Source organism: Dermochelys coriacea, chromosome 4, assembly GCF_009764565.3.
Source record: "Dermochelys coriacea isolate rDerCor1 chromosome 4, rDerCor1.pri.v4, whole genome shotgun sequence".
NCBI lineage: Eukaryota > Metazoa > Chordata > Testudines > Dermochelyidae > Dermochelys > Dermochelys coriacea.
Genome location: NC_050071.1, coordinates 100984127 through 101095127, shown reverse-complemented (window position 1 = coordinate 101095127; position 111001 = coordinate 100984127). Strand labels below are relative to the sequence as shown.

The window sequence follows — 111001 nt, the reverse complement described above, 5'->3', positions numbered from 1 at the left end:
CACTCCAGTTGGTTTGAACTGTCCATATGCTTGAGGAAGAACATTTAAAAACATTCCAGTTTTCACATGCTTCAGTTGGCCCGTAAGACACATGAACCCCCATATGTTTTTAATGCTGACTTTGGGTAGAAGAAAATCCAAATGCACTGTATGCTACCTGAGCTGTGTGTAACCTTTGAAGTCATTGTATAGCCCATGAAAAATCATAGAATCATAGGCCTGGAAGGGACCTCGAGAAGTCATCTTGTCCAGTCCCCTGCATTCATGGCAGGAATAAGTATTATCTAGACTGGTGAGTCTCAACCACGGCCCACTTGCGGCCCAATCAATACACAGCTACGGCCCTGTGACATCCTCAGGGCCATACAGGTAGTATATATATTGTGTGTGGATGCAACCCACATAACACACAGAGAGCTGCATTTGCGACCCACAATGGTAAAAAGGTTGAGAATCACTGACGTAGACCATCCCTAACAGGTGTTTGTTTAATCTGCTCTTAAAATCTCCAATGATGGAGATTCCACAACTTCCCTAGGCAATTTATTCCAGTGCTTAACTACCTCGACAGTTAGGAAGTTTTTCCTAATGTCCAACCTAAACAGCCTTTGCTGTAATTTAAGTCCATGGCTTCTTGGCCTATCCTCAAAGGCTAAGGAGAATAATTTTTCTCCCTCCTTCTTGTAACAACTGTTTATGAATTTAAAAACTGTTATCATGTCTCCCTTCAGTCTTCTCTTCTCCAGACTAAACAAATCCAGTTTTTTCAATCTTTCCTCATAGGTCATGCTTTCTAGACCTTTAATCATTTTTGCTACTCTTCTCTGAACTTTCTCCAATTTGCCCACATCTTTCCTGAAATGTGGTGCCCAGAACTGGACACAATACTCCAGTTGAGGCCTAATCAGCACGGAGTAGAGCGAAAGAATGACTTCTTGTGTCTTGCTTACAACACTCCTGCTAATACTTCCCAGAATTATTTTTTTGTGGGTGGGTTGTTTTTGTTTTTGGCAATAGTATGACACTGACTCATATCTAGCATGTGGTCCACTGTGACCCCCAGATTCGTTTCCGCAGTACTCCTTCCTAGGCAGTCATTTCCCATTGTGTATGTGTGCAATGGATTGTTCCTTCCTAAGTGGAGTTCTTTGCATTTGTCCATATTGAATTTCATCCTATTTACTTCAGACCATTTCTCCAGTTTGTCCAGATCATTTTGAATTTTAATCCTATCCTCCAAAGCACTTGCAACCCCTCCCAGCTTGGTATCATCCGCAAATTTTATAAGTGTACTCTCTATGGCATTATCTAAATCATTGATGAAGATATTGAACAGAACTGATCCCTGTGGGACCCCACTCAATATGTCTTTCCAGTTTGATTGTGAACCACTGATAACTACGCTCTGGGAACGATTTTCCAACCAGTTATGCACCCACCTTATAATATCTCCATCCGTCTCCTGCAGAAGGGGGATACAATGAAGGGGATATTTTGGAAAAGCCGAAAACTGATCTCAATGAAGATTTTTATGTCCCTGCAATGGATTATGGCTACAAGTTGAAACTCTCCTGTGTGCTCAGTAATTGCTTTCTAATCTCTAGTTCTGATGATGTCACAATATGACATCAGAGTTTCTATCAGAGTTTCTATTTTCAGTGTCACTATTTTTATCACTTATACAGATTGCTTTTGTGCATAGGGCACACTTAGCAATCAACTCCACCTCCTCTTTCCTTCAGATATGCAAGTCAAAGGTCAATGACCAGATGACTTCAAGATTAATTCCAGGTCTCACTTCTTATGAACTTTCTTCCTGGCTTTCACAAATCCCCTCATCTCTATGGTATGAACCAAATTCTACCCTCTAATAGTTATCCTTCCCGTTGACCTCAATTATAATACCTAGGTCTTATATAGTGCTTTTCTTCAGTAGATCTCAAAATGCTTCACAAAGGAAGTGCCATATAATAACAAATGGCTCACAAAGGAAATCAGTATCATTAGCCCCATTTTACAGATGGAGAAACAGTTACCAAGAGGGGAAATGATTTGCCCAAGATCACCCAGCAGGCCCGTGGCAAAGCTGGGAATAGAACCCAGTCTGCTGAGTCCCAGTCCAATGCTCTGTTATCTAGGCAAGACTGCCTCCCAGTAGCAAGTATGTACTTGAAGGTAGAAATTGGTCCAAAGTCTAGGCAGGGACTGTCTTTTTGAGTTTGTATAGCTCTTAGCAAATGAGGTTCTGGTCCATGACTGGGGTGGGTAGGTGCTATGGTAATACAAATAACTGATGGAATAAAGTTTAAAATTTTAAAATTCGAATAAAAGCGCATATTTTACAGGTATCTCTTGACATCCTATTAAATTTGGTTTTAGTCCTTATCACCTCTGATTAAATCCATACTAAGCTCATATTTAGCTTACTATGTATCACCACACCCCAAATCTTTTTCAGGGTCACTGCTTCCCAGGATAGAGTCCTCCATCCTACAAGTATTCTTTGTTCCGAGATGTATATACACTTACACTGAGCTGTATTAAAACATAATACAGCACCTAGCTTGCCAAGTGATCCAGATGGCTCTATCAGTCATCTGTCCTCTTCCTTATTTACCACTCCCCCAATGTTTGTGTTATCTGCAGACTTTATCAGTGGTGATTCTGTTTTCTTTCAAGTCATTGATTTTTAAAAGGAGCAAACTAGGGTAGGGCAAAGGACCAGTCCCTGCAGGTCTCCACTAGAAGCACATCTGTTCCATGATGATTTCCCATTTACAGTTGCATTTTGAGACCTATCAGTTAGCCAACTTCTAATCCATTTATTGTGTACTATGTTAATTTTATATCATTTTAATCAAAATGTCATCAGGCGTTTGACTTGTTATCAAACAGAAGTCTGTATATCACATCAACACTATTACCTTTATCAACCAAACTTGTAATCTCGTTAAAAAAAATAAAGTTAGTTTGACTGTATCTGTTTTCCATAAACCTATTATGATTGGCATTAATTATAATAATGCTCTATTGAGTCCCATGTCAGTCTGTAATGGAGCCCAGGCAAGATAATGGAATGACTGGTAAGTGTAAATTACTGGGTCACCCCATTTACCCTTTTAAATATTGGCACAACATTAGCTTTCTTCCAGTTTCCTGAAATGAAACTAGTGTTCCAAGAGTTATTGAAAAGAGCATTGTCTGTCACTCCACAACTGGCTCTCTTAAAACTCTTGGATACAAGCTCTCTGGGTCTGCTGACTTACAAAAGGCTAACTTTAGTAGCTGCTGGTTCACGTCCTCCTGCGATACTGGAATAGAAAGTGTTATGTTATGTCTACATCTGGGATATTTTCCCAAATAGAAAATAGAAATATTTATTGAACACTTGATGCCTCATCTGCACTATTGATAATGTTACCATTTCCATCTTGTGATGGACCAATAGCATTGTTATGATTCTTTTTGTTCTGAATATACTTTAAAAAAGCTCCTCTTTGTTCTTAACTCTGCTGTCTCTAGATTTCTCTTTCCCTTTGCTTCCCTTATACATTTTCTACAATTCCTAGCTTCTGATTTAATATTCATTACTATCAACTTTCTGTTTCTTCCACTTGTTATATATGATTTTATTTATCAATTATAGCTGCCTTCAATTCCTTTCTAAACCAGGTCAGTTTTTTAACCAATAGGACCGTCTTCCTTGACTGTGGGATGGTGGTGGCTTTTTGGGCTTCTAGTAAAGTGTTCTTAAACAATACGCAATTACTTACGTTTTTCTGATTAAATTCTTCCTTCCACTGATTTGACTCATAATTGTTTTCAGCTTTGTGAAATTAGTCCTTTTAAAAGAGGTGTATGTGTGTATTTGTGTACACACACAAATTGTTTCTCTCTTCTTCGTGTTATGAGACTACAGATTAAGGGTTTTAAGAATAAGATTTTATTCAGGCAAAATTCCCTTTCACTTCCTTGGGTTTCTAGCCTAAGTGTGGATTTGAGAGTTGGGCCTTAATTTGGTGGTGTTTATAATATGGTATCAACAGGAATCTGAGGGCATGACTGATAAATCAAGTACTTTCCCAATATGTACAGTACCACTGAGTACAATACCTAAGGAAACGCAACTACTTGTTGACATTCTGTGTACTGCATAGCACAGAAAGCACAAAGGGTAATGAAAGATTATTGTAGCATGAGTTGACTTTGGGTAATCTCCAGATGTTTAGACTATAGAATAAGACATTCTTTTATAAAAATGACCTTATAATATACTATGTTTAATCTACTGATGCCACAAATTGTGTTTGATTTGATATACACAGTTGCATTAGGCCTGGTCAAAATTTTCCATCACAACTCTGTTTTGATAAAGTGGATTTTCAACACCAAAGTTTTTCACCAAAAAGTCTTTCTGCAGGATATTGACTTTACAGGTTTTTGGTGTGTTGGAAAGTTTTTGGTTTTCAAATGAGATCTGAAAAGTTTAAATTCAGACGTACTGACGCAGTGTCTCATGGGAGTTGTAGTTCATGTGCCCCATGTCTCTCTTACATTTTGGGTTCCCCAGTTGGACTACATCTTCTTTGTTGCATTATGGCAAAGGACATCTATGATGCACTGCGGTGGCTCAGCCAGAAGGGAAACTATTATGCACCCTGGAGATGTAGTATGGCAAGGGAGCCTGGTCTACAGAGGAAAATGACAACATGGGGTACCCAAATTACAACTTCCATGAGCCAGCACCATAGCATTTCCAAATGGTCATTTTCAGTTTTCAGCCAACTCCTGAGTTTGGGGCCAAAAAGTTTTGGTTTTAGATTATTTGCCAACAGTCAAAATTGTCCATGGAAAATTTCAACAGATTAAATTTTCAGCAGAAAAAAACCCTTCCTTTTCTGACCAGCTGTAGAATGAAGTCTTGTGACATAAAAACACTTGTTTTTCTAAAAGACAAACATCAAATCAGTTCACGATTACTTTGCTTTACCTGTCAGATATGTAAGTAAACCTAGCTAGAAAATGCAAAACCATTCAATAGTAATTATGGAATGTATTTACAAAAAAAAAAATCAGAAACTTAAAATTTAGGAAGAAAGGATAACAGCATTAACTTCAGAGGATGTGTGGAAAGCACTGTGACATTAATGCCCTCAGATCAAATTGTACATTATTCAGATTTCTTTAAAAAAAATTACTGCAATACAGCCTACTCCGTATGGATGTGTCTAGATCCATTAAGGTCAATGGAATTACATGAAGATGCACTTGGCCCATGTGTTTACATACGCATTTTCATTTTATGACACTTAATTTCTTTGATAACTTTGTCTTTAGGTTGGATAGATTAGTAGATTCCCTTTTTCCATCTGGGAGGGCTATGTAGGCATTTGTCCCTGTTACCACCTCTAGTAAAATAATGGCATGTACTATTCTCCCTGCACACCTCAGATAATTGCTTAAATCACTTTTGTCTTACCTCATGACAGTGATTAAGCTGAATGCAGGACCTGTTCCAGCCTTCACTCACTAGAAAATGCTTCTGAAGGAAAAAAGTCTTCTTGATACACCAGCTAAACTGTGATGCCTCGCTTGGGATACTCAGAATTGTGAGCCCCTTGTTTCGCTCCTCTCAGCCTCAGTGTGGCTGGTGTTAAGCTATACATTAGCTCGATGACCCACCACTTGTCTGCCTTGCTTGCCAAGTTTTCAGGACTCTGTCAGCCCAAACCTTGCCTTGCAGGTAACAATCAGTGAACCCCAGTTCCTGGGTTCCCCAGAGATACCTCTCTGCAGTGTCCAGTCCCTCTCACAGGATGCTCACAGACACGACAAAAAGAAAAGAAGTACTTGTGGCACCTTAGAGACTAACAAATTTATTAGAGCATAAGCTTTCGTGAGCTACAGCTCACTTCATCGGATGCATTTGGTGGAAAAAACAGACGAGAGATTTATATACACACACACAGAGAACATGAAACAATGGGTTTATCATACACACTGTAAGGAGAGTGATCACTTAAGATAAGCCATCACCAACAGCAGGGGGGGGGAAGGAGGAAAACCTTTCATGGTGACAAGCAGGTAGGCTAATTCCAGCAGTTAACAAGAATATCAGAGGAACAGTGGGGGGTGGGGTGGGAGGGAGAAATACCATGGGGAAATAGTTTTACTTTGTGTAATGACTCATCCATTCCCAGTCTCTATTCAAGCCTAAGTTAATTGTATCCAGTTTGCAAATTAATTCCAATTCAGCAGTCTCTCGCTGGAGTCTGTTTTTGAAGCTTTTTTGTTGAAGTATAGCCACTCTTAGGTCTGTGATCGAGTGACCAGAGAGATTGAAGTGTTCTCCAACTGGTTTTTGAATGTTATAATTCTTGACGTCTGATTTGTGTCCATTCATTCTTTTACGTAGAGACTGTCCAGTTTGGCCAATGTACATGGCAGAGGGGCATTGCTGGCACATGATGGCATATATCACATTGGTAGATGCGCAGGTGAACGAGCCTCTGATAGTGTGGCTGATGTGATTAGGCCCTATGATGGTATCCCCTGAATAGATATGTGGACAGAGTTGGCAACGGGCTTTGTTGCAAGGATAGGTTCCTGGGTTAGTGGTTCTGTTGTGTGGTGTGTGGTTGCTGGTGAGTATTTGCTTCAGATTGGGGGGCTGTCTGTAAGCAAGGACTGGTCTGTCTCCCAAGATCTGAGAGAGCGATGGCTCGTCTTTCAGGATAGGTTGTAGATCCTTGATGATGCGTTGGAGGGGTTTTAGTTGGGGGCTGAAGGTGATGGCTAGTGGCGTTCTGTTGTTTTCTTTGTTGGGCCTGTCCTGTAGTAGGTGACTTCTGGGTACTCTTCTGGCTCTGTCAATCTGTTTCTTCACTTCAGCAGGTGGGTACTGTAGTTGTAGGAATGCATGATAGAGATCTTGTAGGTGTTTGTCTCTGTCTGAGGGGTTGGAGCAAATGCAGTTATATCGTAGCGCTTGGCTGTAGACAATGGATCGAGTGGTATGATCTGGATGAAAGCTAGAGACATGTAGGTAGGAATAGCGGTCAGTAGGTTTCCGATATAGGATGGTGTTTATGTGACCATCGCTTATTAGCACCGTAGTGTCCAGGAAGTGGATCTCTTGTGTGGACTGGTCCAGGCTGAGGTTGATGGTGGGATGGAAATTGTTGAAATCATGGTGGAATTCCTCAAGAGCTTCTTTTCCATGGGTCCAGATGATGAAGATGTCATCAATATAGCGCAAGTAGAGTAGGGGCATTAGGGAACGAGAGCTGAGGAAGCGTTGTTCTAAGTCAGCCATAAAAATGTTGGCATACTGTGGGGCCATGCGGGTACCCATTGCAGTGCCGCTGATTTGAAGGTATACATTGTCACCAAATGTGAAATAGTTATGGGTCAGGACAAAGTCACAAAGTTCTGCCACCAGGTTAGCCGTGACAGTATCGGGGATACTGTTCCTGACGGCTTGTAGTCCATCTTTGTGTGGAATGTTGGTGTAGAGGGCTTCTACATCCATAGTGGCTAGGATGGTGTTTTTAGGAAGATCACCAATGGACTGTAGTTTCCTCAGGAAATCGGTGGTGTCTCGAAGATAGCTGGGAGTGCTGGTAACGAAGGGCCTGAGGAGGGAGTCTACATAGCCAGACAATCCTGCTGTCAGGGTGCCAATGCCTGAGATGATGGGGCGTCCAGGATTTCCAGGTTTATGGATCTTGGGTAGCAGATAGAATACCCCAGGTCCTGGCTCCAGGGGTGTGTCTGTGCGGATTTGTTCTTGTGCTTTTTCAGGGAGTTTCTTGAGCAAATGCTGTAGTTTCTTTTGGTAACTCTCAGTGGGATCAGAGGGTAATGGCTTGTAGAAAGTGGTGTTGGAGAGCTGCCTAGTAGCCTCTTGTTCATACTCTGACCTATTCATGATGACGACAGCACCTCCTTTGTCAGCCTTTCTGATTATGATGTCAGAGTTGTTTCTGAGGCTGTGGATGGCACTGTGTTCTGCATGGCTGAGGTTATGGGGTAAGCGATGCTGCTTTTCCACAATTTCAGCTCGTGCACGTCGGCGGAAGCAGTCTATGTAGACACGACAAAGTTTGCTGCCTCTAAAGAGAGAGAGCACACACAATCTGTTTGGCTAGCTGAAGACTCACTCTCCAGTTTAATACACAGCTCCCAGATGTCTTTGTATTAAAACAAGAATAAGTTTATTAACAAGGAATAGAGATTTAAGTGATACTAAGCAAGAGTAAAGGAGACAAGTATGATTGGAAGCAAAACAAAACCCGCTTTCTAGTGACTAAAATTTAATTTCAGCAAGTCACTCTTCTGTTTGTTTGTTTTAAGTACATTTCTCATTGACATTGTCTCAAGAAACTCTTACCTTCCAGGCAAAGAGGATTCAGCCTTCAAAGGGTGCTGTACCCTATCATCCCCTCAGTAATGAATAACTAAAATGTCCCCCTCCCCGCTTAAATTACCCAAAAGGTGTGTCTGTTTCAAGAGCCAGGAAAGTTTCCTGGGGTGTAGATTCTGATCCCCAGTGTGATTAAATGGTTTTCTCCCCCACTCATTTAACTCAATGGCTTTGTTCACCTTATGTGTTAATGCATTTGCTTTGTCCTCTGGCTTACAATGTTTGACCCGGACAGGTGAATCCACAGTCCCTTGTCAAGCCAAATTTGTTTAAGTCTGCCCCCAAAATATATTTTATGATCATATTTCCAGCACATATGCCTAACTCTCTACAGATCATGCAAATATACATCACACAATATTCATGACCAGCATGTTGCCACTTTATATATGATACATGACATGACACCTTTGAGTTATATATTATGACAACAGCCTGGCAATGAGTGGGAGTTACAATGGGAGTTTGGGGGGGCGGTGGACCTTCTGCCAGTTGTCATTGGTGGGCTCCTAGAGTCACACAACAATTCCATTTCAACTTCCAACACAACTTTATTCAATTCCAGCATTATTCCCAAATTTAGAAACGCACACACATTGATTGGCAATACTTAAAATGTGCTAAAGGCCATTCAAGAAGCCTGAAAAGTGGCATCAGACTGTGTGATCATATACTAATCCAGTAATCTTTTTGAACACACTTTTATTTGGGCAATCTTCAGTTATTAAGTTTGACACATATTACAAAACTGATTATTACTGTGCAGTCAGCTAATCCTTAACTTGAGGAAGGATTGGTTTTTCCACTTTATTAAACCCAGTCTACATAAGAACTAAAGCTCTTTGTTTCTAAGAAATGTATGATGTACTGTGTTTCAGTGTTGAAACAGATCTGATATTAAAAGACGGATAGATGTACAAAACCAAATACTGAATACTCTGGGCCCAAGCATGAAAAACAACCAGTGATTTCAGCAGAAGCAGGATCAACCTTTCTGTTTTAACATTAATATGGTTTGGTTAAAAATGGTTGATTCATAAAAAGAATGAAATACAAACAATTATATTAACATGTTAGAATGAGACCTGAAATCTCAGGGTAAGAAGTTCTGAATTAAGAATGGCAGAGAAGCTTTATTTTGATACACATATGCCTAAAAAATTGAGCTATACAACAATATAGGAGCAACTGAGGCCAGGGCTAGCTTTTCTTTCATTTAATTAACAATTTAATAGGCTGTGGGTTTAGAGCTTGTGAAAGGTGCTTGATTTGAAAGCACCAAGAATGAAGAACTTCCTTCATCCAGGTATTGCATAAGCAGGACCAGTCCAAGAGTTTCATTGAATGACCATCTTTAGAAATAAGAGACTAGCTTAATCATACCAATTCAGCTGTTGGTCTGTTTGCCAATAAAGGTGCCAATTTATGTCTAGGGTGACATTGTTCTTGTACCCTGGATACTTGCCCACTGGGAACCAAATTGAAATAATGTACGAAGAATTCACTTCATGTGGACCACCCAACAGCAATGCAAAAATAATATTAGTAACTCAGGCCCAGATCCTCAAAGGTACTTAAGCCCTAACTCCCATTCATGTCAACTGAAGTTAGATACCTAAATACCTTTGAGGCCCTGATTCAGTAAAGCATTTATGTATGTGCTTAAGTCCCATTGGAGACTTAAGCATGTGCTTAAAGTTAAGGACATTCTTAAGTGCTTTACTGAACAGGGGATTCATTCCTGATCTGGAGTGGATCTGTACCGGTGGCTGAGGAGTTATTGATTAGTTCTGCGGGAGCCTTGTTTCAGAGGCACTGCGGTGCTCCATGAAAGCATGTTTATTCCCCGATGAACACTGCATCCAGGCAAAATATACTTCTGCCTCTCTGAAAGGCTGTTTTGTCTCACTAGGTTGGATGCAACTTGACAGCTGGCCCGAGAAGAGGAGAAGCACTTGGATTAAATGTACAAGGATTGGCAAAGAAGCAAGGAGTTTTGAGACACAAAGAGTCAGGAATAACCCAAATAAAATCCCTATCCTTAACACAAATAGAGAGTCTGGGTTTTACTGTGTCTCTGACATGAAATGCCTGATGATCTGGAATCCCTGATTTTAGTCACAACAAAGTGTTGTCTGTAGAAATTATTAGCTTGTTCTGTTTTGTTGTAGTCTATTAGTGAAATGTATAGCACCCTCTAGGCACAAATCGCTGTCCTCACTTTGATAATAAAACATTACAACTGAAACTTCAAAGGTGTTAGGCAAGTATCCAGCATTTGGTCCACCTTTTCATTAGGAACAATCTCTTTACCAACTTTCCCTACCCCTACTTGCGATGGCCCAGATTTTTAAAGGTAGTTGGTGTTGCTGTACTCAGCATCACAATGCCTAACTGATTTAAGAGCCTAAATCTCATTTTAAAAAGGGATTTAGGAGCCAAAATCCCACTGACAGTGAGCACAGCAATGCCTAAATACCTTTAAAAAAAACTTATGAGATAAGCTTTCCCCACCCTGCATTGCATCACTAATTAAAGCTAAATACATCCCATACTGCTGCTTAGATTGACCTAATTTGTGCTTGGGACACTCAGTCAGGAAAGTCAGTTAGTGAAGAATAAGATACTGTGTGTGGCTGTAAACAACTCAATACAACAAATATAGCTAGGGAGTGATTTTTGTTGTATTATTTTTTATTCTGAAGGTACACAATATGTAAAATGTAACACAATATGTAAAATATGTAAAAATGATGCCTAACTGTTGTTAATCTTACAATAACTGCTTCCTGAGGAAAATCAAAAATCAGGTTTATGTATATACATACTTTCGGACTTACTGTGTGTGTAGTGGGATATCTGTGGGGGTGGAGGGAAACTAAATAACTTCCTATCTTTCAGCTACAGTACAGCATCACTTTACAATTTACCCTGAGCAAGGGGGAGTATGTTGTTTTTCTACCACAAAAGCAGTCTCCAAAATAGATTGGGACACTTAATCTCATTCTGCTTCCCAGTCCCCAGCTTACTCCAGGGAGCAAGTGAACTGTGTTGGGACTTTGCTTAGTACAGTATGTGTCATCCAGGGCTAATGACTAAGGCTATGATTTAGTCACAGAGGTTGCAGAAGTCAAAGAAACTGTGACTTCCAGCAACCTCCGTGACTTCAGCCTGCGATGGTTGGGAGCTGCAGGGTCCCCTGCCATCCAGGAAGGCAGGGAGCTGCAGGGTACCCGCGCCACCTCTGGTGGCCCCCAGAGCTCCAGACCACTATGGGCAACTAGTCCCTGCGCACCTTCCCTGTTTCAGGTGGGTGTGGGAACCCACAGATCCTCATTTTGTCACCGGTATTTTCAGTAAAAGTCACGGACAGGTTTCGGCTTCCATGAATTTTTTTTTTTTTTTTTTTTGCCCGTGACCTATCTGTGACTTTTATTGAAACTATCCATGACAAACTCTTAGCCTTACTAATGACAATCTAATTCTGTGGAAATCAAGGCCCTGATCTCTGCACCCACACAGAACACCACTGAAGTCTAGCATGTGCAGATCCAATTACATGATTGCAACCGAAATTTCAACTATATTACTTGCACATTACACTATACTATATGCATCTTTATCACCTCCAGATCGGATTTATGGCAATACACCATCCACGGGGCTATATCTGAAGATCATTGGAAACTTCAGTTAGAGCAGAATGTGGTAGCCAACTTTCCTAGTGCTGTTCACATGAAGCATATTACACCTGTGCTCTGTAGAGTCTGCTAGCTTCCAGTTTGATCCTGGCACTGCTCAAGCTATTTTTAACCTGTAAAGCCTTTTATCGTAAAACTTATGTTCTTTGTTAGATTCAGCTGCCAGGTTAAAACATAAGGGGCGGGGGGAGGGGGAAATTGTGCCTAAATGGAAAGTAAATATCAGTTGGCAAACAAACCTTGAAATTGTCAACCTTCAAGGTATGCTGCAAAACCCTGTCTATGTGCATTTTTGTGGAGGGTCTCAATTTTTTTTAGGATTGTAGGTAGGGCTGTCGATTAATCAGTTAACTCATGTGATAAACTAAAAAAAAATTAATCGTGATTAAAACAATTAATCGTGAGTCATCACAGTTTTAATCACACTGTTAAACAATAGAATACCAATTGAAAATTATTAAATATTTTGAATGTTTTTCTACATTTTCATATATATTGTATTATGTGTTGTAATTGAAATAAAATTGTATATTATTTTTTATTACAAATATTTGCACTGTAAAAATGATAAACAAAAGAAACAGTATTTTTCAATTTGCCTCCTACAAGTTCTGTAGTGCAATCTCTTTGCAATTGCGTGAAAGTGCAATTTACAAATGTAGATTTTTTTTTGGTTACATAACAGCATTCAAAAAACAAAACAAAGTAAAACTTCAGCTCCTACAAGTCCATTCAGTCTTACTTCTTGTTCAGCCAATTGGGAAGGCAAACCAGTTTGTTTACATTTACAGGAGATAATGCTGCCCTCTTCTTATTTTCAGTGTCACCAGAAAGTGAGAACAGACATTTGCATGGCACTTTTGTAGCCAGTATTGCAACGTAGTTACATGCCAGATATGCTAAACATTCATATGCCCCTTCATGTTTCAGCCACAATTCCAGAGGACATGCTTTCATGCCAATGACACTAATTAAAAAAATGTGTTAATTAAATTTGTGACTGAACTCCTTGGGGGATATTTGTATGTCCCCTGCTCATATATTTCATGTTATAACAGTCTCGGGTGATGACCCAGCACAAGCTGTTCATTTTAAGAACACTTTCACTGCAGATTTGACAAAACACAGAGAAAGTACCAATGTGAGATTTCTAAAGATAGCTACAGCACTCGACTCAAGGTTTAAGAATCTGAAGTGCCTTCCAAAATCTGAGAGGGATGAGGTGTGGAGCATGCTTTTAGAAGTCTTAAAAGAGCAACACTCCAGTGCAGAAACTACAGAACCTGAACCACCAAAAAAGAAAATGAACCTTCTACTGGTGGCATCTGACTCAGATGATTAAAATGAAAATGCATCGGTCTGCACTGCTTTGGATTGTTATTGAGCAGAAACTGCCATCAGCATGGGCGCATGTCCTCTGGAATGGTGGTTGAAGCATGAAGGGGACATATGACTCTTTAGCACATCTGGCACATAAATATCTTGCGATGCTGGCTACAACAGTGCCATGACAATGCTTGTTCCTACTTTCAGGTGATATTGTAAACAAGAAGTGGGCAGCATTAGCCCTGCAAATATAAACAAACTTGTTTGTCTGAGCGGTTGACTGAACAAGAAGTCGGACTGAGTGGACTTGCAGGCTCTAAAATTTTACATTGTTTTATTTTTGAATGCAGTTTTTTTGTGTGCATAATTCTACATTTGTTAGTTTAACTTTCATGATAAAGAGATTGCACTACAGTACTTGTATTAGGTGAATTTAAAATACTATTTCTTTGTTTTTTACAGTGCAAATACTTGTAATCAAAACAAATACAAAGTGAGCACTTTATACAAAAGGTTTTCTTCCCCCCCCCCCACTCTCCTGCTGGTAATAGCTCACCTTACCTGATCACTCTCCTTACAGTGTGTATGGTAACACCCATTGTTTCATGTTCTCTGTGTATATAAATCTCCCCACTGTATTTTCCACTGAATGCATCCGATGAAGTGAGCTGTAGCTCACTAAAGCTTATGCTCAAATAAATTTGTTAGTCTTTAAGGTGCCACCAGTACTCCTTTTCTTAAAGTGAGCATTGTAGATTTTGTATTCTGTCTTATAATTGAAATCAATATATTTGAAAATGTAGAAAACATCCAAAAATATTTAAATAAATGGTATTCTATTATTGTTTAACAGTGCGATTAATCACGATTAATTTTTTTAATCGCTTGACAGCCCTAGTTGTAGGGTGTTTTAGTGGTTTTATTGACCCTGTGTCAGCTTACCATAAACTCTGTTTTGTACTGAGCTTTAGAGTTTTATGATGGCTGTATCTTATCAGTAAAAAGAAAAAAGTGAGGTAGTTTACTGATAAATTTCCTTCCAAAATATAAATTAATCTAGCTTTTGAGAGTGTAAAACATGTACCATTGAGATAGCTAGTGCAATTCGTAACCCCAGGAAATATTCCTCTTATGACTTAATTCTCCAGTGCATGCAGCAAATAATAATAAAGCCACTAAATCAGAAACAATGTCATATGGGAATTTACCTCACAAAAAGGAGCTTTTAAAAAAATATGCACCTCCCCATGGGCCTGTAAATCCTGGATGTGGCTCTAATGAGCCCCAAATCCCTCCATCTCTCCCATATTTTGTGAGCTTGACAAAGATATTAGTTAAGTCGTATATTATTATTTCTTCAGTGCTAGTTTCAGCTGATCCTCTAGGATTTTCCTTCCCATGCTTCAAGTGCTGCATTAACCCTGCATGCCCTGAAGCACACTTGTTTTCCAGGTCAAAACATTACCAGGTAGCTGGCCACAGCAGAATGAGGCAGTGAAGGAAAGCTGTGCACAGATAACACATTATCTGAGGAACTCAGAAAACTATTTCAGCAGTTCAGTGATTGTTCAAGCTGTGTAACTGGATTCTGGACTCTTGTATCAAGTATTTCATTTTTTGGATATTTAATAAAAATAGACTTAATTTCACTTCATTTCACTTTGTTACTTTTGTTATTTGTTCAATGACTTGCTGGCTCATTATTGGGCTATAAAGAAAAATCACAATTATATATTTATCAGACCTGAGGCCTACAGTCCATATTCTTAGTGGGTACATGAAATTCTAGAACCAAAATAATAATACTTTAAACTCTTAGTTCAGCTCTGTCCAGCCTTTCTGCTGGGTACACAACAGAGCAACTCTTGTTTTGAGTTCATAGTTACACAGCTCAGGTAGAATTACTGTACTCAGGGTACAGGAGAGATAGATATACTCTTATTCTCCAGTCAAACAGGAGAGAATGAGATAACTTCTCCATTTCTGGATAGTTTAACTCAGATTCTCCAGTAGGCATAACTAATCAACTGCATGTACATAGCAACTGTACTTTTCTTTATAATTCCGCCAGGTATAGTAAGATGTAGAATGACGTTTGCCTTCCACAACCAAATTACTTTCTGGTCATTCTTAATATTTCAGTAGATTTTTCCACCCTGATTGGGTTCCCAGAGGACTCTCAATTTTCCCCTTAATAGGTAGGGAATAATGCCACACTGTTTTTCTGCCCTTGAGTAAATGCCAAGATGATGTCAGATGAAGGCTGAGTGTTTTTGAATGCCAGAAGTTCTCATTTTCCCTGCCTACCTGATGGCTCACCTTCTAGTCACAGATAACTGTCATCTGCCTGTCAACATGTGGGGACATGTAGGAATTCTTCCTCTCCCAAACAGCCTCCTGATCAGTGTCCACCTTTAGCTTTGTCCACCTTTCCATCTATCTGGGAGGGATGGATGAAGCATATATTATTACTAATTTATTGTTTCAACCCACTACTCTAACAGCAGAGCTACAGAGTCAGAGACAGGGGGAGGGGACGTGCTGGAGGGTATGGGAGAGAGTCCAGCACAACTCAACCTCTAATGCCTCTTCTGGGCACCACTGTCCAGTTGTGTATCACATTCAGAGCCCAGCAGCAGGCAGGGCAAATGGCTGGAGAATAGGTATTTGAGATCCTCCATGCTTACCAGCTCATGGATACAAAAGTGAAAACCCTCCATTAAGTGCTTTGAGAGATGGCTTGTTTTCAGTTAGTGCTTCACAAGCTGGCTAAATGAAACCTTCATAGCACTTCTTCAGACAACCACTCTGCCATCCCTCTCAGACGTACCAGGCCTGCCTCTGGCAACTGCAGAGGGCTAAGATTCTGTGTCGAAATCTGGAAAAGATGTTCTAAAATGTCAGGTAGTTGGGGTAAAACTGAGGCATTCCCAATGCTGAACAAACTGGAGAAAGTATGTGCCTGGCCTTTTTTCATCTCCTCCACAGTATTTTCCATCACCTTGAAACAAATTCATCTGCGTTCATGTTGGTTCCACTTTAAATAAAACAAAGCTGTAGGTATTCCCATTCCTTTTATGCTGTTGAAATGCCAAGGGAATCAATGCTGAATTGTCACAATCTCACTCATGGCAAATACCAGGGAAGTCAATGGGACTATTAATGGAGTGCAAGGTATAACTCGATGACGGGCAGAATCTGGCCTTTCATTACCTGTTAATCAGTTTAGCAGCTTAGAAGGTTTTTATTTACTGATGTTTTGGTCACAATTGGCAAAAAAAGCAATATGAACAAGTGATATTAGGCAAACATGGTACAAGGCAGTTGCAATCTCTAGAAAAGTTAGGACTTAATGGTGCTGGCTTGCACAATGAGCAAAACTATTTCCAGAAGCTTTTGCTACAGTGTTAGATGTGGTGGGTACTGCAGTGATAATTGGGCCTATAAATTTACCCTCACTGAGCTCAATGTATGAAATATATGAAAGGTTATAAGATGTCGCAATAACCTGTAATAAATTTTGATTGGGGAAAAGGTACAAAAGGGAGACGGACTGGATTATTCTAAACAGAAAGGCCAATTGATAAAACTCAAGGATTGTATTAAGATCATGCTTGGTAAACAAGAAAAGTGTGGAACCAGAAATCAGTGAACCAGAACTGGTGTGTCAAAACTGGGCCAAATTAGTGGACAAAATGAGGGAATGGGCTGTTCTGCCCATGATTTCTTTTGTGGGCCCTTAAAGAGACTTTGGGCAGAAAAGCTTTCTATTAGAGCAAGATTCATCTTCATTACTGCCACCCCTACAGTCTCCTGGGACCCCAAACCTTCATCATCCTGACCAGACAGGGCCAGAGAGAGTGAGCCAAATGACATTGTCACCTCTACTGGTGCTCCAGCTGACTCCAAAAATGCCACCTGGGACAAAACTGGACTGGATTTTAACTGGATTTTATGTTCTAGCCCATCTCAACTAATTTCTTCTTCTCCCCGCAAAAGGACAATTGTTATAATCTTTGGTACTATCTAAGAGACTGTCCAATAAGGGGATTTTTCCTTCTAAAAACTCTCTCCAGCTAAAGGGAACAAGGGGTGGTTTAAATAAGGCTTTCATTTTAACTCTTCATTGCAAATGCTTTAATTGTGAGTTGCTGTAATAAAAGGATTTTTAATGGTGTGTTTGCCATTATACTTAGCAGGCTGAGGTCTCTATATAGCAAACCCTGAACCTTGTTTCCGACTGTTTAGTGTTGGATGGTGACTGGGTTATGTTAACATCTTTGGCCCACATAGTCCATCTAAATTCATATAACTGTACATACCTGTCTCCCTTCTAGGAAACTGTATACAGTTAGCCAATGTAGCTGATTAGCTAACAGCAACCTACTCTACTTCCTACTCTTGGAAGCCCAGAAATTCTACGTTTTCATCTTACACTAATAGTAAGAAGCAGGTCGGATTCTCAGGGCCAGAGCTTTAGCTGGTGTAAATCAGTGTCAATGGAACTATGCTGCTTTACAGCAACAAAGGCTCTGGCACACAGCTGCATTATTTTAGGGCCATGTCCTGAAAACAATTACACATATGTATAAACTTACTCCCATGAGTAGCCCCAAGTTAAACACAAGAATGTTCACAGAATTGTGTACTCAGAGAATGTAGAAAATGTAATCTTCTACAAGACTCGTGGATTTATAGCTTTTAATGCGAGGAGTGACTTTTATAATCTGCTAGTCTGACCACCTCCATACACAGGCCATAGAATTTCACCCATCAATTTGTTCAGAAAGCTCAATAACTAGAGATCAGGTTCACTCAAAAGTTATCTTGTATAACTGTTTCTTTGTACAATAAAACTGTATGTATTATTACCATGAGAAATTACAACAAGATCACAAAACACAACCCCTATTTTGAATAAAATATCCTCCAGCCCATAAGTAACCCTCAAGGCCCTGTAAACCTTTTAAAGGATGAAATAAAACTATTTTATTAAATGAGAATAATTATGGTGCATTGATCTACCCTTTCAATCAAATGGAACAGCCAGAAAAACAGTTTAAGAGTCCACCAATCACCTGATAGGGTTTTGAGGCTGACCAAAGAGGTCACCTGACAAAGGGGAATTAAAGTCTATAAAAGGTCCGGGTCTACCTCAGAGTAGGCTCTGTCTTTCTCACTCTCTGACCAGAAGAGGAAGAGAAACTGTGCTGAAGGAATGAGGTCCAGGAACGAGGTCTCTCAAATCCCAAAGCAAGCTCAAGAGTATTGAGGAATCTGAGGCAGGAAATGGTATACAATTATTTCTTACATTTGCGTGTATTTTGAGTTGTCTAAAGAGTGATTGATCGTGCTTAGAAATCCTTTGTTAGGTCTGTCTATTTGCTTCAGCTATCATATGTCCCTGAAGGGGTAAACTATAAATCAGAGTACCCACAAAGATGGAGCCCCTGAAAAGGGTATGCTTAAGCTACTGGGCTGTCTGGGGGAGGGGTCAGCACCGGTCCTGAGGGCTTAGGGCAGGTGGGCCATGGAGTGCCAGTTAGGTTAAGGGAGTCCAGATGGAAAGTCTGCACCCAGGAAACGTTCCAGAAAGGCTGATGTCAGAGACCATGCTAGAGCCTACTCAGACCAAGGGGAGCTTAAAAAAAGCACACTGGCCCAAAGTTGTGTCTAGGCACAGCAGCCTGGTGAGTGTCCAGCAGTGGGAGCCTGACTACAGTTGGGACAAATACCCATTTTATTCAGACCAAATATCTGAATGTTGAGGAGACTAAAAATCCCACTTTTCAATTACAGTTGACCTTTGAGTCTATTGCTTGTGGCATAATTTTTTACTTACATTGACCCTTTTATTTCAAAGGATCCTGCAGCCCTTGAGTTTTGGGCCCTGTCCTGCAAACGCTCGATTATGGGAATAGTCCAATAGAGGTCAGTAAGCCCACTCACTAAATAAACTTTGGTACTTAAGTGTTTGCAAGATCTTGCCCTTTGGAACAAAAGTGTGTGTGCGTCTGATTTTGAAAAATGCAAATGTCTGTCTTCCCATTAAAATATAGCTGGACTATTTTTAAAACTACACAGCAACACTGCATAACAGGTTAGGACAGAAAGTGTGGAAGAATACTGTATCCAACAGAGATTGCAGGGAGCACTTAGGCAGAGGAGTTAAATCTTCCAAACTGGAATTTGGTTGAGCTAACATACCTACACGCCTTCAGAAATGTGCCATTGGATTCTTCAGTGACCACAAGTAGTTAGGACCTTTGCTTCAATCCATAAAGAGGATAGAGGATGTGGATTTCTAGATTTGAGACTGTCCAAAGATCTATGGGGAAACTGTGTGGCTCTCTGGGCATTTGAACATTGTGCAGCTCCTTCCACACTGCTCCAAAGACCCTCTGCTCTACCTGGTGGCACAGTTCTGTGAGGAGCCATGCAGCTCCTCTGGCTTCCTGCTGCATCTGCACATCCACCTCCCATTCCACCCAAAGCTTGCTGCCCACTGAAATTGTCCATTTTAACACCTGCTGGGATTTCCACAGGAGGGATTGAAAAGGATAAGGTAACATCGAGCATCTGTCTTCTGCTTCTGTGCCCTCCTGTAAGGCCACAATGATCCAGCAAGGCAGATGGCAGCTGGGGAGGCTTCTGTGCTGTGAAGGGAAACTGGGGAAGATGCCCCTCTAGTTCCAGTCCCACCTTTGTTTGTTTTCACCGGTCTGAACTAGTTGGCCATTGTGCTACTTTCATTGCCTCTGCCTCTAAACGCCCATGTTTTAGTGCATGATTTAAATGTGAGATGAGAAAAAACTATGCAAGAAAATATATAATAGTTCTTCTGAACAATCATGGCTTATTGGGTGCACGTGGATTTTGATACATTGTACAAGTCGTACATCATTTACCAGGGCTCGCCTTATCATGAGGTGAACTGAGGCAGCCGCCTCAGGTGCCAGACGGTGGGGGGGGGGCACCACTAGGACCCAGAGTGTAGAAAATTGTGTCTGCTGCTGGTGCATATGTATTCTCTCTGCTCTAGATGCACAGAGATGGTGGAGTGCTGTGCTGGAGGAAGGAGGGCACAAGAGACAAAACAGGCAGGCAGGAGAAAAGGTGAGAGGGAAATAACAGAAAGCAGCAGGAGCTGCAGGGAGAGAGGGGAGGAGGAGCCTCTTATGTACCTCTCTAGCACCCGCAGGAGCCTGGACTGATTAACACCAGCTTCTCAGGGAGCTTCCTATTTCCTGCTGCTTCCCTGAACTCACTTGAGGAGAACAGGCAGCCAACTGAAGTAGTAGGATGCTGATATCTTCCCTCACTCAGGCCCTGCTACCAGCCTGCTTATTTGTCCCCTTTAATTGAGTGTTGAGAGCCACTATAGCTGGCGCAGAACAGCAGTCATGAGCGAAAGAAGAAAACACCCCTCTGAGGCAGCATTCAGAAAAAGAAAGCAAGCAAAGGAAGTTTTTCCTATCTAAGAAGGAAGGAGCTCTCCTGAGATACATAGATATAAATGTTCACGGTGAGCCTTCCGGCCCCAGTGAGGATGTAAGTGTGAGGAGATGCCTGATCTTCCAGTTAGTCAGAGTGCAGGTGACCTGGCAGCTACTGCAGCATCCATATTTCCACTTTGAACCATTTCTGTATTTTTTTTCCTATTACAATGTGCAATATTGCTGAGTCATGTAGCTTGGATTAGATTCTGACCCTAAGGGTATGTCTACACTGCAATTAGACACCTGTGGCAGGCCCATGCCAGCTGATTTGGGCTCACAGGGCTTTGATTAAGGAGCTGTGTAATTGTGTTGTAGACGCTCAGACTGGAGCTTGGGCTCTAGGACCCTGTGAAGTGTGAGGGTCCCAGAACTTGGGCTGCAGCACAAACCAGAACCAGTGGTGCTTAAATGCTGGATGTAGGTGCCCAAGACTCTAGACTTCAATATTTACATTTTTTGTTTTTAAGACTTAGGTTTCTAAATCACTTAGGTAGTTTTGAAAATATTACCCATAGGGTTCTATCACCATACACATATCTAATGACATCCAGGAGTGTCATTTTATGGGAGGATAGGGACAGAGGCCTCCCACCGCATTGCTGAAAACTTAGGGACATCATCTTTCTTTTCCAACTTTCAGTCCCTGTTCAGGAGCAAGGTTTGAGGGGAGAGCAGTCTGACTGCTGAGCACAGCCTCTAATGCTCAGTCTTTCCTTCCTCCACTGATCAGCTGTTGAGCCTAATGGACAAGCCTTTGCTCACCAGCACAGGACTGAAACTTTGAATGGTTGTCTTGAACTAAAAGAAAAGGAGTACTTGTGGCACCTTAGAGACTAACAAATTTATTAGAGCATAAGCTTTCGTGAGCTACAGCTCACTTCATCGGATGCATTTGGTGGAAAAAACAGAGGAGAGATTTATATACACACACACAGAGAACATGAAACAATGGGTTTATCATACACACTGTAAGGAGAGTGATCACTTAAGATAAGCCATCACCAGCAGCAGGGGGGGAAAGGAGGAAAACCTTTCATGGTGACAAGCAAGGTAGGCTAATTCCAGCAGTTAACAAGAATATCAGAGGAACAGTGGGGGGTGGGGTGGGAGGGAGAAATACCATGGGGAAATAGTTTTACTTTGTGTAATGACTCATCCATTCCCAGTCTCTATTCAAGCCTAAGTTAATTGTATCCAGTTTGCAAATTAATTCCAATTCAGCAGTCTCTCGTTGGAGTCTGTTTTTGAAGCTTTTTTGTTGAAGTATAGCCACTCTTAGGTCTGTGATCGAGTGACCAGAGAGATTGAAGTGTTCTCCAACTGGTTTTTGAATGTTATAATTCTTGACGTCTGATTTGTGTCCATTCATTCTTTTACGTAGAGACTGTCCAGTTTGGCCAATGTACATGGCAGAGGGGCATTGCTGGCACATGATGGCATATATCACATTGGTAGATGCGCAGGTGAACGAGCCTCTGATAGTGTGGCTGATGTGATTAGGCCCTATGATGGTATCCCCTGAATAGATATGTGGACAGAGTTGGCAACGGGCTTTGTTGCAAGGATAGGTTCCTGGGTTAGTGGTTCTGTTGTGTGGTGTGTGGTTGCTGGTGAGTATTTGCTTCAGATTGGGGGGCTGTCTGTAAGCAAGGACTGAAGGTAAAAAATCCATTACAATCTACATACCACACAGACTATGCTGACAGCTTGTGCCACACACTCTCAAAGAAACTGCGGAACCACCTGATCAACATCCTCTACAGCAAACAGGGAAAGATTAAGAATGAGCTCTCAAAACTGGATACTCTCATAAAGAACCAACCTTCCACACAAACTTCCTCGTGGCTGGACTTTACAAAAACTAGACAAGCCATTTACAAAACACACTTTGCTTCTCTACAAAAGAAAAAGGACACTAAGCTATCTAAACTACTATATGCCACAAGGGGCCACAACAATGGTTCCCGTAACCCACACAGCAATATTGTTAATCTATCCAACTATACTCTTAACCCAGCAGAAGAATCTGTCCTATCTCGGGGCCTCTCCTTTTGCCCCTCCAGCCCCACGAACATGATACAGTTCTGTGGTGACCTAGAATCCTATTTTCGATGTCTCAGACTCAAGGAATATTTCCAACACACCTCTGACCAACATATTAACCCACAGAGACCTTCCTGCCAACACTACAAAAAGAAGGATTCTGGGTGGACTCCTCCTGAAGGTCGAAACAGCAGCCTGGATTTCTACATAGACTGCTTCCGCCGACGTGCACGAGCTGAAATTGTGGAAAAGCAGCATCGCTTACCCCATAACCTCAGCCATGCAGAACACAGTGCCATCCACAGCCTCAGAAACAACTCTGACATCATAATCAAAAAGGCTGACAAAGGAGGTGCTGTCGTCATCATGAATAGGTCGGAGTATGAACAAGAGGCTACTAGGCAGCTCTCCAACACCACTTTCTACAAGCCATTACCCTCTGATCCCACTGAGAGTTACCAAAAGAAACTACAGCATTTGCTCAAGAAACTCCCTGAAAAAGCACAAGAACAAATCCGCACAGACACACCCCTGGAGCCCCGACCTGGGGTATTCTATCTGCTACCCAAGATCCATAAACCTGGAAATCCTGGACGCCCCATCATCTCAGGCATTGGCACCCTGACAGCAGGATTGTCTGGCTATGTAGACTCCCTCCTCAGGCCCTTCGTTACCAGCACTCCCAGCTATCTTCGAGACACCACCGATTTCCTGAGGAAACTACAGTCCATTGGTGATCTTCCTAAAAACACCATCCTAGCCACTATGGATGTAGAAGCCCTCTACACCAACATTCCACACAAAGATGGACTACAAGCCGTCAGGAACAGTATCCCCGATACTGTCACGGCTAACCTGGTGGCAGAACTTTGTGACTTTGTCCTGACCCATAACTATTTCACATTTGGTGACAATGTATACCTTCAAATCAGCGGCACTGCGATGGGTACCCGCATGGCCCCACAGTATGCCAACATTTTTATGGCTGACTTAGAACAACGCTTCCTCAGCTCTCGTTCCCTAATGCCCCTACTCTACTTGCGCTACATTGATGACATCTTCATCATCTGGACCCATGGAAAAGAAGCTCTTGAGGAATTCCACCATGATTTCAACAATTTCCATCCCACCATCAACCTCAGCCTGGACCAGTCCACACAAGAGATCCACTTCCTGGACACTACGGTGCTAATAAGCGATGGTCACATAAACACCACCCTGTATCGGAAACCTACTGACCGCTATTCCTACCTACATGCCTCTAGCTTTCATCCAGATCATACCACTCGATCTATTGTCTACAGCCAAGCGCTACGATATAAATGCATTTGCTCCAACCCCTCAGACAGAGACAAACACCTACAAGATCTCTATCATGCATTCCTACAACTACAATACCCACCTGCTGAAGTGAAGAAACAGATTGACAGAGCCAGAAGAGTACCCAGAAGTCACCTACTACAGGACAGGCCCAACAAAGAAAACAACAGAACGCCACTAGCCATCACCTTCAGCCCCCAACTAAAACCTCTCCAACGCATCATCAAGGATCTACAACCTATCCTGAAGGACGAGCCATCACTCTCACAGATCTTGGGAGACAGACCAGTCCTTGCTTACAGACAGCCCCCCAATCTGAAGCAAATACTCACCAGCAACCACACACCACACAACAGAACCACTAACCCAGGAACCTATCCTTGCAACAAAGCCCGTTGCCAACTCTGTCCACATATCTATTCAGGGGATACCATCATAGGGCCTAATCACATCAGCCACACTATCAGAGGCTTGTTCACCTGCGCATCTACCAATGTGATATATGGCATCATGTGCCAGCAATGCCCCTCTGCCATGTACATTGGCCAAACTGGACAGTCTCTACGTAAAAGAATGAATGGACACAAATCAGACGTCAAGAATTATAACATTCAAAAACCAGTTGGAGAACACTTCAATCTCTCTGGTCACTCGATCACAGACCTAAGAGTGGCTATACTTCAACAAAAAAGCTTCAAAAACAGACTCCAACGAGAGACTGCTGAATTGGAATTAATTTGCAAACTGGATACAATTAACTTAGGCTTGAATAGAGACTGGGAATGGATGAGTCATTACACAAAGTAAAACTATTTCCCCATGGTATTTCTCCCTCCCACCCCACCCCCCACTGTTCCTCTGATATTCTTGTTAACTGCTGGAATTAGCCTACCTTGCTTGTCACCATGAAAGGTTTTCCTCCTTTTCCCCCCCCTGCTGCTGGTGATGGCTTATCTTAAGTGATCACTCTCCTTACAGTGTGTATGATAAACCCATTGTTTCATGTTCTCTGTGTGTGTGTATATAAATCTCTCCTCTGTTTTTTCCACCAAATGCATCCGATGAAGTGAACTGTAGCTCACGAAAGCTTATGCTCTAATAAATTTGTTAGTCTCTAAGGTGCCACAAGTACTCCTTTTCTTTTTGCGAATACAGACTAACACGGTTGCTACTCTGAAACTTGAACTAAAAGATATCTGTTAACGCTCTTTACTTGCTTTAATATTTGGGACCCACCGTATCCTGTTATACTTCTATTAGGAAGCCTGATTGTACTAATGGGGTCTCCCTTGACTCCTAAGAAATGCCTGAGAGTGTTTGTTTGTGGTATGGAAAACAATTACTATATAGTGAATAAAAGATTCTTCATCACCACTTTGGAAACCAATACTCCTAGGAATTCTGTTCATGGAGAAAACAACACCACTGCCACTGATATGTTCTTCCTTGAGGCCTGGAGACTTATCGTTATCTGGAATAACTCAGGGCTGGATGACCTAGATAGGGGACTGAGGGTGAGATGACCTAGTTTAGATCCTATCACTCTATATAGCCTGTGGCACATTTGAGGGAATAGTGATGAGGGGTCTGTGCTTTCTAATAGGAAGAAGGTGAGGAGAAGAGAAATGAAAAACACAAACACAACACTGGTATAAGAGTTTTATGATTTTCGAGGAAAGAACATGAGACCCAGCTACAGCCAAGAAGTCCACAACATAGTTTAGGAAGAGAGGCTCAAAGGCAGCCTTTGGCTCCCTGTATCTTGAGCCAGCTGGGTGCTGGACTGGCACAATTTATAGAAGCCTGATAGCCAGTGGATGTATGGGATAAGAAGTGAGTGAAAGAGTAACTGAGGAGGAGCCAGAGGAAAGAAAAAGGAAAAAACCTGGAATAACCTGAAATAATGGAGAAACAGTGAGATGAGATCAATATTGAACATTTTTAATGCTACTTAAAATGCTGGGTTTGGCATTTAGGTACCACAATGTTAGGCATTTTAGAAATACTAGAGTCAGAAGGCTAGGTTAGATAGATATGAGGATATTGCCTCCTGATACTTTTTGTTTATGACTTTTGGTCAGTATTAGAGACTCTGAAAGTAATTCATGGTCTACAGGTTTGTTTTGGTACCTGCATATGATTGATTTTTACTCATTATTATTTGTATTAAAGTAGCACCTTGTGCATCAATCAATAATTTAAGGCACCATTGTATTAGGTGCTGTCTATACATGCAGCAAAAGGACACTTCCTCTTCCATAGATCTCACAATATAAAAAACAACACAAAAGAGAGATGAAGCAAATGGGATTTCAGGATGGGGATGAGGGAACAGTAAAACAAGCAAATGACCATAAAATAAGCCCCTCTACCTGTCTAGCCATTGGCAGTGGGAAGTACTCTGTTGACAATCCTGGCAGAGGTGATCTGAAGATAATAAAGTATTGGCTTTGCAGACTTTGCAAAGAGTTGAGTGTGGCAAGGGAGATAGTAAGGAGCTGTCTGAGAGAGAAGATGATGATGACAAAGGCGGGGTAACATCACAGTAAAATATTGCTTCAATGAGATAGGGAGGAGCTAAATTGTGAGGGGCCTTAAAGGTGAAGACAAGAATCTTGTACTCAATGTGGTGGAGAAGGGAAGGGTGATTGATTGAGGGATGAAGGCAAGCAGTGATGAAGTCAGAGTGAACATCAGGTTGCAATGGTCAATATGAGATTTGATTATGAAGGCTTGGAAGAGCCTTTAGCAGTGCAGCCAGAGGAAAAGCTCATCATAGAGCTGTGATGTAAGAAGTAGTGGGTAGATTTAGATGTACGACAAATGTGTCCTAGATGGCAACCAGGTGATGGCCTGAGTAACTGGGAGGAGAATGGTGGCATTCACTGTAATAGAGAAGTTAAAGAGAGGGGAGGGCTTGAGGGAATAAAGATCAATAGATCAGATTTGGCCATATTAAATTTAAGTTAACAGCTGGAAATTATGAAGATATTGTCAGACATGTTAGGTGTGAACTGGGCGGGGGGGTTGGCAGGGTCAAAGATAGTGGAGAGTACAAAGTCATGGAAATCACCTGTGTTGAAAAAGGAGAGGGCATTGTAGCAGGGGGCTGAGAGCAAGGCAGAACTCATTGGTATCAGAAGTCATGGACCAGCCAGGTAAGTAGGGGAAAAGGGAAGAGACAGATGAGCAATGCTGAAGGAGACAAGGTGGGGCTGAGAAATGGAGTGATCAGAGAGGAAGCCAAGTTTGATAACAGACAAGGTTGAGTGAGTAGGTATTTTGCTGAGTGTGAGAAATGACCTTGAGTTGAAAGCCAAATGAGGGAAGGAGGGTGAGAAGATGTCTGATTAGGAAATCAGATGGGTTATCAACATGGAAATCTAAATAAGTGAGGATGAGGGTGGGGAATTGTGATTCAAGGAAGAGGGAGAGCCAGGAGTTGAAGTCAGAGAGGAAGGCAGTCAGCTAGAGCAGTAGAATGGGGGGTCAGATTTGTAGTAAATGATATCACAACAACATGGAATGCAGGGAGGAGAGGAGAGTTAGATTAAATGTGGCTCAAACACAGAACAAAAAGAGGAAAGGAGAAATATGGCTGGAAGCCTCAGGAACCATTAACCCTTAGTGGTGCTACTCAGTGTTTAGCTTCTGTCAATGCTGTCGCCTTTTCTGCTGTGTGTAAGAATTGCTCAGTTTGGTGTGTATCTTCAAAAGCAACAGCTCTGTACAGCTGCTGCCATTGGCCTCAGGAAAAATAGATCTAGAAGGCAGCCATGAAATGCTGTGGTACAAACCATACACCTCCCATGCTTGTAAAATGATGCCATTGGACAATGGTCACCACTTAAAGCAAAGTGTTATTTGTTTAAAGGAAAAGCATTATAGAGAGAATAGATCTTAAAACAATAAACCAATGTGCAGACCTGCCTCTCCCTGAGGCTTGCCATTCCTTGGATTGGTAAAGGCCCGACTTCCTCCGACTCCCTCCACAAAGCCTCTCACTGTCCCACTTCTCTAGGTTCCCAGCCTGGCAAAACAAGTTCTTCCGTCTTCATCGGGAACAAGATATAGAGGATCCATTAAGCTAATAGTTTCCCCCATTGTCTTTCAAGTGTATACTGAGATTTTTTATCGAGGGAGTCATTGTGTTGCCTGACTGCTTGTTCTTCCCACATGTTACATGTCAACATTCATAGATTCTTACATAGCTGCTACCCATCTATCATAAACTCTTTCATTGATTCAATGAGAAAAGTGACCTATAGTAACATCAATTTTATCCTGACTCCCTTTTGATACATTTATGGTGTATGATACTTACAATCCCTTAGCCGCTGCATTTGTACAATGAGTTTTCTGCCTATGCTTGAGAAAGCCATGTACACAAATCCCCCAATGGCTGCACTCATCCTGACCTTGTTAGATAGTATCACTTCTGTTCTGTTGTTTGTAACTAGATGGAGCATGCACAAAATTGGTTTTCTTTCCCTTAGCAGGTTCTGGATAAGCCCCTGTGGGAAATAGTTACAAAAGAGAAATTTTATTAAGATGGAACATGATTTGGTGATAGATCTGAAATGATTAACAGTTTTTTTGGAAACACCCACTATAGGTTTTAAAGGTTTTCCTTAATTCAAGAAAACTTCTGCTAGCAGGTCCAGGCAGAGTGAGAAGCAGCCAGCAAGAGAAAAACTGCCATCTTGCAAAGTTTTTGTAGCCCTGGCTCTATGTTCTTGAAATACAGCCAGCACTCTATTCCATTCACTTTCAAATGTTCTGCAGCTGTTCTCTTAATAACTCAAGGCTGATGGATGAGTATAAGTTTAGACAGCTTTGTTTGATAGCCTAGGGGAAAGAGGGAGGGAGAGAAACAAGTTTCAGCAAATAAGTTATGCAAGAGACAAATAAAAAGAATTGGATAATACAGGATATATTTAAAGTAGGCCATCTATACTGTTATCATTACCACTGACTGACATTGTTTAGCAGTATTCACCAGTTGAATACTGGCACAATCCGACCAGTGTTTTCACTTGAAGAGATACTGATGGGCCTAGCACAGAAGATAAGCACGGTCCCTTGCTAGTGTTTGGAGGACCATCAAGAGTGAAGAGCAAACATTTCAAGAAGCTGCCTTTCTTAAGAGCTTCTCTCTTCAGTCTTCCCACCTGCTGCCATTCTGGGGTTGAGTAGCATCTTAACACTTAATAGTGGAATGTGCCAAAATGCCTCATTTCAAACACTGGGCACAGGGATTTGTCCACCTCTCAAAGAAAATTGATAAAGGGAATGTGACTAATGGTTAATGCAGAAAACTAATTATTGTTTATAGACCCTTTCATTATTGCAATGTAAATAAGTTCATCAACATAGTCAAAGATATATTTGAAGTTTGTTACAAATTCCTCTTGAAAATATCACTTGGATTTCCTATACCCTTTTTAAAAAAAAAGTTGATTAATATAAACATAGATATATTGTATATAAATAAATATAAATATAGATATATTCCTGATATATTGTTCCTTCCAGCCACTAATCCATTGCTACTGCCATTCTCTCTCTTTACATTTCTCAACAATGTCTTGAATTATGACCCTCCCACAGCAAAATATTAACAAAGCATACAAAAAAGATGTCTTTAACTTTTAGTTTTTTTAAAATGGAACTGGTCATGTTTGCAGTCATGAGTGTATGGAAGAGACATGAGATTTTTTTAAATAATGAAACATCCTTTACAAACACACACAGCTGAAGACAGATGAAGATGGGCAGGCTGTGGCCACTAGAGAAAAGACAACAGGGAGGAATTTCACACAGATAGATGTTTCAAATCAATCTCAGCTCCTCAACATGGAAACTATGTAAGATACCTTGCAAGATCCAGCAGATCCAAAGGAGTGGAGAAAAATATGGGACACAAAAGTGGATGGTAGCTCAGCCCAACTTCAAAGAAAATCATGATTGCCTGCAAAGAGCTCTCCAGCCATCCAAGGAAGACAGGCAATCATTGGAGTTTCAATACTCAGAAGAATCAAAAGAAGATTCTGCAAGGGAATAGTGCACAGTAGGACAGAGTGCTGCATTCCCAGAACCATGACATGAGACATCGCTCTGATTGGGTAGGCTTCTGAAGTTGATGGGAAGGGATCCACTGATGATGGTTCATATCAGCACTAGAGATACTGCATTGTGGGATATCTTGCAGATAGTAGATAATTTCAGGGAACTTGGAACCATGCTGAAGAAGAATGTCCAAGCAATCTTCTCTGAAGTCCTTCCTGTCTCATGAACAAAAGACAAGACAGAAGATTCTGGAGGTCAACTGCTGGCTAGATACTTGGTGCGTGGAGTGGAGGATTTGGGTTTTGTGGAACATTGGTCTATCTTCTACATGAGAGAGGAGGCTGTATAGTTTGGATTGCCTCCACCTAAGTAGGAGGGAGACCAATCTCCACATGGACAGTGTTCAGGAGGGCAGTGCTTAATTTGTGACAGGGCTTGGCAGGACTGAGCCTCTGCACCTCTAGGCTTGCCAGTTCTTAACCCAAGCACCTCTGTGTTTGCCAAATCAGTTATGAAAGTAAATGATTGCTTGAGCCCTGGCTCATCTTTGCTTGAGCCCGGCACCTCTTTCATTACAAATTAAGCACTGCAGGAGGGGATTAAACTAATAGCAAAAAAGGGGGGATTAAAAGAGGGAAGATATGAGTACTCAGCACAAAACTGAGATGTTGAGAACAAAATAATCAAGGGACCAAAGCCATGAAGAGAAGAAATTATTGAATTGCCTGTATCCCAATGCTAGGAGCCTGCTTAAGAAACAAGAGGAATTGGAATTGCTCATTTATGAGCATACATTCAATTTAGTTGGTATTACTTAAACCTGGTGAGATGATTCACATTACTGAAATGTTAAAACCAATGGTTACGACCTATGTAGGAAGGATTGATTAGCAAAAGTGAGTAGTGGGGGGGGGGTACTGTACTCAGGTCAACAAAGTCACTGATAACTCGGAAGACAATGATTTGAATGCTTACCGTTCAATGTCCTAACTGATAAACCACAAGATGGGATACTAATTGGTTTCTGCTATAGACCGCCAAATCACACTAGGGAGCAGGATGACCGCCTCCTTATGCACCTATCTATGATGTATTGAGCTGGCGGGGAAAAGCTGCGTGATCATGGTGCACTTCAATTTGCATGATGCATGCTGGCAGTCTCATACTGTCACATACTGAAACATCCTTGGAATTTCTAAATGTTACAGATGACAATTTCCTAGCTCAAAAAGTGTTGCAGCCAACATAAGACAAGTTCTAATAAATAATTCTCCTAACAGATAAAGAGGAAGTGACCACAGAACAAAAAATGAATGGTAGCTTAGATACAAGTGATCATGAGTTGATCATACTTATCTGCAAGCAAAGTCCAGACCAGTAATAATATATATTTATACTTGGTGCTTTTAATAAAGCCATTTTAATAAATCTGAAAATAATTATGAGCCAAATCATCTGGGAGGAAGAATTTAATTAGAAAAATATGAATAATAATTGGGAATCATTTAAAAACACCATACATTCACAGTTGAAGAAGGCTATACTATTTAAAAATGTAACCTCGTTCTGAGGGGAAGGGAATGCAGATGTAAAAATATAAATATATATGATAAAAGAAAGGGGGAATTGTTAGGAATTAATTTAAATGAGAAGTTAGTAATTGTAGAAAATAGACTGGGGAAGAAAATAGACACAAGGTGAAATCTATGGCCAGCAGCACTAAGGACAATATGAATTTTTTAAAATATATCAGGAACAAAAGGAATCCTAACAATAGCATAGGTCTGATATTAGATGGAAATGATAGAATTATCAATAATGATGCAGAAAAGGCAGAAGTGCTAAATGTCATGCTGTCTGGCATGGTTTATGAGTGTGAGTGTCAATCTCATGGCAGACTGTCAAAAAGCAGGACAGAAACCCCAGCCTCATTGTATGTTCTATTAGATGTCACCAAATCAATAACAAATGTGAACTCCTGCATCATGGTAACAGTCTTCCCATGGACAGAGGGCAAGCTGCACTAAGTGATAAATGGTCACTTGCACCAAAATTCACAAAATATTCAGATTATTCCCAGTCCCAAGAAACCTGTCACTTACCCCAGGTCAATTTGTATCCAAGATCACACACCAAAGACAATGCTGTAGCCAATTCTATAGTAAACTAACAAAGGATTTATTACCTAGAAAAAGAAAGTGAGTTATTTACAGGTTAAAGCAGGAAACATATAAGCATAAATGAGTCAGTCTATGGTTCCAAAGGTGACAGATGTAATCTGTCCACTGAATGTATTTTAGGGCTAACTGGGTTGACTCTGGGGATCTTTGCTTTTTGTTAGTTTGCTGTTTGGACTCTTCCAAGGGCTAGTGCTAAGAGATGAAAAATTTTTATCTCAGCCATCTTTATTTTCTTCTTTCAGAATTCAGGCTGATGGGACACAGCCTGCTTTCTCACATATAGCACCTTCATGGGCATAAGAGGGGCATTAAACCAGCTTTTGTGTTGTGATGTTCCACAATGGCCCATTTGGATTCAATAGTCCTTCTTGATGGGCAGGGGGAACCACTCCTTCTGTCAGAGTTCCTAAGTTCAGAGCAGGCATTTTTACAATAATAAAGAAAAACTTTTATATTACCACATAGCATTGGTTCTCAAACTGCGGGTTGCGACCCCTGAGGGGGTTGTGACAAGGTTGTGTGGGGGTCATGGGGCTATGAGCCCCCAAGCCCCTCCAGCCCAGCTTGGGGCTATGAACCCCAACTCCCTCCAGAGCAGTTCCACCACGAACTCCACTCCACCTCCAGCCCTGCTCCGCCTCCAAAGAAAGGGTGACAAATAGAAGTTTGCCCAGGGCACCATTCTTCCTATAGCCAGCCCTGGGACTGAGACAACAGTAGAAGACTTGATTGTTCAGCCACTGAAGAAGTACTTTATTATTTAACAGTCAGACACACAGGCACATTTCTCCGGAAAATAATGGCCACCTTTACTGCTAAAAAGCAAAAGTAGCTCTAGTCTTACATTAAACACAGTTTTACCAGCATCGTTTCCTCTGGTATTGAAAAAACACGTTCATTTGCAGCGAAATTTTGTCTGCTGAACTGATGAAACCATGCAAACGGCAGTGCCATCTTGAAACTAGACAGCCTGAGCATAAAAATCAAAATGTGGATTTTTTTTCAAATGCAGAGAAGACGCGATGAAAAAAAGCCAAGTTTGATGCAGATGGAAGTTTCTGACAGCAAACGTCCTCAGCTATGGAAGCCTCTTATGTTGTGTGGCTACGAATCGCCCATGCCAAAACGCCTCATATGGGTGAGGAGCTTGTTCTGCCGGCATGCAAAGACATTGTGTCTCTTATATTTGGCAATGATAGCGCCAAGAAGCTGAACATACTTTCTATGTCAAATGATACTGTGAAATGCAGAATATGTGAGATGTCTGATCATATCAAAAAACAAGTTGTGCATGAAATTAAACATTCTGCTTTCAGTATGTTCAGCCCTGCAACTTGATGAAACTACTGATGTTACTAACTCCTATCAGAAATAGTACTAACATACAGGTGAGCTGATCTGGGTTCCAGCTATGAATTTCAGTGCTCAGCTAACCCCTACAGACTTGGCAAGAAGCTAGCACCTGGTCTAACAGTATGTCACTCAATAAATGTTTCTGTTTTGTAGTTGGGAAGAAACAGACACTATTATCTCATCGTATGATACATCTTTCCACTAATATCTCAGGAGGATTTGAAACAGAAGCTACTCTGGTCAGACATTTTGAAATCAGCAGATCTAGATAATTTTCATTCAAGAGTTTTAAAAGAGCTGGCTGAGGAGCTCAATGTACATTATATGCTGTTTTTCAATAAGTCTTGGATCACTGGGGAAGACTGGAAGAAACCTAATGTTCTTCCAGAGTTTAAAAAGGTAAACTGCATGAGCAGGGTAAGTATAAGATTATCTTGCCCAGGATTGATGTCAGGCTGACAATGGAGCTGTGGATATGGGATTTGATTAATAAAGAAATAGAGGATAATGTAATTAATGCTGATCACCATGAATTTATGGAAAACAGAGCCTGTCAAACTACCTTGATATCGATTTTTGATGCGGTTACATGTTTGGTTGATAAAAGTAATAGTATCGAAATATACTTAGACTTCTGTAAGGTGTTTGACTTGGTACTGCATAACATTTTGACTTAATTTTATGTCATTCTATTTTTTTAACATGGTACATTAATGGATTAAAAAGTAGCTAACTGCTCAGTCTCAAAATGTAACTGTAAATGGGGAATCATCACTGAACAGATGGGTTTCCAGTGCATTCCTTCAGGAATTGGTTCTTGGTACTATGCTATTTAACATTTTTTTAATCAGTGACCTGTAAGAAAACATAAAATCTTCACCGATAAAGTTTGCAGATGAGACAAAAATTGAGGGATTGGTAAATAATGAAGAGGACGGGTCATTGCATCTGGATCACTTGGTAAATTGGGTACAAGCAAACTATGCATTTTAATACAGCTAAATCTAAATGTACACACTTAGGAACAAAGAATTTACGCTATACTGGGGGAACTCTATTCTGGGAAGCAATGGCTTTGCAAAAGATATGGGGGTTGTGGTGGATAACCAGCTGAACATACAATCCTAGTGTGATGCTGTGGCCAAAAGAGCTAATGCAATCCTCAGATGCATAAATGGGAATCTCGAAAGGGGTAGAGAGGTTATTTTATTTCTACATTTGGCACTGGTGCAATCAGTGATGGAATACTGTGTCCACTTTAGGTGCCCATAATTCAAGAAGGATGTTGATAAATTGAAGAGGGTTTAGAGAACAGCCAAAAGAATGATTAAGGGATAAGAAAACATGCCTTCTTGTGATGGACTATCCAAGGAGCTCAATCTATTTATTTTAAGAAAAAGAAGATTAAGGGATGATTTGATTACAGTCTATAAGTATCTATGCGAGGAACAAATATTTAATAATGGGATCTTCAATCTGCTAGAGAAAGGTGTAACACGATCCAATGGCTAGAAGTTGAAGCTAGACAAATTCAGACTGCAAATAAGGCATAAATTTTTAACAGTAACAGTAATTAACCCCTGGAACAATTTACCAAGGATTGTGGTAGATACTCCATCACTGACAATGTTTAAATCAAGATGGGATGTTTTTCTAAAAGATAAGCTCTAGGAAATATTTTTGGGAAGTTCTATGACGTGTGTTATTCAGGAGGTCAGCCTAGATGATCTTTCTGGCCTTGGAATGAATAGATAAATAGATTTGGTCTAATTCCATGTATGAACATGTTTATAGATTAGTGGTCTGTTTCAGTGTAACCCCCAGTGAAATGCTGAGCACTTACAACTCCTTTGATAGCAGGATACCCATACTTCATATAATTAATACACATTTTTCAAAAACCACAAGAACATCTTTCATACTTTGTGAGAAGACCTTGTTTTAATGGGAGGGTAAGTAGCATACATGGTGAGTGTCCAATCCTGTACCTGTTGAAGTCAGTTGGAAAAGTCCTATTGACTTCAGTAGTGGTCAGCAGGGTCAGGCCCTATATGAGTTGAATATAAGGACGGCAGGAAAATCCAGGATGCATGTGCAGATAGCAAGGTGCTCAGAATAGGACAATGAGAGACAATGGTGCAATATTACTCCTGTCATATACTCCCACGCCTCATATTATTGTTGATGAGGTCCACATTTAGCTTGCTACCTTTTGAAATCAATTGTGTCTGAATAAGAACTGCCAAATGTAGCTCCAAATTTCTACATTTGCTAAAGCAGAGTTTTAAAATTATAACATTGCTTATACACCATATGCCAGACCATACTGTATTATACTGTGGGTCAGTCAGAACCAAGCTGAACTGTCATTAATCTTTCTTCATTTGGCTAGCTAGACAGCGGTCAAGTTTTCTTGTATCCATTTAACTGATGGGGATACTGAAATAGAGCAATTTAGGCTAAATGTAAAGTCAGGCTACTTATTCAAATCCCTAAATATATATTTAAATGCCTAACCTTAGGCACTCAATTTTGAACAATTTGGCTTAAGTGACTTTTGCCAAAAGTCACAGGAGTCTGTCAGAGTTGGGAATAGAAATCAGAGGTTCCCAATGCCAGTCCTATACTTAAATCATTCCCCACTTCTGTAAGATTGTGCAGCATAGTGCCAAATAATACAAGTACCGGTAATTATAATTCTGCCTTTCAAATCTACTGAACTGGTGTCCATTGAAGCAACAGAAGTTAAGCCACTCCTGATGTCTGGCCAATAGTAAGCCAGGTACTAATATGTGTTTGTTTGCAAGTATATTTGCTAACATAAACAGGCTCATGCAAACTGCTGAATCCAAGAACATCATGTGAATTCAGCATGATCCTGAGAGGAGTTTGATTATGTAAATATTGAACATGTATAATCCTGCTCCTATAATAGTACACAGCATGCTTTTTCTAGGGAAACCCTAGAAACTTTTTCATTTGGTTCACACTAGCAATATTAAATATATAACATACAGTAGAGGAAATTGTAATATTTCATTACAATAGTGAAAGTAAAAATGATAAGAAATTAGGGGAGGAACTACCAAAAGTACATACAAAAGCGTTATTTTTATTCTGTGAGTATTGGTTGGAAACTTATTCTTTCAATAAAATCACTGATTTGCATCCGCTATTACTATGTCAAGTTAGGAAAATGAAAGGTAACTAAGTGAAAGGGAGCCCTTTTCATGCTTTGTAAACCAGAATGAGGCTCTTTGAACTATCAATACCCAATTCAGTGCAGCCACGGATGCAGGGCTAGATTTGCTTTGAAGCCTAACCACCGGCATGAGGAGTGTGGAGCTGTAAACTCCTCCCACAGCCAGATAAGCACATTGAGAACAGGTATTTGTAGATGAGAACCATTGACGAGAAATTAAGCAGCCCTAAAACAACATCTAAATCCAACCTGAAAAAGGAATTAAAGTGTACGGATCGCTAAGAGACTGCATGCCTACACAGGTCATGCAGCCAAATTGGGCACTGGTCAGGCTATGTGGCCTAGAGAGCAGCTGCATAGTTACTGAATGAATGTTACAACAGCCCCGTGTCTCAAATAGCCTCCTAGCCATTTAGATAACTGGGCCTTACTGAACAATTTCACATTAAGAGATGTGTGTGTGGGGGGGTGTATACATACATATAGACTCCCTATTATATGCATATATGTTTCTGTATGTATATTATATTTGTGCTGCTTCTTCCTTCCTTTCATTTTCTACCCTCTCCTATTCCCTCCCTTCAACATCTTCTCTCCACTGGCCCTTCATCTCAGTTAATTTCCACTGGTTTCTTTTAAAAAATAAAAATAAAAAATCATGGCACTAACTTGACATGTCCAAACAATCAATTTCTATGTTCCATCTCCCTCCTGCCCCAGTGTGACATGCCTGCTTAGATTGGCAGTTACTGGGGATAGGGACTTCTCGTACTCTATGTTGCACAATGCCGAGCACAATTGGGGCCCTGATTGTGATTGAGGTCATAACCCCTAGCATAATTCAAATAATTAATAATAACATGTCAGACTGTCCTTAATGAAGATATAAAATAAAATTTACCACTGTCACAGGGATTTGCAAAACTGGAAGAAAAAAGATGGAAACTCATGATACGATAAACAGCTTATTTAACCTCCTGGAACTCACTGTAATAGCATGACCATGGACTATTCTCTTCATGTTTTAGTGTCTCTCATTCTTTTTGAACAGCCTTCAGAAAAATCCACGTGGCTTCATAGCTACAATATATGCATAATAATTACACCCACAGAAATAGGCCTACCAATCAGTTTTCTGCCCAGTGGTGCAACTAGGGTATGAGAAGCAAGTGAGAATTCTTGATCCACAAGACAGGGAAGACTGGTCATAACTGAGTCCCCAAAGGATTTTGGAGTGAAAGCTTATATCCCTGCTGAATCACACACACTCTCAGGTGACAATTACATGAATAATAGAGGCAACCAAGCTTGTATGACAGTGATATACACTGGTGTGGTCTCGGAGTCAGAGCGTTGGCCAGGGGTGCAGGCATCTTGAGTTTCTATTCCTGCCTGTACCATCAGGCTACAGATAAAAAGTGCTATATAATGTTATTAATACTGGCCACCATAGTATGAATTGGCACAAGAAAACAGAGTTGAATTGTTACAGATTCACCTTTTTTTGGATGTTGACTTACTTTTTTGTGCAATATAAGATAATGACTTCACCATACAGATAAAAAACCAAAATGTTATGTGGAAAATATTTTAAAACAACCCCCAGGCCACACATGTAATAGCATTTGTCTGGAAGGCTAATGCATGTTTACTGACGTGTGTGCACATATAGAGTAATTGGGTGCCTAACGTTAGGCTTCTGTGGCCATACTTAGGCACCTAAAGAAGTGGTCTGAGTTTTCAAAGCTGCGGGGCACCCAAAGATTCTTAGTAATTTAACTCAGCTCTTCTGGGTGCTTCATACATTTTAAAAAATCAGGCTATATATTTGGTGCCTAATATGGATTTTTAAGGGCCTAACTTTAAGCACTCAGTTTAAAAAAAAATCTTGGGCACAGAGTTGAGAAACTGCAATACAAAGAGGTTTTTTTTTTTTCTTCTGTTTGTTACTATAGAACATACTGTGTGCTGTACAGTGTGTCATGCAGTACACGTGTTATATGTATATTTACACTTTTCAGGCAAACTGAAATCAATTTATTTATTCATGTACAATACATTTTAAACATAACTAAATTGAGTTTCTGCTTTGATGAAGCACACTCAAGGGCCTAGTCCTGCAAAGCCTTACCCAAACCAGTGGAACTACTCAGGTGAGAAAGCGGTTACAAGAAAGAGTTGGCAAGGTCAGTTTACGGCGTGTGTTCGGAATGCACCTTTTAAACATTTAATGCAGCTGAACCAGAGTGTTTCACTGAGTAATTGACTATCCTGTAACACCACAGTGCCCAAATGGCTGAGGCCTGTGAGCAAAAATGTTGTGATCCTGTAAGCTGCTAAGCATTCCTCCAAGGTACTAAATGGGTACAGACGGGACTTATGGGCACTCGGCACCAAGCAGGATTCAGCTCTAAATGCATGTGCACAACTATGCTCTAGTTGCACAGTCCAATACAAAAATATGCATGAACGTGTACATGCATTTTTCACAGGTATACCTCCACCCCTGGAAAATTAGCCCTTACACCTCAAAAGTTAATTGACTTATGAGAGATTAATAGTAACACCTAGTGGTTTATTTATAGCATTAAAATGCTTTCAGATAATGTTGATGAGGCAACACATTTTTATATAAATTTCTGCTTCAAGCAACCTGGGCAAGGAATCAATTCTTGCTGAGATTTCAGCTCTGAACTGTCAGATTCGAAAACAATATTTCTGCCACTTATTTGAGTTATAGAAGAGTTGGTATCAGCTCAGAGGATTAGTATGTTCATATTCCCCATCAAACTGCCAGCGACAAGTGCGGAAGACTACTCTGTGGCACTGACACTCCCATTGTAGGGTTTTTTTTTTCATTTGGGGCCCAGTCCTTCTCCCACTGAAGTCAGTGAAAGTTTGCCGCTGCCTTCTGTGGAAGCAGATTCAAGCCTTTGGTGTATTAATAATAATACTATTGGCATTATAGTACTGTGACTGGATTAGGGGCTGCAGCTTGGAAAATAAACATCTTGGTTTTGCCGCACTGTTTATCTTCAGTAAATACCTCAGCTTTGCCTGAACAATTATCTCTCTGCAGCAGACCATTTTCCAGTAGCAACGTATAATTCCATTAACATTACTGCTTAAAATATATCCTCTTTGTGCTGAAAAGAAAGCTGTTGTGTTTGGGAAATGTTAGTGGCCTCATGTATTTTTGGAATTAAAGTAGCAATTAAATCATTCAGACCTCATTCTTCCTCCCAGGTCTCATTTGTGCATTTCTTGCTTCACACAAGGATTCAAGCTCTCATGACCCAGGAGGAGATTGCAAAGAGAGAGATCTGGAAAAGAGCTTCACCAAAGCACATTTTCCAGCAATTCTGTGCCAGCTGTTACTGCAGGTGATAATAACTGATAAAGGTTAGCAGCACCAACAGTCTCTACTGAATCTGTTTCAGACTGACAATGGGAATACGGGAATATATGGGCCGGCAGTTTACATTTTGGATGGGTTATTTTTAAATGACTAGGTGCTATTGTTCCTAATGATAATTGTTAAATATTAACAGAGTGTTCACATTTAAATTTGATTGCACACAAGTCAGGAATACAACCAAGAGGTAATAGATTGTTTTTTTAAAAAAACAGCGTAAGAGGCACTTATACCCTGAATGTAGTTGTGTGTGTGAATATCCAGAATAGTAGCATTTGGACAGAGACAAATTTCAGTTATACATAAGTCACTGTGTCCTTCTGTATCTTGTACAAAGCCAAGTATACAGTTACCACTTAACATATAATGCAATGTATAGTGAGACAAAGTAACTGGGACAGGTTCTGCTCTCATTTTCATCAGTGAAAATCCAAAGTAACTCCATTAAGTACACTCAGATAAATGAGATCAGAACCTGGCTCACAGAGTTTGCATCATCATAAACTCTGGCAGGAATCTTAAGTAATAGTGCCCCTCTGATAGAAATGGTTGCAGTGATGGAAAGTGACAGAAGAGGGCTGGTAAGTGCCAACACCATGCAAAAAGAGGGCAGTGCTGGACGGCAAAGCAAGTATGGACTCTGCAGCCAAAGAGTTCACTAAATAGTAGCTCTCTGGAGAATCTGTCATTGACCAAACTCCTATGAGCTTGCCTGTTTGGCAACCACAGTCTCCCCCTCCCAGTAGAAAATCCAGGAATGGCAATGGTGAAAACACCACCTGTCCTTTAAGGAGGTAGCACTCCTTAACCTGCCTGTGCCATCTTTATTGAATCAGACCTTGCATGGAGTTGATTCAAAGCCCAGTAGAGTCAATGGAAAGAGTTCCATTTATTTAAATATGCTTCCTGTCACGTGACTCTATATCACGCTTACATGACAGAAATGCAGGAATCCTTCTACATATATGCTCCTTTCTAATGTTACTTTTATTGGTTCCCTATTATTGATGTGTGTTCACAAAGGTCAACAAAAAATACAGATAATGATGGGACTGAAACAGTATGGACCAATTAAAGAAAAAAATACAAATATTGAAAAATGAAGATTTTGGATTATGTACTTAGTTATACGGGTGCACTTTCCTGTGAGCCCATGCGATTTGCTTCATGGAGTTCTGGGGGAACAGAACCTCCACATCTCACACACAGGCCCATAGCCACTGAAGCAGCATATTCACAGGTTTCAGAGTAGCAGCCGTGTTAGTCTGTATTCGCAAAAAGAAAAGGAGTACTTGTGGCACCTTAGAGACTAACAAATTTATTAGAGCATAAGCTTTCGTGAGCTACAGCTCACTTCATCGGATGCATCCGATGAAGTGAGCTGTAGCTCACGAAAGCTTATGCTCTAATAAATTTGTTAGTCTCTAAGGTGCCACAAGTACTCCTTTTCTTGAAGCAGCATATGTGATCCCTGACTACCCCTTCTGCTGTGGATCTGTATAGCCATGAGTCATGAGTCTGCAGAACAGCCCCACCCTGCATATTGTCTTCCACCTAAGCTGCCTGTTTCGTGGTGTGAGCCACCACAGAGCACTGCTCCACAGCATGCATAGAGAGCAGTAGAGTCCCCTTGAGTGGCTTCTCTTGGTCACAGACCCAGTGTAACTGCACTCCTTTCTCTGCCTTTGAAATCCTCTGTGACCCTGCTGTAGGATTTGGCCGTAGGAAACATAACTTCAAGCCAAATTGTTGTGAAGGTGGTTCGCAATCTGTTCTATTTGAAACCCTAATAAAAAGGAAATTGCTACTACTTTGTCTTTGTGATTTAAACACAATAGTATGCTGAACACAGCAACTATTAAAGAGTTCCAGATATAAGCACTGCTGTGTTGCAAACTTGCAACTTCTTCACAAACAGGATTCAGCTGGAGCTAGTCTGGTGGGAACAGCAAAGCACCCTCTAGGGAATTTCAGCCCTACTAGGTGAAAGCCTCTTCTGATTGGATGCCTCCTCTACTTGCCCATCTCCTGGGGATGAGCAGCCAATCAGAGCTGCTACAGGAAGCAGGCAGAGCTTTCCCCCAGGATCCCAGAGGACTTTGGGGGTAGGGAAGAGGGAACAGCTGATACCATTCTCACAGGAGGATAGGTGAGAGGAGGGAACAGAAAATGCCCAGCAGGTTGGGGGGCTCGGCTTCCTCCTTCCCCCTCCCCCTTGTGAAAAATGAATCGGACACTCTCTGCTTCTGTTCCTGCCCCCATCCATGCAACACCAGAGGAGGGGTGAAAAATCCCTGGAGTTGCTGCCACATCCAGGCCTGGGAAGGGGCAGAGGGGATCCTGCTGCAGCCCCCCAGGTCTGAGAAAGGGGAGCAAAAATACACCCCCAGGGACTGCAGTAGGAGCAGAATTGATATGGGTCATGGGAGGAAGAATTGATGTGGGGGTTGTATCACTAACTGCTGGATGGGGGATGAATAGATATGGGGGTAAGGGGACACCGAATTAATTAGCATTTTGGGGTTTGGAGGAAGCTGGAAGTTGTGCACCGTCAAACAGGCAAGGGAGTTCCAAAAAAAAAAAAAAAAAACCACCAAAAAAGAAAATATATTTGGCCTTTCACTTTCAATATATGCCACAATAGTCCAGTTACTACAAAAATTGATATTGATACCCAACACTTGGAGTTTCAAGTACCCAAAATGAGCTTCAGCTTTCAAATCATAATACCTTGTATTATTTTTAGAGTATTACTGAGTCCTCATGATGGATTTGCCTGGAGTTACTTTTGCTGTGAGCCTTGAGGAAGAAGTGAGGAAACAGATTGTGGAGACATAAATTTCCATTGGTGATAAGTTCACATCTGTTTTGAACTGTGAAATGGCAGATCATTGTGAAATCCTCTAAGAGTGTCCCTTTTAAATACCAAATAAGCACAGCACCAAAAGCACATAAAGAAATAATTGAAAGACTCTGGAGGGAAGCCAAGAGGACATGGCTAATGTTTCACCTAATCTCTCCCCGCTCTACTCCTACAGTTATGCCTGCATGACGTGAACTTCGGAGCTCCATCAGGCAGCTGCTTCTTGACTGTTTGCACTGTCTGACCTGTTGGCAAAAGAACAAGAACAACAAAGAAGCTAAAAACATAAAACTGTGAGAGATTAGGAACTATGTGCCTCTGAGGATAAAACACTCATCTTTCACCGAGGGGACTGGAGTTAAAGTCCTTCTTGAGGACCTGAGAGGACAGAGCTTGGAAGGCTCAGCTTAGTTCTCAGCTGGCATCTATCCATGTCACAAAGCTAGTGTGCATAATTTATGCACATTTAGTTGTCTGTTCAGGAGAGGCCCAGGACACTCACATGATAACTGAAATACTGTACACGCCTAGAGATGGTGGTTCCTTCAATTCAAGATGGGGGTAACTGATAGAACAGTGTGGGAAAGCTTGCACTGCAGCTTGTGGGTTTGTACCTTTCCTGTGAATAGGAAGGAAGATCCCAAAGCACTTTGGTTTCCTGACCTCCAGTCTTTTGTCTTTCACATGCACAAAGTCACTTATTTTCACACACATGCACACACGTGCACTCACACACACACACAAATATGAACCTTTCTTTGACCATTAAATAGGCACTATTTAAATAATCAACATACTTATTAAAGCTAATTATCCAGAAGCCCTTTCTAAAAGCCCAGTTCTACAACTCTTGCTTACACTGAGCAGCACTCACTTGTGTGATTAGTCCTATCCACAGCATGAATCCGCCCCCAGATTTAGCCACAGGTATACAGTACAAGTCATGGACAGGTCATGGGCCATGAATTTATGTTTTCTGCCCGCGACCTGTCCATGACTTTTACTAAAAATGACTAAAATGTAATCTTATTTATAAGCATGTGAGCCAAGCTGCCAAACCTTTTGAGATTTGCCTGTCACCTTTTCTTTCTCTTCTCTGTACAAACTTGGAGATTAGGGGCAAGGTACACTGCACTGCACTTTATAGTGCCTTACTTTTCTCACTCTCTTTGCCAAGCAAGAGTTACTTCCTGTTAGAAAAGGTATTTTAATTACAGTGCTCTATTATTCATTAAGATTAGCATTACACTTTAATCACAACCAAAGCCCTCATCTAACCCTTTTTGCTCAACACCAAAGAAAATCACATCCATTCTAAACTAAGGAATTTGCCATACTCCATCAAACCAGTGCAACATCTTTTCTCAAACAGTGGCCAATACCAGATGCAGAAGAGGAAGAGCCAAGAAAGCACACTGTGGCCAATTATAGAATAACCAGCCTGTAGGTGGAAATTACTTTCTAACCTCCATTATACCTGAACCATGAGGTTTATATCCTGTCTATATTTTCCCCTGTGTAATGAAGCTGAATGTTCTTATTATCCATAAAACCGTCTAATCCTTTTTGGAATCCTACTAAGGTCTTGGGCTTCATTATATTGTGGTATTGAGTTCCAGAAATAATTATGCATGATGTAAAATGTCTATCTATGGTATTTATGTGACCCCCACCACCCAGTTGAGTGCCTTACAATCTTTAATGTACTTATCCTCACAACACACCTGTGTGGTAAGGAAATGTTACTATCCCCACTTTACATATAGGGATTACTGATTTGATTCCCAGCTGGGATGTCAGTATAACTCCACTGACTTCAATGTAGGTATGCCAGTTTGCACCAACTGAGGATTTGACCACAGGAATTCAAATTATGAAATTCTGTAGTGAAAGAGAAAGCGTTTAATGAACTGCACATAACCGAAAAATGGGAAGAACATTTATAGGTCCTCCCAGTTGGTGACCGAGTGCCACGGTGTATGGTCTACTACAAAGAGGAAGTGTGTGGCGTGAGGAGTATAAAGAGTCTAAATGATGGAGTGTTTGTAGGCCCTATTTAGACTGTCTTCTAGGTGGTGTCTTGCATGGTAAAGAAAAGCTTCTTATATACTATCCAAAGAAGGAACAGAGATCAAACAAAAGACTAAATTCTGCTTTTATTTACACTAAAATAAATCCAGAGTAACTCCATTGGTTTCAACAGATTTACTCTTACTCTGGAGTAAGAGATCCTCCTAGGCTCCTTGACGCATAAAACAAAAATGTTTTACTTCAAAGGTGACCTGTAGGGGAAAAACCTTTGGGTTGGCACCTTTTTTCCCTTCTTTACAATATACATGGAAGGCCTGAAAGGTTTAGTGTTGTTCCACCTTTTTAAAAGTTCTCCGCTTTCCCCAGCTTGTTTTTCACACACAGAATTGAAATGTTGTCTACCCTGAATATTTTATGGCTCACTGTAGCACTGTTAGGATTATAATATCACATATATCAAGGAAGTTAAAGTGACCCCTAATGGACTGAGAAACTGTTTAAAAAAGTTTTCTTCCCAGTCAGTTGTTTGTTTTTGTTGAAGTTGTATTGTATTTAACTCAAGCAAACTTTTGGAAGACAAACAACTTTTTAAAAAATATTCAGCACCTCTTCCTCATCAGTTAGGGGCTGAAAAAGCTTGGAAAAACACAGTTTTGAGACTGCTGGTGAGCTATGGAAAAATGCCAGGGATGATGAGACTTGACATTTGTCTTGTTACTTTGCCTTGTGAATTTTGTTCCTAAAGTGTAGGATCTTCACTTTGTTCTAAATAGTTTAATGTATACTCTTAGAAGAAATTGTACTTTAACAAAATACAGTATCCAGCTTTCTACACTAGAATTACTGCTTGTATGTCATTCTATCCTATGGATTTTCAGTGGTCCAACAGAAACAATAGGACTGGATGGTTTCTTTGTTTGTTTTTTCTTTTCTATCCGTAAACATCTTTTTCATCACTCTTTGCTTCTGAGTCAATAGCCAATATATAAAATAGTGTTCTGTACAGGATGTATGATTAGAAATGGATTAAAAGAAGAAAAGGAGTACTTGTGGCACTTCTGTAGAATGATTATCTGCCAACATCTGTCCCAACATCTGATTCTGAGCAGACTTTTCTGTATATTTTACAGCTTTCAGAAGAGATAAATAGGAATTACAGAGGGAGGAACTATTCTGTTTCAAAGCGGAGTGGTGAACCTCAGCTTGACAGTGCAAAGTCTAATGAATATTAAAACAATGGAAAGGAGAATCTTCTGAAATAATTAAGTAACTGGGAATTGCAGTTAGACTCAGCCTTACGGATCAGGGATATTGCTAGACTAGCAGTTAAAGGAATCAAGCAAATCAAAAAGTCATGGACAATACTTACAGACATTACTGATCTGATCTCTGATGAAGTTTTGCTCCTGCTGGGTTCCATTCTTTTGTGGTTGCGCAGAAGAGACAAGAACTCCCTTTGTCTCTTCTCTGCTTCCAAGTGCCTCCCTTCAGCTTAATGTAGAGGTGTAGGGGAGCATCCAGTGGATGGGGAGTGCCAAGTAACAAGGCACATGCTGAGTGAGGGAAGCTCCCGTGAAAGAAGCGAAACTGAAACAGCTTAATGGGACTAAATCGGGGGGCCCAGATAATCTTCATCCAAGAATATTAAAGGAATTGGCACCTGAAATTGCAAGCCCATTAGCAAGAATTTTTAATGAATCTGTAAACTCAGGAATAGTACCGAATGATTGGAGAATTGCTAATATAGTTCCTATTTTTAAGAAAGGAAAAAAAAGTGATCCGGGTAACTACAGGCCAGTTAGTTTGACATCTGTAGTATGCAAGGTCCTGGAAAAAATTTTGAAGGAGAAATTAGTTAAGGACATTGAAGTCAATGGTAAATGGGACAAAATACAACATGGTTTTACAAAAGGTAGATCGTGCCAAACCAATCTAATCTCCTTTTTCGAAAAAGTAACAGACTTTTTAGATAAAGGAAATGCAGTGGATCTAATTTACCTAGATTTCAGTAAGGCATTTGATACCGTGCCACATGGGGAATTATTAGTTAAATTGGAGAAGATGGGGATCAATATGAACATCAAAAGGTGGATAAGGAATTGGTTAAAGGGGAGACTGCAACGGGTCCTACTGAAAGGCGAACTGTCAGGTTGGAGGGAGGTTACCAGTGGAGTTCCTCAGGGATCGGTTTTGGGACCAATCTTATTTAATCTTTTTATTACTGACCTTGGCACAAAAAGTGGGAGTGTGCTAATAAAGTTTGCAGATGATACAAAGCTGGGAGGTATTGCCAATTCGGAGAAGGATCGGGATATTATACAGGAGGATCTGGATGACCTTGTAAACTGGAGTAATAGTAATAGGATGAAATTTAATAGTGAGAAGTGTAAGGTTATGCATTTAGGGATTAATAACAAGAATTTTAGTTATAAGTTGGGGACGCGTCAATTAGAAGTAACGGAAGAGGAGAAGGACCTTGGAGTATTGGTTGATCATAGGATGACTATGAGCTGCCAATGTGATATGGCTGTGAAAAAAGCTAATGCGGTTTTAGGATGCATCAGGAGAGGCATTTCCAGTAGGGATAAGGAGGTTTTAGTACCGTTATACAAGGCACTGGTGAGACCTCACCTAGAATACTGTGTGCAGTTCTGGTCTCCCATGTTTAAAAAGGATGAATTCAAACTGGAGCAGGTACAGAGAAGGGCTACTAGGATGATCCGAGGAATGGAAAACTTGTCTTATGAAAGGAGACTTAAGGAGCTTGGCTTGTTTAGCCTAACTAAAAGAAGGTTGAGGGGAGATATGATTGCTCTCTATAAATATATCAGAGGGATAAATATAGGAGAGGGAGAGGAATTATTAAAGCTCAGCACCAATGTGGACACAAGAACAAATGGGTATAAACTGGCCACCAGGAAGTTTAGACTTGAAATCAGACGAAGGTTTTTAACCATCAGAGGAGTGAAGTTTTGGAATAGCCTTCCAAGGGAAGCAGTGGGGGCAAAAGATCTATCTGGTTTTAAGATTCTACTCGATAAGTTTATGGAGGAGATGGTATGATGGGATAATGGGATTTTGGTAAGTAATTGATCTTTAAATATTCAGGGTAAATAGGCCTAATCCCCTGAGATGGGATATTAGATGGATGGGATCTGAGTTACTATAGAAAATTCTTTCCTGGGTATCTGGCTGGTGAATCTTGCCCATATGCTCAGGGTTTAACTGATCGTCATATTTGGGGTCGGGAAGGAATTTTCCTCCAGGGCAGATTGGAGAGGCCCTGGAGGTTTTTCGCCTTCCTCTGTAGCATGGGACATGGTTGACTTGAGGGAGGCTTCTCTGCTCCTTGAAGTCTTTGAACCATGATTTAAGGACTTCAATAGCTCAGACATGGGTGAGGTTTTTCATAGGAGTGGGAGGGTGAGATTCTGTGGCCTGCGCTGTGCAGGAGGTCGGACTAGATGATCAGAATGGTCCCTTCTGACCTTAGTATCTATGAATCTATGAAGTTTTTTAGTTCATACAACCCTTAACTGTAACAATGCAAAGACCTTGCTACACTGCTCACATTGTTGCCACAATTCAATTGGTGAAACAAGAAAGTAATTGGAGTTTGAAAAGCTTTTGTTGAGCAGTGAAAAAAATTTGGTTTGCGGATGTTGTTTTTTCTCTCTCTCTTTTTCCGTTTTTTCCCCAGAAAAAAAATGTTTTTATTGTTACAGCTGTATGACTCTCAGCTGCTCTGATTCAAAGCGGATTCGATGAACTTTTTATTTTCAGCTTGCAGGATTCTGCAATTCCATGTCATATAATTAAGATTTCAAATTAACCTAACAAGTCAAAGTGAAGCTCATAAAAGACGCTGACTTTTGAACTGAAACTATGGGAATCATGCAATATAGCAAGCCTTTTATTAAATCTGGACCGAGTTTCAGGTTTATAATAAAACTAGACTTCATTTAAAAAGGTTTGAACAGCTTTCTGTACTTCCTCATGGAAGTGGTTCTGATCTCACTTATACTGGTGTAAATCAGATGCAACTCCAGTAAAGTCAATGGACATATGCCAATATAAAACTGGTGTAGGTGAGATCAGATTCAGGCCACAGGTTTTCAGATAAACAAATGTGCCTCTTAAGAAATTACTCTGGAAGAATTGCACTGAGCCAGCAGTGCTATATTGCTTTTGGGAAATGGCCATCTTGCTTTAGACACAACAACACATTTTACTACAAAATAAATACAGAAATCAGGATTTTAATACAGTTCAGGCACCTTCTGGAGCCTTAGTTGCTCTCAGAGCTAATTATTCCTGCACATTATTTTGTATGACTTCTTGACTGTATGAAGGAAAAAAGAAACAGCAATAACCTTACACCTCATCATTATCATAACAAAGATTATTGAAAGATTTTAATAAAGTCATAGAGGTTATCTTTTTCCAAAACCTGCAAATATCTCTCTGTGTTTATATGTAATTAAAACAAAAACAGCTTTTTCTCAGATAAGTTGATATCCCCAGTAAGGAGTCTCTGGAGACCTTATCCTTCATGCTGAGGGGAGGAAACCTGAAAGAAGGGATGACAAATTGAAATGTACAGTATTCTAATGCTGTAAGTGCATGCTGTGTGAACAAACATACAGATATGCTCTCCCTGCTGGCCCTCAGGCCAAATCCTCTCATCCTCCAGAAACCAGTCTCTCTATTGAATTGAGACATTTTATGGCTTTTTGGCAAGTTTGCAAAATAGGTGGAGAAGAAATCATAACCTGCCATATGCCATTCATAAAATAATGATGATATGGGCAAAAATTGATTTAAAAAAATCACACTAACGTGTTTTCAGTTTTCCATCCTTTGCTATAACTTTTTTCCAAAACAGAATTGCTTAGGGACAGCAAGGGAATATGGATCATTTTTTAAAAGGGACTTCATCGATTCATGGATTTTAAGGCTACAATCAACCATTAGGTATCATCTAGTCTGACCTCCTGCTTAATACAAGCTAAAAAAACCTTAACCAGTTCAAAAACTGCAGACAGTTTTGCACTGAATTTTTCATAACTCAGGTGCCTGCTTCTGATTTTCTCACATTGCTTTTATGTTGCTGTCACCCCACAGGGCTTGATTCACCACTGCATTACTCTAGGTTTATATCACTAACAGTACAGTTTGCACACAGAAATCAGAATTGTTATGCATGCAATAACTTGGTCATGAAAAAGTGCACACATAAAATAGCTTGGGAGTTCGATGTTGTGCATATAACATTAAAAACTGAGTTCAAAGCCCTTTTGAAAATTTGGCATAACAAGGCTGAGGAAGAGAGCTAGAAAGCTGATGAAAACAGAGAGAGTAAACAACATTTAGTACAAGGCTGAAAGTGGGTTGTTATGCAGTGGTACTGTGTACAGATACGTCTTTCTAAACAATCCTGTTTAGTGGTGTTGAAACACAGATCCCACACAACTGGTTGTGGTAGCTCACTGGTCAATGCTTTGCTTATTCTCTAAAGCATCGATGCACAAAAGTTGTTAGGTATCTACAGCCCAGTTTTGGCTCCACTGCAATGCACAAAACAATTGCCTAACCCAACAGGCAAAGCAGATTTAAGAATCCCCTACTATTTCCTTTTTTCTCATAGGTGTGTTGTTATGGACAGAGCTGGTCAACTTTTTTGCTGTGAGTGACTAATATTCTTTGTGACATTAGCCCTCCTTTCTGTTTGTGGCCAAGCCCTTTTCATACTATAAGCATTTAAGTATTTATCTGCAGTGGGAAAGTCACTGGGCCAGAGACAGAGAGAAAGAGAGGTAGAGGATGACTGTAGCTCAGGAGCGGATTAAAAATCAAACAAGCCGCATACAGCAGCAAGATGGTGTGATCCCTTCTGAGAGGTATTAATTATTGAATCCCTAGCATCTATGGGATGAGTAGTACCCTATCAAATTCATGGCCATGAAAAATGCATCACAAACAGTGAAATCTGGTCTCCCCCCCTCTTAAAAGCACACTTTTGTGTGCTTTTACCCTTTTCTATACAGATTTCACAGGGGAGACCAGCATTTCTCAAATTGGGGGTCCTGACCCAAAAAGAAGTTTCAGGAGGGTCACAAAGTAATTTGCGGGGGACGGAGGGTGTCACAGTATCGCCACCCTTGCTTCTGCACTGCGCTCAGATCTGGTCATCTGGATAACAGCAGCTGGTAGCCAGGAATTGCTCTGCCAGCAACAGCGCAAAAGTAAGGGTGGCAATACCATACTATGCCACCCTTTTTTCTGTGCTGCTGCCTTCAGAGCTGGGCGGCCGGAGAGGGGCGCCTGTTGACTGAGGGCCCAGCTCTGCAGACAGCAGCTCGGAAGTAACGGAAGCAATACCATACCATGCCCAGTTCTGAAGGCAGTGCTGCCACCACCAGCAGCACAGAAGGGTAGCAGTTCCACAACCTCCCCTACAATAACCTTGGGACCCCCCACAACTCTTTTATGGGTCAGGACCCCTAAAATTACAACACCGTGAAATTTCAGAGTTAAATAGCTGAAATAATGAAATTTATGATTTTTAAAATCCGATGACCGTGAAATTGACCAAAATGGACTGTGAATTTGGTAGGGCCCTAGGGATGAGGTAGGGCTGCCACAACTACAGCTGGTCATATAAAAAATTCACTCTGTGATATTTTCATGTATAACTTATGCTGAGTTTGTTCCACAGTTATTTGGGGAATCATATTATTTCCTGTTTCCTGTATTTGAATATCTGCTGGTTTAGTCATGTAGATGTTTGTCCTAAAATTCATACTGGAGTATTGTTATTCATTATTCACTTTTGGTTATTCTTCTCTTTAAAGAGGATCAGCTGTCCAATCAGGGAGCAGACACCCTGTGACTTAGATGACCAATCACACATCTGAAATAACGAATAAGAAAAAATCAAAGTGAACAGTCTGTGAATGACCCACACGGTGAAGCTTATTCTCATAGATTCATAGATACTAAGGTCAGAAGGGACCATTCTGATCATCTAGTCCGATCTCCTGCACAACGCAGGCCACATAATCTGACCCACCCACTCCTACGAAAAACCTCACCTATGTCTGAGCTATTGAAGTCCTCAAATCATGGTTTAAAGCCTTCAAGGAGCAGAGAAGCCTCCCTCAAGTCACCCATGCCCCATGCTACAGAGGAAGGCGAAAAACCTCCAGGGCCTCTCCAATCTGCCCTGGAGGAAAATTCCTTCCTGACCCCAAATATGGCGATCAGTTAAACCCTGAGCATATGGGCAAGATTCACCAGCCAGATACTACAGAAAATTCTTTCCTGGGAAACTCAGATCCCATCCATCTAATATCCCATCTCAGGGGATTAGGCCTATTTACCCTGAATATTTAAAGATCAATTAATTACCAAAATCACATTATCCCATCATACCATCTCCTCCATAAACTTATCAAGTAGAATCTTAAAGCCAGATAGATCTTTTGCCCCCACTGCTTCCCTTGGAAGGCTATTCCAAAACTTCACTCCTCTAATGGTTAGAAACCTTCATCTAATTTCAAGTCTAAACTTCCTGGTGGCCAGTGTATACCCATTTGTTCTTGTGTCCACATTGGTGCTGAGCTGAAATAATTCCTCTCCCTCTCCTGTATTTATCCCTCTGATATACTTATAGAGAACAATCATATCTCCCCTCAACCTTCTTTTAGTTAGGCTAAACAAGCCAAGCTCCTTAAGTCTCCTTTCATAAGACAAGTTTTCCATTCCTCGGATCATCCTAGTAGCCCTTCTCTGTACCTGCTCCAGTTTGAATTCATCCTTTTTAAACATGGGAGACCAGAACTGCACACAGTATTCCAGGTGAGGTCTCACCAGTGCCTTGTATAATGGTACTAAAACCTCCTTATCCCTACTGGAAATGCCTCTCCTGATGCATCCCAAAACCGCATTAGCTTTTTTCACAGCCATATCATTGGCAGCTCATAGTCATCCTATGATCAACCAATACTCCAAGGTCCTTCTCCTCTTCCGTTACTTCTAAGTGATGTGTCCCCAACTTATAACTAAAATTCTTGTTATTAATCCCTAAATGTATAACCTTACACTTAAAGAAAAGGAGTACTTGTGGCACCTTAGAGACTAACAAATTTATTAGAGCATAAGCTTTCGTGAGCTACAGCTCACTTCATCGGATGCATTTGGTGGAAAAAACAGAGGAGAGATTTATATACACACACACAGAGAACATGAAACAATGGGTTTATCATACACACTGTAAGGACAGTGATCACTTAAGATAAGCCATCACCAACAGCAGGGGGGGGAAGGAGGAAAACCTTTCATGGTGACAAACAGGTAGGCTAATTCCAGCAGTTAACAAGAATATCAGAGGAACAGTGGGGGGTGGGGTGGGAGGGAGAAATACCATGGGGAAATAGTTTTACTTTGTGTAATGACTCATCCATTCCCAGTCTCTATTCAAGCCTAAGTTAATTGTATCCAGTTTGCAAATTAATTCCAATTCAGGGCCTAATCACATCAGCCACACTATCAGAGGCTCGTTCACCTGCGCATCTACCAATGTGATATATGCCATCATGTGCCAGCAATGCCCCTCTGCCATGTACATTGGCCAAACTGGACAGTCTCTACGTAAAAGAATGAATGGACACAAATCAGACGTCAAGAATTATAACATTCAAAAACCAGTTGGAGAACACTTCAATCTCTCTGGTCACTCGATCACAGACCTAAGAGTGGCTATACTTCAACAAAAAAGCTTCAAAAACAGACTCCAACGAGAGACTGCTGAATTGGAATTAATTTGCAAACTGGATACAATTAACTTAGGCTTGAATAGAGACTGGGAATGGATGAGTCATTACACAAAGTAAAACTATTTCCCCATGGTATTTCTCCCTCCCACCCCACCCCCCACTGTTCCTCTGATATTCTTGTTAACTGCTGGAATTAGCCTACCTGCTTGTCACCATGAAAGGTTTTCCTCCTTCCCCCCCCTGCTGTTGGTGATGGCTTATCTTAAGTGATCACTCTCCTTACAGTGTGTATGATAAACCCATTGTTTCATGTTCTCTGTGTGTGTGTATATAAATCTCTCCTCTGTTTTTTCCACCAAATGCATCCGATGAAGTGAGCTGTAGCTCACGAAAGCTTATGCTCTAATAAATTTGTTAGTCTCTAAGGTGCCACAAGTACTCCTTTTCTTTTTGCGAATACAGACTAACACGGCTGCTACTCTGAAACCTGTGATTATGGAAGGATTAGGGTTCTCTTATATCCTCTTTGGCTGCTGGGAGAGCAGAAGAAAGAGAAGGAGCACACTTAACCAGTATCCAAGGGACAGGGCCACTTCCTGACTGGCTGGGATGAGGAGAGTTCCTCTGTAGGGAAGGAAGAGGTTTATACGGAAGGAAAAGGTGCAATTTGGCATAAGGGGTGTGGTTTGGCCAGTGAGATTGGGTGTGGCTTAGTCAGACTAAAAGGCAACAATACTCGGGGGACAGGAGAAAATAGCACAACTGTGAGTAAATGAAAGAAAGTGTCTGACGGACAAGCAGTCATAGGGGAAGGGGCCCAGAGTTTGGATTGTGGGAAGTGTGAGAGTGGGTGAATAAAGGAGATTAGGATTGTACTTTAGAGATTAGGGATTTTGTGATGTGGAAGTGGGTGATTGTGAGGAAAGGGGGCAGGTCTGTGGGGCATTTCATGGCAACTGTAAAAAAGCCATGGAACCTCTAGTGCAGTGGTTCTCAAACTAGGGCCACCGCTTGTTCAGGGAAAGCCCCTAGTGGGTCGGATCCAGTTTGTTTACCTGCCATGTCCGCAGGTTCAGCCGATTGCAGCTCCCACTGGCTGCGGTTCACCGCTCCAGGCCAATGGGGGCTGCAGGAAGGGCGGCCAGCACATCCCTCGGCCCACGCCGCTTCCCGCAGTCCCCATTGGCCTGGAGTGGCAAACAGCAGCCAGTGGGAGCCGCAATCGGCCACACCTGCAGATGCAGCAGGTAAACAAACCAGCCTGGCCTGCCAGGGGCTTTACCTGAACAAGCGGCAGTCCTAGTTTGAGAACCACTGCTCTAGTGCAGATTGCTAATGAATAGTGTAATAAATTGGGACTACTGTGAATATGGATGTGGAAAATGATGCTTGATACTATTCTATTAATCATACCCCACTTCAAACCCTATTTAAATAGGCACTTACTGTAATGCTATTTAATAAAATGGTAGATTAGTCCACTAGACATTCCAATAGCTCCCCAAAGCATTCTCTATCCATAGAAATACACAATGAAGACTATTTAATATAGTCTTCATTTCAAACTGAGCGGAAGAATTTAATAGACTGCAGCCTTTTGTATAAAGGACAAAAGCAGAGGTCTTTGTAAGACTGGATACTCAGGAGTCTACTTTTGGTTGGTACTTAAGGGTCTGTATTATGGTCATGGAATTCTTCTTGGGAAGTGCTGTACATAAAAAAGAGCAGAAGGTGCTTTTCCCATATAGTCTATTACTTCCTGCAATTCATGAGAACTCTTTCCATGTGTATAAAGGTCACCTTTCATTTATGTGCCACATCTGTTTGTGTTGCTGGAAGAGAGTGCCCTGAAAACACATCAGATATGAAAAGTCAAGGGAAAGTGGAGAAAGGATGGCCATTGTAGTGTCCCTCGAGGGAGGGCAGAGACAGGACATTTTATGAATAATGAATATTAAGGAAATTCATTATTAAGGTCACTGGATGCAGAAAGACCTTGTAATTTTCCCTGGCTCTGTAGCTCCCAGGCTGACTAAACACAGGCTGTGCTACCTACTGGGTGTCTCTAAGTCCTGGGCCTAGTCTGATTGATGGGAATGTTGACTATACCATAGACAGGCATCGAATGTCCCCTAAATGCCTCTAAAATAGTTAATGAGGTAACCGCAGACACCTGGAATGCAGAACAGTGAAGAGCACAGATATCACTTAAATGACTGTCTGCAGTTAGACTAAGCATCCATGAGCTTATCAGAATTCAGAAGCAAAAACATACTGAAATATGATCCTTTGCCCTACTCTGTAGGGAACTGCTACCACATCCACTGGGAGGGGATTCTTCATAGCCACAAAAGTGGGAGCACAATTTTACCCCCACAGGAAGTAGACATTAAGAGTGGTTAGAGCCACAACCCAAAATATTTAACCAATCCCCTCAATAACACCTGAGAAACTGAACCCACCTCCACCACCAAGAGCCTCATAGATATTGGGGGTGGAGGGGGATCTGGAGACAGTGGCTAGCACAGTGCACCCCAAGGACGACATGGTGGTCAAAGAAGTGGAAGTGGATGATGATAAGGGACAGGTGACAGGGACATCCAGTTGCATGATGAGCCAGGACTTCTTCTTAACTCCGGAGGGGTCTAGCCAATCCCAGCACTCCGGCTGAGTGGCTCCATCAGATAAGGAGATGAAATAAGCGGCATAAGGAAGACATATTCCATGAGGTGCTGCAATCCTCTGATGCTTCGAATTGTGAGCAGAGAGCATAGAGAGAGGCTATCAGTGAGGAACTGTGTATGGATAGCCAGGAGAGGAAACAGGGCCAGGAGCAGATGATACAACTGCTGCAGGACCAAGCAGACATGCTGAGGTCCCTGACTGAACTGCAGATGGAACACATCCATGCTTGCCACCCCCTACAGCCCATAGAGAACAGCCTTCCATGCCCTCCCTACATTCCTCACACACATTCCTTGCATGTTCCCGGGCTATCTCAGTACCCCATGCATTCCACCCCAAGAGACATGCAACACAATGACAGCTGGACGTATACACAACTGTGAGAGCCTCATGTGAAAATGTGCTTTTCATTTTCATATCCCTTGCAGAAAACAGAAATGTTTGTATTGCTGTTGAATAAAAATGTACTTATAGAAAGATAAGGAATATTTATTTGTCTTCTACGAATGGTGGTTGCTGCTGAATTCATACACACTGGCAATTGGTGCATTTGCATTGTAAATTTAACACACACCGCAATCATTCGTTACAAGGTTCATATTACGATGCAAGAAAACAATGCCTGGCTTAATGTTTTACAGACAGACATGTTACTGGGGCTCATTGTCAAAATGCTCCTTCAAAACCTCCCTGATTCAAATAGCCCCCAGTTAAGCCCCTCTAATAGCCCTGGTATCTGGCTGTTCAAAATCAGCAGCCACCCAATTCACCTCAACGCTCCACCCCTGTGAAAACTTCTCTCCCTTAGCTTCACAAATGTTATTCAGAGCACAGCAGGCTGCTATGACCCCAGGAATATTTTTCTCACTGAGGTCTCACCTGCCAAAAAGGCAGTGCCAGCAACCCTTTAAGCAGCCAAAGGCACATTCGACAGTCATTCTGCACCTATTGAGCCTGTTGCTGAAGTATTCCTTGCTGCAGTCAAGGTTTCCACTGTAAGGCTTCATGAGCCATGGGGGTAAGGGGTAGGATGGGTCTTCAAGGATCACTATTGGCATCTCCACAACCCTGACTGGAATCTTCTGGTCTGGAAAGAAAGTCCCTGATTGCAGCTTTCTGTACAGGCCAGTGTTCCTGAAGATGCATGCATCATGCACCTTCCCTGACCACCGCGCATAGATGTCAGTGAAATGACATCGATGATCCACCACAGTTCTTGCAATACTGTAGAGAAGTAGCCATTTCTGCTGATGTACTCTGTCACAAGATGGTCTTGGGCTAAAATTGGAATATGCTTGCATGCCATCTATCACCTCACCACAGTTAGGGAACCACATTGCCACAAAGCCATCCACTATTTCCCTCACATTACCCAGAGTCTTAGTCCTTCATAGCAGGAGGCGATTAATGGCCCTACACACTTGCATCACTACAACCACTATTAGGGCAGCTGTCATTTTTGGTGTCCTTGCACTGGAGGGTAGGAACAGCACCGCACATAGTTCCTGGAAGGTGGCTTTGCACATCTGAAAGTTTTGCAGTCACTGGTTGTCATCCCATACCTGCATAACAATGCTATCCCACCACTCAGTGCTTGTTTCCTGCAACCAGAACCAACCGTCCACCATGTTCAGCTGCTCTGTGAAGGCCAAAAGCAATCTTGAATTGTTTCTTTCCACGGGACATGTCAGAGCACACACTATGGAGTTATTATCAGATTTGCAGCTGTGAAACACTACAGGATCAGCCACATTGTGTTTATAATGCTCATCACAATACTGGAGATGCAGTGTAGGATCCATATTTTGAGACAGAGCTGGCAGGTGCACAGTTTACAGGAGCTGTTGAAAAGTGGTAAGCAATATAGTCAGAAGCCCATGGAATGATGGAATGGAGAAAACTGCATCATGGGACAGTGAACCCATCCCCATGAGGTACTGTGAACCCTTCCCAGAACACCCAGCAGCGTTGAACAGTGGGATAGCTACCCTCAGTACACTGCTCTCTGTCAATACAAGAGCACCAACAGTGGACGCGCTCTGCTGTCACAAGGAGTGTTGTGTGGACATACCAGAGCAGTTTAATTACAGCAGTGGATGATTGACGACCTAACTTAAGTTGACTTAACTTTGTAGTGTAGACATAGCCTGATTGTAAGGAGCAGTTAGTTGATACAATTCATAAACATTTCTACAGCTAAAGATATACAGCCAAATTCTGCTCTCAATTATACTGCTGTAAATCCAGAGTAATTGAGAGCAGAATGTGGCCCACAGCTAACAAGTGGTAGTAAGCATGTATTAATGCATTTCCATTAATGTTCCTATATGTTAAATCATGAAACGTGAAAAAGTGATTACTTTTGGGATATCTGTTAAGATCAAACTTATGAACTTTGAGGTTACCCACTACTTGATTCTGACATTAAGTCTGCGTAGTAGTAATTAGAACTGTCTAGTTTTAGAAAATTCATAAGCAAGTTTGTGGTCTGTTTTTTCATGGAAATGCATATAAAGTTGAGAAGCCCTGCAGGGATTTCCCAGCTCATGACCTCTAATCTTCATGTCCTGAAGGTCCGGAATACACAAAAAGAGCATGACATGCAAAATTTGAAAGGTGGTGCAAGTGTCAGTAATTGGAACAAGGATAGAATTATGATTGTCAATTAACTGATTGAGTGAGGAGGACTGTGAAGAGGAACAGACAATGAAATCATTTAAGAATGTGCAAGGAAATGCCCAGATCTATAACGGACAACCAAAAGTACAGCAAGAAATGAGTTTGTGATGATCAAATAGCTCTCATGCACCTTCAACAACAAAATCAAGAATGAGACCTTGGGTACATGAAATATGAATTTAGGAAGTTGACAGAAACTAAATGAATCAAATTAGGGAAAAATACTTCCTTGATGTTGAATCAGAAAAAAAACACTGAGATGAAGATTAAAATCAACCACACTAGGGCTGTGGAGTTTTTTAAAAGGCAGTGAACAGGAAATCATGTCAATAAAATTATAGGGGGGAAACGCCTGGGTGCCTTTTGAGAAAATGTTCAACTATTACTACAAGGTGCTAAAACCAAGCAGCTGTAAGGGATCCGTCTCTGCAGAAGGATATTGGGGTGTATCAGTATTTTGAGCAATGAAAGGACAATGTAAAAACTGCAACTCCCTTCCTCCCCTTCCCCCATTCTGCAAGACATACGGATTCCAGACAGCAAAAAGTCATTTTCTTTTGCAATTTTGTCTTTTTTGGATTCTGGGTGACTGGACTTGATACTTTTAGCAGCTGTGTTAGTCTGTATTCACAAAAAGAAAATGAGTACTTGTGGCACCTTGTTTCTTTCCATGGGACATGTCAGAGCACATTTGTTAGTCTCTAAAGTGCCACAAGTACTCCTTTTCTTTTTGGACTTGATACTGTGGTTAAAGTACTGCTGTTGTCTCCACATATCACTAAACATTGTACTTAAATTAAAGGTTTCCCCTTGGTTTCTACAGCAGCTACCTGGGACAATGTAGTAAAGTTTCTTGTGTCTGGTTCTTTTTTCATTGTCTGTTATTTCTGTAATACAACTGAGGTAGCTGTGACCTTATTTGAGGCTTTATTATTGGGATGTGCTACTATAGTTGCCTTAGTTATGTTTTTTCTCTACACTATTCTATGCTCTTACTTTTCCTAAAAGTTGTGTGACAAAATACAATAAGCTTTGAATCCATATTAAAAAACAAGTTTCAGTGTAGCAGCCGTGTTAGTCTGTATTCGCAAAAAGAAAAGGAGTACTTGTGGCACCTTAGAGACTAACAAATTTATTTGAGCATAAGCTTTCGTGAGCTACAGCTCACTTCATCGGCTGCATTTGGTGGAAAATACAGTGGGCTCACTGTTTCTAAGGTGCCACAAGTACTCCTTTTATTAAAAAACAAGTTACTATTAGCATTTGGTTGAAAAAACCCACTAAATTTTTATCATGCTAGAGTTTACCTAGAGACACATGAGCAATTTATGCTACAGTGTGGACTATCTTCAGGTATACGGGGTTGAATGGGTGCTGTGTTGGGACGTTCTTTCGCTGGTTCTCGTGGGAAGCAGGCAGATAGACAGTGCTTTTAACGTCTTTGCCGGGAGAAAGGTGTTATCTACAGTTGCAGGCACAAAGCTTGTGGCTTTTCAGAGAATAATGTGCCGTACCCTAACAACAGGAAGAGTAGGTTTTTTTCCCCTTGGTCAGTAAAACATTGACCACAACAAAATGTTTGTCCACCTCTATATTTAGTGTATTTTCTTAGCCATAGTATATTGTTTTCATTCTTCATTTTATTTAGAACAGCCACTTTATATTGCATGAGTTTTACACAGTTTCCACGAGACAGTATGTTCGTTTATTATTGGTATTGGATATGAGCTTGTTTTCAGGGTGCAGAGTTTCTTCAGGAAAGCATTTTTGGTTGGTTGAGTTCTAACAACTGTTTAATATCTTTGTAAATGTTGCAAGAGAGGGGATTAAATAAGACTGAAGAGCAGGTACTGGGGAAGAATTTGTTTTTTCGGGTCAGGAAGCCCTTTCACTTTGATTGAACATTTTTGTTATTGGATGCTAGTTAACTATATAATTACCATCAATCCAATCAGGTGATGCAGATCCCCAGAAAGAAGGGGGGAAATTCTTCAGAGGGGAAAGAGGAAAAGACAGGAAAAAGGTGAATGAAGAACATGTAGGTGGTATTATGAGAGAGGTATATAGCAAGAGATCATTGATTGTACATGTTAAACGGAAAAGACCATTTCCAAAGAACTCAACTCTGTTATGTCTTTTGTTTGCTGCCATTTCCAGGGCTGCCAAATTACAATGTTCACAAGTCCAGTCCTCTACTCATGGGGATCTTGAGAACTTCCATTTCTGTAGCACTAGTTGTTTTTTTTTCTCTGTGTTATGGAATAAGTAGAAGCCAGTATCCATGGAGGTAGTCCATGAAATCTAGAAACTGTGCACCCAATATGAACAGCTGTGACGAGAAGGACTATCACTTGGAGGGAGAGAGAATCCTGGAATACACCTTCCAAAAACCAGTCATAGAACTTTCCCACAACATATGTAGCAGCAGGCCTCACAGAGCCCAAAAGCACCAGAAGATATCAGTATCCTTTATCACAATCTTATAAAGGCTGGTAGGAGACCAATGAAGGTAAAACAATAATTACTGTTGGCTGTCTATGATGGAGACATTTGGAGCACATTTTGTTAAATCCAGTCCAATCCCATAGTCCATTTGAGTTTGTAAATCAAATGTCTCTGCCCCATGTTTTGGACTTAACTATCTTGAGTAATTTTGTATTGTCTGCAAATTTTGCCCCCTCTCTGTTCACCCCCTTTTCCAGATCATTTCTGAAAGTGTTGAACAGCACAGGTCCAAGTACAGATCCTTGGGAGACCCTGCTATTTAGCTTTCTTCATTGTGAAAACGAACCATTTATTCCTATTCTTTCTTTCCTATATTTTAACCAATTATTGATCCCTCAGAGGACTTTCCCTCTATCCCATGACTGCTTAGTTTGCTTAAGAGCCTTTGGTGAGGGACTTTGTCAAAGGCTTTCTAAAAATCCAGGTACACTGTATCAACTAGATCACCTTTGTCCACACCTTTTTTGACACTGTCAGAGAATTCTAATAGATTGTAGTCAGCGTTGCAAGATATTTACGTGCCAGATGCACTAAAGATTCTTATGTCCCTCATGCTTCAACCACCATTTCAGGGGACATGTGTCCATGGTGATGAGGGGTTCTGCTCAATAACAATCCAAAGCAGTGCGGACCGACACATGTTCATTTTCATTATCTGAGTCACATGCCACCAAGAGAAGGTTGATTTTCTTTTTTGGTGGTTTGGGTTCTGTAGTGTCTGCATTGGAGTGTTGCTCTTCTAAGACTTTTGAAAGCATATCCCACACCTTGTCCCTCTGAGATTTTGGAAGGCATTTCAGATTCTTAAACCTTGGGTCTAATGGTGTAGCTATCTTTAGAAATCTCACATTGGTATCTTCTTTGTGTTTTGTCAGATCTGCAGTGAGTGTTCTTAAAATGAACAACATGTGCTGGGTCAACATCCAAGACTGCAATAACATGAATTATATGGCAGAATGTGAGTAAAACAGAGCAAGGGACATCCAATTCTCACCCAAGGAGTTCAGTCACAAATTTAATTAACACATTATTTTTTTAATGACCGTCATCAGCATGGAAGCATATCCTCTGGAATGGTAGCCGAAGCATGAAGGGGCATACAAATGTTTAGCATATCTGGCACGTAAATACCTTGCAATGCCAGCTACAAAAGTGCCATGCAAATACCTGTTCTCACTCTCAGGTGACATTGTAAATAAGAAGAGGGCAGCATTATCTCCCATAAATGTAAACAAAGTTGTTTCTCTTAGCAATTGGCTGAACAAGAAGTAGGACTGAGTGGACTTGTAGGCTCTGAAGTTTTACATTGTTTTGTTTTTGCCAAAAAAAGTTATGTAACAAAAAAAATCTGCATTTGTAAGTTGCACTTTCACGACAAATAGATTGCACTACAGTATTTGTAGGAGGTGAATTGAAAAATACTATTTCTTTTATCATTTTTACAGTGCAAATATTTGCAATAAAAATAATATAGTTTGATTTCAATTACAAAACAGAATACAATATATATGAAAATGTAGAAAAACATCCAAAATATTTAATATATTTCAATTGGTATTATATTGTTTAAGAGTGTGATCAAAATTGCAAATAATCGCGATTAATTTTTTTAACCGCGATTAAATTTTTTTAATTAACCACATGAGTTAACTGTGATTAATCGACAGCGCTACTTATTATTGTTTAATTTATTGATTTGTTCCTAAACTTCCTCTATTGACATCTCAATCTGGGACAGTTGTTCAGCTTTGTCACCTAAAAAGAATGGTTCAGGTGTGGGGATTCCCCACTCCCACATCCTCTGCAGTGAATACTGATGCAAAGAATGTATTTAGCTTCTCTGCAACAACCTCGTCTTCTTTGAATGCTCCTTTAGCACTTTGATTGTCCAGTGGCCCCAGTTGTTTGGCAGGCTTCCTGCTTCTGATGCACTTAAAAAAATGTTTTTAGCTGTTGTATCTTTGGCTAGTTACTCTTCAAAGTCTTTCTTGGCCTGCCTAATTATACTTTTACATACGACTTGCCAGAGTTACCTCAAAGAACCACTTCTAAATGTAGCAGAAGGAATTGTTAGGACCCTGGGTAGATCTACTCTGTTCTAGGTAGCATAGAAATCATGAAGAAGGACAGGGCAGTAGCAATAATATGTGAATCTACGAATATGTTGTAATGGGAGAAATGTAATAAGGTCCAAGCCCAGATACCCATAAAGGGCCTGCCATAGCATAAAGGTTTCATAGCACATTTTAGAAGTATAGATTACAGAGGCTTAGCATGGTCTTTTTACCTTCCCTAGAGAAAGTCACTGATTTTTGTTTGGTATTTAGCGTGTAAGGGAACTAACGCTGTATAGTAACTGGAGCAGGCCGCTCTCCATGACAATATATATCCAGCCCATAAGAAAAGGGTGAATACTTACTATTTTTCAAGTAATTCACTGTTGTGTCCAGCAACAAATTCAGATTGCACTAATCTAGATTTGAAAGCTGATTGCACATGTGGATCCCTATGTATTTCAGAGGGGCTGAGAACTACTGAAAATTCCACAGTTTTAAATGAGCGGGATCTCTGATTTTGCCCAAGTTATTTTTAAACCAAGCAACATATTTAAGTTATATATATAGGATAAATAGATACTGGCTATAGAGTTAAACAGTAGACATTATCAGCATTAATAATTAATGCATGCTCACTGTCACCAACCCATAATAGGTTGTATGTTATTTGTATAACTGATTATATGCAGTGTGGGCAGTGCTTGCAAGGGGCACTCAAATTTTCAACCCATCTTCTCTGAATTATCTACACCTCCTCCCATGCTTGCATGACTCATTTTCTGCTCCACCAGGGGTTAAAGCACAGAAGGGTGAACTCCCCCTCCTCTGCCAGAAGCAAAGGGAAAGATCTTTTCCTTTCTCTCTCCTGGGCTTATGGAAACATTGTTCTCCACCCTTCTTAAGTGCCAGGGACTCACCAAGCAGAGGAATATGAAGTGGAGCTTTTAAAATAAATACAATAATAATAATATACCATAGTGGGATCAAAGAACGTGTTTTAAGAATGTTGTGGTGCCTGCCCTAGCCAGGAAAGAGATGCAGTTTTCAAACGTTGCTTGTTGCTTAGCAAAACTGAAACTTTCGCATCATGGCAGAAAGTGGAGCCAAAGGTCAAAGGGTGTAAAAGCTGCATATTGCTATCAGTTCGGAGGCTGACTCTTACCACTTCACCAGCTCTCTCAGCATTCAAGGTTTGTACAGGTAGGGAGCTCAGAGAGGCAGAGGAGGGAAACTAGTGAAAACTACTGTTGAACAATCACTAAAAGGTGTGTCATTGGTAGGATGTCCTGATTTCCATTTAAATTGTAATGTGCTGGAGCCAGGGGGAGTTTGCAAGTTGTGTTCTATATTGTGTTAAAGAAGAGGAAGGAGGATGCGGGAAAAATTGCATCAGAAAATTGTTTTCTTTAGAAGAAAGATCCTGTTACTAGTATTGTTTATTTGTACTGAGATAGTGCTCAGAGGTCTCAAGAAGAATCAGGCACCAGATACAAGAAGTTATACCTGTGCAATTAGGACAAAACTGACCTAAGGACCTCATTGATTCTCCCCTGCCCTGAACCTTGTGCAGTCACAGCTGTGCAAAATGAGTGTAAAATGCTAGCAGTTCAGAGTGATAGCATTTCACACCCACTTTACACTGGTGTTAACGACTATGCAAGTTGTATGGCAATAGAGAATCAGACCTATAGGGATAGAATACATGAATGCAGTGGTTATTAAAAAAGGGTTAAAGGCTGACAAGCCTCAACATGGTCACACATGGGAGAATGAGGCTCCTTCCAACACATACATGGCCACGTTAGGGCTGTTCACAGTGGCTTCAAATCCCGAGTAATGCAATCCGAGCGTTCTAGCTCAAGTGAAAAGAAAAGGAGTACTTGTGGCACCTTAGAGACTAACAAATTTATTTGAGCATAAGCTTTCGTGAGCTACAGCTCACTTCATCGGATGCACGAAAGCTTATGCTCAAATAAATGTTAGTTTCTAAGGTGCCACAAGTACTCCTTTTCTTTTTGCGAATACAGACTAAGATGGCTACTACTCTGAAACCTAGCTCAAGTGAGTGAGGAGGGAGCAGAGCTTTAGCTGTAAAAGAGCTGTCTGTGTGCAAAGGGAGTAAGCTGCACCCTTTTTGGGACCCAGAGTAAAAGGAGAACAGGGAGGAAATTGTGACTGTATGAGAAACAACTCCTTCCCGTAGCCCCGCCTAGGGCAGTGGCTAAATGCCTCTCCATGCTCAGACCTGAGCCTAGAGGCTCAATCTAGGCATAAATGAATGCAGTGCTTATTTATATGTACTTTTTGGAGTGACATCAGCATGCACCAAGCTGTAGTACATAGAGTTAAGCAAGTGGCTAAGAAGGATTTGCAGCTCACATTGTAAGTCTGTCCCTTTTCAGTGTAGGGTAATTTAACTATTAAAATCATGTTTAGCATGATCTACATAAAGGTTCAGAGTCAGAAAGTAAAATAATTGCCAAAATATTGTGTTGTTTTATACTCTCGCTTTTTAGTTTAATAACTTATTAAAATAGAACTACATGATATGTAGTATTTAAACACCAAGCAGAATAAACAACATTTATGTGTCTGGCAAACATGGCTTTATCATACCAAGCCCAGCACATCATGCAGAAATCAATATTTATTTAAAAATAAGAGCAAAGCCAGCCTAGGGGAGCCTCCCTCTGAGAAGCAGATTCCGTAGTCACTTAAGAAAGGAAATAAAAGTGAGGAAATGTCTGTCAAACAGCCTCTATAAGAAGAATAAATATCAGTATGTCTAGATAGACAAAGAAAAAGACAAATACTTTGTAATTAAGCTGCAACACCAAAACTGGGCCTTTATTGAGACCCTCATCAATTAAACTGCTGTAACAAAGTAATGCTAAGAAAAGACACACCGTATGAAAGCTTTTTAAAAAAATGTGGCTATATTTTCAGCATGTGCTTAGGATCTTATAAATAATGCAAGGCCTCTAGAGAATAGGGGAATAATCAGCCCAGTAGGCCCAGAGCTAGAACCACCTGGTGAAGATTGGATCTTACTTGTAGTCCATCTATGGTAGCTGTATGACTCCTAGGACTGGTTGAAACTTTCCCATCAAAACTATTTTTTGACTAAAAATTGGGTTTTGACTACACAAGTTTTGTTTTGTTTTTTTCAAAAAGTGTCTTCTTTCTGTCTGTCTGTCTGTCAAAATATTTTGGCCAAAACCTGAAATTTCAAAACAAAAACTTTTGGGTTATGGCCGAAATCTTTGGTTTTTCAGTTGTCCAATTAAATCTTTCAGTTTCCAGTTTTGCGGCCAAATTTCAAAAATTTCTGTGGAAAATGTAGCACGATATTCCACGTGGGTGTTTGTGCACATCGTGCACTAGAGCCAGAGAACTTTGCCTAATATTGCCCATAGGGATGGCACTCACACCTTGGATGTACAAGGATGGCACCCTGACCCTCTCAGTTCCTTCTCACCACCAATGGCTAGAGTCAGAGCTCTGTATGGTGTCTTTGCCTCACACTTTCATTCTCAGGTTTCTTAGAAAATGTTTCTTGTATATACAGTAGTAATAGTAGAACTTTAGGTTTAGTTTAAGTGTTAGTTAGTGTCATGAGAGTAGTTGGCTGCCCTGTGTGATGTCTTCACCAGGGTTCAAGCATTCTCTATCATGTGTGGGATATGATAGACAGCAGCACCACCCCCTCCCACATGGTGGTTGTTGTGTCTCGGTGAGGGACACAGTAAAGAGAGCTGCTCCATCTGTAAGTCGTTCAAAAAGCGGACTCGGGTGATGAGAGACTTGTGGTTGAAGCAGCACCTTCTAGAACAAGCCATGAGGCCTGCTTCATCACTGTGGCCTTCATCTGATCATCATCTCCTCTTCTAGGAGGAGTGCTGAGCGGCATCGTACTCCCTCCAGCACACAGGATGGAGCAGGTCCATCCAACCATTCCCGGTACCACACCGTGAACAGTGAGGACCCATGCCATCAATTCCAGTTGCAGCCATGGGACATCTGTTGAGTCTGGTACCTGGTGGCATCAGACTTGCTTTACCTCTCCATTCAGGATTCTTCATTAGTTCAGAATTTCTCCAATGTTATGGCTTCTACTGGCTCATCCTCTCTTCTGCCACTGACACTTTTGGCCATGTCGCAGAGCCACCACGTCCATTGCCATTGCAGTTTACACCATCTGGGTTGCAGACTATCTAGTCAAGGCCAGGCCCACCACCAAAGGCCCCCTCGATGTTGGGGCATCCTTCAGCACATTGTCCTTCATTATCTTGGAGGCAGATCCTGTCACCTACTTCAGTACCACTTGCTGCTCAAGCTGCTCCCTGAACTGGGTGGGAGTATGTTCTATTTGGTACCACCAATGCTGACTCCCCACTCCTCTTCAGCACTGATGCAGCCTCTTTATTGGGCTTCAGATAAGTCTTATAGGTTGTTTGCCCCATTGGGGCTGGCTCCCCCATTGTCAACACAGAACCTCTGGGATTCCCCAAGATGCAGGTCAGGGTCATCTCCCTTGTTAATAGGAGCCAGAGATTGCCTTAAGAACACTATTGGTACCAAGATCAGCATCTGTCCTGCAGTCAGGATAGGGGCTCTTGATACGGTGCCTACTGCCCACCAATGCCTTATTTGTGTGCCCATTGGCCTCCTTGGAATCCCTGGGGTATTCCTAGGTCCATAAGATCCCGCTCCTTCATTTGATCCAGAGCAAGATCACCTGTTCTGATGGTGACTCCTGCGCCATCTCAGTTGCAAGTGACTGCTGAGTCCATTCCCTGGAATTTACAAAGCTCTTCTGACTCGATCCTCAGGTACAAGAACAGGCTCCATTGTTGGCAAAACAAACCGTCTCCTCATCCTCCCTCGATGACTCTACCATGCCAGAATCTCCTTTTCCTCAGTGCCCAAGGACTTTAAGGAATATCAGGACCTCCTGAGGCATGTGAACTCTACCTTGTGCATCCTGGTGGAATTTTGCAGGAGAATACACACAGCTTCTGGATATTCTCTAACCATCAGCTCCAGGGAGAATAGCCTTCCTGATAAACGTGGCATGCTTGGAGTCTACAAATGCCCTCTGGAATACTCCATCTTCACTGCCCCCTATGGTAAGGCATTCAGAGAAACTGTACTTTATTCCCATGCCAGGGTTTGAGGGTTTCTCCTCCCACCAGGACCCTAACTCTCTGGTGGTAACTGCAGAAAATGACAGGACTCAGCATGGTAGGTATAAATCCACACCCAAAAGGATAGAGTCCAAGTGGATGGACTTAATGGGGAGGAAGAATTAACCCTCCTTTTCCCTGCAAATGTGCATCAAGAACCAGCAGGCATTTCTCTCTAAATATTCCCATGTCTAAATCCGTGGACAAGTTGCCAGAACCCTCAAGGAGGAGTTTATGGCATTCATTATGAAAGACTGTATGGTGGCCAAGACCTCGTCGCAGTCACCTCTGGAGATGGTGGCTATGAGTATGAGGAGGGCCTCCTGGCTGCAGAATTCAGATATTGTGCCCGATGTGCAGCAGACCATTGAAGACTTACTATTTTCTGGGTGGATTTTGTCTTCAGAAAAAACGAATGAAACCTTGCATTTTTTAAAGACACCCAAACTACTTTGCTGGCTTTGGGGGTATATACTCCAGCCATACAGAGACACCATTACAGCAGTCAGCAGCCACAACAGCAATACCATTCACAGGGTTTTTCCAGACAATCCTCCCATCCTATGCAGTAGCAGTAGCAGGACTACTCCAGAAAGAGCAACAGACCCTAGAAAAGTTCCTCTGGGTTTAACAAGCCACCTCCACCCGTCTCTGTCACCTACCAAGCACCCACTTTGATTCATGTGTCTAGGACAGCAATCCAGTGCTAACCTCCCCTTCTCCATCCCCCTCATTCAGGGAGAGGCTGGCCCGCTTTTACGGTGTTTGGGACTTGATTACAACTGACACCTAAGCACCATCAGATCGAGTTATGCCATATAGTTCCTCTTCATCCCTCCTCCCCAACCCCTTACCCTGTCCCTCTTCAGGCACCTCTCTCATGAGGCATGGCTCCTTGAGCAGGTTCAGTCTCTACTGGCTTTGGGGGCTGCAGAGGGGGTCCCTTGCATAACTGGGGACAGGGATGATACTCTACTCTAATATTTTCTGGTATAGGTATAAGACCTATCCTCAACCTCCAAGAGCTCAACGAATACATCAGATACATGATATTCTGTATGGTCACAACAGCAACTGTCTTCCACTCCTTGAATCACAACGACTGGTTTGCTGCCCTGGATCTGCAGGACACTTATTTCCGCATAGCAATCTTCCTGAGGCACAAGAGGTTTCCTCAGCTTTGCCGTGGCTTGTTGGCACTACCAGTACACTATGCTGCCTTTGAGTCTGTCTTCCAGTCCTCTGTTTTTTACCATATGTATGACTGGGATAACAGCACACCTCAGGAAGAAGGGAGTTCATATCTTCCCATACCTGGATGATTGGTTACTGAGGGGCAAGTCCAGAGAGGAAGACCGGGTTCATGTTCACTTCACACTACATCTACCCAATTGTTAGGTCTTATCCTAAACAATGGGAAGTCAATATTGGTTCCAACTCAAAGAAATGATAGTCTCTACAAGTTCAAGAGCATTTCTACCAACTGAGCATTTCTACCATCTATGCCTAGAGCTGTAGTTTCAGCTAGGTTGCTAGGCCATATGGCCACATGCATGCAGGTAGTTCAATATGTGTCCTCTTCAGGTGTGGCTGAAGTCAGACTAGCATCTGAATCGCTATTCCATGGACATGCTAGTTTGACTTCCACCACTGACTCTGGGCGGTGGTGGATGGTTCAGGGCAATGTATGCCAAGATGTTCCTTTCATTCAGCCTTCACAAAGTAGGACTATTGTCTCCGCTACCTCCTTAATAGGTTTGGGAGCGCATCTGGACTCACTGAAAGTTCAAGGCCTTCTCAGCATATCAATGTCCTGGAGTTTCATGCCACTTATAATGCCTGTCAGACCTTTCAAGGTCACATCAGGGACTCAATGGTTCTTATACGCACCGACAATACCAATGTATTATGTGAACAGGCTAGGAGGGAGCACGCTCTAATGTGTTTTGTTAGAAGGCAATCAGGCTCTGGCAATTTTGCATTGGGGAGAACATTATCCTCATGGCCGATCACTTATCTGGGATCCACAATCATCCGGTAGATCACCTCAGCAGGAATTTCTCTCTCGTTCATGAGTAGTTTCTGAAGCTCAGCATCTTGTGGCTCATCTTTTCAGTTTGGGGCATCCCAACAATCTACCTGTTCACCATAAGAGACAACAAGAAATGCCAGCTGTCTTGCTCCCAAGGGGGTCTCAGTCTGGGTTCCTTGAACAATGCTTTTCACCTGAGCTGGGAATTGCCACTGCTGTACTCTTTCCTCCAATTCCAATCATCCCACAGGTCATTTTCAAGATGAAATTGGATTGTGTTAAGTTCATTCTTGTTGCTCCAGCATGGCTGAGGCAATGTCAGTTCTCTGACCTCCTCACATTATCAGTTCAGCCTCCCATATTCCTTCCTCTACAATCTAACAGAACATTGGGAATCATTAAAAAAGGATAGATATTAAAACAGAAAATATCATATTGCTTCTATATAAATCCATGTTACTCCCACAACTTGAATACTGCATGCAGATCTGGTCACCCCATCTAAAAAAAAGAAAGATACACTGGAATTGGAAAAGGTATAGAAAAGGGCAACAAAAATGATTTGGGGTATGGAACAGCTTCCATATAAAGAGAAATTAATAAGATTGGGACTTTTCAGCTTGGAAAAGAGACAACTGGGGTGTGGACAAAGTAAATAAGGAAGTGTTATGTACTCCTTCACATCATAAAAGAACTCCAGTGGTTTCCAAATGAAATTAATAGGCAGTAGCTTTAAAACAAACAAAAGAAAGTATTTCTTCACATAAAGCACAGTCAACCTGTGGAACTCTTTGCCAGAGGAGGTTGTGAAGGCCAAGACTATAACAGGGTTCAAAAAAGAACTCAATAAATTCAAGGAGGATAGGTCCATCAATGGCTATTAGCCAGGATAGGCAGGGATATAGTGTCCATATCTTCTGTTTGCCAGAAGCTGGGAATGGGCAACAGGATCACTTGGGCAACAGTTACCTGTTCTGTTCATTCCCTCTGAAGCACCTGGCATTGGCCACTGTCGGAAGACAGGATACTGTGCTAAATGGACCTTAGGTCTGACCCAGTATGGCCATTCAAAAGAAAAAAAAAACAGCATTATGTTCAGGTTTGCTTCCAGCGCTCAGCTCCCTGCATCTCAGAGCATGGATGTTGCATGGTTAGATGAGAAGGAGGAATGATGTTTAGAAGCAGTACTTGCATAACAGTAGGAAGCCCTCTACCAGGGAAGCTTATTCAGTCAAGGTGAAGCAGTTCTTAGTATATGTTAGCCTGAGGAGTTCAACCAATGCTGGCTTGTATCCAGAACATCTTGGAGTACCTGTTGCCTTCAGTCTTCTTAGTTCTGCTTAGTTCATTGAGAGTCAACTCCTGGCAATTTCAACATTTCATCCACCCATCCATGGGAAGTCAGTGTTTTCAAACTCCATGGAATTGAGGTTCCTGAAAGGAGTCCCTTGTCTCCACCTGCCAGTTAAAGAGCTGGTTCTTTTTTGGGACCTTAAAACTGTTTTAGCAGCTTGTAGGGAACCTCAATTCAAGCCGCTGGCAACTTCTTTCTCACCTCTGTGTCAGAAAATTGCCTTCCTTGTGGTGATAACATATGCAAGGAGAGTGTGTGAGTTGCAGGCTTTGATGGCAGAGCCTCCTTACACATAATTTTCCAGAGACAAAGTAATTCTGTGGCCACTCCCTACATTTTTATCTAAGGGGATTTCCAAGTTTCACTTGAACCAAGTTATATATCTACCACTGTTCTTCCCTAAGCCACATTCGACCCTAGAGGAGCAGTGTCTTTGCACATTGGATGTCTGGCGATGTCTAGCTTTTTATCTGGATAGAACTAAACCTTTCCGTTCCTCATCTCGGCTGTTTGCTTTATATGTGGACTGAATGAAGGTTCACAGACAGTCTCTAGGTGGATACTTTCATGCATGACAGTATACAAAGTAGCCCACCTCCTCAAGGGCTATGAGCTCATTCCACAAGAGCTGAGGTGACATCAGTGGCATTTCTAAATGACATTCCTATATTGAACATTTGCAGGGCAGCCATTTGGTCCTTTTTGCAAACCACTATGCCATGACAGCTGCATCCAGATCAGAGACAAACTTTGGGAAGACAATCCCAAAGTCCTTCGTTAAATAGAGTACTGCTTGCAAGTTACCCACATGAAATACACTGCTGCAGCTATTTGAAGAAGAAGAAACAGCTACCTATCTGTAACTGTTCTTCGAGATGTGGTGAAGATATAGTCCACGACCCACCCTCTGCATTGGAGTCTGTACTTCTGACATTTGGTATAAAGGAACTGAGGGAATTGAGGTGGCGCCATGTTTATACAGCCGAGGGGCTATGGCCGCAGGGCATGAGCACCACCGCTACAGGTACTGCAAGGCAAAGTTCTCAGGCTCCAGTGCACACGCACACCCATATGGAATACACATCTGCATCCCATCTCAAAGAATAACAATTAAAGGTAGGTAACTCTTCCCACCCCCCACCCCCGCGCCACCCTCCAGCACAAATGGCCCCTATTACCCACAATATCTGAACATGTCCTAGTCTTTGAACTATTTACTCTCCCAACACTCCTGGGAGATAAAGAAACACTGTCCGCATTTTACAGATGATGAAATGAGACACAGACTAAGTGATTTGCTCGAGGTCACACAGGTAGTGTGTGGCCAATTAAGGAATTAAGCATAGGTCTCTCTCAAGTCCCACGCGAGTGCTCTAACCATGGGATCATCTTCCATCTCCTTTGGTATTTACCAGTGGTCAATATAAAATGCTTCAGAAAAAGGTACAAGAAGCTTGGTAATAGAATAATCTGCTTGTTTCAGAAGTTTCGTCCTAATCCCTATTTGTTAGTGATTGTCTTAAATCCTGAAACAAAGGGTTTTGCACCTATTATACAGTTTTTATCCTGCCGAATGTCACTCTGAACATTCTCATTATCCATACAAATATTTATTTCTTTTTTTTTAAATCCTACTGATCTCTTGGCATTAATGATATCTTGTGGCAGTGAGTTCTACAAGTTAATTATTATTTTAAAAACATTTCCTTTTAGCAGTTTTAAATTTGTTGCTTTGGTTTGAAAGTTATTGTCACGGAACTCCAAAGGTCACCATTGTCTGTAGTCTTAATGTCATCCTTGACCTTGAAATCTCCTGCTCTTTTTCTGACTACCAGTCTGTTTATGATACCTCTGCAACATTTCCTTTCTCAAATCAAAGCAATCTAGACTCTGGTATGCACAGAACTCTGCTGTGCATATATGCAAAGAAGCATAGATAAGAACATACACAAGTAAAGCCTGGGCACACCCCTGGACTAGCCAGCCACACCCTTTTGTGGCCATGATATGTCCCCGCCTAGTACATCTGCACAGTTTTCAGTCAATGTTTTGCAATAAACTGAGGTCCCCAAAGAGACTAAGGCAATTAAGTGCCAAATCCACTATTGGGATTTTGCCCATTTTAGTAGGCAGTCTTTTGTTGTCCCTGATCAGCAGTGTGATAATGTCCACATTTCAGCCGTAGAAACTCTGGGTATGTCTTCACAAGCAATGTTGAATCACTGCCGCAGCTTTAACATGGCTGTATTGTCATGGCACTAGTGCTGGGAGAGCGCGAGGGGAGTAGCTACCAGCACTACTAAACACATTTTCAAAAATTAAAAATAATAGAAAAAGGCCTAAAATCACATTGTAACATAAAAACCAAAACTGCAGCAGGGTATAGTGTCTCATATGGAATGGAAACACACATTAGGTGGGAATCTATATTTACAAACTGATTTGAGGGTGATTGCACAAGAGAGGTTCAGTTTGCATCTCCCAGCACATTTTTATTTGACTGCGGTTTTCTCCCAGATATAAACCCTGCTACAGCTGGCTTTGAAGTCTTGTGCACACCTGCGTAGATTACAAAAAAGGGAAGGTAAGTCCTTCCACACCCAAACATTAAATTCACAATGCAACATGACAAGTAAGATATGCCCTCTAGCACTCTGTTTTAAAGTCAGACTGATGACTGACAATTTTCTGATTAACCCTTTCTCTGGAATCTATATCAAATACCCAGACTTGTGACTTAAGAAAACAAACTTTTACTTAATAAATTGGCTGGGGGTTTTAAAATAAACTAACAATAGAAGTCTGATTCATCTGCGATTGAACTCAGTGTAAAGTCTCCCATTCACATCAATGGGATTTGGAATGGAACCTACTGCTCTTTCAGGAAGAGGAATTACACAGGGGCCCCAATCTGATCTTTGTGGACACACCTGTGGACCTGTGTAGAGCCCCATTGACTTCAGATTGCAGGACCAAAGCCTAAGGAACCTTTTAGCAGTTGATTTTGGTCCATGAGTGTCATTACCCTATAAGAGTCAACTTTCATTTTTCCTTTCCACCTCCTACTCCTGGAATGCCTCCCTAAGTCTGATAGGCTGAGTCAATTATTCTCTTTTCATCCAAATCCCTCCATAAGACTTAGTTCTTCCACAATGCCCACAAGAAGCAAGTCATTTGTAACAACTGTTTCAAAAAATACTTTTCACAGAACCACCTACAAGTGCACATCCCTAAACTGAGCAACGTCAGTCTTACTGCTGTAACTCTCTTCCTTTCTCATGCCATTACTTTCTTAATGGTTAAAAGAAAAGGAGTACTTGTGGCACCTTAGAGACTAACAAATTTATTAGAGCACAAGCTTTCGTGAGCTACAGCTCACTTCATCGGATGCATTTGGTGGAAAAAACAGAGGAGAGATTTATATACACACACACAGAGAACATGAAACAATGGGTTTATCATACACACTGTAAGGAGAGTGATCACTTAAGATAAGCCATCACCAGCAGCAGGGGGGAGAAAGGAGGAAAACCTTTCATGGTGACAAGCAAGGTAGGCTAATTCCAGCAGTTAACAAGAATATCAGAGGAACAGTGGGGGGTGGGGTGGGAGGGAGAAATACCATGGGGAAATAGTTTTACTTTGTGTAATGACTCATCCATTCCCAGTCTCTATTCAAGCCTAAGTTAATTGTATCCAGTTTGCAAATTAATTCCAATTCAGCAGTCTCTCGTTGGAGTCTGTTTTTGAAGCTTTTTTGTTGAAGTATAGCCACTCTCAGGTCTGTGATCGAGTGACCAGAAAGATTGAAGTGTTCTCCAACTGGTTTTTGAATGTTATAATTCTTGACGTCTGATTTGTGTCCATTCATTCTTTTACGTAGAGACTGTCCAGTTTGGCCAATGTACATGGCAGAGGGGCATTGCTGGCACATGATGGCATATATCGGAAACCTACTGACCGCTATTCCTACCTACATGCCTCTAGCTTTCATCCAGATCACACCACTCGATCCATTGTCTACAGCCAAGCACTACGATATAACCGCATTTGCTCCAACCCCTCAGACAGAGACAAACACCTACAAGATCTCTATCATGCATTCCTACAACTACAATACCCACCTGCTGAAGTGAAGAAACAGATTGACAGAGCCAGAAGAGTACCCAGAAGTCACCTACTACAGGATAGGCCCAACAAAGAAAACAACAGAACGCCACTAGCCATCACCTTCAGCCCCCAACTAAAACCTCTCCAACGCATCATCAAGGATCTACAACCTATCCTGAAGGACGAGCCATCACTCTCACAGATCTTGGGAGACAGACCAGTCCTTGCTTACAGACAGCCCCCCAATCTGAAGCAAATACTCACCAGCAACCACACACCACACAACAGAACCACTAACCCAGGAACCTATCCTTGCAACAAAGCCCGTTGCCAACTCTGTCCACATATCTATTCAGGGGATACCATCATAGGGCCTAATCACATCAGCCACACTATCAGAGGCTCGTTCACCTGCGCATCTACCAATGTGATATATGCCATCATGTGCCAGCAATGCCCCTCTGCCATGTACATTGGCCAAACTGGACAGTCTCTACGTAAAAGAATGAATGGACACAAATCAGACGTCAAGAATTATAACATTCAAAAACCAGTTGAAGAACACTTCAATCTCTCTGGTCACTCGATCACAGACCTAAGAGTGGCTATACTTCAACAAAAAAGCTTCAAAAACAGACTCCAACGAGAGACTGCTGAATTGGAATTAATTTGCAAACTGGATACAATTAACTTAGGCTTGAATAGAGACTGGGAATGGATGAGTCATTACACAAGTAAAACTATTTCCCCATGGTATTTCTCCCTCCCACCCCACCCCCCACTGTTCCTCTGATATTCTTGTTAACTGCTGGAATTAGCCTACCTTGCTTGTCACCATGAAAGGTTTTCCTCCTTTCCCCCCCCTGCTGCTGGTGATGGCTTATCTTAAGTGATCACTCTCCTTACAGTGTGTATGATAAACCCATTGTTTTAGGTTCTCTGTGTGTGTGTATATAAATCTCTCCTCTGTTTTTTCCACCAAATGCATCCGATGAAATGAGCTGTAGCTCACGAAAGCTTATGCTCTAATAAATTTGTTAGTCTCTAAGGTGCCACAAGTACTCCTTTTCTTTTTGCGAATACAGACTAACACGGCTGCTACTCTGAAACCTGTTTCTTAATGGTTGTTATCCACCCTCTCAGTTAATATCATATCTGAAATGAGATTGTAATTGATTCCATTACGGTCTGGTGTAAATCAGCGTCGTTCTACTGGAGCTGGCCCTATATAATATCATGATCTCCACATCTATGTTGAACAAAAGGTTTGCGAAGATGGAACTCCTGTGGCACTCCTGTAGTTTCCCTCAGGACAGAAGAGCAGCTGCCCAACACAACAATCTGGGAACTCGCCAAGGGGAGTGAATAAATCTTTAAGGAATCCTGTTCTCATCTACCAGAACTCACAGTGAGGTCTCATTTCCTCATGACCAGTAGTAACAACAGTCACCTATCCAACAGTATCATCATGAAAATCTGACCCATCTATCATCCAGGGAAGAGCATTTAACTATTAGTGGTAGCAGTTTACTCATGTGAGTTAGGGAAGGTTATCTCAAGCTTCAGATAAAATCAACACTGGGAAAAAAACTAAATATCTAGGCATTACAAACTAGTGATGAGAGAACCTTAATGTGTGGTCAGATAAGTTTTGGACCCAACTGAACTTTTCAAATTTGGAGATTCCATGTATTTACTTTGGGGAAAAAAACTTAACCTGTTTTATTTTTACCTCTTTCTTTCAATGTGGCCCCACCTCCTGGTGGCAATCACATGATGGAGGGGCTTGATTCTGTTTTACGGAAATTAGGGGCTAGCTGCTAAATAAAATGTGCTCACCGCAGCTGCATACAGTGGGGCCTTGTCCAGCTAGCAGGAAGGAAAGGGGTTGTTGCCCCTTTAAGGGGTCTCTTTGCAATCGGTAGCAGGGGGAAAGAAGTGGAAAATTTACTTGGATGGAGTGGGGAGGAGCAGGAAACAGCTGCAACAGCTCATAGGGGCACTGTCCTTCTAGTTGTCTGAAAGGGGTTGGTATTTATATCCCATACAGTCCCAGAGAAGGCGTGTCTCACCTGGGTCATGCTGAAGGGGCCAGGGCGATTGAGACTATTGGACGGTGGCATTCAACTGCATACAGGACATACATGAGACCCCAGGTAAAGAATCAAAACTCATTTTCCTGTGCTTCCTATTTCAGAATCATGCAAATGGGCCAAGCGAACAGTGGTGGATTGTCAGGCACATTATTGTACAGTATCCTGGGTACACAGCCGGGCTTCCAGAGCATCTGGAGGTTTACAGCTGGGCCTAGGTGGTGAGGCAGTTATAAGCTGGCATGAAAGGAAGGGCATGCTGTGGCACCAGCTGTTTCCCCTCATACCCTCTTCAGCAGCCTGAGAGCAGACAGATGTGATTATTGTTCACCTTGTTGAAAATGATCTGGGAAAATGTAAGAGATTGACGTGATGACCAAAGCTAAGAGGGATTTAGGGCAGATCCAGAATTTTTCCCTGGGGTGATGATGGGTGTGGAGCCACGAAGACTCCATGGGTTGATAAAACCAAGAGGTAGGTGAATAGGGAGGTGGCTATATTTATATGTAACCAAGGTGATTTGGTAATTCCTCATTGGGACATATGTTATTGGGCACCCGAGTTATTCACAGAGGATGTGGAGCACATATATTTTTGTCCGGTATTAAGGAAGAAATCAGTATATACCTGGGAACGTGGTAGAGGATGTGGGGAGGCAGTCAAGCTAAATTGCTGGTGTCTCCCTGTGGCAGATGTCCAGTCCAGGTACTTGTTATGGAAGGGATACAGTTAGCAAATAAAAAGGACTGGAACAAGATTTAAAGGAAATCATGCCTTACAGGAGCTCAGGTGATTTCAGCCTCCTACAGCAGGGAACCAACCCCCTTCCTTTTCTAGCCCCCTTAATCCTCCTGTGAGGGGAAGGTGGTGGGATCCCAGCAATGAGATGACTGGGACCAGGTTGGGAAAGGGGCGGGGCCAAGTTGACAACAGCACTCCCAATTATGTGGAAATGATTAAGGAAATGATGATGACCTGCACTGTACAATTTATTGCTGGGTACTCCCAGATATTTTAAATGAATAAAGTGGTAATTAAAACACGTCCACTGCCTCCTGTCTTTCTTCCGGGCTAGGTGAGTACCTGCTGAAAAATGAAGTCAAATCCATCTCTGAAAATTAGGCCACTTATTTAGATGCCTAAATATGATTAAAGGTGATTAACGTAAGCACCCAAGTTAGAACATCTTGGAGCAGATTCTCTGTTGTCCCCAAAAGGGAAAAAATGCTCTGGAGAAGAGGAAAAAAAGGAAGAGGAAAGAAGAAAGAATGGACATCACATGGGGTATTTAAAAGAGGAAAAGACACAGAAAGAGGAGTTGACATCCATCTGCCACTGCAGATACAAAGGAGGAGAGAAACTGTACCATCCACCCAAATAATACTGGAGGGTGATGGCAAACCAAGATAACAGATAAGGAAGAGGCAGAGTTTGCTGGTGGAAGACATAGGCATATAGAAGGGCATTGTAGTGTATGGTGGCGGCCTCATAACCATCTGGATTTCACAATGTTTATCGGTAGAGATCCCAAACTTTGGGTTCTGCTCATCACAGGTTTTTTGTTTGCTACTTGTATGTAGCAAAGCTGACTGTGGGGTTTTCAGGGTCTTGTTTGCTTTTGCATCGCTTCTAAGAGTCATCAAGCTTTAATGCACTAGAAAAAAGACCTTTAGGGTTAAGTGGATTTTAGGTCTTCTAAAAGAGGGTGAATCTGTATGCACTGCCTCTAAATTATAATTAAGATAATTATATATAAATAACGTAAAATACACTAGAATGCACAATAAAGGTCCTCTGGCAGCTCAGACCCTCAGTTTATTTGAATTGTCTGTGGGAAACATTTTAAATGTTACTAATACCTGATTTTAAAATTCTTGTTCTCTCACCTTATCTTATCTCCTTGAACAAAACTTCAATAACATCCATTTTAAAATTTCCTGAGCAAAGGAATATAGTTACTTGTTGCTTATTTTATATTAGATATAATAAGTTCAACAGTAAAATGTCTGAATACACAGCTACTGATTTTGTTACTTTAAACAGTAGCACTGGGAGAGCCAACCCACTATAAAAAAATTATTGCCTTTGTTTGAAAGGACAGGGTTGTTAATTCTCCTCTGAAAAGTGACTGTAAAAATGGCACCTTGGAGTGCCATGTTTATTGTCACTCAGTGACTCCGTATCACATTAGCTCAGTTTGAAAGGACAGATAAACCCTTACATAGTGCATGGGAATTTGAACTTTTGGCAGGAGGCACTATTAGCCCTCACCTGAGCTAACCTTTAAGGGGAAGAAAAGGAGTACTTGTGGCACCTTAGAGACTAACAAATTTATTAGAGCATAAGCTTTCGTGAGCTACAGCTCACTTCATCGGATGCACAAAAGCTTATGCTCTAATAAATTTGTTAGTCTCTAAGGTGCCACAAGTACTCCTTTTCTTTTTGAGAATACAGACTAACACGGCTGCTACTCTGAAACCTTTAAGGGGAAGGTGATTATACTGCAGTAGAGATGTGTCTCATTGATCCTGTGAAAGAGTGACATATAATTAGACTGAAGTGTAATTACTGTGCCCTTGAAGCCTACTGTGAGAGCTGAGTTCCTCCTGCCAAAAAGTTCAAGTTCTCCTGCACTATGTCACAAACTGAATTGATCTAGGATCATTGGGACATAACAAACAAGCAACTTTTATACAGTAATGTTTTCAAAGTAGAGGCACACTTTGATTACTCTGTGTTGACTGTCAGCCTTCAAAACCTCCCTTCACCACACTCTTGTCCAACTGCCAAACCCCAACTGCCTCAGAACCTTCCAGATCAAAAATATCATCCCCTCTGCTGTAACAACTGTTTTCATGGTCATTGCTTTAAAACAGGATCTCACACGTCATTTCAGAGCACCTTTGAAAATTAATTCATTAATGCCCTCCTTTGCCCATTTATCCCACAAACATCTCTATTTTTCATGCTGCATCTTGCCAAGCCACTAGTTGCTACTCATTCAAATCCCTCCTGGAAACTCACTTCTGCCAGGATTCCCTCAATATTAGTATTCATTCTCATGTCTTTCCTTACTTTACATATATCACATTAATAGATCTTCCTTCCTGCTAGTACTAATGTCCTCTTATAAGCCTGTCTTATTGTAGTGCTGAAAAGTAGGTAGCAACTGTCTTGGGAGGCACTAATAGAGTTAATACTGTAGTTCTTACTATTTATTATTATTTTTATTCATCTATTTGTATTATGGGAGTGCTTAGAAGCCCCCACTGAGATCAGGACCCTATTGTACTAGGCTCTGTATACAGTAAAAGACAGCTCCTGCCTTGTAAAGCTTAAACTCTAAATAGGCCAGACAGACAAAGAAAGAATTATCATTCCCAATTTACAGATGGGAAAGAATTAAAGGGCCTAATCCTACAACCATTGAAATCAATGGCAAAACTTCCATTGACATAAATGGCACAGGGCCAGGACCTCAATGAATTGCCCAAAGTCACACAGGAAGTCTATGACAGAGCTGGGAATGGAACTGTGAAGCTGGCAGGTCAGGTGCCAGCTCATGCCAAGGTCCCCATGTCTCAGTGGGACACCGACGGATGCATAGTTGGACTCTATATGGTTCACTTGTGGGTTAATATTGATAGAATAGGTATTAGAATTATAAGAAAGTGTGTAGTGTTTGGATGCTTGTGAATTGCTGCATGCATTAATCTTACTTGTAATATCTGTGTTCCAAAGTAATGTAATATTTGAGCAGTTGTATTGTAAGCTTCTGCAACTGTATATTATAAAAGGACTAAAGACTCTTAATGTTCGGCTCTCTGCCCTGTGAAGATGAGTCAGGCAAGTGGACTCCTCCCATCTGCTAAATTTGCAGCTCAGAGCACAGGCAGGAGGGGATTAAAAACCCCAAACCAAAGGAACTACACATCTCTATGCTGCTTGTATTCATGCAGGGGGAGTTGGGGGAAGGATGTTTCTAGGCATAAGCAAGAGATCCCCAGCTGCTCAGCCTGGGTTAGCCCTAAAGGTCAAATAGAGCTTGCTGATAAAAGAAGCCTATACTACCTTTTGAAACCTAAGACTATAACTCATTCATGTGTCTGGTTGCTTGCTTTAATCTTGCAAATAACTCTCTAATTTCCTTTTCCTATTTAATACATCTTCATATAGTTCACTACTGGATTGGCTACAAGCATCTTTGGTGCAAGACCTAAAGTACAATTGACGAGGAGTAAGTAACTGATCCTTTAGGATCAAGCATAACCTGAATATTGTTGTGATTCTTGGTGTAAGGGGCCATCTATCACAGAGATACTCTTGCAAGACAAGACAGACTGGAGTACCTAAGGGGACGGTCTGTGACTCCATGTTAAAGCTGTTAAAGAGCCTAGAGGTTTACACTTGGTGCAGTTGGTTAGTGAAATCTAAGTTTAGAACTCACAACCAATTTGGGGTTTGTGCCCTGGTTTTTAACTATCTGCCCTGAGGTTGGTACTCACGCTCTTGAACCACCGTTGGGAGCATTACAAGAACACACACGTCTCCTGCACTCCAGTTCAGTGCCTTAATCAAAAGACCATTCTTCCTGTCTGGACACAAAAGTAGTGCTGACTCATCTGGGTCTCTCCCAGGTTATCAGTTACAAAGGACCCAATTTTCCTCTCACTAGTAAGAGTGTAAATTCACCATCATCATCAAGGCAAATCCCAAAAGGATATAGCCTCCTTGCAGACAGGTGCCACCTGGATTGATCTCTAGCTAGGTCCTTAAAATGGTCTGGCTGGATGTCAGTATAGGTTCAGCATTAGCATCTTATCATGCCACCAGAATTTTGGTGACTATACGATTGCTGGCCTTGTAGCAACTTTTCTCAATGAATTTGCTTAGTAATTTGTTGGTCTTCCAGCCTGATAGCATGTCTGTACTTAGAAAGCCGCCAAAAAAAACCCAGTGCTGATGGAGACTATTGCTGGGTTGGCTACAAATATCCTCATTGCTGATTTTATCCTGCCATTTAATATGGAGCAGCTGATGAAGACAAAGAGAATTGAAAATGTCAATCCACCACGCTTCAACATTCCTTGGCACCCATGTTGCACTGCTGTAAAGTTGGTCTATGAATGGTTCTATAGACCACAGCTTTGTGGTAAGCTTAATGTCACAGCATCTTCACAGAGGCTGCTGAAGGCCCTGGAACATGGCAGCAGAGCTGTTGCTATATGAGCAGCCTATGTAAATTAGGTGTAAATAAACTGAAGTCAATGGAATTAAACTGGTGTAGGATTGGTGTAAATAAGAAGAGATTCAGGCTCAAATCATTTACCTCTGTTGCAACCATACTTGGTACCTCTGAGTCCCGCAGGGTGGATGCACATAGTATGCTGGTTTCAGAGTAGCAGCCGTCTTAGTCTGTATTCACAAAAAGAAAAGGAGTACTTGTGGCACCTTAGAGACTAACAAATTTATTTGAGCATAAGCTTTCGTGAGCTACAGCTCACTTCATCAGATGCATTCAGTGGAAAATACAGTGGGGAGATTTATATACACACACACAGAGAACATGAAACAATGGGTTTATCATACACACTGTAAGGAGAGTGATCACTTAAGATGAGCTATTACCAGCAGGAAGGGGCGGGGGAGGAAGAAAACCTTTTGTGGTGATAATCAAGGTGGGCCATTTCCAGCAGTTGACAAGAACGTCTGAGGAACAGGGGAGGTGGGGGGAGATAACATGGGGAAATTGTTTTACTTTGTGTAATGACCCATCCACTCCCAGTCTCTATTCAAGCCTAAGTTAATTGTATCCAGTTTGCAAATTAATTCCAATTCAGCAGTCTCTCATTGGAGTCTGTTTTTTTGTTGAAGGATAGCCACTCTCAGGTCTGTAATCGAGTGACCAGAGAGATTGAAGTGTTCTCCAACTGGTTTTTGAATGTTATAATTCTTGACATCTGATTTGTGTCCATTCATTCTTTTACGTAGGGACTATCCAGTTTGACCAATGTACATGGCAGAGGGGCATTGCTGGCACATGATGGCATATATCATATTGGTAGATGTGCAGGTGAACGAGCCTCTGATGGTGTGACTGATGTGGTTAGGTCCTTTGATGGTGTCCCTTGAATAGATATGTGGACACAGTTGGAATGGGCTTTGTTACAAGAATAGGTTCCTGGGTTAGTGGTTCTGTTGTGTGGTGTGTAGTTGCTGGTGAGTATTTGCTTCAGGTTGAGGAGCTGTCTGTAAGCAAGGACTGGCCTGTCTCCCAAGATCTGTGAGAGTGATGGGTTGTCCTTCAGGATAGGTTGTAGATTCCTGATGATGCGTTGAAGAGATTTTAGTTGGGGGCTGAAGGTGATGGCTAGTGGCGTTCTTCTTTGTTGGGCCTGTCCTGTAATAGGTGACTTCTGGGTACTCTTCTGGCTCTGTCAGTCTGTTTCTTCACTTCTGCAGGTGGGTATTGTAGTTGTAAGAAAGCATGATAGAGATCTTGTAGGTGTTTGTCTCTGTCTGAGGGGTTGGAGCAAATGCGGTTGTATCGTAGAGCTTGGCTGTAGACAATGGATCGTGTGGTGTGATCTGGGTGAAAGCTGGAGGCATGTAAGTAAGAATAGCGGTCAGTAGGTTTCTGGTATAGAATGGTGTTTATGTGACCATCGCTTATTAGCACCATAGTGTCCAGGAAGTGGATCTCTTGTGTGGACTAGTCCAGGCTGAGGTTGATGGTGGGACGGAAATTGTTGAAATCCTGGTGGAATTCCTCAAGGACTTCTTTTCCATGGGTCCAGATGATGAAGATGTCATCAATGTAGCGCAAGTAGAGTAGGGGCATTAGGGGACAAGAGCTGAGGAAGCGTTGTTCTAAGTCAGCCATAAAAACGTTGGCATACTGTGGGGCCATGCGGGTAACCATCTCAGTGCCGCTGATTTGAAGGTATACATTGCCCCTGAGGTCAAAGAGGATGCAAATTTTAAATTGCCAAATCAATAATATTATCCAGGTGTAATCACAGTAGCTAAACATGAATTAATTTAGGGAAATCTTAGAGCCTATGTTATGCAGGAGATCAGACAGATGATCACAGCGGTCCCTTCTGTCTTAAAGTCTAGGAGTTTTCTACAGATGATTTAACCAGTGATTACTAGCAAATTATGATGCTCTTAATGATAGAGAAAAAAATGACTGTAACAGCCACACCAGCAGCAGGGGAGTTGCCTCTGTACACTTTTCAAGTAACAAACAGATTGGCTTTTACCTTTAAAGAACCTGGGCCTGTTGTCATTATTCAGAGGATTGTGCATCTCTATGCAAGTCCAACAATAAATAGATTAATCAGACATGTAACACTAGTTACATAAAGTAGTTATATTGATAACGTATATAAATATACACACACACTCACAGACTCATAAAATAGGGCTGGCTTCTGGTTACTCCATGCAGAGGCAGAAGAGGAAGAGACTCCACTCCCACCACTCCCTTAATTATTTGCATGTGGGACAGCCAAAATGCTGATGCTTGCATTCCCTGAATACAACAAGGAGAGGGGTGTGTATTAGCATCGCCAGAGGCAATCCACAGGAAGTACCTATGGGATACAGGTGTGGCTGGGGCCTTACCCCTCCTGCAGACCAGCTGGCAGCTTCAGACGGGTACTGGAGGGAACACCTGCAGCACCTCGGAAAAAGAGTTAAAAGCTGCATCCAAGCGCACTCCCCCTAGTATCCCCCGAGAGATATTCTTCCTGCCTCAGCATTTGCATAGACAGAATGCTTCTGGCAGCTGCTGCACGTGAAGCGACCCCGGCCTGACCGACAGGGGTGGGGTGGAGTGAGGGCAGCCGGCTTCAGCAGTGTTACTGAGCATGCTCAGTTTGTGTGCGCCTGCTCAGTACAAGCCACGCAGCAAATCGGGGGGTGGGGGCAACCCTGTCTACCCCCCCCCCTCCGTTTCGCGTCCCTACAAGGCTGCACCCAGGAGAGCCCCTCAGACCACCGTAAGCCATGTACTATTGCTGGTGGGTCCCGGGAAGAGAAATCTACGTCAGATAACTAAGGAAAGGAGCATTAGGCGGAGAGGAACAATTAAGGAACTATTATCACTTTACCGCTGGTGGAGTTCCCAGAGCAGGGCCCGTCCTTAGGCGCACGCAGCTGCCTAGGGCACCATGAAATTGCCCCAAATCTCATGGTGCCCTAGGCAGCTGCGTGCTGCATAGGCGGCCGCACCAGCTCCGGCGGCCAGGCCTATCCCTCGGCCGGCCCCTCCGCGGGCTGCGCCCCCTGCAAGGGGCAGGGCCGTCCCTAGGGGGGTGTGAGGCCCCGGTCAACTCCCCGCGCCCTGCCTCTTACCCTTCCCCCCCCCCTGCTCCGCCCCCGGCCCGCCCCCATTCCGCCTCTTCCCGCAGCGACCCCGCACTCGCCGGCAGGGGCGGAAGCGGAGCAGCTCGGTCGCCGCCCGCTCGACTCCGCCGGCTCCCAGCCGCGGCCGCTTCCCTTCCCGTCGCCGGTGAGTGCGGGGAGGGCGAGTGCCGGGAGGTTGGGCCCCCGCACTCACCGGTGGCAGGAAGCAGAGCAACGCGGCCCCAGCAGAGTCGCTGTGGGGTTGGGGAAACGCTTCCCCCCCCCCCGCCCCGAGCGACACTGCTGGGGCCGGTTCCCCCCCTTCCCGGACTCACCGGGCGGCGGGAAGCGGAGCGCCGTGGCTGGGAGCTGGCGGAGTAGAGCTGGCTGGGGCCGGGCTGCTCCACTTTCCGCCGGTGGGGGGATCCCTTCCACCAAACCCCCTCCCCGGAGCGACACGGCTGGGGCGAGGGAAGCGGAGTGGGCTGCTCCCGACCCCCCCCCCCGCTAATCCCTCTGGCCACTCTGGGCCTATGGGGCCCCCAAAAATGCCCCCCCCACAGCTGTCTCCCAGACCCTGGGGCCCCACACAGTCCTCCACGGGGGGTTGTGTAGGGCACCCAAATGGCTGGGGATGGCCCTGTCCTAGAGCTCTATAAATTCCTGGAGATATCACAGATATTGCCACAATACCCAGGCAAATAATTACGGGGGACAACTAAAAGCCAGAATCAAAAGGCAACTATATGTAGTTTGCTTCTGCAGTGTGGTTACCAATAACAGTGCAATGAACAATGAGTTCAAGAGTTTAGCGGGCTTGGACATGGAGTGGCCATATATTTATAATAATGGGAACATCCACTGTTCCATTACACAGAATTTTTTAAAAAGTTTGGAAGAATATAAATTGTCGTGCTTCATGGCATAAGAAAACCTGCCCATAAAACAAATTTCTTCACAGGCTATCCCGTAATTGTCCACTTTGAAGATCTTGCTCCTTTCTCTGAACCATTTGGTGCTGGCTAATGTTGGAGAGAGAGGATAGTGAAGTAGATGAGCTCCTGCCTTGAGCCTGTGTGACAATTCCTACGTTCCACATTTTTGGCTGGGGATGGAGAATTAGAAATTAGGGACCTGATTCTGATTTAACTTACTAACATTTTATAAAGGCATAATTCTATTGACTTTAATGGCATTATTACTGATTTACACTATTGCACATGAGATCAGAATAAAGTCCTAGATGTCATAGGCGCCTACTTTCCCCGGCACCGGTGGGTGCTCACGCCCCTGCCCCAACTCCACCGCTTCCCCACCCCTTCCTCAAAGTCCTCACCCCAACTCCATCCTCTCCCTGCCCCATTGGGCCCCTTCCCCAAATCCCCTCCCCGGCCCCACCTCTTCCCTCAGTGTGCTGTGTCCCCTCTCCTCTCCCTGTTTCACTGGAAGCTAGGGGGAGAAGCGGAGCCTAGCACGCTCAAGGGGGGAAGTGGAGGCGGATCGGAGGCAGAGGTGAGCAGGGGTGGGGGGGCGGGGCGGGGAGCTGCCAGTGGGTGCAGAGCACCCACCAATTTTTCCCCATGGGTGTTCCAGCCCCGGAGCACCCATGGAGTCGGCACCTATGCTAGATGTGGTTCCTTACATGAAATGAGTTTGGTTATCTCAGGGCAGTTCCCAGTAAAGAAGTGTTTATTTCACAAATACCATTCCAACACACTCGGCAATTGGCATTCATTGGCAACTTTGAAGGCCTCAGCCAGGAGGCCAAGGGTTTAAATGATCATTTAGTATAACCTCCTCTCTCTCCCAGCAAATGGTCAATCCAGGTCAGTACTGAGACACATTTGTGTGGCATCAGGGGCATGCTATCTATAATTCTGTGGCTAAACAGGATTTCAGCCTCTTGTCTGGCACCTTCCATTACCTTAAATTCACACATTTTTTTTAAAGAACATCGTTGATGTAGGAAATCCAGCCAGGACAGTATCAAATCCAGGTGCGTTAATCTGTAAGGCCCTGTCTACACTACAGAGTTTTGGTGACAAAAGTAATGTCGACACTCAAAAAGAGCTATAATAAAAATCAGTATTGCATGTTCACACTCCCTCCTTCTATAAGCAGAGCACATCCACACTTGGGGCCCTAGCATCGGCAGTGTGAGCAGTGCACTGTGGGTACCTATCCCACAGTCCAGCTCCACACCTTCTGCCGCTAGATCTTGTGGGAAAGCTGAGCGGATTGTGCCACATCTTGGGACCAGGCTCAATGTCCCATGATGCATTGCTTTCTGTCCCAGCAGTCTATGGGCTTCCAGCATTTTTTGTGGCATTTTTCAACGGCCCTCGTTTGCTGTGCACCCCAGCATCTTTGTGAGAAGGGATGGATCCCTCACTGCTCTCCTATGCTCTGATAATTGTCAAGAAGACATCGCAGATGGCAGTGCAGTTAATCACAAAGTTCCTAACTAAAAAAGACTCCCGGTTGCCTAACATGCTGTATGATATGGATAGGAGCAACTTCAGATTGCTTTTGGCATTCGCAAAACAGCTGCACAGGGTAGACCGTTGCTTTTGGGCTCGAGAAACAAGCACTGAATGGTGGGATCGTATTGTCATGAAGGTAGAGGATGATGAGAAGTGGCTACAGAACTTTTGGATGTGGAAATTCACCTTCCTGGAACTGTGTGCAGAGCTTGCCCCACCACTATGGTGCAAGGACACCAGAATGAGAGCTGTCCTATCAGTAGAATAGTGCGTGGCAAGTGCTGTGTGAAAGCTGGCAACTCCAGACTGCTACCATGAATCAATTTGGACTCGGAAAGTTGACTCCTGGGGCTGCATTGATGCTATTGTGCAGGGCAATTAATTGCATCCTGCTATGAAGGACTGTGACTCTGGGAAATGTGCTTGAAATAGTGGATGGCTTTGCAGAAATGGGTTTCCCTAATTGTGGAGGGGCAATAGATGGTACACATATTCCAATTTTGGCACCAGATCACCTTGCGACAGAGTACATCAATAGGAAGGGGTATTTCTCCATGGTATTGATGGTGCTTGTGGATCACCATGGGTGTTTCACTTCTATCAGCACGGGGTGGTTCGAGAAGGTGCATGACACACATGTCTTCAGGAACAGTGGACTGCATAGAAAGCTGCAAACTGGGACTTTCTTTCCAGACCAGAAAATTACAGTGTGGGATGCTGAAATGCCTATAGTGATCCTGGGAAACCCGACATATCCCTTACAGTCAAGACTATTGAAACCTTACACAGGAAACCTGGACAGCAGTAAGGAACGGTTCAACAAAAGGATGAGTAGGTGCCGGATGTAGAATGTGCCTTTGGCAGATTAAAGGCACGCTGGTGATGCCTTTATGGCAGGTTAGACCTCAGTGAGGATAATATTCCCATGGTCATAGCCACATGCTGTACATTGCATAATCTTTGTGAAGCTAAGGGTGAAAGGTTTGCTCAGGGGTGGAGTGTTGAGGCAGACCATTTGGCTGCTGATTTTGAGCAGCCACATATTAGAGCTATCAGAGGAGCCTGGAGGGGGGCAATTTGAATCAGGGAGGCTTTGAGGCAACACTTAGAAAATGAGAATCAGTAATGTATATCTCTGTGATTGGTGCTGCAATGTTACATTACATGTAGTTTTGTTGGGAAGCAATGGTGACATTTGGGACCTTACGTTCCAGTAAGCATATGATTAAACTGCCTGTGTATGTATTGGTAGTGCCCGCTATCTCAATTTGTAGGAAACATAAAGATGAGTTACCATTCAAAAACTTTGTTTTTATTGCACAAGAAACAACACCTCCACACAACACACACAAACATGCTTGGTGGGAAAGGAGGTACCAGGGAAGTACAGACTTTCACAGCTGTGTGTAGGTCCAGCTATCATTTTGAAAGTTGTCTGAGGGGGTGTAGTAAAGGAGAAACCGAGAAGTCCCGGAAAGTGGAAAGGACTGTGTGGGCATGGAAAAGAGTTGGGGGGGCATGGAAAAGAGTTCTGAATGTGCTGCAGGGGAGGGCGGGCACGCATATGCTCAGTCTGCAGCATTATTAAGGACTTCAGCATCTGCATTTGCTCCCCCATGACTTTAATCATCCTCTCAGTAGCATCCTTAACAAACTCCTGATTTTCTTTTCAGCCCTGCCTTTCGGCTTCCCTCCACTCCTTGCATTCCATTTTCTCTGCATTGGAGAAGTTCAATACCTCCTGGAACACGTCTTCTTTACTCTGTCTTTGGCACTTTCTTATCTGGCGGAGACGCTAGGCCGGTGTGTGGGGAGTGTCCCTCAAGGCTAAATCTGCCAAAGCAGGAGGAACAATGCACAGAAGCATGATTGTTAAGTTCATGCATAGCATTGAAACATTTCAGTAAAATACACCTCTGGTAACATAGCAATCACTTTCTCACTGACCCTTGGTAAACACACATCTCAGTGAACACTCAAAGCATGGTGAGTGTTGGTGGGGGATGGAGGACCCTCTACACGGGGAAAAGAGCACTCACTCCACAAGGGTTGCGGTACAGCCGACTAGGGGGAAAATTCTAAAATTCTCCCACACTTTTCCATAGGTGGGGGTTATTCTAGCAGATATCTCATTGCTAAGGGTAAACAGGGAAGCGAGTGTACATCTACTACACACTTGTGGCTTCCGCCCTGGTCCCTATGCTGTTTGCCTGTGTGACACTTTGGTCCCTGCACAAGTGATTGCCGAATGGTGCGGGAAAGTTTCCTACAATGGGGGAAGGAATAAAGCAGCTCTGCCAAGGAGCCTTCGACAAAGGATTACCAAGTACCTCCGGGAAACTTTCCTAGAGATCTCTCTGGAGGATTCCCGTGAGATCTCGGCGAGCATCAACACCCTGTTCCGCTGTACTGATTAGCTACACAGGGAATGTCCAATACATAGAAACACAGCCAGCCTTGTACATTTCTATACCCTGAACCCACCTCCACACTACACAAACCACAGCCACTAACCAGACATCTCCTCTCCTGCTTCTTGCTCACTGAAATGCAACTGCTGAGAGTGGCTAGATACCTCCGGAGTGGTGAACAGTTCCTGGCTGCCTGCCCCACCAGGCAACCCTGCCAGGAGCTCCACATCGTCATCTAACTCCACCTCTTCATCAATGACTTCATCCTCTGGGTTAGGTCCTCTTTCCGCTCCCTCCAGGCCCACCAAAGTATCCAAGGGACTCTTGGCAATGGAGATGGGGTCGCCACCGAGGATAGCATCCAGCTCCTTATAGAACCAGCAGGTCTCAGGTGCAGCACAGGGGTGATGGTTTGCCTCCCTCACCTTATGGTACGCCTTCCTTAGCTCCTTTATCTTCGCTCTGCACTGCAGCGTGTCCCGATCATACCCTTTTTGCACAAGCCTTGAGATATGTGCCAGTAAGTATCACAATTCCTATGGCTCAAGCGCAGCTGGGCCTGCACAGACTCCTCTCCCCATATACTGAACAGATCCAGCAGCTCCACAGTTGTCCAAGTGGGAGAGCATCTGCTGCGATAACCTGCCATGGTCACCTGGGAAGATGCAATGAAATGTCTCCACGCTGAGCAAACAGGACTTCTAATGGGGAGCAATGGATTATTGTTTACCTGGCTGCAGGACAGGGGAATTCAAACTGCTGACCAGATGAACATTGTGGGACACCACCTGGAGGCCAATTAAAGCAATAAAATCAAGCATCGTGTCTTCACTGGCACTTTGTCGACAAAAATTTTGTGCAAAAAGCCTTATGTCTCTCGTTGGGGTTGTTTTATTTTGTTGCCAAAACAGCATTTTTGCCACCAAAAGTTTCATCACAGTATGTATGCATTCACTGTTTAGTCAACAAAAGCTGCCTTTTGCCAATAAAACTTTGTAGTGTAGACAAGGCCTAAACATTGCCTCCCTCAGCAGGAATAATACAGAAGACAACTATTCAATTGGATAAATTTATTTAAAGGTCCACCTTTCTCTCACTGATATCAATGGGAGTTTCTCCATATCTGGGTACAGTATCAGGCCCTATGTTAGCTCAAATTGTTGGCTATAGAACATGGTTTACCAGAAGGTGCAGTCAGCCCTGCCTCCAACTTTCCCTCCAGCAAGAAATCCAACCTGGATTTCCTACACTGGGCTGGAAGCCAAGGGTAGGTGTGGTATTAGTCAGATTTACATTTCCAAAGCATCATTTGTACAAAGACTCCAGGGCACAGTTATAGATTTACATTAAATACAAATATCAAAAAGACGTTTAATAAACAGAAATAGAACCTTTACATTTAGACCCAAATAACAAAAGCTAGTAACAGCTCAAAACTCCTGTAACAAAACATGTCACATGTTTTCACATTACTTTTACTTTAGTTCTTATTTTGTTATTTACCATTCCTTGTGATTTTCTTAACATTGAAATTTTGGATTAAGTTACATTTTAAAAAAATAAACTGAGTTGACCGTCAAATTTCAACACACAGGATGGGTGTGAAGGCAGGCCACTTCTTGAGAAGTGCTGAGCACTTGTGTGGAGGAGTTTAGATGTGGCTTGTAACTATTAGAATTTAGAACACTGGCTGTTGGGAGTCTGAAAGGACAGGAAACAGGAAGGAGGGGGGAGGAGTTGAGAGGCTGGGAGAAAGCTACAGAGGGTGCAGCAGCAGCTTGGTAAAGAGGTTTCCACTTTGAAAATAAAGTTCTGTTGAAGCTTGTTAGTACCTTGCCTGGTTGATACAACATTTTGACGATGAGGATGAGATCTTCTGCCTCTGAACCCACTTGCACCCTTTTTGCAAAGCCGAGGTGACCCTCCAGTTGCTTTTACTACCTGGATCCATATGTTTGAGACTTATCTTGCTTGCAATCAGTTCTACAGAGATTTCTGAAGTAAGAAAGCATGCTCTGCTAATCCACTGCCTTGGAGCAGAAGGGCAGTGTATATTTTATACTTTTTCCCTTGCACATGATAAATATGAGAGTGCGCTCACTGCATTAAAGAATTTTTTTGTGCCAAAAGTGAATGTAGTAGCTAATCACTATAGATTTTGCCGGCGTGAGCGAAACCAGGGAAAACTATAATGCAGTATATTGCTTCCCTGAAGAGTCTGATTGTAACTTGTGACTTTGGGAATATGGCAGATGAGATGATTAGAGACCAGCTCATTGAGAAAACAACCATGCTTCATGTAAGAGAACGCTTATTTCTAGAACCACAACTTACACTAGAAAAAACAATAACCATTGCTACTCAGATTGAGTCAGCTACAGCTGAAGCCAAAATAATGAGCATGGATACAGGAGGCACAATCTCCTTTGCAGAAAAGTTCACTACCACTGCAGACACACAATTGCAAGAGGAAAACTAATGAAAAACCACCAAATCAGCCAATTCAAAATACAGTAAAAGCATGTTTTTGCTGTAGATCCCCACAACACCTTGCAAGCTACACACAATGTCCAGCAAAAATAGCTCAGTGCAATCATTGCAAAAAGATTGGGCATTTTGCTAAAGTATGTCACAGTAGCCAGTTCAATCAACAGGTGCATGCAGTTACAATACCAGATGTTACTGTGCTGAGCATGGACAAAATCACTACTGCACATATTCCAGAACAGATAAAGTGCACTGTAAATGTTTCCGCCATACCCTCAGGCAAACCACACTCTATTCAGCTAATGTTGGACACTGGCTCAGCGGTATCTACTACCTGATTCCATCTATCTGCGTTACTTTAAAGATGTGTCTCTTACTGAACCCAAGCTTCATTTGGTGTGCTATTTGAAAAACCATATTCCAGTACGTGGCTGCCTGCCAGTAATAGTTACTTTTGGTGATTGCTGTGTAACTGCAGAGTTCTACATTGTCCACAAAGGCACTCCTATCCTTGGCAGAGATTTATTGGCTGCTTTAAATCTCAGGGTAGTTAATGGACAAATTGATCTTCCTCAGCAAAGCACTCTTGCAGTACACACCCCAGTTTCAGCTGGGACCCAACACCAGGTTGAGGGAAAACTCAGCTGTGCTTATGGGTTTCTGCATAAAGTTAAAATGCGGAATAATGTGGTGCCTGTACAACAGAAATTACGGTGCTTACCATTTTCAGTCAGGGAAGCTGTTTCAGAGGAACTTAGAAAACTTGTTCAAAAGGACATTATTGAAGAGATCGACTCCTCAGAATGGGTTTCACCTATAGTAGGGACGCAGAAGAAGGGTGGAGGCATTCCCCTTTATGTGGACTTAAGGGAGCCAAATAAAGGTATTGTGATTGACAGCCATCCCCTTCCTCACATAGAAGTATTTGCAGAACTCCATGGAGCAAAGATGTTTTCTACTCTTGATTTGCAGAGCGCATACCGCCAGTTTATGTTGCATGAAGATAGCAGAGACCTCACAGCATTTATTACACATGAGGGACTATTTCGTTTTAAACGTGTTCCATACGATCTCGCATCTGCCCCAAGTGCCTGTCAAAAATGATGTCATTGATTCTGAAGAATCAACATGGAGTTCAGTGCTGTCTGGGTGATATTATCATGTTTGGAAATACTTCTGAGGAGCATGACAATAACCTGCAGTCTGTACTAAACTGCATCAGCACAGCAAGCCTCCAGCTCAATAGGTCCAAATGCAAATTTAGACAAACTGAACTCTCCTTTCTGGGGCATACAATTTCACAGGCTGGACTAAAACCTGATCCAGATTATATCCTGGCAATTTCAAATGCTCCTCCTCCAACAGATTTGTAAACCTTACATTCCTTCTTGGGTCTTACCTCCTGGTGTACAAAATTCATTCCCAATTATGCTTCTGTCATTGAACCATTACGGGAATTACTACGGAGAAGTTCAACCTTAGTGTGGACAACGGATGCACAAGCTAGTTTCAAAACGGTGAAAGACTTGATTATACATAGTCCAGTACTTGCACTATTCAGTCCTGCATTGCCCACAATTGTAACTACTGATGCTTTGGATTATGGACCTAGGGCTGTTCTCACACAACTGCATGATGACAACACAGAGAGGACTGTTGCATTTGCTTCAAGGACACTGAGTAATGCTGAGAGAAAATATTCTACAGTCGAAAAAGAAGCACTTGCTTGTGTCTGGGCTACTGAAAAATGGAGAACTTACCTGTGGGGCCGCACGTTCAAGTTGCGCACAGACCACAGCCCTTTGACGACGTTGCTCACCACGAAAGGACTGGGAAGAGCAGGATATCTTATTGCTAGATGGTCTGCAAGACGACTCTCTTTCAATTATGAACTGGAATATAAGCCTGGAAACCAAAATGTGGTCGCTGATTGCCTTTCTCGCCTGCCTTTGCCTTTACCAGATGGTCCACCAGAGGATGAGGATGTAGTGGTTGTGCTTATTACAAGCACTCTCATTGCAGTTACAAGAGAACAGTTTCAAGCTGCTTGTTCAGCATGTCCAATTCAACAAAAACTATGGGAATTTCTGACAAAGAGATGGCCCAGTCACCCTAAAAACCTTGACCCAGTTTTGCTGCCTTATTTTAGAGTTCGGGATGAACTTTCTTTATTTGATGGCTGTGTGCTACGAGGTACACACTGGCTCCTTGTGCCAGAAGAATTACAGTCAAAACTCATACACCTGGCACACAATACTCATCAAGGAATTGTCCAAACCAAACAACAACTACGGGATCTGTATTGGTGGCCAGGGATGGACTCTCAAACTGAAGCACTCAGAAAATCCTGTGTCACTTGGCAAATGCATGATAAGACAGCAGTGACATGTACCCCTCCATTACAGCCTGTTCCTCTTCCTGAATCTGCATGGGGAAAAGTGGCGATTGACATTGTAGGACCCTTTGGATACTGCTCCAATTGACTGCCATTATGCCATCACTTTAATAGACTATTTCAGTAAATGGCCTGAGGTAGCGTTTACATCGCAAATCTCTTCTGCTACAGTAATTAAGCTCTTCTCTTCAGTTTTGAGCAGGGAAGGTAACCACAAAGAACTGGTTTCAGATAACAGTAGTCAATTTACTTCCCTGCAGTTTGGAGTTTCTAGCACAGAGGAACATTTTACACAGAAGGTCATCCCTATATTACCCTCAAGCCAATGGGGAAATCGAACGGTTTAACAGAAGTTTGAAAGAGAGTTTGCAAACGGCTAAACTGGAAGGGCAATTGTGGATACCCTTCACTACTGATTTCTTGCAAGCATACCGGGCTACACGACATGCCACAACGCAAAGATCACCCACAGAGTTACTGCATGGGAAACAGATGAATACTAAACTGAACATTGCTGGATTGTTAAAGGCACAACCTGATGCCCCAAACGAGGATGATGTGAGAAAAACAGATGAACAGAACCAAGCAAAGCCTAAGTCTTTCACAGACAAGCAGCGGGGCCCTAAGGAACCAAAGTTTGAGTGTGGTTCCTTCGTTAGAATACGAAAACATGGAATTTTACGCAAAGGGGACCATAAATTCACAGCTCCTCTTAAAATCATAGAGAAGAAGGGACCTTACACCTATTGACTTTCTGATGGGCGGGTATGAAATGCTTCTTATCTTGCATCTGCCTATGAACCAAGAGGAGATTATGCCGACACCCAGTCTGCATTGTATGACTTCACTGTAGTACCAACAGAACAAGACATTGCACTGGAACTGGGGCTTGAGAGAAGGCCTGTCAGACCCAGACAACCACCTGTCTGGACTAGAGACTATGTTATGTAGTATCTACAGTGTTTTCAGTGTAATATTTCTGCCAACAGTATAGTGTCTTGTTTCATATTTGTTCCTGTGGTTAGAACAATAATGTTTATTTTAATTGGGAGAGTTTCTTAAGAGAGGAGGGAATGTGGTTTTTAGATGTTGCTTGTAATTATTAGAATTGGGAGCACTTGCTGTTGGGAGTCTGAAAGGACAGGAAACAGGAAGGAGCAGGGAGGAGATGAGAGGCTGGGAGAAAGCTACAGAGGGTGCAGCAGCAGCTTAATAAAGAGGTTTCCACTTTGAAAATAAAGTCCTGTTGAAGCTTGTTAGTACCTTGCCTAGTTGATACAATAATGTGCAATGCCCATTATGTTAAATGGGAGGTCATAAACCTCAATCCAGAAAAACAGGTAAGCACATGCTAAATTTTGCACATGTGAGTAGTCCTATTGCCTTAGTGATAGCTCCTTTTAGGATTGATCCATAGGTGATTAGATGCAGCTGTCAACAAAGAGTATTTTATACAACTAGGGATGTCAGAGAACAATATTAAATTCACAAAAACATTTGAAGGAAATTTCAGTAGGACGCAACAGATTACAAGCAGTTGACACTCCGGTGAATCTTGTTGGACATCTGACTTGAACTAATTAACAGCAAGAAACCAAGAGTACACTAGGACAAAATCACAAAATGATCTGAGAAGCAATTGAACCTTTCTATTATTTAGCCAACCCAAATACAAAAGTAATCAGGAAACTGAGGCGGATGGAATGCAGTCCTAAACTGCATCAGTTAATAGCATCAGAAGGGTGGAAAACTGAGGAAAGTAAAATCATAAAAGACAGGAGAGCTGAATTCAGAATTTTGTCAAAAGAGCTGTGCTCCTGTCCAGTCAGCTCAGCATCAGCCAAATGTGTTAGCAAATTCAGATTGGTTTGGCTATGTGGTGAAAAAGTAAATAACTTGACCTTAATATATCAGCATCTGAAGACATAGACAGAAGAGTGCTAGGCCACTTGATGACTGTGTTCTTCTGGTTTACGTACAGAATTGCAAGCTTTTCATGTTGGGCAATATGTGTGTGACACCTTGTGTTGGCATATGGAAGACACTCACACAGTATGTGTTATGGGTTTATTGGGCTGTTTTTTGGGGGGTGCTTGCATATTTTATCAGTGGTGTTTTTCTTTGTGTTTTGTTTTTCAAGGCTGGCAAAAAGTTAAATGACGTTGCTGGCTGTGCTTTACCCCACCCAGCCATTTTGTGGTGTGTTGCCTCAGGGATTGAGGGCATTCAGCATCTCACAGAATCAGGCCCTAAGTGGAGCATTCAGTACATGCACATTGTCTTACCTCAGTTTTCTTTTGAAGCTGGCCTTTATAGTCTGTACTACCGGTACCTAAACACTAAATGACTTAAAGAGACTATGTGGCACTTTTTGTGTCACAAGGATGAGAAGCCAGGATTTACTATTAATGCTAGAATTTGGCTAATATACAGGTGCAGCCAGTATGTTGGGCCCCAATTTTGCAAGCTGCTCCACATGAGCTGAACCTGCATAGAAAATAAGGGTGAAATCATGGCCCCAGTGAAGCAATGGCAAAATTCCCATCGACTTAAAGGGGCCAGGATTTCACTCTAAGATTCCATTTGCATATAAGGACCTCTCTGCATGGAACAGTTTGCAGTGGCAAAACCTTAGTATCTACATATGGTATCCTACCACACTCCTCACCTGCAATACCAATCTAGCCATTCCCTTTGCTTCCTTTTCCCACTCCCACCTCCATGTGCACCTATGCATGGCATATCCTCCTTAACACTGTCTTCCAGGCCCCAGATTACTAACAAAAATATCAGTTGAACAATCCAGATGTGTACATACCTTAAGCACACAATCATATGATTGTAACCCTTGTCCTATTTCACTACATTTATTTACTACCCTCACTTGTTTTCATATCTAATGTTCATCAGTATCCTCCTTGGACAGGAAAGAGATCTCTCTACATGTAGCTGTGAAGGACCCAACATGATTTTGGCCACTCAGACAATAAAGGAGAAAATTCTACTGCTGAAGGAAACTGGAACTCCTGCGTCTTCACTGATCTAGTTTTCGCATATGTTAAATTGAAGAAAAATCAAAACATCCTATCTACTTTTTCTTGAGATAGTCTAAGAAAACCATCATTTTGCCCAACAAGGTCTACAGGTAAAAAAAAAATTGTTTTGATTTATTTTATTTTGCATATGTGAAAATCCATTTATATAGATGGAAATGCATAACAGGATCCAAAGGAAGATGGGAAACCGAGCCTCTAGAAGACATCACAAATAACTGGGGGGGCAGACTAGAATAATCATTCCCTATGGCAATAAATGGACTGCATTGTGATAAACAGGTTCTAAAACAATCCAGAAGAGATTTGGGCAAACAAGTACAGAATGCCAGATTGTTTGGATGTGGTCAAGTCAACAATCTCAAAAATAAATAACAGTTGCAATCTCAGGAGTAGTAGCAGCTACCATATATTCCTGGTCAACCAGAGTATCTATGAAAGTATTAACAGACTTGTACGAATTCAAACAAATCAGGAATAGAGGGGTTTTTAATAGTTATTTTATTTGTCAGCAATAGGAATTTTCAAGCAATGTTTGAGGTGCAGATTGACACACTTATTGGAGCAAAATCCTGGTTTAAAAATGGCATCATAGAACAATTATTATTTGACTATATAGAACATAGCGGTTCCATCCCAAAAGAGCAGAACAGGGGTAACTGGTCACAGAATGTGGTGTCATCTCTCTATTGCTGGGTGACTTAAACATTTTTCAGAGCTTGTAAGTAGCATTGTATTTTACCATACAAAAAATATCTACTACAATTGCCATTTCATCCCATTGAACTTACTTTTTTTATTTTAAAGAGATACGAGTTTGTGAGCCCTGTATAGGATCAAAACACATCCCTCTCCTGTTATTAATAAACAAATGAACAACAAGACAAAGTAAAGTCCAGCCCAAGTCTTCTCCCCATGCTTGGTTGTTCCTAGGGTTCCTACTTCCTAGCTCAGGCCTGCCCAGCTCACCCCATAGATATTCTCTGCCTCAGATCCAATATCCTTCCATCAGGCCAGCCCAACTCCAAAGCCTGTTATTTCTCTTTTCGTTCTCTTCAACCAAAGAGCCTTCCTTCCTTCCAAACTTGATTTTACTGGCAGTTGCTATGGAATGGGGCCAGCTTTTTTCCCCATCTGTAGGAGAGAGTATTGAAAATATAGTTTTCACATCCTGTAAACATTTCATATGTCTATATATAGCACTAAACACAAAACTAATTACATAAGAGATCTTTATTACTTTTTCCACAAAGCAACTAAATATTTTCTTAATCCAGTTTCAGTTGGTTTAAAGAAGTTAACTATATTGTTAATTGACATCCATTTTATTAGCCCTTTGTGCTACCTGCTAACCTTTCAGTTTTCTTATTTTGATCATTGATAAAACAAAATCTCTCTTTTTTTATAGCTGGCATAGAAAAATGTAGCATGTAAGGCTGTCATCCTGCAAAGACTTACACATATGCTTAACTTAACATACTGTAAGTAGTTCCACTGACTTCATTGGGACTACTCATAGGGCATACAGTTTAGCACATGCTCAAGTCTTTGCAGGATTCATGCTGCAAGTTCTTAGCACAGACAGAACAGATTAAAATATGTGGTGTTTGTCAATAGTTACAATTTTTTTGTATGACTAATATCCGCCCTGTATCTATATACAGTACTAATACAAAACATTACAAACCTACATAGTTATGCCAGCTCTCAGAGCAATGGCTATTGTTGAAATGCATTTCTATTTCACTGAAGTATTTCCTATTGCATTATTATTCAATAGGATATTGGCAGAATTAAAGGTTTTGATGTCACACCTAGCAATCAGTTCAGGAGCTTAGTAGCTGAGCAACAACTCAACTTATATTATGGATATTATAAATATAAGTGGGAACTTTTCAAACAGAAATGTTTAGTTATTAATGGAGTAAAAATTGTTACACTACAGTAGTTTGCTGCTCATTCTCCTCAGTTACTGTACCAAGGTCAGGCTTCCCCAGAACATGTAGCGTTGGACAACAATTCAGCAAAGCATTAAGGGCTCAATTCTGCTTATAGTGAGGTCAATGGCAAAAGTCCCACTGACTTTAATTGTGTAGGATCAGACTTTTTCAATGGGAGTGTGATGGGGTGTCTGCCACACACAAGCCCTGGCGGGGTTAAGGTCGTTAGCTGGGTCAAGTAACTCCCCAAGCTTCACCTGTAGGAGGAGCCAGGAAGCAGTGATTAATTAAACGAGGCTCAGTTGGACAGGAACAGAAGGAGCTAAGCCCCAGAGCAGCCAGGAGGAGGCTACCCTAGCAATGAGTGGACCCTGTGATAGGGAGTTAGGTGCCTACATACCTTTGAGGATCTGGGCTTATGTACTTTGCTGAATCAGGGCCTAGAACTCCATGTTGCAAATGGAAGACCTGCATCACTGCAGTACATGCTTGCTCTTTTGGGAAGAAATAAGTGGGACCCAGTGTTCATCTGGTGTAAACTGCCAGAGCTCTATTAGCTACAACAATTTACACCAGCTGAGAGTATGCCCCAAGGTTTCTCTTTGTTCAGTGATGCTTAGGACAGCCTTTCCTAGCTTCTGACACACATGCCTTTAATTTAAAAAAAATCCATCGTACTCACTTCACCTAGTCTTGTGGGATCCTGATGCACTAAAAATGGAAAGTTGCTTTACAGCCTGATTCAATGGAAAGACCCCCCTTGCCTTCAATGGGAATTGGATCAGGGCCCTACAGAGTTGTGGGTAGCACAGTGCAGATGATTTACTTACATCTTTACAAGGAAAAAAAGACAAAGCTGTCAGGATTTTATTGGCATCTCTGCATGTAGAGAAGATGTCTCTACACATCAGCTGGAGAGAGCCCCTTCATGATTTACTGCCTATGAAGTCTTCAGAAAGAGCATTAACTTACAATGATTACTTGCTTACTGCCACCATGTGCTAACTACAGTTGCTGAATTTATGGGAGATACTTATCTTCACTAGTAGAGAGCAAGTCAAGGAAGCAGCACAATTGCGAAAAGACCTCCGGGATGTTGCCTGGCTTTGAAATAGAATGGTGTAAAATGTTTTGGCAACAAAAATGGATAGCTTGTTTGACAATGTAGGGAATCTGTCTATGTACAGTTTATGAACTCTGTTTGATATTGGGGACTCTTTATGTTTGTCTGTGTCAGACTGCAAACTCCATTTGGATTGTAAGTCTTGGCTTTGCCTTCCTATTGCCTTTTTACCTTTATCTTGGACTAAAATTGTATGGTGGAGCAAGGCTAACAATTAAGGTAATTAAACTGTGATAATTGTCCATTTAAATGAAGCACAAAGAAATGGCTACAACCCAGGGCTAGCCTGTTATTCAAGTCTGAACGGTAGGGGAGTGGTAACAAGCAGCGGATCACCTGGTGGGCAACTTTGATCTCCTGTCAAGATTGATTGGGGAGGGGGTCACCTGACAAAGGGGGCTGGAGCTTATAAAAGAAAGAGGCTGTCATCAGCTAGGGAGTGGGAGACAAGACTTCACTCTACTCAGCTCTATGTTCCAGAGGAGAAGCCATGGGCTGGGGGAGTGGAAGGATCATGGTTTCCTTAGGGGTTTCTTCCTTGAGCCCAAAGAATGCTAAAGAGTGATTAAGAAACTAAGGCAAGGTAACGTGTACAGGTGTGTCTATTATTTAATCTAGATCTATATATTTCCTGTGCTAGCTAAAGAAAAGAGTAATGGGGGGAACCCTTACAAAGCCTGTGTGTCTGTTTGCTTCCAGTGTCACATGTGAGTGAAAAAGGAATGGTAAATCTTGAGCATCCACGAGGTTAGTGATCTGGAAAAGGGTATGCTTACACTGCTAGGGGGTTGACATTGGTGCTGGGCCTAGGACAGCTGCCTTTCAACCCCCATTTCTGTGAAGGAATAACAGACAGAGCACTTGTGCCAGGGAAGTCAAGGAGAGACACAGTGCTGCTGCCTACTCAGACTAAAAGAAAAGGAGTACTTGTGGCACCTTAGAGACTAACAAATTTATTAGAGCATAAGCTTTCGTGAGCTACAGCTCACTTCATCGGATGCATTTCTGAAGTGAGCTGTAGCTCACGAAAGCTTATGCTCTAATAAATTTGTTAGTCTCTAAGGTGCCACAAGTACTCCTTTTCTTTTTGTGAATACAGACTAACACGGCTGCTACTCTGAAACCTACTCAGACTAAGGGAAGCTTAAGAACACATTGGTCCAGCGTGCAATGCCCAAATATAATAGCCTGGTGAGCATTCAGGCAGTGGAGCTCTACCAGGGCTAAGTGTGCGCACCTTAGAACAGAGAAATGCCTTGCTTCGGCGGCATATATGCTAAAATTGGAACGATACAGAGAAGATTAGCATGGCCCCTGCGCAAGGATGACACGCAGATTCATGAAGCGTTCCATAACCGGCAGGTACGGCAGAGTGCCTATTTTAAAACTCACAGCACTAGTTAAAAAGGCTCATACAAATCTCACATGCAAAAGCAAGCACCAAACGCAAAATGTTTTACGGGTCCTTTCCAAATGATCAGTCATACAACAATAGGGAGGCATTTGGACAAAGTACTAGCAGCACCTTGCTTAAAACACAAAAGCAGTTCACTCCAGTTTAGTTTAGGGTTTAGACTATTTTACTGTATCTTTAGAGATGGGCCTAATTGAAAACTTCAGATACAGATCTGAGCTTCCCCAAGCTACGTAGGTGTTTGGATTTGGGGTGTGGGCCTGTCCCTCCTGCCAAACATTCTGAATTGCAGCGCTATCAAGCATTTTCCTATCTCAGAGACTCTTCAGTGCTGCTGAAGCCACATGCACAGATCAAAGATGAAACTTTGGAGCTCAATCAGTTCTACTAACTGACTGAAACGCAATAGAATGCAAGTGCCAAAATCTCATCCCTTCCCTATCTCAAAATCTCATGAGGTAATTAAATAATTGGCCGTGTTATTCATCAAATTTGAAAGCTATTATTTGGTATTCAAGAGACTATCAAAAAGTTCTACTTATCACATCTAGTTAAAACCTCATCTAATTAGCTGGACAACCCAATTACTAGAAATCCAGTGTGTTTATCTGCTCCATTTTTATGAGCCAACAGAACATTTGTTCACTGTGTCTATTCTATTTGTGAATATATTTTATATTTGAGAACACATTTTATGCACATGAATCCAGATTCTGAACTATTGCATTTGCATTGAATAGTGCCTTATTTTGTAAGTAGTCCCACTTATTTCAGTAGAAATACTTGCATAATAAGGTAAAATGCAAAAGACGGAAAAACACCAACCTCACATTTGCAATTTTCTGTTCCAGTATCATAGCTACTTGGGAAAATATTTGTATTATCTGTGACAATATGAGGGGTTTGTAGATGAAGCCAATGGAATTGTTCCACTAAAATATCATAGGTTGACAAATTTGCCAGCAAGAAGATATTTTTAGTTTCTATATTTCATATAGTAGCCACAGAAGAGAAATCTTTTCCTTAGCTGCTGCTGCATTGTTTTGGGTTTTTTGTTTTGTTTTGTTGTTGAAAGGCTGCGTGGCTTTAAAATCAAGTCCCAGAGCCATGTTGGGTAATAAAATCATTTGGGCATAATTAAAATTATGCCATGGGTTTAAAATTTGTGAGAAAATTCCTTCTATGTCTTGCTAATCTTTGTAAAATCTGTATATAATTTTCCACCTAGCCACCCCTACAGGCTTTCCTATCTCAAATGTTGTTCTTTCTTTTGGTCTTTGCCACCCATCCATCATTGGCTCTGAATCCAAGTTATCACCCCCAATTGTCAGAAGACACTGATTTTCATATCAGCAAACATCAGAACACATTATTTGCTTTTGCCTTACATATGAAAACCTACATAAGCTGATCCTCTTCAGCATCTCCATCTTTCCACTTTGCTTTCAGTTAGAGTCCTGAACATGGAGCCATTCTCAAAGACACTGTTCTTTTGCTTTCATCTGGGAAGTTTGATACTGACAGAGCTGCTTTTGGGGGACACTACTGGTTGCTTCTCTCTTCTCTGCTGTATATACTGTATCTCTGATATTAGTGTCCTTTGCCCTGGATGTCTTTCACAAACAGTGTTTAATAATGTCTGATAAACCCAAAGATGGTGAATACCCACCATGTGCATATCTTGCAAATGGCTCACTTAATAAATATTGCTTTTGGCACTGGGAATGTTATTCTTTATTTCCTGAGCAGACTGTGAAATACTTGCGGTAGGCCCAATCCTAAACATCTTATTTCTTACTTTGTACCATTTTTCTACTACATGAGGGTCAAGAGGCCCAAAATGTAACCATTGTCTTTGCAAAATACTGACATAAAAAATGTCACCATTCAGATGCAAGAAAAATTAGCTTTACTTCTGAGGGATGACTGGGAAATTATCAGAAAGTTACAGGATGGACTTTGTAAGTAGCCTGCTTTGGCTGGGTAATTGGTTACATATTATTATTATTTATATAGGGCCCTATCTTACAAGAAGTTCAGCCCACTCTGGGGGAGGCGGACTTCCTCGGCTCCTATAGAAATCAGAATCAGACTTACAGTGCCATAAATGAACATCATGGTTTACAAGAATAACAAGACCAGGCTCCTGCCCCAAAGAGTTTACGAAGACAAACAAGAAAACACCAGACAACACTTCTGACTGGCTATATCAGTGTTGGAAAGAATCAAGGATAAAAATGGACTTTAAAGGAAAGATGAGAAGGGAGTATTGTCCAGTGGTTAGGGCATGAGCCTGGGAGTTGGGTTCAATTCTCTGCTTCATCACAGATGTTCTATATGATTTAGGCAAGTCATTTAGTCTCTGTGGGATAATACTACCTCTACCTCACAGGGGTTTTGTGAGGATTAGTACATTAAAGAGTGTGAGGCACTCAGTGCAGTAATGGGGACTGTATAAGCACCAGAGATAGAAGGGAGTGGTTTGGTTGAGAGGGAGTATTTGTGGCAGAGGAGAAATGGGAGCTGTTTCTAAATAAGCCTCAAGAGCAGCATGATACAAAGAATGGGAGAAGCAAAAGGGGCTTGCCAAGCCCAAGCACTTATAAATCAGCAGGTAGGCCCCAAAAATTTATGAGCTTGGCTTCCAAACCATGAGATTTCAAAAAAATATGCTTTTGGTTCTTTTTATTTGCCTCCTGGTTTGGGACTCTTTAGGGTTCATGTTCAAGCTTTCTTCTACAAGAGATGAAAACTTACTTTTGAAAAATGAAAATAACATAATTAAATCTCCAGGACCTAGGTCTGTAAGAAACACACCAAATATCTTGAGGCTAGCAATAAAATCATGAGAGTTGGCAACCTCCATAGCGATCAGAGAGTCTTGGAAGGAGGGTAGGAAGGAAAAGGAAGATTAGACAAAATCAGCAGCAGTGAGAAGCTTTAACTTGAAGCAGGAAGACATGGCACAACTAAAGTGGTAACTTCAGCATTTTTTCGTGAGAGGAAATGCTTCACTCGTCAGTTTGCATTCTTTTCCAAAGATATTGCTGCAATTCTTGAATCTATATTTTAGCTAGGAACTCAAAACTCTAATTTATAAGGAACATGGTATGGGTAAATGTTTAATTAAAATGACTTAACCAAAAGATGTATTTAAACCATATTTACCTAATGTTTTTACACTGTGATATGTTGATGAAACTGTAAGATATATTACAACTATAAAAGGAATAGAAAAGTAAAAATTGAATATTCAGATATAATATAATAGAATTTGAGGTATCTACTCATCACTGAGAGTGCAATCAATAGAAGAAACATAATTAAATTAATCACAGGGTTTCTATTTAAACATGATATAATACAGATAAGGAAGTTCTAGGAGGAATGTGAATTGTTGAGTATATCATGTCCTCCCAGGAGATACTGCTATAATAATGCTTTCTTATCTGTGCCATGTCATCCTGTCTCCAAGTTTAAGCTTCCCTGTCCCACCTGCAAGAAGGGCTGGAGGGTTACTTAGATAAAGTACAGACTTGAGAATTTGTATAAATGTTAGAGATCAAAGTCCTGTAGAAGAATTACACTAAGCAAAAATAAAAGTGGCTATTCTTCAACAAAAAAACTTCAAAAACAGACTTCAATGAGAAGTTGCAAAGCTGGAATTAATTTGCAAACTTGACACCATCACATTAGGCCTAAATAAAGACTGGGAGTGGATGGGTCATTACAAAAAGTAATTTTCCCTCTGTTGATATTCACCCTTTCTTATCAACTGCTGGGAATGGGCTACATCCATTCTGATTGAATTGGCCTCATTAGCACTGACCCCACACATGGTAAGGTAACTGCCATCTTTTCATGTGCTGTATATTTATACCTGCCTACTGTATTTTTCACTCCATGCATCTGATGAAGTGGGTTATAGCCCACGAAAGCTTATGCCCAAATAAATTTGTAAGTCTCTAAGGTGCCACAAGGACTCCTTGTTGTTTTTGCTGATACAGACTAACACTGCTACCCCTCTGAAAAATGAAGGTGGTTCTCTTGTCAGTATTTACTACATTTAAATGGGTAAGTTTATGATAGGATGTTAAACTTATCAGGCTAATAAATCAAATCACAACAAATCATGTCATCACAATGTGGAAAACTTTGTCTAATTCATGACTATTCTGGAGTGGTGATTTTGGTTCCCAGTATGGAACTGTGGAGTCCTTAATGAATGTCCTTATCAATTTGTCAAGCAAACATTATATAAATCAAGGGCTAGATCCACAAAGGAATTGGGGTGCCTAACTCCCTCTTTAGACACCAAAGTCCAAAATTTAGACCTTCCAAATCCCTGTGCAGTGCCCTAGAAGTGCTTGAACTCCGTAGGCACCTAAATTTCCACTGATAAAATCCCCAGAGCACCTAAATTTCTGTGATTTGCCTTGCCTCAATTCTGACATACAGGTGCCTGGCTCATGCTTAAGCACCAGCATGGTCGTCAAATAACATGTTGTTCGGCTTATCACGTCGGCAGAGCCCATTCTGGTAGGCATTTTCAGAGGCTGCCTACTAGATCAGGCTGCACACAAAACAACAGTGCAAAAAGAGGTGGTGTGCAGCCCAGGCATAAATGACTCGTGCCTTCCATATGCGGGGGGAGGTGCACAATCTAAAGAGGAGAATACGTGGCTGTGCCTCTCCCCACCCCCTGCACGTTCAACCATTCTCCTCGACAGCCATAATGGGAACAGAGACCAAGCGAGCCAGAAACATGCCCTGGGGAAGAGGGTGCTCCCACTCACTTGGCCTCTGTCCCTGGCCGTTAGGGCAGCAGTGGCTGGGAAGCAGTGGTGGTTCGCTCTCCACCTGGGCCCTGCTGCCAGGGACAGGGGCTGAGCAGCCCAGAGCCCCTCGCTCCCTCCACATGCTTGGCCCCTGTCCCCCATAGCCGAGACCAGGTAGGGAGTGGGCCACCACTCCTTCCCAGCCAGGCTCTCAGACAGAAGCCGCTCTGTCCCACTCCCTGTTTGGCTGCCAGGAAGAGCAGGGAACATCCCAGGGGGGAGGCACAGGGAGAGAAGGACATAGTCCCTCTCCCTTTCTGCCCCTAGCAGGCCAATCTGGGGGGGGGGCACTTGCTCCTCCATGCATCACCTGTGCCAGGAAGTAAGGTAATCCCCTAGATATGGGAGACCTAGGTTTGAATTCTGCCTGAAATACAGTAAGGTTTTGCCCTCGTGTCTCCTAACTCCCATCAAAGGGCCCTAACCACTTGGGAGGGAGGGGGCTTCTCTCAATCCTTCCCATTGAAGTTGTTCCACTTTGTACAAATAATAGAACAGTCATTGGGCCTAAGGGACTGGATCTATAGCCTGGCTGTTAGGGCACTCACCAGCAATGTAGGCAACCCACATTCAAGTGTCTGCTCCACTGGTTACTTAAGTAAGGGAGTGGAGAGAAAGTAAATATGGTGCTTATCTTTCATTAAGTCTTAGTTGTTACCAATAGAAGTTCTCCTCAGTGATCATCGAATTCACCCAGCTCTCATTCTCTTCTCCATGTCTTTTCAGCCTATGGGAATTCTAAGCTTTGGGGTGCAATTCCCCCTCGTTACAGCTCCTTCTGGATACACTCTGTGAAAATCAGTAGAGGACCCTTGTTTATGATGTCAGCGGCAACAAGTCCGAGGAGGTGACACTTGCATGTTATCTGGAACGTACATTTATTTTCATGTCAGCTCACATTTTTTTCTCAACACTCATACCACTGCCTGTGAGGAGTCTTTGCCATATTCACTAGTACCATTCTGTGCTGCAAATGCCAAGGGAGCAATGAGAGGAAAATGCTCCCCCCCCGACGTTGGCCCCTGACTGGGGCTGGAAATTTGGCCCAGCCACCCCTCCATCATGACAGAGGGATGATGGGGCCAAATTTGACAGGTGCAGCAACCCCATGAGCCTGCTTCCCCGGCCCCCTCCCCACCATGGCACTCCTTCCAGCACCCATGGGCACCAAACACCCCCAGCCCCTGCGGAGAAGCTGAATACAAGGCACTGGGACACAGCCAGAGGTTGAGGTCTGAGACTCCCAGAACTACACTGGTGATCTTCAGTCTGACTGCCTCTCTAAGTAAGAGCTTGGGGCTGGATGTAGGGCAGTGAGACTGCGGGGTGAGGGTGGGATGGAGAGACCATGGGGCTGGCCTGGACTGGGTTTGGAGCAATGTGGGGGGAATACCAGAGGCTGAGTGTGGAATAGCAGGAGGGCAGTGTGTAGAGCTTGGTGAAGGGTGGGGAGCGTGCTCAGGACTGGGTATGGAGGAACAGCTCGGGGAGAGATTGTGGTTGGATCCAGGGTGCAGGGAGAGAATGCAGGGAAGAGAGTTTGGGGCTGGATGCAGGGTAGGGGAGGGAGAGCTGTGGGGAAATTTTGGTTGCACCCTCA

At 42.1% G+C, this 111001-nt stretch overlaps 2 long non-coding RNA genes and 1 other non-coding gene across 5 annotated transcripts in view; 2 read left to right on the top strand and 1 right to left on the bottom strand.

The window, feature by feature from the left end:
* The window catches only part of LOC122460069, a 16820-nt gene extending 4302 nt beyond the window's left edge, over nt 1–12518 (top strand). The window contains exon 3 of the long non-coding RNA XR_006281129.1: nt 10338–12518. This is a non-coding gene — a long non-coding RNA (uncharacterized LOC122460069). The remainder of the gene's footprint in view (nt 1–10337) is intronic.
* Nucleotides 12519–41928: 29410 nt separating this feature from the next.
* Nucleotides 41929–87247, bottom strand: LOC119854902. 3 transcript variants are annotated; one of them, XR_005292676.2, is made up of 4 exons: nt 86535–87247; nt 86318–86442; nt 84235–84320; nt 41929–43641 (listed from the first exon to the last, which is right to left on the bottom strand). It is a non-coding gene; the product is annotated as an uncharacterized LOC119854902 (long non-coding RNA). The 3 variants fall into 3 exon arrangements; XR_005292675.2 differs by lacking the exon at nt 41929–43641 and adding an exon at nt 57399–58730; XR_006281128.1 differs by lacking the exons at nt 41929–43641; nt 84235–84320 and adding an exon at nt 85801–85861 and having other exon boundaries at nt 86535–87082.
* Nucleotides 87248–104400: 17153 nt separating this feature from the next.
* Nucleotides 104401–104508, top strand: LOC119855332. The gene has a single exon (XR_005292834.1). It is a non-coding gene; the product is annotated as a U6 spliceosomal RNA (small nuclear RNA).
* The last annotated feature ends 6493 nt before the right edge of the window (nt 104509–111001 follow it).